Source organism: Furipterus horrens, unplaced genomic scaffold (assembly GCF_987537825.1).
Source record: "Furipterus horrens unplaced genomic scaffold, mFurHor1.1.pri manual_scaffold_2, whole genome shotgun sequence".
NCBI classification, from domain to species: Eukaryota; Metazoa; Chordata; class Mammalia; order Chiroptera; family Furipteridae; genus Furipterus; species Furipterus horrens.
This window is the reverse complement of record NW_028327172.1, coordinates 21,629,278-21,751,173: the sequence shown is the minus strand read 5'-3', so window position 1 is coordinate 21,751,173 and position 121,896 is coordinate 21,629,278. Positions and strand designations below refer to the sequence as shown.

At 38.9% G+C, this 121,896-nt stretch overlaps 1 protein-coding gene across 6 annotated transcripts; it reads left to right on the top strand.

Moving 5' to 3' along the window:
- Positions 1 to 2,995: 2,995 nt before the first annotated feature.
- HIPK3 (homeodomain interacting protein kinase 3) lies at positions 2,996 to 94,095 on the top strand. Of its 6 annotated transcripts, XM_090262860.1 has the most exons (18): positions 2,996 to 3,211; positions 3,822 to 3,987; positions 28,601 to 29,699; positions 66,676 to 66,799; positions 75,326 to 75,445; positions 76,063 to 76,149; positions 76,656 to 76,840; positions 77,859 to 78,018; positions 78,397 to 78,520; positions 82,897 to 83,018; positions 83,291 to 83,418; positions 83,511 to 83,672; positions 83,824 to 83,886; positions 84,190 to 84,483; positions 84,767 to 84,907; positions 86,407 to 86,642; positions 86,858 to 86,985; positions 90,151 to 94,095. In XM_090262860.1, the coding sequence occupies exons 3-18, from the start codon at positions 28,603 to 28,605 to the stop codon at positions 90,625 to 90,627; spliced, it is 3,648 nt and encodes a 1,215-aa protein (XP_090118986.1). In that variant the 5' UTR covers positions 2,996 to 3,211; positions 3,822 to 3,987; positions 28,601 to 28,602; the 3' UTR covers positions 90,628 to 94,095. The 6 variants fall into 6 exon arrangements, with proteins under 6 accessions (XP_090118986.1, XP_090118995.1, XP_090118979.1 ...); XM_090262869.1 differs by lacking the exon at positions 3,822 to 3,987 and having other exon boundaries at positions 83,294 to 83,418; XM_090262853.1 differs by lacking the exon at positions 3,822 to 3,987.
- The last annotated feature ends 27,801 nt before the right edge of the window (positions 94,096 to 121,896 follow it).

The following is a 121,896-nucleotide window of genomic DNA, read 5'->3' as shown; positions in this document are numbered from 1 at the left end:
AACTTGAATTTACTTGGGGAATGGGTATTTCAAACAAGAAAAGAAGAAGCAATTTTGATGTTAAGGATCTCTGGATGCTAGGTGGGAAAAGGAGTCACAAGGAAGGGCACTTTTGGTAGCCAGAGCATAATCTGAAGCAGTTCTAAGGGTGCCATTGAACATAGGAGGGAGGAGACTAGGTATGTAGGGGAAATGTAATATAAGGGGCATCTCAAGTACGTAGTAGGAATAGAGCACTAAGGAAGAAAGGAATGTCGATATAAGAATGTCCAGCCCTGACTAGTTTGGCTCAGTTGGGTGGGCGTTGTCCTGCAAAATGAAATAGGTTTCTTGTTTGATTCCAGGTCAGGGCACATGCCTGGGTTGCTGGTTTGGTCCCCAGATAGGGCATGTACTAGAGACAACTGATCAATGTCTCTCATATCAATGTGTCTCTTCCTCTCTTTCTCCCTCTCTTCCCCTCTCTCTAAAAATAAATAAAATCTTAAAAAGAAAAAACAATGTCAAAACCTGTAGAAAATTTTTATAAGAGTCTATTAGAGTTCATCTGAGCCAGAGAGCACTCCTGGAAGCGAGGTCAACAGACTAAGAAAAATGCTTCCCAGAATGACAGTCTGCAGTTTCTTTCATACATTTGGAATTAAGAAAGATTACATAATTGTGGAAAAAACAAGGCAGGGAAATCTCTGTGACTGGATTACAGGACAGTTAACAAGGTTATATGTTCTCTTGAGGGTGGCATCTCAAAGGTGTGTTAGCTTAGATGCACGAAAACAATGGACAGGGCTTGCTCAGGACAAAGATAATCTTTTTAAAAAATATTTTATTTTTATTTACTTCTAGAGAGGGGGAAGGGAGGGAGAAAGAGAGGGAGAGAAACCCAGGCACGTGCCCTGACCAGGAATCGAACCAGCAACCTTTTGATTTGCAGGCCAGTGGTCAACCCACTGATCCACACCAGCCAGGGCTTCTATATTTCATTTTATAAATATTTATTGAGTTTCTGGGGCTCTGGGAACAGAGCAACCAACAAAACAGACCAATGTCAGGGATAGAAAGGGGAAAAACAGCCTCCCCATTTTCAACTTTTTCATAGATGGAGTAATGCCACAAAACAGGAGAATGGAAGCCTTCAGTTAGAGGTGATGTAGGGAAATGTTTTGCAAAGTCTGAAAATTGGAAGTTTCAGTGGAATACTTTTTCTGTTTAACTTATCTCCTTTTGAGGAATGTTTTCATCCTCCCTGCCCCACTCTCCCACTTCTTTTGGTTCTTTTAACTATTGTTTTTTTTTTTTTTTTTCCTTTTTAATCAAAAGTAGATAATACTAAGTAGAAAGGAATGGCTAACATGCTGCTATCTCTCTGATAGTCATTGTTTTTCTATTTTGGAAGAAGTTTCAACTGGTTATCCTCCCTAACTTGAAGAAAACAACTGCCATTTGAAAATTTTATTTCCAACTGTCTCCTTTTCTTATTTCCAACTGCATACTTTTCTCTTAAAGGCATCTTCTAAAATACTCTTCTCCTAGTTTGAAAAGCAGCGGAGTACAAATGTCTGGTATTAAATATGCAGCAATTTGCCACTCCCTCTGCCCTACCCCAGTTACTGCAATAGAAACTGTTTGGGCATAAATAGGTATGTGGTGGATTCAATCCTCCTAGATTATGACGGGAATAAAGGGCATTTGCATTGCTCAGAGAAAGGTGTTCAGTCCCCAAAAGTTAAACATTAATTCAGAACAAAAGGAAACAGTATTTAAAAAGAAAGAAAGAAAAGAGAACACGACCAAAATACCTCGGGATGAAAGGTACCAGAGTGCAGACTAAGGCTTGGCTGTATAACCTTGGGCAGGTCACGTGAACTTCTTTGAACCCCTGTCCTAACTTAAGAGTTTGGATCAAAGATCTCTATATTTTCTTTCATCTCTAAAATTCTATAGTTCTATGATTACGTTTGAGATGGGCCATTCTGTTGATTGCCCTGTCTCCAGGAGAGAGGTAACTAATCTTTGGTAGTGGAACTGACAACGTGATGGAGAATTATCCACGCAGAGGCGGGTTCACTTCACATTCTCGGGTGTTTGGATCCTAGAGACGCTCATGGAAAATTTCCAAGAGGGCCTTTCCCCGGTTCTTTAACGTGACTTTACAATTCTCTTGACTCTTTGGGATGGGGGCGGGAAGAACCTACGTTAGACTGGGATTGTTCACTTGACTAAGCATTTCCCCTTTCCTTAATCTTGGACCTTACCCCCCTCGCCCCCCGCCCCCACTACACACACATGATTACAGAATCTTGAAAAGCTTGCTAAAATCCTGCTCTCGCATCTCCATCCTTTGGTGGTTAGGATTTTTTTAAAAATACACGTTTTGGGTGGAGTGGGCCTAGGGAAAGCGAGGTTTGGAACAGCAGAGGGGGCGTTGACAGATGCTGCTTTCGCGGGAGGGGCGGTGTGAGGGAGCTCCGGGTTGGATCCGCGCCGGCCGCCAGGCAGGCTCCGAGTTACAAGGGCGCGGCTGCAAGCTTGCGAGCAGGCGAGCGGGCGGGCCCCGGGGAGGGGCTTCACCGAGGCGCGGCGGCCGGAGCCCAGCGGGGCCGCCCGGGCTCGGCGAGCAGCGCGGCCCGGCAGGCGGTGGCGCTGCGGAGGCGGCGGCTGAAGCCGGCGGGCGCGGAGGAGGGGCCCGAGACTGGGGCGGCTGGCGGCAGCTGCCTCGGTGACGACTGCCGCCAGCGCGGAGCCCTAAGGAGACCAAGCGGCGGGCCCCGCCGTCTTCGCCTCTCCCGGCAGTCTTCCTTCCTTCCCTCTCTCGGCAGGGGCGTCAGGAATGGGCCCTATCCGCCGCGGGCCCCGCGCCCCGCGCCTCCCGTAGGCCCTGGCACTCGGAGGCTGGCCGGCCGACCTCGCACCACCCCTCGCCCCAGCCAAGCCCAGCCAAGCCGTCCCCACCCCAAATCCCCGGGAAGAAGATGAGGGAGACGGGCCCGGCGCTCAGCAGCAGCAGTAGCAGCGGTCAGGGGAGGGTATTTCGCCGTTTCCTCTCAGCCGCCAGGACAAGATGGCAGCGGCTGCGGAGAGGGGCTGAGCCCGGGCTGGGTGGTGCCGCCTGCTGAAGCGCCTGGCTCCCTGTCCCCGGCACGGCCCGCACCCACCCCGGACATGCTCAGGGCTGCGGCCGCCCGAAGAGGGGAGAGCGCAGGCCTCTAGGAAGGTAAGCGAGGAGGGCGAGGGGTGGGGGCACTAGCTCATTCAAGGGGCCAACGGCGCCCCTCCTTAGGATCCCCGCCGGGCCCGACACCCCCGGAGCGGAGCGTACTCGTCGCATGTTCTGCACCCCTACTCTTTGCGCCCTCGTGCTGTGTGTTTCCGCCCTGACCCCCTCTAGCTGGCGGGTCCAGGCGTCTCCCTAGAGGCTGGTGTGACCCCAGGCCCGAGGCCGCCGTACGCTGGGGGCCGCGCGTGGTTCTCGCGCGCGGTGGCGCAGCCTCCGGGAAACCGCTCTTGGGCCGAGTTTCCCCTTGCCAAGGTTGCGCAACGGCTTTTCCCAGCAACCGAAGTTTTGTTTAGTCTCACTGGGTGTCTCTTCCCCCTTCGCAGCCGTAGGCCGTCACTACGGATACTCTTGGCTTTCATTAAGGGGAACAAACACAAACACACGCACGCACGCAACTCGAGTACCCCAGCCGATGGTTGCGTCCCTGGCTTTGTGGCCCAGTCACCGGCGTCGCCGAGCGGCGGGTTTGGAGGGTGTCAACTCCTGGGACGTGAGTGCGTGTGATTGTTGGGGAGGAGAAATGTGATCCCTCGCTCTGCGTCCCCAGTCGTGGCCCAGGAAGGCGTGGCGGCCGTGCGGCGGGGTTGTTGCCGGCTTCTCTCGTTACGGTGGCGGCAGCCGGCTTCCCTTCGCGGCGGTGGGAGAATTCGCGAAAGGACCTGGGATGAGAATGTCTGTTTTCCCGTCCAGAGGGAGAAGGCTGTTTTAAAATGGTATGTCGCTCTCAGTGAACCCTGTTTCCCAGTCTTATTTCTGCTTGAGGAATTGCTCTAAAGGGTGTGTTTGTGCTCGCGCGCGCGCGCTCGCGTGTGTGGGTGTATGTGTGTAAATTACCTTGGACGTGTTACAAAGTAGTCATAACACGTTCAGTCCTTGAACCGTGTTTTCACAACCTCTTGCTGCCCTAGTTAGAATTTATTTTTCCACCTGTCAGTTCACTGCTTCTAATTATAAAGAGCTTCTATTAGCAGCAGTGAAGTTTTTCAGATTATCGTCCAGTGTACAGGGAAACGTTATGGTTAATTCTCTTGTCAACTTTGATGTCTCCCTGGTACAGAGCCGGGTAAACCAGTCTGTGCTTGTGCATGTGTGTCTACCTTCTAGTAGTTTGGAGATCTGGCTGAATTCTTCAAAACATTTTTGTTTTGTTTAGGTATTTGATTGTTATCTGTAGCTTTTGAAGTGGATGGAATTCAAACCATTTCAGTTTGTTTCAAAGTTTTAATTGCCGGGCACTTAAAATTTTAAGAGATTCCCCCTTTGATCAAATTCTCGATAAAAACTTTTGAGCGGGATCGGTGAGTTTGGTTTGTTCCCAACTAAAACATTTTCATCCTGCATTCTCGTTTAATTTTTCAGAAGCTGGACAAGCCTCACCATATGTTTGATAAATCTAGATTCTGCTTATGTGTGCAAGCGCAGTGCTAATTTTATACGATGAGCCATGATAAGGTTTTGATAGGCCATGATTAAACAGTATTTAAGTAAAGATATGACTGAGCTTTTTAAAAAATAATTTTAACAGTTTTATTTGTTACCTTATACCTTCATGCCACTTGACAGTAATTGAAATGTAACTAACCAAATAAAACTCTTTACTTTTAAATCAACAGGGCGTTTCTTAGCATATTTATGGGTGCATTCATAAAGTGTAGGGAGCTATTGTTTATGGAATATAATGTTTAACCTTGTTGAGGACTATTTTACTTTTGCAACTTCTTTTTAATTATGCTAAGGTACAGGTGTGTTGAAATAGTTGAAATTTGGACTTTTTTTTGTCATTATGGGAAAATTGAACAACAATTTGTTAATTTTTCTTTATACTCTAGGGAAAGTATTTTCTAAAAAAAATCCTTTGTTTAAAACCATGTTTTAAAAAGGTAAGACGAGCTTGAAATCTAGAAAGAACCAGCCATTAAATGTTTCAAATTTATATTTGGACATTGCTGACTGCAGTAGCTAAACATACATATTAGGCAAGTAGATCATGACATGGTGAGCCGGTCTTAGTTTATTGTCATAATACCTTTTCCATTGAACTACTCATTATCTTGCTTGTAAACCAGTCATTGGCTTCTGGGCATGGAGTTTAGAGTCACATAAAACTGGATGGTTTTTATGAGATAATTCTTCTTGTAAACATGCTTGAAAAGAAGCTTTAGATCATACTGTTTTAATTTTTTGGATGTTCTGTCATGGGATACCATAAAGTAAGGTGCAAATTACAGAGGTAGGTTGGTATAGCTAGTATGGAAGGACATGTAAATATTTGTTTAATGTAAGGTATCGAAAGCCCCCTTGCAATTTAAAATAGCAACAGTGGTCAAATGAACTTCTTTTATTGAGCTTGTGTTTTTAATATTTGATACATGAACACTGAAGATATGTATTTATATACAAAGAAGGGAGTAAGGGGCAAATGTATATTTCAGAATGCTGAACTACTCTTTCCCATACATTGAATGGAATACTTGTTTGCATGTTATTTTCCATTTGAATGTCAGAGTGACTTATGCTGGTAACTTTAAAAAAATATTTTATTTATTCTAAAAAATATTTATTTACTTTTAGAGAGGGGAAGGGAGGGAGAAAGAGAGGGAGAGAAACATCTTTGTGCCAGAGAAACATCAATAAGTTGTCTCTCACACTCCCCTAACCAGGGACCTGGCCCACAACCCAGGCATGTGCCCTGACCTGGAATCGAACAGGTGATCTTTTGGTTTGCAGGATGATGCCCAACCCACTGAACCACACCTGTCAGGGCTTATTTCAGTAACTTTATTTTTCTAGGTAAGGGGAGTTAACTTTCCTAATATGCTGTTCTCAATCCAGCAGTTCACTAAGGGTGATGATATGGTAGGTTAGAATTGCATTATTGGTTATTTCAAAGTCATAAAAAATGTCATTTCCATTGCAACTTTACATTTGCGTTTGGAGATGGCAATATTTAGATTTAAGGGTGTTTGTTCTAAGGAACTTTGAAGTTCTGCATATTTAAAATACCTCTTTAGAGTTATTTTTGCCTCTTAACTGTTAGAGAACACAAATGACTTGCTGTATTATTATATTGTTGCTGCCAAAAGAAATGTTCATGTAAAATTCCTGGGTTTGCAGCTGTCCTAATTTCCTAGTGTGTGAGAGTTGAGACTTCTAATATGATATATTTAACTTGGAAATTACTTCTAGACAAACTACTAGAGTTTTGTTAAAATGGAGTATGTTGTATTGCTTTTTAAAAGTTGCCTCTCTTGCCCACACAACTTTCTGAAAACTTTGCCATGGGTAATCATTTCTTTGTGATACAAATGGTAGCCTAAAGAAGTTATTCTAAATGTCGTTACTGGTTCTGGATCCAGCTGCTTAAAAGTGCATCTTGCCTAATACCTTTAAGCATCTAGAATTGAGTAGGGACATATATTCAGAGAAGAAGTTTTGAATCAGTGGGTTTTTAGGATGGGCAGAGCACTTAATGTGACCAACTTAGGGACGTACAGCCTACTTCACTTATTTGGCCTGGTGTCATTAAGAGTGGTTTGGGGGAAAATACCTTAATATAAGTGTGCTGATTCTGTACCTTAGATTCTTGGACCTTATCTTTAAAACATAATTTTTTAAGTTTATTTTTATTGATTTTAGAGAGAGAGAAAGAGGGAAGGGAGAGACATTGATTTGTTGTTCCACTTGTTTATGCATTCACTGGTTGATTCCTGTATGTGCCCTGACTGGGGATTGGACCCACAACCTTGGAGTATGGGGAGGATGCTCTAACCACCTGAGCAACCTGGCTAGGACTGGACCTTATCTTAATCACTGTTAGGACCAAGCTAGAATAGAGATGGAGAATGTATGTTATATATATTATTTACCCAAGTGTTTGTCAAATTAGATCTTGACCTATTTGGCAGTTGAGGCTGTTCTCCTTAGTTGATACTTGGACCATATGTCACCACACAAAGGCAGCATATTGCCTTGATTAGAGCTTCTACTTTTACTACGAGTATGAAAATTAAAAGAACTGGATGAATATTGAACATACTGTATTTTTAGGAAGCTATTTGTGGTATGGGAAAGATAACTCATTTAACTGACTTTTATATTTAGTAGTTAATGCAAAATCAGTACTTTTGAAAATTGTATTTTTACAACAGAAAGGCTTTTCAGATGTCACAAACCAAGGACAATATTTTCAACTTTAAGTGTATTTTGTTATCCTAACCCCTAAAGTTTCTCTAACTTAGGTTTTTCTTACTGTGGGAAAGTGAGTGAGAGGGAAGGTAGTGGGGCAGGTAAGGTAGAGAGGCAGGTATGGTAGAGGACTCTGGGGCATAGTAGGGGGAAGAGATTGGTTTATTAGATTTGGGAGACTTAAAAATCTGTTTGACTTGAATGTTGAAGCTGTTAGAGACCAAAGTTCACTTGGTTATAGTCAATTAAATATTGTGGTAGCGTGGGGGAAAGATTTAAGAATGTGCTGTGACACCTGCTAAGTGATCAGTCTTGTGAAATAGTATCTGTTTATCATCCTCGACCAGGTTTTTAAGTCTTCCTCCCCTTCCTCTTCATGTCTTTTGTTTTTCAGTATAAAAGTATTTTTTTCTTCCCTTAATATAGAATTGAGGGAATATAAACTTTCTATCCAATTAAAAAAATCTTATAGGGCTGGCTTAAAATCAGAAGTGTGAAGAACATAGAACATATTATTGCTATTAAAATGAGTTTGATATATAGGAATACTTATTTTGGTTTTTGGAAATCCTTAATAATAAAACTAAGATGCACATAATATATGAATTTAGGTTTTTCATACTGAAGTAAAAGCCTCACTTCTCTAATATCAGTCACACAGTCCATTTTTACTTTTAAAGATTAGATCTCCAGCATTTTCTTTGCTGCTTTGTCTTTTTTTTTTTTTTTTTAACAAAAAGATTGTACCTAAAAGAAGTGGAGATTTAGGGAAGAATAATAAAGAGAAATGTATGTAGTACTTTGGTCATTTGAGCTGTACTTTTTCCTTTAGGTGAGGACCTAAATTATGAAAGACGAATTTTAGTGTATCTAACTCTTGGTCACATTGAAAAATAAAGAATTGACAGGGTAGCCAGATAAATTCTTATTTCTTTTGCATAATTGTTAATGCTGAAGCACCTTTTCTAATATGAGAAAATTATTTAGGTTAGATATTGAAATAATCAGATGAACAGGTATGAGTCACTCCTTTTTCACTTTAAAATTTTGTAGCCATTCATTATAAATTATATTTTGCTACCAAGAAAATTGTCTTTCCGATTTGATAAATGTGAAACTTGGCTGTATTTGACTAGCCAATTATTCTAGTTTAGAAGTTTTTTAAAAGTATTTGACTTTCTAAAAACATTTATATTAACTTCAAATTCTTCAACTTTCCCCTACTTAGTTGCATATTACTCATAAATTAAAAAATACTTACAGTTTTGGAAAAATAAAATAAACTTGGAAATATTTGCAGAAAATAACTTGCTTAGAAAATGTTTCCTACCCTGTAAAGGCGTTTACTTAAAGGCCTAAAAATTTCATTTGCATATATTTTGACTGTGTTATCTGTTTAATAATACAACGAGAGTCTTGTAGGTTGGGTAAACTATACGACTTTAGATATATAATGCTACAGTCTTAAATAGTTAATAAGTTAGATAGAGTGATAACATATTGAAAATTGAACCTGACTTTCTAGAGACATTTCTTCTAACATATAATTTAAATTAATACTTCTGAGGGCTTAAATGTGTAATTTATTACAGTTTCTACTGAGATTAAATAGGGTATGGAGACAAAATCAATGAAAATTACAGGTTATGATGCTATGCTTTCCTACAGTCTCAAAACAAAACAAAACAAAACAAAATCATGTTTTGGGCCAGCTTATAATGTCTCACGGGAGAAGGCATAAGTATCTTTGCAGTATATTAGCTGTAGTTTCATATATTTTAGTTATAAAGATAAGAATAGTATTGAGTTAAAAAATACTATATTTTTAATCTGTTTAGCATACTTTAATTATTTTTGTATAGCTGGATCACAGACTGACCACAAATAAATGAAAATTTTTTCAATGGATGGTAAAACAATGATAAAATATTTGTATGAAAACTGTTTTATCTAGTACATATTTGAGTGTCCACTAAGTGCAAAGATCTGTGCTATGAATGAAGAGAATTAAGACATGACCTCTGTTTTGAGCAAGCAGGTGAAGTTAGCTAACTACCATAAAATTTCTTTTATTTTTGTGTGTGTACATGAGTTGGAAAACATGGCCTGAGGAAAATAATTATTTAAATATAGCACAATCCTGTTTCTTAAGACTGTTAATTTCATTTTGTTAAATGAGATATTTAAACTGTCAGGAATAGTTCAGGTTTCTAAAATTTACTTTTAATCTTCACCCGAGGGTATATTGATCGATTTTAGAGAGGAAGAGAGAGAAACATTGATATGTGCCCTGACTAGGGATCGAACCCTCTACCTTTTGGTGTGCTGGGACAAGTCTTCAACCACCTGAGCCACCCAACCAGGGCTAGATTTGTTTCTTAAAGTTGTGTGTTAGTATTTACCACCCTTACCACAAAAGCTTCCCCCACCCCCCACAAAAAATTATTTAAAAATATGAACCATGCCCTGGCTGGTGTGGCTCAGTGGATTGAGTGTTGGCCTGCAAACTGAAAGGTCACCACCAGTTCGGTTCCAGTCAGGGCACATGCCTGAGGTGTGGGCCAGGTTCTCAGCTGGGAATGTGTCACAGGCAACAGATTGTTGTTTCTCTCGCATGTCAATGTTTCCCTCCCTCTCTTCCTCCCTTCCCCTCTCTGAAAATAAATTAAAAAAATAAAGTATAAAAAATATGAACCAAAATTCTGTGAATTTTATTTTGGTGATAAGCCTTTCCATGAAGTCCGATCAGATTAGTAGGGGGAAGTCATATTTCTCATATATAATTAATAAAATCTTTTTGGCACAATTCTTGCATTGCCTAAGTAAATTTTAATAGGTTTGCCTTTTTAAAACTATGTTACTACCATTTTTCTAGATTTTAGATGTCGTGTTTTCCAAACCTCATTCCTATGCCATCCTGTGGAAAGAAAATAAAAGGGGAAAATAGGGTATAGGTAGAATTCAATTTTAAGGTACATTTAACAATATTGAAATTGGCTCTGCCTGGTGTGGCTCAGTGGATTGAGTGCTGGCCTGTGAACCAAAGAGTCACTGGTTCCATTCCCAGTCAGGGCAGGCACATGCCTGGGTTGCAGGCCAGGTCCCCAGCTGGACACCCACAAGAGGCAACCACACATTGATGTTTCTCCATCTCTCTTTCTCCCTCCCTTCCCCTCTCTAAAAATAAATACATAAAATCTTTAATATGTAGAAGAAAGTATTGAAATTGCTATTGTAATTTATTTGAAAGCACTAAACTGAAGGGTTTTGTTTGCATATTTATGTAAATCAAAATATAATTAAACTAGGGGTTCTTAAAGCAGAATCGTGCAACTATTGTATTGCATTGCCCTTATAATTGTATTTGACATATTCTTACTGAAATTTGACAATTTGGTAACAGTTTGATGTACATGAATTCTTTATTGAAATTTATTTAGGGTGTTAAGGACTATAATACAATTGCTTTATCAATAGCTTTTGAGTAGAAAATAGTTGGAATGTTTGTCTTGTAAATTGCTCTAAGCCTAGCATGGCATTTCTGAAAGTATTTCTAGTGATTCTCTGTAATTTGCACAATCTCTTTGAAGTAGCTCATTTCTGAAGGTATAGCTATCTTGCCCTGGCTGCTGTGGCTCAGTTGGTTGGAGCCTCCCTGTCCTATAGACCGAAAAATCGCGGGTTTGATTCCGGTCAGGGCATATTCCTAGCTTATGGGTTCAGTCCTGGTCTGGGTGCATGTGAGGAGCAACCTATCTATGTTTTGCTCACATTGAGGTTTCTTCACCCCTCCCCCACTTCCTGCCTTCACCTCTTTCTAAGATCAATAAGCATATCCTTAGGTGAGGATTAAAAAAAAAAGGTGTAGCCATCTTGAAATTGTTTCCCTTTACTCTGATTGGAAGAAAATGATATACTTCAATTTATAACCTATTAGAAGGTAACTTAATACAGCATCCCCTCACTTATCGCGGGTACTACGTTCTAGACCCCCACGATAGGTGAAAATCCGCGAAGTAGGAACCTTACATTTATTTTAGTATTTATATATATTTTAAGGCTTTATAAGCCCTTCCCACACACTTATAAACCATTCCCAGTCCCTTATTAACCTTTTCCACTCCCTTATTAACCTCTCACACTTTTATAAACACTACTTATGTTCTTCAACATATTCTACACTCTTAAACCTGTGTAACTTTAACAACATATGTATACAGTACCGCAAAATCCCGCGATATAGCGAAAAATCCGCGATAAATAATTAAATATAATATTTTTAAAAATCCCGAGATACAGTGAGGCCACAATAAGTGAACCGTGATATAGAGAGGGACTGCTGTATTACATTTTAGGAAAAGGTTATATTTAAAAATATAAAATAGTATCTGACCAGTTTCTTCAGGTCAGAAACCATGTCTTAATGATTTATATTTCTAAAGTGCTTAATAGAGATTGGGGAATCAAATGTATTATGAAAGTAATCAAATACAAGCATGCTATATTATACCTATATCCTTTAAAGTATAGCATCTTTATTGAGTAGCTTGACAAGTGCCTGACCAGACACTCGTGAATGTGTTATATACACATTTGGCTTCTGAAAACATACTCTACCCCTCACCATTTTTACTTCTAGCAAATTAGTCTGTTTCCCACATAGAGTTAAATAGGCATGAACTTCCTCCAGATTTCCAACCTCTAACTCTGAACGTAAGTTCTACCAGTAGACATTGTGTTTTCACTACTCTCTCAAGGAAAGAAGCATCCCCTTCCCTCCAGAATTACCGCTGTTCAGTGGTGTGGACTTCATCCTGAATTGTGTTTTTCAGCATCTTGAGCCTGTCCAATAACTTCAGTTCCCCCGCCGCCCTATTTTATTGGTCCCTTTTTTTCAGCCTTTTTAAAAAAATGGTCATGTACCTGGGATCTTAGGCAGCTGTCTCTTAATTGTGCCTCTGAAGTCTATTTTCCCTTTTCTGTTTCTTCCAAGCTTCTTAAATGTGTTGTAGCCTCTATTTGAATTTCTGTTCACTTCTTAGTCCTTGGCAGTCTTATTCTGTCCATGCTACTGTACTGAAATTACTCCTAAGCTCTCCAGTAGGTTTATTCATAGCTTATATATTTCTCCAGAAGATTGCATTGGTAGTATGCCCTACTCAGTTGTGAGCTTTCAGTTCATCTTTTGAATTATGATCTCATAATTTTTTTCTCCATATGTGGCTCAAACTGAATTAACTATCTTATTTCCAAATGTTTCTTTTTCTGTATTTCCTTTCTTGTATCCTCACTCATTTCTATTGCTGTTTATGCTTGAAACTTTAAATTTTAAAATATTTATTTTTAAAATCTTCACTTGATACGTTTATTGATTTTAGAGAGAGAGGAAGGGTGAGAGAGAGAGACAGAGAGAAACATAGATTGCTTGCCTCCCATACGCGCCCCAACCAGGGATTGCACCTGCAATCTAGGTATGTTCCCTGGCTGGAATTGAACCTGTGACCTTTAGTGTATGGGTTGATGGTCCAGCCAACTGAGCCACCTGGCTGAGGCTTAATATATTTTTTTATGGTAGGTGGATTTTAAAAAGCAACTTAGTGTGATAATTTTTACTTCTTCAGTTTGCAAGGTTTCTGTGAATAACATTTTAAGTGTTATCATTGTTACAAAATAAATATTTTGGCATTTTATTATGGATAATTATTATGTGATCATTGACTTTGTATCTATATTCTGTATATTCTATCTGGCTTCTTATGCAAATGCCTAAAATATGGCATTAGGTCAGTTTTGGTCAATTTTTACTTATTGAATGAAAATAGATTTCTGAACAATTAACTACTTTGTGGCCATTTTCAGTCAAAGGATTTAGTGTATTTTTTAAAATTTTTATTTGATGAGATCAATAGCTAGCCCTAAATTTGAACTTAAAATTTGTTAGTCATTACTTATGCAACTTTAAACTGAATCAAACCTTCTTAATCACTTTTGAATCAATTTTACAAATGATTTCATTATTTTTAGAGAGAGGGGAAGGGAAGGAGAAGGAGGGAGAAAAACATCAATGTTGTTGACATAATATTTTTCTTTATAAAGCTTGTTGGCATTTTGATGAAATTATTAATCTAGGATTGAACTTCCTCTGTTGATTTGAGTTGTTTCATAGGTATATTAAGTTAGGAGGTATTCTGGTAAGGATCATTTTACCTTTGCCTTCCTTGTCTTTAATATTTTGTACTTATCTTTAAAAGTTAATTACATTGATTTCTAAAATAAATAAAAATTTTGTTGTGGTTGTTGGGACAGATTTCCTATCAAGTAGAAAATAAGCCATTTAGCTTTCTATTAAGGGAGTGTCATAACCCAAATTGATAAAACTGTTATCTTTTAATTTTTTTTCCTGGTTTTATCATGGCATCCTATTTTATTTGAAACATCTGCAAAGCAGTCATGCTCATATATATTTTTCCCTGTATAGTTTTTCTAACAATCCATTGGTAGGTTTTGGTAATCAAAGATATTGTATGATTAATTTAAATAAAATTTTCTTTTGTACTTGAGTTTTATAAACTAGATTTGAATTGTTACGCTTAAAGTATACTTCAAAGAAGAGAGTGCTTGGTTGAACTTTTATTTTTAATCAGCTTTTCAGTCAATATTTCTATTTCTGAGTTTTGATATTGCTTGAAAAAATCTAGAGAATTATATGCTTTAGTAAGACTAGTCCTTAAATCCTATTTTTTAACGTTTTCTAGGCTTTCTAAAATAAATATTTACATCAGCAGGGTGATTTCTAGCAGCTTTGAAATGTACAGCAGGTCATTTTCTGTTCCAAAAGTTGGAATTTTTTTGCTAAGTCAGATGAAGCTTGTTATTTAATATGCTGATTTGGGTTATAGTCAACACATTCCCTAGATGCTTTGCTCACAATACTGCTGGAAAATACCCAAGACTGTAGTGTTTGGAAATAAATGTTTTGTAGGCACCTCAGACAGCAGGTTTATTTTATGAGGTTTTACAATATGTGGTGGTTCATTTCTGTGAAAATGTTTTTATGTGAAATGTTTTAATGTAATTTCCTGGATAGAATACTGATAAAACAACCTGTTAATGACATAGGTATTTAAAATATTGAGATTTAAATGGCCAGTGAAGAGTTAAACTCATTTACTATTCATGCTGAAAACTTTTCTAGTGTATCCCATCTTTTAGCTCTAAGAAGACATGTTATTTTATCCTTTATAAATATGTACTTAAATTACAAAGGAACTTAGAAATAATAAGTTTAACTAGAAGCTACTTTTTATTGTCTACATATTGCTAGTATGTAGTTTCATTTTCTAATTCCTATTGTAAAGCACTGTATAGACCAATACTAGGGTTGTCTCTCTTTTCAAGAATGAGAAGTCCTTTTTATTGTCAGATTTATTGGACCACATAGTAAAATTCTACTTTTAGTCTCTATTGATTGAAGGAATTATATAATGATCAAAAGGTCCAAAAACTACTGTGAATTAAGTAATACTTTTAAATGAAAATATTTTCTTTTCAATGCTTATGGATACTTTTTTATTAATGCTGGCAGATGATCCCAGGGACTCACTGTATGCCTGATCATTTTAGATTTTAGGTAATTTGGGCCATGCCTAAGGTATTCAACAGTTCATTTCCAAATGTGTAAACCTTGAAGAGCAGCCTTGTGCAAGAAGAACATTGCTTTATGCCTGTCACTCATTTTTTTTTTTTCTGTTTACCACTTGACAAAAGTTCAGACCTACAGAAAAGTTGCAAAAACAGTACAAAGAATTCCTATATATCTTTAACCTAGATTCTTTCAATGTTAACATTTTACCCCATTTGAATTTACCTTTTCTCTTTATATCTGTATTACTTTCACCCCCGGAAATATTATAAGTTGCACAGTTGATGTCTTTTCACTCAATTTTTTCCTAAAAGTTTGTATGTCTCTGGTTTTCTGTAATCTGAAAAGTCTTTGTGTTGTTTCCTGACATTGACATTTTGACAAATGCTACCAGGTGGAATTTTTTATTTTATTTTATTTTATTTTATTTATTTATTTATTTATTTATTTATTTGAGTAATGGCCTTCTGTTTGGAATTGTTTTCTTGTGCTTAGAAATTCCACAGTGAAGTGTATTCCCCTTAGTGTAACATACCAGGAGGCACATGATGTCAATATTGATCATTTGGTTAAGGTGGCATCTGCTGGTTTCTTCCTTTTAATTAATATGCATCTTACGAGGATGTACTTTGAAGCTGTGTAAATGTTAAGAACTCTCAAGTCTCAAGGGTCTTGCAAGATAACAAATTAGCTGTGGAAGCTGCTGGAAGATAGGAGATAAGGACTTTTTTGGGGGGGGATGTGTCAGAGATAAAGAACATTTTATTCATAGTGATAGCAGTAGTGAGTATGTCATGTCAGTATTTACCCTGGTTCCCCAACTCCGTTCCCACAGGATGATCTGAGCAGGACCAGGTGACATATGCAAAAGAGTTACCTAATTACTTAGGTAACTTGAATCTTATACTAGGGGCTGTAAGCCTGTCTGACGTTTGCCCAAGAGGGAGTCATATCTTTATTATACTGGGCGTTAAACAACCTGCCCTTTTTGCTCAAGAGGAAAGCACTGTTTTTACTTACCAAGGCTGTTCAGTGTACACATATCCTTGAGAAGATACTCCAGAACAAAGACTTGCGATACATGGAGAAACATGAGAGTCTCACAGTGAATTGTCTCCCAACAATAATATCCTGTTCTTCAAACTTGCACCCCCTACTTTTTGCATCTGTTGATAATTATTGTTTGAATCAGTTATGATTGTTGCCAAATAGTGAATTTTTAATTCTATCATTTTTACATTTATTATTTGCTTTTTCCCCCTCTTTCCTGACATATTCCCCAGGTTCCTCACTTCTGCCCTCTGGAATAACTCCCCAATTAAATTCCCCGAATACAGGCCTTTTTTCAAGATTCTACATTTAAGAGAACTTAGGCTAAGTCACAAGGCACCTCAAACTCAGCATGTCTAAAATTGGGTTCAGTGTTCCCTGTAAATTCTCCTTTTGTTTTTTTATTCATTAGTCTATTTAAATTAAAAAAAAAAATGTATTTAGAGAGAAAAGAAGGGAGAGGGGGAGAGGGTGGGGGGACATTGATGTGAGAAAGAAACATCGATTGGTTGCGTCCCGTACACAACAGGCAGAGGATGAAACCTGCAACCTAGGTATGTGCCCTGGCCAGAAATCAAATCCCCAGCCTTTTGGTGTATGGGACGATTCTCCTACCAACTGAACCACCCAGCCAGAACTGTTTTATTTTTTAAACATTTTCGATATTATTATTTGGTGATCAGTTTTTCTTTTTTTTGTTTTTGTTACTTTTTGTGGTGATCAGTTTTTCAAGCCAGAAACATGGTTTTGTCAATTCCTTCTGTCTACCGGCCTATTGGTAATCAGTTCATTCATTCATTCATTCATTTATTGATTGATTGAGAGGGTGGGGGAGGAGAAAGAGAGGGAGAGAAACATCACTGTGTGGTTGCCTCTCACTCGCGCCCCCAACTGGGGACCTGACGTGCAGCCTAGTCGTGTGCCGTGACTGGGAATCGAACCAGCGACCCTTGGCTCGCAGTCCGATGCTCAATCCACTGAGCCACAGCAGCCAGGGCCTGGTAATCAGTACTTTTGACTTCATTCCCTTGACTGTTACAGTAGTTTTTCAAGTGTTTTCATTATTGTTCTTTCTAGTTTATCCTTCACAAAATTGCCTGAGTAAGCCTGGAAGACAAGGTTCTCTGAGGTCTGTGTCTTTCTTTTAAGGTTGTCTTTCTTCTCAAGGATTATCTTTTTCCCTCGCTGCCCCCTCCACTGGCAAATGATGTACTAGTATTGAGATTGAAAAAATTTCTTAACGGGCCAGATGGCAAATATTTTAGGCTTTGCAAGCCACATGTGGTGTCTGTTGCATACTTTTTTTTTTTTTTTTTTTTTTAAGCACCCTTTAAAAATGTAAAAAACGTTCTTAGCTTTTGGGTCACACAAAAATAGTCTGGGTCAGATTTGGCCAACCGTAATTTGTGGGCCCTTGTTCTAGCCAAATAAGACTAGTATGTCATATATTTCATTAGTCTCTGCCCTTATATATGCTGTTGGCTTGTACTACATGGAATACCCTTTCCTCATAGCAGACTTCTTATCATCATCCTTTCAAATTTAGCTCATAGGTTAACTTCTTACTGAATCCTTTTGTGCTCCTTAAGCATGTTAATCATCCCCTTTTCTTTGCTACCTGAATCCTGACGTTACTGCCCTTATTAATGAGGTAGTTATATATGTACATATGTTTGCCTCTTGTTAGGAGCTCAAGTAAATGTCTTTACTTGATTTAAATAAAAAAGAATTAAAAATGGAAATAGAAACAGAATGAAATAGGGTATGGCTAATATGTTGATAAACTAAAATGGTTGGTTATATTTTTGAAACTTAAAAAATATAATTAAAGAGGTTGTTCCATTATCAGGAAGATTCCCCCCCCCCCTTCAGTTAAAAAAGAATAAATTTTGGCTATGGAAGTTTAGAGTAACAATCAATTTTTGTGTAACTGCCATATAATTGAAGTCTCTTCTTTTCCCTTTTTTCCTGGATAAACCAAACTGGAATAATTATCATTTACCTGAAACTAGGTTATAGACAGTATTGGTACCATGAAGACTTCATTATATCTCCTTTAGTTTCCTTGATTGCCAGACCTTGTGAAACAGATGTAGTCATTTGTACAAAATTAGATTTATAGTAAAACTGATGTTTGCAATTTCTTACAAAAAATAAGTTTGAGCCCTAGCTGGTTTAGTAGCTTAGTGGATTGAGCACCAGCCTGTGGGCCGAAAGGATGCTGGTTCAATTCCCAGTGAGGACACATGCCTGGGTTACGGGCCAGGTCCCCAGTTGGGGGGCATGTGAGAGGCAACTGATTCATGTTTCTCTCACACATCGATGTTTCCCTCCCTCTCTTTCCCCTCCTCTCTAAAATAAATAAAATAAAATAGAATAGAATAAAACTATTTCATTGCATAATATATATAAAAGTTTGAGTCCTGGCTGGTGTGGCTCAATTTGTTGGATTTGTCTGGTACACTGAAAGGTTGCCAGTTCAATTCCCGGTCAGGGCACATACTTAGGTTACGGGTTCGATTCCTGTTCAGGGTGCATATGGGAGGCAGCCAATTGATTGATGTTTCTCTCTCACGTCGATGTTTCTCTCTCTCTCAAAAACAAATAATAAATTTAAAAAGACTTAAAAAATAAGTTTGAAATGTTGTGAAGTGATAGAATAGCTTGAGGCTTTTTATTTAACTGCGAGACTTGGTGAGGAATGCAAAAGTAGTTTAAGAACAGTGTAATTTCTCTTTGGTTCACTAGCTACATGAAGTGTATTGCTCTGTTATTTTCAAAAGGTATTATTTTGCTGTGTTGAAAGTCATTGCAGGGATGTGCAAAAGTTTTTTCATGGAATGATTGATTATTGATTTGCTATGTGCATAGAAAATGCTTTCGTGGAGACCACCTTTCCTAACATGCTTTTACTTCTCTGAAACAATTATTGCTCTTGAATCCTACCTCCCCTAAATCAAGTGCTTTAGTCTTCAAAGTTCATCATTTCTGAGGTGTGTAAGGAAAAAGATTGAAAGCCACAGTAATCAGATTTTAGAATTTTGTGTTACTTAAGAGAGGTGTTAATTTTGAATCTAATTTACTAGAAGGACAGAAACTGGAATTTAGCAAAGAATATTGGGAGTTCGTGTGGTAGGAGATAATCAGATAGTAGAGATTAGTAATATTTTGGGGACAGACTGTGGAGTCCTGTGTTGATCTGGGCAGGTTAGATCTTAGGGTTTAACTTAGATGAGGAGGGGAAAGCGAGGGCTCTGAGAGAGAACTGGATCCAGGGAGAAGCCAGAATAGAATAGGATGGGACCGAGAAGCACGAGTGCATGTGCACACACGCGCAGCGGTGTTTTCTGTTTTATTTATTCATTTATTTATTTTTAGCATGCTCACTGATTTTTACCTAGTGTTTTTCAATCTTTTTGTCTCTGGTGCTGATCATAGCATGCTGACATTAATTATAGTCTATAATTTATATTTGTGTAATTTGACTAAAAACACATCCTTCCTTTAGTGAACTTAGTACTACTCTAACTGCAGAGCACATTACTTTTTTCGCATGGGATGATCCTCCAGCGCTGTTAGCTTTGAAGCCATCCAATTAACGAAGCATTGGTACATTTTACCTGATATAGCAATCTTATCTATATTTTTCATTTCCTGTCCCATACCGTCTTGCTTTATAGAGTGGTAATAAAGTCACTTTTGAAAGTGAACTACACTTGTATCTACATATTTTATTATATCCTGGAAGCATAGTTGATAGGTGTGTTCAGAAAAAGAATCTGAATGCAAGGTTTTTATGTAAACAGAATCAAAAGTTTACTTGGATACAGTGTAGCTGTTTGCTTATTTCCAATTGAGTGAAAATATTCCCTAAGATAACTTTCATTAAGGTTACTTGTTTTGTTTGTTGGTTATAATTTTAGTTTTTTATTTTTTTAATTATAAAGTATTGGCTACAGATTTAATGCTTTGGTCTTTTATCCCTGTTTATCATGAGGTAGTATTTTAGTGCCCTGAGATTTTTTTTAGGTAAAAAATTTTTTTTTTGTCTTTGAAAGGCTTTTGTTTCATTTGTTATTTTCACATATTTTTTTGTAAATCTTTAGACATCTTCAGTAATGGTCACATTTTCATACTTATCTCTTTAAAAATGATGTTTTTAGTAATTTAATAATTTTTATACTTCCTGGTGATGGCCTGAAAGAACTGGGAATTATTTAGTAATTGTTTGGGAATGTACAGCTAATAGATGGATTTTTATAAGAACTTAGTGTTAAGAGCAATATTTAATATTCATCAGTAACTCTTTGGAAAAATAGACAGGTGACTTGTTATAGCTACTGATGATATCAAGCTGTAGCTGTTACTGCAGTCTATTGATGTAGAAAGAATTTAAGAATAAAAAGAAAGAAAATAAATGTTGGTGAGGATGTGGAGGAAATGGAACGCTTGTGCACTATTGGTTGGAGTGTAAATGGTGCAGCTCTGTGGAAGCCAATATGGTGGTTCCTCAAGTTAAAACTAGAAGTACCATAAAATTGATTGATTCCACTTCTTGGCATATACACAGAAGAATTGAAAGCAAGATGTTGAAGAGATATTTGTACACCTATGTTCATAGCAGCATTATTCATGATAATCAAAAGGTGGAAGCAACCCAGAGGTCTTTAGATGGCTGAATGGATAAAGAAAATATGGGTTCTACATACTATGAAATATTGCTTATACTTAGCCTTAAAAAGAAAAGAAATTCTGACACATGCTACAACATGGATGAACTTTGAAGACATTCTAAGTGAAGTAAGCCAGTCGTGAAGGACAAATATATTGTATGATTTCACTTACATGAGGTACCTAGAGTAGTCAGATTTATAGAGATGGAGTATAGAATGGTGGTTGCCAGGGGCCAAGGGGAAGGAAACACATGGACAGTTGTTTAAGGGGTACAGAATTTTAGTTTTAGAAGAGGAAAAATGTTCTGGAGGTGAATGATGGTGATGGTTGCACAACAGTGTGAATGTACTTAATACCACTGAACTCTATGCTTAAAAATGGTTAACTTTTATGTATATTTTACCACAGTTTTTGATTTAACTAACTTTTAAAAAAGATTTTATTTATTTTTAGAGAGAGGGGGAGAGAGAGAGAAAGAAAGGGACAGGAACATTGATGTGTGAGAGAAACATCGATTGGTTGCCTCTTCCATGCACCCTGGTGCAACCCAGGCATGTGCCCTGACTGGGAATCTAACTGGTGACTTTTTGCTTTGCAGGATGACACTCAACCAACTGAGCCATGCTGGTCAGGGCAACTTTTTATTTTTTAATTACATTTGACATACAATATTATATTAGTTTCAGGTCTACAGTCCAGTGATTAGACATTATATAAGTTGTTAAGTGATCATCTGATAAATCGAATACCCATCTGACACCATACATAGTTATTATTACAACATTATTGACTATATTTCTAAGCTGTACTTTACATCGCCATGACTATTCTGTAACTACCAATTTGTATTTCTTTTATTGTTTTCTATTTTTTAAAAACACTTTTTTATTTATTCTAGAGAAAAGGGAGAGGTGGGAGAAATAGAGGGAGAGAAACATTGATGTGAGAGAAACATCAATTGGTTGCCTCTTGCACACGCCCTGACTGGGGATGGAACCTGCAAGCTAGGCATGTGCCCTGACCAGGAAACAAACCTAACACCTTTTGGTTTGTGGGGCAAAGCCCAACTAACTGAGACACACCACCAGACCCCAATTAGTATGTCTTAATCCATTCACCCTTTTTATCTATCCCACACTCCCTTTTCACTGGCAACCACCAAAATGTTCTATCTGTGAGTCTGTCTTTGTTCTGTTTGTTCATTAATTTTGTTTTATAAATTTAGTTGTTCATAGATATGTATTTATGGCCATTTTATTCATATTAAAAAATTTTTTTTTCTTCTTCTTAACATGCTATGTAATACTGGTTTAGTGGTCATGAACTCCTTTAGCTTTTTCTTGTCTGGAAAGCTCTTTATCTGTCCTTTGATTCTAAATGAGAGTTTTGCTGGGTAGAGTAATCTTAGTTGTAGGTCCCTGCTTTTTATCACTTGGAATATTCCTTGCCATTCTGGCCTGCAAAGTTTCTGTTGAGAAATCAGCTGTCAGTCTTATGAAGATCTTTTGTAGGTAACTTTTTCTTGCTTTTTTTAAGGTTCTCTTTGTCTTTAACCCATGGCATTTAAATTATGATGTGTTTTGGAGTGGGCCTCTTTGGATTGATCTCTGCGCCTCTTGTACTTGAATGTCTGTTTCCTTCACCAGGTTAGGGAAGTTTTCTTTCATTATTTTTTTCAACTAGGTTTCCAATTCCTTGCTTTCTCTCTCTTTCCTGCTACTCCCATATGTAAATGTTGGCCCATATGTAAATGTTGGCTCCCATATGTAAATATTGTCCCAGAGGCTCTTTACCCTATCCTTTCTTTTTTGGATTCTTTTATCTTTTTTGCTGTTTTGATTGGGTGTTTTCTGCTTCCTTATCTTCCAAATCTCTAATTTGATCCTCTGCTTCATCTACTCCATTGTTGATTCTCTATATATAGTCTTCATTTCAGTTATGTTCTTCATTTCTGACTGGTTCTTTTTTATGTTTTCTAGTTCCATTTTTATCACTAAATATATCTACTCTTGAGCATCCTTATAACAGCGTTTTGAACTTCGCATCCAGTAGATTGCTTGTCTACATTATGTTTAGTTCTTTTTCTGGAGTTTTGTTCTGTTCTTTAATTTGGGACACGTTACTTTGTCTCCTGATTTTGGCAGCCTCCTGTGTTTGTTTCTCTGTATTAGGTAGAGCTGCTACATCTCCTGGGTTTGGTAGAGTGGCCTAATGTAGAGGGGTTCCGTAGGTTCAGTGGCCCAGATTCCCTGACCACCCAAGCTGGGCACTCCGTTGGCCTCCCTCTCCCACCCAGTGTGGGCTGTGTACACCCTCCTGTTGTATTTGAGCCATTTATTTTCATTTCTATTGAATTTATTGTGGTAACATTGCTTAATAAAATGATAGGTTTCAGGTATATAATTCTATAGTACATCATGTGTATATTATGTGTTCACTACCCCAAGTCAAGTCTCTTTCCATCACCACTTATGCCCCCTATACCCACTTCTGCCTCCACCCAACCCCCTTGTAGTTGAGCCTTGATTGCTGTTGTCACCTCAGTGGGAGGGATTCACCACCAGGCTGATCGATTGCAAGGACTGGCTGGGACCACTGTCAAGAATCAGGTGTGAAGGGGCCCATCCCACAGATGAGGACTTCAGCGGGGCTCTGGTGCCCGCTGAGTTGCCCCTTGAATGTGTTGCTTGTGGAGATGGTTGGGTGGCCCTTCGACATGGTCTGAAGCTGTTTACCCAATGCATTGGCTTTGGTGCATCCCGGGAGGTAAAGAGAAAGGTCAGCCACCATCTGTGTTCTGTCCAGGGCCAGAGGCATAAACTACAAAGTGATCTGCATATGGCTGCTACTTGTACTGGGCTTAGAGATGCCTGGGAGAGGCCAAGCTGTGAACCAAGGCTGACTGCCGCTAGTGTTGGGCTTGGGGCCACTTAGTGAGAGGTATGGGGCATGTGGAGGCCAGATGCTGCTTGTTTGAGAGATTTGGAAATAGCTTGAGTGGGCAAGTTAGGTGGGCATGGGTTTCAGGGAATCACCAGGGCAGAGCTATTGGTATTAGCCAGGTTGATGAATGCTCAGATATGGTGTAACTTTCTGGCTTGTGGGGTCAGGGCTCAGAAAGGGAACAATAGTCTCTGCCAGCACTTCTGTCAGGAAGAAAGCTGCCCTCCAACTCTTGCGCCAAAGCCAGAAATTGATGGTGCTAGTCACAGCCTCTAGTACTAGAGCTTAGAGCAAGTGAGGCAGAGTAAGTCCTTTAAGAGGAATGCCTAGGACTCCAGCAGCCTATTGTCTCACTCAGCCATACTTCTCACTGGTTTTACAGCCAGAAGTTATGGGGATTTCTCTTCTTTGCACTGGAACCCTGGGCTAGGGGGCCTGGTGTGGGGTTGGGACCCCTCACTCCTCAGAGGGTATACTTCTGAAGCTGAGGCATCCCTCCCAATCTATCTGCTACACATGGGTGTGGGACCAACTAGTTCTGTCTCTCTGCCCCTCTTAACAGTCTCCATGTGGCTTCCTCATTATATCCTTAGTTGTAGGACTTCTATTCAGTTATATTTCAGGTGGTTCTGAATGATTGTTGTTATCTAGTTTATTTGTAATTTTGATGTGGTTGTGGGAGGATGTGAGTAACATGTTTACTATGCCGCCATCTTGACTGGAAACCTAAATTTAATCTACCATACTTTTAAAAAACATTTTTAAAATTTTTTATTTATTTTTAGAGAGAGGGGAAGGGAGGGAAAAAGAGTGGAAGAGAAACATCAATGTGCATCGGTCGATTGGTTGCCTCTTGCACATCCTGAACTGGGGACCTGGCTCGCAATCCAGGCATGTGCCCTGACTGGGAATGGAACCAGCAACCTTTCAGTTTACAGGCTGATGCTCAAACCATTGATTCACATCAGCCAGGGCTCCACCATAATTTTTTCAAAAGAAAAATTGAAACTTTAGAATTGGCCCTGATTGGTATGGCTCAGTTTTTGGGGTGGTGTTCTGCAAGGTCACTGGTTCAATTCCCAGTTTGGGCACATGCCTGTTTTGTGGGTTCATTCCTGGTCAGGGCATGTGTGAGAGGCAGTCAATCAGTGTTCCTCTCTTGCCTCAGTGTTTCTCTCCCTCTCGTTCTCCCTCTCTTCCCCTCTCTCTAAAAATAAATAAATAAAACCTTAAAAAAATAAAAATAAAAATTGAGAATTGGCCCTAGTGGGGTAGCCCAGTTGGTTAGAGTGTTGTCCCAATATGCCAAGGTTGCAGGTTTGATCCTCTGTCAGGGCACATATAAGATCCAACCAGTGAATGCATAAATGAGTTGAACAACAAATTCTGCTTCTCTCTCTCTCATTTTCTCTCAAATTAATTAAAAAAGATGTAAAAATGGAGAATTGAACAAATAAAAGAAGAAAGTTGATTACAGGGAATGCAAGGCATTATTGTCTTTAAATCTATTTGTGTTGTCACAGCTAATTTGAAAGAAGAACCTGATTACAAACAGAATGTGTACAAATTTGGCAGAAAAGTATTTAGACTTCCCATGTTGGCTAATGAATGTAAGGTAGTAAAATATCACTATTTTTGCTTCCTCCTTTTTCAGAAGATCTGAAATATGTGTAATGAGAAAAACTTTTATTATGGTTCGTGTTAGTCACACCCATGCTCGTGGGTGTCGACGTTGATTACATTACTGTTTTCGTAATTGTTAAAGGATGTGAAGAATTTGAATAGAGTTCAGATGGGCCTTAAAGTTTTTTAGAGGAATGGAAAAATAGGCCCATTAATCAAAGTTAAAGTACCTTAGATTATTAAGCTTGAGAATTGGAAGCTTAGTGGTTGCCTTAATGGGTCTTCACCATCATTTGAGGGGTCTTTTATAGGCAACCCCAGCTCACAAAGGGGTAGAATTTCAACACTTTAGTTTCTTAGTTGGTAAGAACAAAGGACAAAGTCATGAATAACATAGCTGCAGAGGTATAAGATAGTATATATGGCTATGAAAAATAATAGGAAATAGTATTTTACTGAGTGAATGTTTCAGACTCCATGGACTTAATCAGCTGCTTGGAATACTGTGCTCTGTAAGGTCCGTAAATGTGCACCATTAACCCTGACTGGTGTGGCTCAGTGGATTGGGCATCAGCCCACAAATGGAAAGGTTGCCAGCTTGATTCCAGGTCAGGGCACATGCCTGGATTGCAGGCCATGTCCCCAGTTGAGGGACATGTAAGGGGCAACTGATAGATATCTCTCCTGTGCATTGATGTTTCTCTCCCTCTCCTTCTCTCTCCCTTCCTCTCTCACTAAAAATAAATAAATACAATCTTTAAAAAAATATGCATTATCAGAAACTCTTATCAGGTCATGAGTTTATCTGATGGAGGGTGGGAAAAGGGAACAACTCAATTCCTGGATATGTCAGGGAGTCCCAGTGGTCAACTTAATCAGTAATTTAGAATTGTTTTGGGGGGGGTCTGTTATAACAACTATCTCTAGCACCACCTCGCACGCCCTTCTTTTGTGCTATGTATATTATGAGACATTCCTATCTGTTTATTTTCTGAAGTCTCCTTTGAGATCGGTCCCACAGAGCAATGGTTAGTTATTGGTTGGTGAGGGGTAATTGCTTTTTCTAAGCTTCCTTTAGTTGGCCTTTGTTGGAGCCTTTGGTTTCACTGTTTGCCTTCTAGCTTGGCGTGTTGAGAAAGGAAAGGTAGGAACAGCAAGATTCAGAAATTGTCATAGCTGCTTTAATATCTCTAGGCATTTACCTTGTTCTCAGCTGTTGTCCACGTAACACCTTGATTTAACATGGCAAAGATTGGCCTGGAGTGGTATGCATTCTCTTCCCTAGGACTTCGTGTTGACTATTCAGACTTGAGCGCTCTGAATTGGTAGAACTTGAATTTGCCTAGAGTTTTTGTACAGACTAGATCACCGGTTCTCAGATGTTAGTGTCATTCTAAATGGCTTTGGGAGCTTGTACACATACAGATACCTGGAACTCACCACAGACCTACTGGATCAGAATCTCTCTGCATGGAGTTTTAAATATATATTTGTTTATTTAACTTTTTATTAATGAAAAGTGCCAACATATTCAAAAGTAGGTAGGATAGTATAATATAATGAGCTCCTTTTTATAATCAAGCTACTGTAAAGAAAAAATTTATTGCTAACCTTATTTAATCGATATCCCTATCCATTTTCTCTTCTGTTATTTTGAAGCAAACCCTGGATATATTATTTTATCTCGAAATATGAAATGTATGTATTTTAACAGATTCCCCAGATGATTAAAAAGCTTTTTGAACAGGTAATACATATACATAGGGGGCTGGTTTGGCTCAGTGGATTGAGCGTCGGCCTGCGAGCTAAGTGTCGCTGGTTCGATCTTCCAGTCACGGCACATCAGAGAAGGAAAACTCTGACTCCAAAAAACCTCCACTGCCTTGCGGCATACCTCTTTAGGGGAAAGGCTAAGGGAGTAAACCCCGACAGAAAATCCGGAGCCGGAGTCCCTAAGGCGGTTTGACGTTGTAGTCAACACCGGCAACTCCTGCGGCGCACCTGAAGCCAAGCTGTATTGACTCCGTCTTTCCCTTGGACCCTTCAGCTGCGAAGAGAGGGGGGGTCTGCTGCATGGGCAACAGCAGACCCTCCATATCACCCCGCCCAGGCTCTGTAGCTTCATCTCCACTGGAGAGGACACTCCAGCGTCATCGCAAGATGTCGATTCAACACGGGAGGAGACAGATACCGTGTCACTCCCGAGTCGGACTGCACAGCCATTCTCGGCGGTGCAGATAGACTCTTAAGAAGCTACACCATCGTCTCTCGAGACGGACGGCTGCCGACGACGAATACATATACATAATGACAATTAAAGTGGTAAAAAGTATGTACAGTGAATAGCAAATCTTTCTCATTGCCCCCAACATTCCTGTTGCTCTCTTCTAAGGCAAAAAAACTATACTTTTTAATGTATGTATAGATATTCAACGTATATTTAAATGTATACACCTGGTAAGTCATCTTTTTAAATTAAACATACATGACAATAAATATCTAAAGTACACATTTTTCTGAATCTTGCTTTTTTTCACATAATACTACCTTCAGAATCAGGCCATAATAGGGTAAAGAGATTGAATTCATTCTTTCTGAAGATTATATTTGGTTTATTGATCAAAGTGTATCTAACCCAGTGCCTTTTAATTATTTTTTATTATTTTATTAAATCCTTTTTTATTCTGTTTCCAATATTGTGTTGCTTTACACAGTGCTGCACGAATATTCTGGTACTAACTGTAAATGAGTTGCCTGATTCTAGGTGAGAGAACTTAACCATTTGCAATTTTGTTAGGTATTGCCAAGTTACTTTCTTACCATCTATGTATGGTATTCAGGGTTCTCCATGCTCACCAGTTCCTTTTTGAAAATGCTTTTCAAGTCTCTCCTATTTGTGTTTATGCTTTTGTTTAATCCCTGAATATTTTTATAATAGCTGTTTTAGAAATTCTTACCTGTGAGTTACATCATTTGTCTTTCTGGATCTATTGCTATGGGTGTGCGTAACAGAAGTGACTCATAATAGCTGAAGCACAACTAACTAAAGTAGAGCTATTGAAAATGCTTATCTACTACAAGGGAAAAAAATCTTGATGGAATTTAATGGTTTTTATAAATTAGGGATTTGATCCTGTACAGTTTTCTTCATGAAATGTAAAATTAAATTTATTTGTAGTGAATATGTCCTTTTTCTCTTTCTCTTGCAGGTATGGCCTCACAAGTCTTGGTCTACCCACCATTTGTTTATCAAACTCAGTCAAGTGCCTTTTGTAGTGTGAAGAAACTCAAAGTAGAGCCAAGCAGTTGTGTATTCCAGGAAAGAAACTATCCACGGACCTATGTGAATGGTAGGAGCATTGGAAATTCTCATCCTCTCACGAAGGATAGTGCTTTTCAGACAAAGATAGCATTTAACAGACCTCGAGGACACAGCTTTTCGTTGCAGACAAGTGCTGTCGTTTTAAAAAACGCTGTGGGTGCTACAAAGGTAATAGCAGCTCAGGAGCAGCAAGCTCAAGTAGAGGCACCTCAGATCCGGGCGTGGAGACACAGGTTGCATTTCCTAGGAGGTCCTCAGCGATGTGGATTGAAGCGCAAGAGTGAGGAGTTGGATAATCATAGCAGCGCAATGCAGATTGTTGATGAATTGTCCATACTTCCTGCAATGTTGCAAACCAACATGGGAAATCCAGTGACAGTTGTGACGACTACCACAGGAACAAAACAGAATTGTACCACTGGAGAAGGTGACTATCAGTTAGTACAGCATGAAGTTTTATGCTCCATGAAAAATACTTACGAAGTTCTTGATTTTCTTGGTCGAGGCACTTTTGGCCAGGTAGTCAAATGCTGGAAAAGAGGGACAAATGAAATTGTAGCAATCAAAATTTTGAAGAATCATCCTTCTTATGCACGTCAAGGTCAAATAGAAGTGAGCATATTAGCAAGACTCAGTACTGAAAATGCTGATGAGTACAACTTCGTACGCGCTTATGAATGCTTTCAGCACCGTAACCATACTTGTTTAGTCTTTGAGATGCTGGAACAAAACTTGTATGACTTTCTGAAACAAAATAAATTCAGTCCCCTGCCACTAAAAGTAATTCGACCCATTCTTCAACAAGTGGCCACTGCACTGAAAAAATTGAAAAGTCTTGGTTTAATTCATGCTGACCTCAAGCCAGAGAATATTATGTTGGTGGATCCTGTTCGGCAGCCTTACAGGGTTAAAGTAATAGACTTTGGGTCGGCCAGTCATGTATCCAAGACTGTTTGTTCAACATATTTACAATCTCGGTACTACAGGTAGGTGACAGTAACTTTTGATTATTAAATAAATGTTGAATTTATGCTAACTGAAATAATTTTGTGTGTGTGTGATGAAAAAAGACTGCTTAGATAAAGAAATCAAGACAAGATCAGTTTAGGTTTGAGGTTTTAAAAAGATTTTTAAAATTTAGTCATAAACTCTGCCCAAGCAGGATAATAATTTTTACTGCAAAGGTCGGTGGTAAAGACATTTTGTTATTTTTTTTTTAAAGATTTTACTTATTTTATTTTTAGAGAGAGGGGAAGGGAGGGAGAAAGAAAAGGTGAGAAACATCAATGTGTGTTTGCCTCTCGTGTGCCCCTAACTGGGGACCTGGCCTGCAACCCAGGCATGTGCCCTGATTGGGAATCAAACCAACGACCCTTTGGTTCAAAGGCTGGTGCTCAATCCACTGAGCCACAGCAGCCAGGGCTTCGTTATTTTTTTTAATAGAAGACCTGAAGGAATGACGATCACATAGAAATTTTAATATATTGGAAAAGGTTTTATAGTATAGTACATTTTGTATATCTCTTTGAGCATTTCAGCACTTGAGAGAACCAGTTTACTGCCTGGACCAAGTGGCTCAGTTGGTTGGAGCATTGTCCCATACTCCAATAGGTTGCAGATTCAGCCCCTGGTTGAGGTGTGTATGTGAAGCAGCTGATCAATGTTTCTGTCTCACGTTGATGTTTCTTTTCTCTCTCTAAAATCAATAATAAAAAAAGAATTAGTTTATTAAAAACAATCACCCTGACTGGTGTGGTTCAGTGCATTGAGCACCAGCCTGCAAACCAGTGTCACAGGCTTGATTCCTAGTCAGGGCACATGCCTAGGTTGTGGGACCAGTCCCCAGTTGGGGACAAACAAGAGACAACCACACATAGATGTTTCTTTCCCTTTCTCCCTCCCCTCCCCTCTCTCTAAGAATAAATAAATAAAATCTTTAAAAATAAAATAAAAACAATCAGATATAACATTTAGAAAAATTATATATAAGAATTCAAAAAATTATATTAATGAAATATTTTTAAGATTCAAACACATTTCTGTGGCTGCCATGAATGTTCAGGCCACTTTTTCATAAGAAGCTTTATTATGTTCTTTCTACCTATATGCTATTTTGGTGTTAGTGCTATGGAGGGAATTTAAAGAAGAAAATAATTTCCATGTTGATAAAGTGCTACAATGTCACAGTTAATAAAATACCTCAATTACAACAGATATTCTTCTGGGCTAGCCAGTAATTACCAAGATTCAATATATCTTCTTGTGTATGTAAATGATTTGAATTTGTAGTTTTATAATTTTGAGAAATTTTTTTCACATCAGCCTGAATGAATTTATTATGGTCTTGGTATACTTTAGAGCCCCATGAGTCCCAGCACAATGGGAACCTATAGGTTCTGTCAATATTGACCATGAATAAGTTAGTAGCTAGATAAGAACATGCAGTTTATTGTTAGAAATTGTTAGAACATGAAGATTATTAATTTAGGCCCAGCAAGGGGTATTTATTTTTGGGTGTTAGATCTGCCTTTGCACTATCCTCGAACACTATTTAGCTTCTTGCAAATATGCACTGTAGTACCTAGAACAAGATAAAAGAGAAATTAGTTAGCTACTGCAAAAATCAGCTCCAGGAGTTTGTCCAAGACGGCAGTGTAGGTGGACGCTGTGCTGGCTCCTTCACAAGAATACATCAAATGTACACCTATGTTTAGAGCAAATCCTCCTGAGAGACAGTTGTGAGCTAACTGAACAGCCTCTGCACAATAAGCAAGATTGAGTGACTGCATGGATAGGGTTGGGGAACCACAAGAGCCCTCTGGGAGCCGGGGGCGCAAACCCAGCAGAGGAAGTGGAGTGCACCGTTATTTACGGTTCCCCTGAACCTGGATAGTAAGTGGGCACTCCGTCCAGGTTCTCTGGCAGACCTCTGTGACACTAAAAAGCACATCGCCAGCCAGTCATACTGGAGGTAAACCCAGCAGAAAGAGGAGAGCGCCATAGTGTGTACACAAGGGGCCCCTTCTGGAGATTGATCAGCAGGCACAGCAGGGTGCATGCACAAGTAGGGCTGCCCAGCCCAAAGAAAGTGGGGAGTTAGAGAAAGTTTGTGGTAGCCATCCTCTGGGCTGCCCTGTCCTGAGTGAATGGTGTGCTGCTGTGCGCACACTGCAGGAGCTCCTGCCCCTGCCACAGAGAGTGTGCTCATGTAAGGCTGCGACCCCTGGAGGAAGGATGGGGCTGGGCAGGCATGCAGACCAGCCCTGCCCAGACCCTTCCCTGCAGACAATTAAAGCATCAGGGCCCACAGGCAGGACAGGTCTGTACACAGTGAGAGGGGTGCTGCTGTGTGTGCACATGTGCAGGAGCATCACTCCCTGCCTGTCCAGCCCAGAGAGAGTTCAGACCTACCAAGGTACGCCTGTGCACACAAGTGAGGATGCCCCACCTGGAGAAAGGGAGGGGCTAGGAAGGCAGGCAGAGCTGCCCCACCCAGACCTTATTCTTACTGCAGGCAGAGCAACAGGGCACTCAGGCAGGGCTGCCATGGGCAGTGAGAGGAGGAGTCTGGCCGAGCTCACTGTTGCACCACAGACAGAGGGGCAGAAATACCAAAGTGCTGTTGTGTGTGCTCGTGCAAGCCCGTCTCAGTCAGAGAAAGGGCGGTGCTGGTAGGGCATTGAGATGCAGGCATGCAGAGTGACCCTGCCTAGGCCTTGCCTAGGCCCTGCCCTGACTAGATACTTTAAGCAACCAGGCAACCTGCCCTGGGCTGCCTGTGGAGTGAGTGGGGTGTGGCCAAGCATGCAAGGAGCCGAACTGCCTGGCAAGGGAGCTGAACTAGCAAAAGGCTGAAGTGTGTGCACAAAGGTGTGCTTGCGCCAACAGGAGAGGGGAGAACCTGGTGGGACCCTGATGTGGAAGCTTGCAGAGCAACCCTGCCCAGACCCTGCTGGGATCCTAGATGGTTAATTTGATAAAGTACCCCAAGTGTGCATGAAGCAGCCCTGCTTTCATCAGACATCCCCACCCAGATGAGAAGGGCAAGGAAGCAAGCGCTCACCAGGCTACCCCCACCCAAACCCCCCTCTCCAGGCCAGGTGACAGACCAGACACCGCACATACCTGCTCCCACTACAAGCAGCCCACTGAAACTATTCCATACTTGGGCAACTCGGAAACCTCTTTTAAGACTGAAAGAGATAGCTATTGTATCCAACTCATAGGAACAAGTAAAATGGGGAGACTGAAGACTGTGCCTCAAATGAAGGAATAAGGAAAAACTCCAGAGAAAACCCTTAATTGAGCAAAGATAAATAATTGCTTGATACAAAATTCAAAGGAACAGTCATAAGGCTGCCCAACAAACATGAGAATACAGTTGAGGAGCTCAGAGAACACTTGAACAAAGAGGTAGAAAATGTAAAAAAGGAACCAATTAAAGATGAAAAATACAATGGCTGAAATTAAAAATACATTCAAAGGAATTGATAGCAGATTAGTTAACACAGAAGAATGGATTAGCAATCTGGATGATAGAATAGTGGAAATCACCCAATCAGAACAGCAAAATCAAAAAAGTATTTCAAATAATGAGGATAGTATAGGAGTTCTCTAGGATAAGGTGGAGCATCCTAACATTTGTATCATAGGGATTCCAGAAAGAGAGAAAGGGGAAGAAAGAGTATTTGAAGAAATAATAACTGAAAATTTTCCTAATCTAGGGAAGGAAACATACATTCGGGTCCAGGAAACACAGAGAGTTCCAAAAAAGATGAACCCCAAGAGACCCACACCCAGATATATTCAATGAAAATGACAAAAGTTAAGGATAGAGTCAATCTTAACGACAGCAAGAATGAAAAAGCAAGTCACACACAAGGGAAGCCCTATAAAGCTATCAGCTGATTTCTCAGAAGCAGCTTTACAGGCCAGAAGGGAATGGTGGGAAATATTTGAAGTGCTCAAAGGAAGAAATCTACAAATACTTTATCCAGCAAAGTTATTTAGAATTGAAAGAGATAGTTTCCCAGACTAGCAAAAACTAAAGGAATTCACTACCACTAAACTAGACTTACAGGAAATGTTAGAGGGTCTTTGTGCACAAAAGAAAAGATCATAGTCAGAAATAAGGAAATACAGTAAAGGAAAAAAAAAAAAAATCCCACTGGTAAAAGCAAATGTACAAGAGTCACAGTGCATCAATCACTTAAAAAGTTAACAGGAAGGTTAAAACAACAGTGGCAAAATTAACGATGCAATAAATAATCAGGAGATACAAAAAAAGACATAAAACATGAAAAATAGTGGAGTGGGGTATAAAAATGTGCTTTAAGAATGCGATTGAAGTTATAGCTGGGTCAGTGTAGTTAGTCTTAATATCTCATATAATTAGATTTATATGATTCTTTGTTCCCCTGATAAACTTTTTTTTAAAATTTAGTGGAATATAAGATTAGCTTTTAGTTAATTTTTTTTCTGGACACATTATTTTTAAATCTTATTTAACAGCATGTGAAGAATAGTTTTTATTTTCTTCCCTTTATGGATTCTGTCTTAAGAGCTTTTAATAGTCAGCTAGCGTATTATGTAAGCCCCCAGGCTCCAACTGCTTGGGCTCTATATTTAGTTCATTTGTTAGTAAATGACTTCATTTTATTTGAGTCCTGCATTATTTTGCATATCAGATTTAGTCCATGTGATACCTAGATTCCTTTTCTTTGTTTGAAATCTTCTGGGTCAGAGTAAAAAAGAAAAGGCTTTTAATTTTTATACTTGACATTATCTGTTTATAAAGTGTTTCAAGAAGAGTAAAGAAAATCCTTTAAAAAGCAATCTCAAGTCCTAAATATTTTATGGTAATGGTTTCTGCTAGCCTTAGGCCTTTGCAGAAATATTAGCCTCTGTTGGCAATGGAAAAAAAAAAGCTATGAATAATTGCTAAGTATAATTAGTAGTTTCTAATTTGTTTTTATATAAAATTTTTAAGTAAATAATCTGCCTGAATTTTGGAAGCTATACAATTGCTGTGCTAAATTACAGTTTCTGTATTTAGAATTAGAAAAAAAATGAGGTGTTTATTTGTAAACAAAGTCTAGTGCTAAGAGTTTGGTTGATGTTGCCTGATGTTGGTTGATAAAAACAATTTAAATTGCACTTTACTTCAGTTAGATCCAATAGTTAGAAGAGTTAGTAAATATTAAGGAAATTTGCTGAAAATGTAGTATAGTCCTTAGATATTGTTTTAATATGTAGTGTAATTTTGCATGAAAATAGCGGGTGACTAGTATTTTTTTCAATGTGTTTTGCAGTTTGTATTTAAAAATATTGCTAATCTGGCTTAGTTTATGAGTGAGGTTACTTATAAATCTGATTGGGCAATAAATTAAAGTGTCTTATCCTTGATTTTTTTATTCTTTGTTTTAAAAATATGTTGTATTTAAAAAATAAAAGTGGGAATTGGAAACTTACCAAATTAAATATTTTTGAGCTAATCACAGTAGGAACACACATACCCCAGGTTCCAAGGTAAATGATTTGAGTTTAAACACAGGTTCACGTGTTATTTTATTTCTTTGAACTGTACAACACAGAAATGTAGTAGGGATATCTTAAAATAGACGGGGGACAGCGGCCAGAAATTGTTGACGACTATAGATGGTGAGGCTGTCTAGCTCCTGTGGTGATATAAACCAGAAGTACATGCTAAGGGCATTGATTTGCTCAAGGTCAGCATGTTCTAAATTCAGCTGCTTGAGTATGGTTTCTGTTAAGAACACATAGGGCTCTTGAATGCATAAACGTTTTTAGCAGCAGAAGGTGCTGTATTTATGAGGTGTGGAGGCAACATTCAGGTCATGAGTATCTTTTTCTCTTCTTTTTTTAAAAAATATCAGTTTTAGCCTGTGGTTCTGAGTCATTTCAGAACATAGAGACAAGAAAGTGGGCTGTAAAGTAAGCCTGTACAGCAGTTGTATTCTTTGTTATTGCACTAAGTAATTTAGCATTAATTGTTGTTGAAGTAAAAAATGCTTTCTATTTTGCATGTAAAAGCTGACAGAAGGGCATGTAGTGGAAAGAATTAATTTAGACTTTCAGTTTTTGTCTAGGGCATTCCTACCCCCTCATGCCATATTAGAGCCTTCATTTCCAAAGAAGATGTTCCTGTAATAAAATGAAGGTACAGTCCTGGCTGGTGTGGCTCAGTGGATTGAGCACTGGCCTGTGAACTAAAGTGTTCAATTCCCATTCAGGGCACAAACCTGGGTTGCAGGCCTGTTCCTGGTTGAGGGCGCGAGAGGCAACCACACAGTGATGTTTCTCTCCCTATTGTTCTCCCTCCATTCCCCGTCTCTCTTAAGAATAAATAAATAAAAATCTAAAAAATAAAGGTACATAGAGTGGCCCCCAAATAATAACTAATGTTTTATACAGGTACTTTATAATAATAGAAGACCATGTATATATACTGCATCACTTTTTTTCAAGTGATTTTACATATATTTCCTTTGTTTCTCATGTTTCATCAGTATGAGTTAGGTATGGTCATTGGTAGAATTCCTATTCAATAAGTAGAAAACAGGCTTACACAAGACAGACAGATCCAAATTCACACGCACAATTTTTGTTGCAACCTTTTTGGGTGCTGGCACTATTGGTAGGTGCTAGGGATACAGAGGGGATTGCAATATGGTTTCATAATTTAATGGAGGAGAACAATAGTTTGTCTCGAAATGTTAGGGATGGGGTGTGTGTGAAGTACTATGGGAACTCAAAGGAGGACATTTAGCCTAATTTGAGAGTTCAGAGAAGGCTCCTGGGGAGAGATGACCCCTAAATGAGCCTTGCGAGTGGGGGAGTTAGGGTTGACTAGTTTTAAAGGGTGTTCTCTCTCACTCACCCACCCTTACCTAATAATAGTTCAGTATTGGGCTGAAATTTCTGGCAGTTTCTTCTCTATATCATAGTTTTTGTTTAGGAATCTTTATTAGACGGATATAAGATTATCAACTGGGTTTAGCTTTAGCAGATGTTTTAATAAAAGGTTGTAAAAGTCTTTTTTAAAAAAAAAGATTTTATTTATTTACTTTTAGAGAGGGGAAGGGCAGTGGGAAGGAAGGGAGAGAAATAGCAATGTGTGAGAGATACATGGATCTGTTGCCTCTGGAACGCCCCTAACCCGGGATCTGGCCTGCAACCCAGGCATGTTCCGTGTTCGGGAATCAAACTTAGTGACCTTTCAATTCACAGGCTGGCATTCAATCCACCGAGCCACACCAGCTAGGGCTGAAAGTCTTTAATGAAGTGGTTTTTAATGCCATACATTCTGGTCACAGACATAGATTACTACTTATATCAAGCCTTCAAATAAAAATTTTGGCAGAGCTCTTTGTTTTTTTTTTAAACAGCTTTATTGAGATATAATTCACATACCATGAATTTCTCATTTAAAGCATACAAGTGGCTTTTAGTATATTCACAGTTGTACTTCATCACCACAATCAATCTAAGAACATTTTCCTTACGCTCAAAAGAACCCCACTCCCCTATTCCTGCGCCCTTTAGAACCTTTCCCCAATCTCCTCATTCCTTCAGGCCTAGGCAACCTAATATTCTGGACATTTCATAGACACGTAATTATACAATATGTGGTCCCTTTTGATGGGCTTTTTTACCTAGCATGTTTTCAGGATTCATCCATGTTCTAGCATATATCAGTACTTCATTTCTTTTTGTTGCCAAATAACATTCCCTTACATAGATGTACCATTTTTTATGTACCCACTTATCAGTTGATGGAGACCTTAAAATTGTGTCAGTGAAAAGATACATGTATAGAAGACCACATTGTAGTCCATGACTAAGGCTTACAGGTGAGCGTGGCCAAGTGGATTTAGCGCCTGCCTGCGATACATGACTAAGGCTTTTATTCAAAATATTTAGTGCATATAAGGGTAAAGTATTGTGCTGGGTGCTGGTTATACATTGAGGAGCAGTAATATAAACCCTGCCATTGTGGTACTAACAGTCTAATGGGTAGACAACTGAAAAAGTAAAGTACTCTGATTCAAAGAACAGGGAGAGGGAACATCAGAATGGACTGACTTTTTAAAAACTTTTTACTTTAGAATAATTTTAGACGTACCAAAAAAGTTGCAAAAATAGTGTGCATTCCTGTATACCCTTCACTTAGATTCTCCAGATGTTTCAAATTTAAATATTTTACCTACCAGTTTTATCACCTAGTCTTTCTCTATATGTACACACACAGGCATACAATATTTGAGAGTAAGCTTCAGATGTGAAATCCCTTTACCGCTAGTACTTCAGTGTGTCTTTCCTGAGCAATAGCATCATCAGTTAACATCAATTTAATGTTATTGATTTTTTTTTTAAAGATTTTATTTGTTTATTTTTAGAGAGAGGGGAAAAGAGAGAGAAAGGGAGAGAAACATCATCAATTGGCTACCTCTTGCATGCCTCCTACTGGGGACCTGGCCCACAACGCTGGCCGGCATGTGCTCTGATGGGGAATTGAACCAGTGACCTTCCTATTTCCAGGCAGGCTGGCCCTCAGTCCACTGAGCCACACCAGCCAGGGAAAATGTTATTGATTTGATAACTGTTTGAACTGTTCAAAATACTATTTAAGTTGGTGAAATTAAAATCAATTTAATACTAGTAGTTTATTTATAGACTTTATTCATATTTTTCCATTTGTCTCACTAATGACCTTTTTCTGGCCCTGAATTCAATCCAACATCACACATTGCATTATTTACCATGTATATCTCTTAGTGCAGGCACACATTGAATTATTTGCCATGGGTATCTCTTAATTCCTTACTTCTTTCTTCACCTTTAATGATACTGACACTTTTGAAGAGTACTGCCCAGTTACTTAGTAGAATATTCCTGAATTTGGGTTTGTTTGGTATTTTAAGGTTATATGTTATTGGAATAGCTTCACAGAAGTGATGTTGTGTTCTCACATATTGGGAAGTGTATGGGGTTAATTTGTCCCATTACTGGTAATGTTAACTTTGACCACTTGGTCGAGGTAGTGACTGCCAGATTTTTCCACTGTAAGGTTTTTTTTTCTTTGTAATTAATAAGTATATTGTGGAGAGATATTTTGAAACTATTCATATATACTGTTTTCACATTATTTTCAGTGATCAGTTTTAGCATTTATTCATGAACATAGCCTTAAACAATTTTAAGTGTGGGGTTGGGAAATGATGATTTTCTAATTTCATTATTCCTTTATAAGGAAGAACTTTCCTTTCCTTTATTTTATTTTATTTTTTTGTTCATTTGGTAGTTTCTGTATGAACTTATGGATTCATATTCAATGAGTTATAATCTGTTCTTTGTCATTGTTTATTTTGCTGCGAACTTGTCCCAAACTGTCCAGCAGGAGCCTCTTTAAGCTTACCTGTGTACCTTTGCCTTGGCCCCATCCTTTCCTGAGTTCTTGCTTTCTGGCACCATGTGATGTTCCAGGCTTAGTTTGTGCTTTTCCTGCCTCATCCCTGGAATCGGCCATTTCTCTTTGGAGCTGTGACTCCTTTTATCAGAGAATGCTATTTAGAAAACAAGATCTCGATGCTAGTGCTAGATGTGCTCATTAGTAGTAGGGTGTTATTGCTTTTAGGCCCTTTGAGTGGCAAAGTTAGAAAATGTGAGTAATTCTGTTTATATAGTAAATCATGAATTCATACTGACCTGTTCAGTTCTGACACCTCAGCATTCATTCTATCCTTTTTCCTTTATTTATAATCCCTTCTTGGACACTGAGAAATTTGCCTCTCAGTACCCACAATATGTTACTTATTTGCTCAGTTCTAGAATACATTTGAAGTAGTTTTGGAATTGCTAACCCATACCATGGCTAATTTGCCAACCAGGGTACCACATTTATTTAGAGTTCTTTTAGTCTTTTAGCCCTAGACTTGGAGTATGTGGTCAAAATACTGTGTATCAGAGTTACTTAAGTTAGTCCTTCCCCCAGTCTCCTCTCCTCCACCTTCAGTGTGATTATGTTATTTATTGGAAGTATAATTAAGTTCATTTATTTATATTTCATTTTGGGTCCCCCATGTACTTTTTGTTTGTTTATTTGATCATGTGAAATATTAACATGGGTCTAAAAATCAGATCTATACCAAAAGGCTATCTTAGAAGTCAGGGGTTGCATCCCCTCCCCACCCCCCCCCATTCATTCCATGCAATTTCTACCATAACCATTATCATTAGTTTCTGGTTAACTATTTGTGTGTATGTATGTGTGTGTGTTTGGTGAGGAGTACGAAGGAGCAGATGTCTACTTTTTCAATTCCCCTTTTCCAGGAAAGATAACATATTATAGACACCCATTACACTTGGCTATTTTCCCTTTAGAGTGTTTCCTGGAAATAGCTTTATGCAAATTCGTAGAGATTTTTCTCATTCCCTTTTATTGCTGAATTGTACTTCATTGTGAGGATTACTATTGTTTATTCAGCCACTTCCCTAATTATTGACATAGTGTTTACCAGTGTTTACAAACAGTTGCAAAGAATAACTTTATGCAACTTGGAGCCACCAGGCACTGGAAGGGGCCAAAAAAGATCCTCCCATAGAACCTTGAGAAGGAGCATGGCCTTGACACACCCTAACTTCAGACTTCTGGCCTCCACAACTGTGAGAATATGTTTCTGTTGTTTAAGCCAAACACACACACATACACACACACACACACACACACACACACACAGAATAACTTTATACATATGTATTTTTATATTTTTGGAATTGTATTTTTAAGGTAAATTTCCAGAAGTGGAATTATTTAGTGAAAAGGTACATGAATATATAATTTTGTTAAATATTGCCAAATTCCTTTCCGTAAAGACTTTTCCAATTTCCATTGCTACCTATAATATATGATAGTGCCTATTCCTCTATAGCCTTACCAACAGGATCTGTTGTCATTCTTTAAACATTTTGCCAAATGGTATACCTGTGTAGTTTTAATTAGCATGTCTCTCGTTATGAATGAAGTTAAATGTCTTATGTTAAAGGTGATTTAAAAATTGTGTGTGGGGTGTATGTGTGTGAATTACCTGTTTATGTCCTTTGCTCATTTTTCTATCAAGAGTTTGGTCCTTTTGCCCTGGCCGGTGTGGCTCAATTGGTTGGATCATTGTCCTGGAACTGAAAGGTTGTGGGTTCAATCCCCAGTCTGGGTGCATATGATCCCTGGTCCAAGTGCATATGGGAGGCAACCAGTCAATGCTTCTCTCCCACATTGGTGTTTCTCTCCCTCCTTTTCTCTCTAAAAGAAATGGAAAAAAAAACCAAAAAAACAATGTCCTTGGGTGAGAATTAAAAAAAAAAAGTTTGGTCCTTTGTTTCTCAGTTTTTAAGATTTCTTTATATATAAAGAATGTTAGCCAAAAATATAGATTTTTTTTTTTCATTTTGTCAGTCATCTTTTTACAGGTTTTTTTTTATAGCCTCTGAATTTTAAGTCATAGTTAGAATCCTTTCCCCATACTGAGTCGAAAGAGGCATTCACCCTGTTTTCTTCTAGCACTTACTGAATTACATTTTTAACATTTGGATCTCTAGTCCATTTTGAGTTCATTCTTGTAATTGGTATGAGGTGTGGGTGTAATGTTCTTTTTCTAAATAGCTCATCAGTTGTAGGGACCTTTGGCTTTGGTGCACAGGAAATAGCTATAAGGGCATGATGTATTAAACTAAGACCTGAAGGGAGCCCATCATCCAGAGTGGGTGGGATGAGAGCCCTAGGCAAAGGGAAGAGCATGCGTGAAGGCTCTGAGATTGAAAAGAGCCTGGTCAAGTAATGGATCTGAAAGCCTGCCAATGCAGCTTAGGCATCGTGGGGAGTGAGTAAGGTAGAGGTGTGATGTGAGGTGGGAAGGTAGCCACAGTGTCGTTTGTTTCTGGCACTCTGGCTGCCATTTGGAGGAGAAGAGAACAAGAATGAAAGGAGGAGCAGGAAAACCGTTAGGAAGGAGGCACTACGGTAATCCACAGAGAAGTGTTGGCTGTGGAACGGAACGGGTGGATTTGAGATATATTTTGGTATTAATGTTGTTATTTAGCTTTTTACTAGAATTAAGTTATTTTTCCTGAAAATATAGATGCTTTGTTATGGTTGATGTTATTTGTTGAGTTAAATTATGTATGAATTTAGACAAACACCTGACTTCAACAGCCCAAATTTTCTTATTTGCCAAGTAGATATATCATTACGATTCAGAGTATATATCTATATATATTTTTATATATACAGAGTAGGGCAAAAGTAGCTTTAAGTTGTTTGTATGGAAAATAATACAACAATAAATAATAGTACAATAATAAACTTGTGTACCTACAACTGTAAACCTATTTTTGCCCCAGTGTGTATGTGTATTTAACATTGTTAAAGCTGTGCATTAAAAACAAACAAGGGGAACAAAGGAACCTGGAAAACCCTCTACTAGATGTATTTAGAATGACTAAATCAGAAGAAGTTAAGTATATATAGTCTTTAAAGATATTTTTAAAGCTAAATCATGACATTTTGTTTACAAATTAAATCATTTTAGGCTGATTTGTTTCATATTCCCCCAAATCAGATGTTAGTGTTTTTCCCATAAAAATGACTTTTAAAAATCATGTATTAAGATACTTAAATACAAACAGGATCACAGAAGATACTGTTTTGTAATTTGCTTTTGATTAACTGTATATCTGTAGACTTTTTTTTAAATGTTTTCTAATGTATCCTCCTATTCATACATGGATTACTTTTAATAGATTGTGTTTATTTGTTTATTCTCCCCTTGAACTCTTCAGTAATCACAGGAGACTTCCCTTCTGAAACTGGGTCCCATGGGTACCTTAGTTGTGTGGGAAAGAAATAAATACCATTTTTTTAGTAAACAGGTATATTATGGAATCAGGTACTTTTCTAGGGCCATCAGTTGGGTCTTCTCTAGTTTTTTCTTTATATGTCTATATTGGCGGAACATTTTGAGAATTACCTGAAGTAATCCCTCTTTTTTTCAGGCATTCTTCATTGTTAAAAAATTTTTTCCATTGGTGATGAGAAATCTAACATATCCTTACCCGCATTCACATAATATAGTCATTCTGCTAATCATAGGAAACTTGGTTAACAAGTGGATTAAGTGCATGTATTTTATCTGAGGAACATAAATATATTTATGTTTAAAATTCTGAAGTATTAGAATTGAGTGTAGTAGTATTTTGCTTAAAGCACTGTCCTTTGGCTCTGTGCCAGGGGACTATATTTTAGACATGGTCTCTTAAGTACCTAAGGAACTAAACTCCTTATAAAGAGGAAGAGGAGAGGAAATACAACTACTTTGCCATGTACTAAATTCTGTCCATTTGAAAACAGCTTTGGAATTACTCTAGGTATTAGATCTTCTAAAGGTTATCAAAGAGCCTTTTAGTTCTAAAATTCCACAGTTTGTACATGCTTCTAATTTCCTTCCCTCCCAATTTCTTTCTCGTTTTGCTCCGTCCTTACTGAGAAGAAATGAAAAATAATGTCTGCAATATAATAATTTTCCATATTTTAAAGAGTTCATACTTTATTCTCCCTATTAACTCCTCTACGATAATGACAAACCAGTATTTATGAGTCAGTAAATAATTTCAGCAACATGAATAGCATGATGGAATTTGGGTAGAACCAGCAGATTAGGAGTCCTGAGTTTTAATCCTAATTCTATTACTGGTTGACTTCGTATACACGAGTGGGCAAAAGTAGGTTTACAATATGAGTATCAGAAACAGAGAATTTACTTGTATTTTTGTATTATTATTTATTATTCTTCCCTTTTTTAAAAATTGAATTTATTGGGTTGGCATTGGTTAATAAAATTATACAGGTTTCAGGTGTACTATTATTTATTCTTTTATTATATATTTTTCCATACAACTATAAACCTGTTCTTGCCTACCCCTGTATATGACTTGTGAGGAGGTAACTTAACTTTGTATGTTTGTAGACTAATGGGTTAAAGCTGGCAATATATGATCCTCCTGCCTTTTAGGTGTGATACTGGGTTTTAAGATAATAATCTAGAAATGCTAAGTAATACTAGTCAGGCATAGGGCAAAAACATTTGTAAAAGATTGGTCAAAAAGTGAGTTAATTCTGTAGATTGTAGATGTGAAATATGTAATATATGTAATGCCATATAAGCTGGGCTGGTTTGTAATTTTATACCAGGTTTGAATGCCTATATTCTGAAATTGCTTATAACTGTTAAATAGTTATTCATAGGTTAAAAGGAAGACTTTTGTTGGGTTTTTTTTTTTGCATTGAGTAAAAAACCTGAAATTTTAGAGATTATTAGTGTTTCCCTTTTGTGCTATATAGCTTTGTCTTAAAGGTACATATGGCCTCATGAATGAACGGAATGAAATAGAATGATATCATGGATTAGATGTCAGCCCTGACCTCACACACTTCAGAATGTATGTGCCTATTTGTTGCTGAGTCTTTAGCATTTTCCCGTGAATGGAATTCAGCACCCTTGATGTTATTAACAGAGTGCCTGCTGCCGTGGAAGAGTGCCAGTTCAGTGCCAGTGAATAATTTAGGCATCAGTAGGGGTGGTGAGATTGTATTACTTAGGAGAGAGAATCTAATATGTGCTAAACTTTGACATTAAAGGAACAAATGTTTCTTATGTGAGAAAACACGGGATTATAAAAATTTTGAATATATCCAAAAACCAGTGTACTAAATGAAAAATGATTTGATTTAATGTTTTTAAAATTGTAATTGTAATGAATGCTCACCGTAAGGAAAATTCAGTGCAAGAGAAGGCTATGAAGCAAAACAGGAATAATTTCTCCTTTATTTTATGGCTGTGTTTTTATAATTTATAACTTTATATTAACAGCCCTCCATGATGTACATTTTTTTTTCTTAAAAAGATATTTTATTGATTATGCTACTTTTTCCCCCTTTGCCCCTTTCCACCTAGTACTGTCCTTCCCTCCAGCAGTCCTTCTTTAGTTCATGTCCATGGGTGATACATATAAGTCTTTTGGCTTCTCCATTTTCTGTACTATTCTTAACATCCCCCTGTCTATTTGTTTCTACCAAATATGCTTCTTAGTCCCTGCACCATTTCCCCATTCTCCCCTTTCCCCCTCCCAGCTGATAACCCTCCAAATAATCTCCATATCTATGATTCTGTTCCTGTTTTGGTTGTTTGCTCAGTTTTTTTTTTTTTTTCTTTTTAGATTCAGTTGTTGATAGTTGTGAATTTGTTGTCCTTTTAATGTTCATAGTTTTGATCTTCTTTTTCTTACATGAAAAAGTAACTTTTATGTAAAAATGGCTTGCTGATGATGAACTCCTTTAGCTTTACCTTGTTTGGGAAACATTTTATCTGCCCTTCCATCCTAAATGATAGCTTTGCTGGATAGAGTAATCTAGGTTTTAGGCCCTTGCTATTCATCCCTTTGAATACTTTTGCCAGTCCCTTGTGCAGTTTCTTTTGAGATATCTGCTGACAGTCTTATGAGAAATCATTTGTAGGTAACTCTCTGCTTTTCTCTTGCTGCTTTTAAGATTCTTTATCTTTAACCTTTGGCATTTTAGTTATGATGTGCCTTAGAGTGGACCTCTTTGGGTCTAGCTTGTTTAGGACTCCGTGCTTCCTGGACTTGTATGTCTATTTTCTTCACCAAATTAGGGAAGTTTTCTTTCGATATTTTTTCAAATAAATTTTTAATTTCTTGCTCTTCCTCTTCTCCTTCTGGTATCCCTGTGATTCAGATGTTAGTACCTTTGGAGATGTCCCAGAGGCTCCTAAGCCTCTCCTCTTTTTTTTTTTTTTTAAATTCTTATTTCTTCTTGCTGTTCTGGTTGAATGCTTATTTCTTCCTTATGTTCCAAATCATTAATTTGAATCGCACCTTCCTTCCCTGCACTGTTGGTTCCTTGTAGATTTTGCTTTATTTCACTTAGTGTAACCTTCATTTCTTTTTTTATGTTATTGGTGTACTCAGTGAGTTTTCTGAGCATGCTGATAACCCATGTTTTGAACTCTGCATCTGATAGGTTGGCTATCTCCGTTTCATTTAGTTTTTTCTCTGGGGTATTGTTCTGTTCTTTCATTTGGACCATATTTCTTTGTCTCCTCAATTTGGCAGCCTCCCTGTGTTTGTTTCTGTATATTAGGTGGAGCTGCTTTTACTCCCTGTCTTAGTAGCGTGGCCTATATAGAAAAGGCACCTGTAAGTTGTGTGAGATGGAGCCTTAGATAATCGCTAGGGTAGGGCAACCTGCTTCACTGCTTTGTGGCTCTGTGTGAGGGGGATGACTTGAGGAGGGAACTGTGCTATTGCCTGGCTTCTGGGAGTTTGCCTGGTACTCGCTCCATTTCCAGTCACTTCACCCACTCTCTGAGGTATGTGACTGGTGCCCTTCCAGCTGTTGCCCTTGTGCCAAATCCCAGAGTGGGTGGGGTTTGCATACATTTTAAGACTCTGGGCCCTTTAAGCAGAGTTTCCTGAAAATCCAGCAGTTTCTTCTGCCACCCGAACCCCCACTGGTTTTTACAGCCAGGAGTTAAGGGGATTTATCTTCCCAGCACTGGCTCTCTGGGCTGTGCAATCTAGTCTGGGGCTGGTATCACTAGCTCCCAAAGTATCCCTCCTGATTTTTACCTACCACATGTGAGTGTGGAACCACCCCTTCTGCTGCTGCTACTGCCTCTCCGCGCCACACTGTGTCTCCTCACCTCTCCGCCCACCTTTGCATCTCCACACCTCTTACCCATCTGGATTAATATGGCTTAAATCCTTGATTGTTGGACTTCCATACAATTTGATTTTCTGACATTTCTGAGTGTTATCGGTTTGTTTGTTTTTAAATATTTTATTTATTTTTAGAGAGCAGGGAACAGAGGGAGAGACACATCAATGTGCAGTTGCCTCTTGCACCCCCCTAACTGTGGACCTGGCCCACAACCTAGCCATGTGCCCTGACTGGGAATCAAACCAGCGACCCTTTGGTTCGCAGGCTGGTGCTCAATTCACTGAGCCATCTGGCTGGGTGTTATTTATTTTGAGGTTTAGTTGTAATTCTGTCTGTGGTTGTGCAAAGAGGTGAAGCATGTCTACCTATGCCTCCATCTTGACTGGAAGTAATGGTATGAGGACTTCTAAGAAAAGAGCAGCCAGACCTCTGGATGGTGTGAATCCCATGAAAGGACCAGGGAGCTGTGGAAAACATATATTGGAAACTGTCCGAGACAATTAAGTCTTCTTATAAGAAAATCACTCTTCTGAATCAAATCTTGGTCCAGGACTCCTGTTGTGAAATCTATCCTACATGATCAAGAACCCACACACTACAGGCTGGCCTGAGGCAGACCTGCTCCTGCCCAGGCCCAGTCCCGTAGCATTCCTGTTCAGATCCCTAGGTGTGAGTGGTTCTGCCACTCCACTGCAGGAGCTAGTCCTCTGGAGGCCGGCGGTGTCTGTAGCTTTCAGGGGCTCCAAGCCCCTTTATCTCCCAGTACAGCTCAGCTCCTACCCCCAATGCAAACCCTTCCCATGATTATCTCCCTCCCTTTTCCCAGGAACCCAGTATTCTTCATTTGTTTTCTGATAATGCCACAGAGAACCTTCTGTGTCATGGACACATTTAGTTACATTTTTACAACATGTCCAGGAGAGTTGTTGGGTCAAAGGATATGTACATTTTGCTGATGGGTGCTGCCAAGTTTCCCTTTTAAAATGTACTGTTCCAATTTATAATTTCACCAGTAGTGTTTTAAAATGCCCTTCTCCTCACATTGTTGCCATCACAAGGATATTTCTGATCTTCCAAATTGTTGGCTTTTATTAGGCAAAAAACAAATCCAAGTTTTAAGTTTTTCATCACTTTACACTACATTAAAAAAATTTTAAATTGAATTATTGGGGTCACTTTGGTAAATAAAATTATATAGGCTTCAAGTGTACAATTCAGTAATACATCATCGGTATATTATATTGTGTGTTCACCACCCAAAATCTATTCTTCTTCCATCACTATTTATTCCCTCTTTACCCTCTTCTATCTTCCCCTACCTCCCTGTGCTACATTTTTTAAAAAGTTATGTGTGTCTTCTCTGTCATAGGTTATTTCCAGTACACACCTGGGACTATACATAGTTATTACAATATTATTGACTACATTCCCTGTGCTGTACTTTACTTCCTCATATAAATAATTCTTAATTTTTACATGTATGAAATATGGATGTATTTGATTTGGGTAACAGCAAAGTAATCATGAAATTATCTTTTGAATATAAAAAGATATAGCTTCTTTGTAAGTGATAAAATGTGATTGTAGGGATGGACAATGGATGACTTATAAAAGTCACCTGAAAACTGGATATCATTTTCAAACAAAATACTTCCAGAAGTATTTAGAAGGAATAAATTCATTGAGAGAATTTATATTTGAGGTAATATGGTGGTGGAGCTATGTAACATGATGGAAGTATGTGTCTGAATGTTATAAAAATTTTGTTTGCTCTGATTTGTTCTTCATTAAAATATAGCTCCTTCAGAGAGAATGTCATTGAATTAGTGACAGGTTTCTAAACACTTATATTTTGGATATGATAATATTTTTTTTTAGGATTTATACGGGCATTAATTAAAGGTATTTTGAAAGAAGGATAGAATTTAAGTATAAAAACAAATGAAACAATATACTTATGTCTGTTGGTGCTGAATAATGCCAAATAACCAATTATGTTTCTGTATTTATTTACAGATTCAAAATTCTAGTTCTGCCACTTACTGTGTCACCTAGAGCAAGTTGCTTAACATTTCAGTTTACTCACCTGTAAAATAATGGTTGTAGTAGCTACCTCAAAGGTCCTGGTGGAGGTTAATCTCCATAATGCATGTGAAGCACTTAATATATAGTCTTGGGACATTGTATACATTCTGTAAGTAGAACTATATAAAAAATGAGTAGGGATCTGGATGATGTGGTTGGAGTGTCATCCTGTAACTGAAATGTGGCAAATTTGATTCCCGGTCAGGGCACATACCTAGGTTATGGGTTCATCCCCTGACTGGGCAAAGGTGCCTGCGACCCCCAGTCCAGACACATATGATCCTGCTCCCTGCGTGGATCCCTGGTGTAGGTGTGTACAAAGGGAACCGATCGATGCTTCTCTTACATCAGTCTCTCTCTCTCTTCCCCTCTCTCTCTCTAAAAAGGCAAATGAAAATGTCTTTGTGTGAGGATTAAAGAAAAATGAGTGGGATGGATTATGGGAAAATTATACAGTGGCCAAAGGATAGGACTGAGTCTCCCGCAGTAGTTCCTTGGTGGACTGTTTGGGTAGTAGATGTGCTGCTGTTATGCTTCAGACTGCTTACAAAAAAGTAGTTGGATTTGTGTTAATAATGGTAATGTAGTCATTTTTGGGGGTAAACTATAAGTGTTAGGTAGTCTAAGTGTACAGATTTTAAATTACAGCTTGATAAAGTAGAGTATGAATTAACTTATAACCACTACCCAAGTCAAGTTTATTAACTAATTAATTGTGTGTTCTAATTTGTGGTATTCTTTTGCCTACTAATTTTTTCTTTGCTGTCTTATTGTTCATTTATGGTTTTTAAAATGTATATTTCAATATGAAACCTTTTGGAGCAATATTTTCCATTTTGTGGCCAGCTTTTGTACTCTCTTAAAAGCTGACTTAGGTGACTACATGGGCTACTTTGATACATGATCTTATTTTAATGTTTAATATTTTATTTTTTAAATAATTCCTTTATGATAAACCCTGTTTGTATCCTCTTAATAATTCTCCACCTGTGTTTAAATTCCACCCCCTCAGTATTTTTCTGTGAAACTACCTGGATTTTACAATTAACATTTTGTTACAATTGCTTTATCATAGATAATCTCTCTCTCCATTTATCATTTCATCTTTATTTTAAGAGGCCAAAGTAAGCTTTAGGTGTCAGTACATTGTACCATGAAACACTTAAGCATGTTTTTCATAAGATAGCTCCGTATTTATGCTTCTTTTTGGGGGAATTAAATTTTATATACAGTGAAATGCCAATTCAGTGAGATTTAGAAAATTTTTTAAAAAATTTTATTTATTTATCTCTAGAGAGAGGGGACGGGAGGGAGAAAGAGAGAGAGAGAAACATTGATGTGAGAAAGAAACATTGATCAGTTGCCTCTTGTATGACAGGACTGGACCCACAACTCAGGCTCGTACCTTGACCAGGAATCAAACCAGCGACCCTTTGCTTTGCAGGACAGCACGCAACCAAGCCACACTACTCAGGGCGCAAGTTCAGTGGGTTTTGACAAATGCCATACACCTCTATAACCCAAAGTTATAACATTACCATCACCCTATAAAGTTCCATGTCCTTTCCCATTCAGTGCTAGTCTGTCCCTTTGACCCCTTCCATACGGAACTATTGATCTGAGTTTTTCACCACAAATTTAATTTTTTCTATTCTAGAACTTCACATAAATGGAATGATAAAGAATGTACTCTTCTGTGTAGGGTTTAGTTCTCTCAACATAATATATTTGTGACTTACTGATAATTTGTATCAGTAGATCATTTTTTTATTGTTGGGTAATTTTTCTAGTACAGGAAGATTTCTAAGCTCACCTTATACTTTCCCTGCCTCAACCATAAAATCAGCCATTTCTTCAAAGATGCTTAGTGGGGGCATGGTATCTAGAAATCAAGAATTTGTTGTTTTAAAAAGTAGATTCCAGTTTTGTGGTACAATTTTTTATCGTTCTATCTACTTTTTTGAACATTGGGCATTTCTATTCAAGGAACTCTGGATAACAATATCTCCCTCCAGTAATAGTTCTTTTTTTATTCTGGAAGCCAGGTGGAGTAGGAAGATCATGTTATTCCAAGTGAGGCTGGTCTATTTCAGTCTGCCCTTGTTCCTAGGGTGGAGGCCTTTGTGGCTTCAGTTGCAAAGCCTGGATGGAGTATCTGCCAAGGCCCCTCTTGCTTGGCAGGTTCTGAATTCCAGTTTTTGTTTGCCCAGCCCAGTGGGACCGCAGCCATTGCTTTCTGTTCAGCCTTGATGCCTCACTGTCAATTGGTGACTCCCTCTAGGAAATGGAAGGCTCACTTTAGTAAGTTTCTCTTTCCTCTGGGATTTTCTCCCCTCAAATTCTGGCTGTCTTTTTTGCTCTCTGATGACATCATACAGCTTTTTTTTTTTTTTTAAATTTTTAAATAGACTTTATTTCTTAGAGCTTTTTAAGGTTCACAGCAAAATGGAGCAGAAACCACTGAGTTCCCATATCCCCTCTCCTTCCACACACGTACAACCTACCCCAGTATTGACATCCTCACCACAGTGATACATTTGTTATAATTGATGAACCTACATTGACTTCATCGTTATCACCTATAGGCCATGCACACAATTATTTCTTTGTATGTTTTATCCAGCTTTTATAGTTGTTCTCACTGGGGCTATTAATCTGATACCAACTCCTAAATTACCTTCCTTTTTCTTCTTTTAGGCAGATTATAATTCAATAGATTTGAAAGCTTCTCAATGATTCCTGGCAATTCTTTAGAAAGGTTCTTTGTTGGTATTAATGGCTTTGCTGGGAAATTATTCAGGGTTAAGTATATGGGCCAAAAGGTATGTGTGGGTGCTTCCTATGGTCATATTCCCTTAAATTCCATTGGTCTGGGTCCAGAAGTTGCTTAATATAGTTGCCCATTTGGTAGGTTATCAAGTATCTGAGAAATTCATTTTAAATGTATGTTAAAATGGGATGTATTTTTAAGAGCGTTGTGTCTAATGGAATATTTTGTGTTCATTGAGTTCATCTTTAAGGAGTGCTAGTTGTAAAATACTCTGCCATGGGCTGTATGAAGTATAAAACCAACTGAGAGGCAGCTCTTGATCGTAAGGAACTTAATGTTCTTCTTAATGGAGAAGATAAAATGTGTTCATAAATATTAACAGGACTGTTTGTAGAAGGCACATTTTATTGCTTTTAAGGTTTACAGGCTAAACCGAAGTTTTTGTTTTGACACCACCATTTAATGGCCCTGCAACTTTGGGGAAGTCACTCAAGTACTTAATTTCATTTTCTTTTTTGGGGAAAGGGAGATTAATTATTGCTACAATAATCTGGATCCACAAGTATATCCCTCATTTTCAACTGAATGAATTAAGGTGGCAGTGACATTTATAACTTGCCTAAGGCCTAGAGTTTTGTAAGTAACTGCGAGAACTGAGATTTGAATTCAGTTCTCTGTTACTCCAAAGGTTGTCGTTATTTGGTGATACCAGCACATAACAATTTATTCTGAGCAGTGTTAATAGATAGGCCTTGAAAACGTTGATAGTAGTAATATGTTTCCTAATATACACTTTTAAAAATTAAGTGTAAGATAGCATCACTCCTGTGGTATTCCTGCTGAAAATAGATAACTTGAACTTTCTTGTGAGGAAATGTTGAACAGAAATTGAGGGACATTCCATAAAATAACTGGTCTGTATTTTTAAAATACGCTAGTGTCCTGAAAACCACAAAAATGTTGAAGAGCTATTCCAGATAAAGGAAACTAAAGAAAGAGCCATGGGTCTGGAATTTATGTATTTTTAAAAGTTTTTGTTATAAAGGATGGCAAAATTGGGACAATTGGAAAAATCTGAATAATAGTTTTGTATTAATATTTACTTTCTGATTTTGACAAGTACACTGTAGCTATGTAAGAGACTCTGTTTTTAGGTAGCACACGCTAGATGAAGTATGTAGGTAAAAGGATACTGTTTCTGCAACTTAACTCTCAGGTGATTCAGAGGCATTACATTTGTGCATGTATATCAAAGAAAGATTAATACAAATGTGGTAACATATTAACATTTGGCGAATCTGGTTGAGGGTATATAACAATTCTCTGTACTGTCCTGGCTGGTGTGGCTCTGTTGGTTGGACTATCGTCCCATAGCCGAAGGGTTGCAGGTTCAACCCCAGTCCCGGCGCTTACAGGAAGCATCCAACCGATGTCTCTCTCGCCCTTCTCACCCTTCCTCTCTTTCTAAAAAGCAATGAAAACATGTCCTCTGGTGAGGATAAAAATAAAATAAAAATTCTTTGTACTAATTTTGCAGTTTTTCTGTAAGTCTAAAGGTATGTCAGTATAAAAGTTTTAAGGGAAAATAAACATGAGGAAAATAGTAATGCATTTGCCTAGCTGTTAAGAGATTACTTGCCATTACCTGGTGGTATGCTCCAGTGTAACGCCGGCTTATGTTAGAGGTCACCTGATGAAGCAGTGCTTAATCTTCTACCTGCTTGTTAATGTGTAGGTATGTGGTCATGTGATTAGATAATACATTTGCAATAGTTCATAAAGTTAAAATGATTCATCTTCATAGTGTCAAGGAGCTTGGACTCTCATTCAGACTTTTAAGCCCCTCCACTCACTAACTGAGGGACCTTGAAAAGTTACATCTCTGCTTTCAGTTTCCTCTTCTCTAAAATGAGATAATACAGTATCTAACACAGAAGATTTTGTTATAATTTAATGAAATAATGAATGGGATATGATTTCAAGTAAGAGCTTAATAAACATTTTTAAAATTTTAATAATTATAATAGGGTTACAAAATTGAATCATTTTTACAATAAAATAATTTTGTCTGATTTTAAGCACACCTTATAGATTATGAGCTTCTGTTGGCATCTAAAGATAATACATTATAATTTTAAATATGTTTCAGTCAAATAAGTTTAAGAAATTCTGGACTGTTTTATACTTTCCTCATAATCACCTGTAGAGTAAAGATAACAAAATTTATCTTTGTTACCTCATAGAATAAAACATTTGAAAGAGCGATAAAGTAAAAATGCAATATAAAAGATACTAATAATGTAATTCATGCATATGATCTGTGATTTTTCTATATCTAATAGTGTCTAAACCAACATATAAAGAACAGGCACATTTAGCCTCAGTTATGGACATGTTTTTTCTTTATTTTTCCACAGATACTTCTCATTGTCTCCTGCCAATTCAGCTCTTGGTTTCTCTCTCTTAATACATGTTAATAACGATTTTCTTACAGTTTTCTCATTCATATCATGAAACTTCTGAGTGATCTCATAACTGTTTTTGGTATATAAAACATGAAATGAATAGTGCTGTCTATAATTGAAATACAGTTTTACTCCTAACTTTACAAAATATTAGCTCTTGATTAATCAGATATGCAGGTTATTGATGTATCCATCTTTTGGGGCATAGGACTCTGTGCTATACACTTGGATATTGGTAATTCATATTAAATATTTGCTGTCTCCTATCCGCCACCTCTCAGATTTAAGATTCAATAAGTTTTGAAAATGTTGTTACTGCTCTTCTTTGTACTTGGCGCTTTGATCTGGATCATTGTCCTACATACTCAAAAGATTAAGTGGCCTTGCAATAAGGATATTTTTAATTGGGATATTTTTAGCCTCTGACTCAAGCTACATTTGAATGAGTCTCTTCTAAGAGCCTGTACTTTGATTATATTTCAACATGTCGTTGAGTAGTTGCAGTTAAACAACCATAAAAATACTGTGGATATCCAGTGTTTTGTAGTGATGTTATTGTCTAAAGCAACACATTTCTTATCACATTAAAAACATTCATAACTTTAGATTTGTTTATTTATTTTTAGAGCAAGGGCAAGGGAGGGAGAAGTAGAAGGAGAGAAACATGGATGTGTGAGAGAAACATCAGTTGGTTGCCTCTCATACACCCCCAACCTGGGACATGACTTGCAACCCAGGCATCTGCCCTGACTGGGAATTGAACCAGTGAACTTTGGTTCTGAGGCTGGCACTCAATCCACTGAACCACACCAGCTAGGGCAAAAACATTCATAACTTAAAAAAAATTTTTTTCTAGAAATATTTTTAGAAATGGTTGGTAGTCTTTTTTGAAATCTATGGAACCAATTTGCCTTTCTAAGAGTGTTGAGGTTTTGTTTGTTGTTTTTAAAAAGCACCTTTCTGCATGGTATTGAAAAGAATGATCATATACTTGTTAGTATATTTTATTTATTTATTTTTTAAATTATATTTTACTGATTGTTATTACAGTTGTCCCGATATTTCTACTTTTGCCCCCCTCCACCCAGTGCCCCCCACTCCCTCAGACAATCCCCCCACCATCGTTCATATCCATGGGTCAAGTATATAAGTTCTTTGGCTACTCCATTTTCTATACCGTACTTTACATCCCCGTGACTATTCTGTAACTACCAGTTTGTACTTCTTAATCTCCTCACCTCTTCATCCATTTCCCCACACCCCCACCCTCCATCTAGTAACCATCAAAATGCTCTCCGTATCCATGATTCTCTGTTCTAGTTTGCTTTTTAGATTCAGTTGTTGATAGATACGTATTTTGTCATTTTATTGTTCATAGTTTTGATCTTTTTCTTAAGTAAGTCCCTTTAACATTTCATATAATATTGGTTTGGTGATGATGAACTCCTTTAGTTGTTTTCTTGTCTGGGAAGCTCTTTATCTGTCCTTCAATTCTAAATGATAGCTTTGCTGAGTAGAGAAATATTGGCGTAAGGTCCCTGCTATTCATGACTTTGAATATTTCTTGCCAGTACCTTCTAGATTGCAAAATGTCTTTTGAGAAATCAGCTGACAGTCTTATGGGAACTCCCCTGTAGGTATTCTCTTCTCTTGCTGCTTTTAAGATTCTCTCTTTATCTTTAATCTTTGGCATTTTAATTAAGATGTGTCTTAGAGTGGGCCTCTTTGCATCCATCTTGTTTGGGACTCTCTGTACTTCCTGGACTTACATGTCTATTTCCTTTGCCAAATTGGAGACGTTTTCTTTCATTATTTTTTCAAATAGATTTCCAATTTCTTGCTCTTTCTCTTCTTCTTCTGGCACCCCTATGTTGTAAATGTTGGAATGCTTGAAGTTGTCTCAGAGGCTGCTTACACTATCCTTGTTTTTGTTTTTGTTTTGGGTTCTTTTTTCTTCTTCTTGTCCTGATTGGTGGTTTTTTTTTTTTTTTTTTTTGCTTCCTTATGCTCCAAATCATTGATTTGATTATCAGCTTATGGAAAAGCAGTTTGTTTGGATCTGTAAGTTGGGTGGGGTAGAGTCTCTGAGTTCACCAAGGCAGGTCAAACAGTGTTAGCCAGGTTGATGGAGTCTCAGATATGGCACCAGCCTGCTGGCCCCATGGCTCTGATAGGGGAGGGCTCAGAAAAGGGACAGTGGCCTCTGCTCACCCTGATGCCAGACACTTCAGCCTCTCCCAGTATGTCACTGGTGCCCTTCAAGCTGCCACCCTGGTGCTGGAGCTCAGAGGGAGTGAGTCTGAGCAGGTGATTCTGTGTGTGGGTCTTTAAGAAGAACTGCCTGGGGCTCCAGCAGTTTCTTCCAGTTACCCAATCCCCACTGGTTTTTGCAACCAGTAGTTGTGGAGACTTACTTTCCTGGCACTGGAATCCTGCTCCGTGGGCCTGGTGTGGGGCTGGGACTCCTTGTTCCCGAGATATCCCTCCTGAATTTTTATCCACCACACGTGGGTGTGGTATCTTCCCATTCCACACCTGCACCCCTCCTACCAGTCTGGATAGATTTGGTTTCTTTAACTCTAGTTGTCAGCCTTCCATTCAATTCAATTTCATAATTGCCAGACTTCCAATCCACTCGATTTCTGACGGTTCTGAGTGATGGTTGTTCTACATTTAGCTGTAATTTTGATGTGGTTATGTGAAGAGGCGAGCCATGTCTGCCTATGCCGCCATCTTAACCAGAAGTCTCGTTAGCATATTTTAAGTCATCCTTCTGTTAAAGTTGTCAAAATGTCCTTTAATAATACACATTTGAGTGCATTATCATTTGGAAGGATTCTTGGAAGTCCTTCAGTATACGTTCCCCTGTTCTGCTTAGAAGAGTCTCTTGTATGTTATCATCTACACAGGGTGATAACGCCTCTAAGGGGGGCGGCTGCATCATCCCTTTCCTCCTGAGGCAGTGCATTCCCATGTCAAAAACTTTTACTAGAGCTCTGACCAGTATGGCTCATTGGTTGGGTGTAGTCCCACAAAATGAGAAGTCACTGGTTCGATTCCCGGTCAGGACACATGTCCCAGTTGTGAGTTCAGGTGATCACAGTGTGTAGGAGAGGCAACCGATAGATGCCTCTCTCCGTCTCTTTCTCCCTCCCTTCCCACCTCTCTAAAAGTAAAATCTTAAAAAAAATTCTCACTAGAAAAATGTTCCTTATAATGAAAGGAAACAGAGTATTCACCTAACCCTGGTCACTTAGTCCAATCTGATGACAATAATGTTAGAAGAAAACATGAAGTTTTAAAAAATGTAGATGACTGACAATTTTTAAACATTATTCTTTTATTAGATAGTTGAGATATTTGTTTTAGAAACAAATGTAGAAATGCATACTTTTCCCTCTTTGTTGATTACTCAGAGATAATTGCTGATAAAAGCTGGGTGTGTATTTTCTCTAAGATTTGCTGTGCTTGTACAAACATGTTTACTGGTACCTGCATTGTATAATCACTTTAAGTCTTTGCTGTCTTTTGCTAACTGTAGGGTTATGATTTGTTAGAATTTATTGAGTGCATGTTGTTGAATTGATATTTATGAGTAATCAGACCCATGGACTAGTAGATGGTCACATCCACTGTTAAGCTTATTTCCTAATTGCCCCGTAAAAGGATCTTACACAGTCATCTTTAGGAACACAGTAACTGCCAAAATAAGAGCCTTATTTAAACTAAGAGGTATCCAGCAGATGTCTGTATATTTAATGTGAAAGATTATTTGTGGTTAAGATGAGTAAATGCTTAAAGATCAGGAAAATGACATAGTAAAATGTCATCTAGAGTTCTTTTAATCTAAGTATATTTATATTTCATATTTCCTGGTTAGTCTGAAAACCAAAGGTGATGTGTTTAAAGAGAAAAAGAACACAATGATAAGTACTATATAGCATTGGAGTGGGAGAACTTTCAGTAAAAGTCTGATAGTTTTAGTAATGCTAGGAATTTAGGGTGTAGTACATAAAAGTATAGATTCTGAAGCTATAAAACCTGGCTTGGAATGCCAGTTGCACCTGATATTTGCTCTGTGGCCCTTAGGCAAATGACTTATCCTTGTGTCTGTTCTTTATCTAGTAAATGGATTGTTAGAATATCAAATGGGTTAATATTTATAAATGTTTTTTTTTAATAGAAAATTTGCACTTTAATTGGTATTTCTCTAACAACATTTCTGCAGTGGATCAGCATGGCTTACATTTCAAAGAACAGGAGATGAATTTTAGGGGAAAAACTGGCAAAACCACTCTCCAAAAGGGAATTGCAGTAATCCAGATAAGAGATGGTGGCTTGGACTAGGGTGGAAGCAGTAAAGGGGGAACAAAGTGATCAAATTCTGGATCTATTTTAAAGATAGAGTTAATTGGATTTGTTGATAGATGTGGGAAGTGAGAGAAAAAAAAAAAAAAGAGTCAAATTTGAATTTTTCAAATCATGGGCCTGAGAGACTAGAAGTTGTCATTTCCTGAGATGGGGAAGGCTGGGGAAGGAGTAGGCTGGGGGAAATTGGGAATTAGTTCCTTTTGAACATGATCAATTTAAGGAATCTAATAGATAATTAAGAAGAGCGTTGATTAGGCAGCTGGGTACATAAGTCTGGAGTTAAGGAAAGCGGTCTGGGTTGAAGATACACATTTGAGCGTCTTATAAACAGAGGTGCTGTGTATTACAACTGTGACCGGATAAGATCACCTAAGAAAAGTGAATATGCATAGAGATGATAGCTATTCACAGACTGAGCCTGGGGGCACTCCAGAATTGAAAGGTTATGGAAATGAGATGGAACTGCAGAGGAACTGGGGAGGAGGGTGCAGTGAAGTAAAGAGGACTACAGAGCTGTGTCCTGGAAGGCAGATACAGACAGTGTTTAAGCAGGAGAGCACAGTCAGCTGCATCAGTGCTGCAAGACAGGTTGAGGATGTGGCAACGCAGTGGCTGACGCTGACCTCGATGAGAGCTATTTTGGTGGAATGATGGGGTGATGAAAGGCTGACCTGAGTGAGTTCAAGTTAGAGGCAGAATTGGAGGCATCTTTTCCAAACAGTGCTTTCAGGAAGGACTGGTGTAAAGGGAACAGGGAAAGGGGTTATGGCTGAAGGAAAGTATATACACACATAAGAGGTTTTTTCCGTGATGGCAGATGTGGGAGTGTCCTGTTTATGGAGAGCGTGGGAAATTGGTGGTATACTTTGTTAAGTGAACATGGATGCCTCAGATAGAAACACTCAGATGGGAGGCAGCTAGTGCATGTGGTAGTGAAAATGTAGAAATTTCTTTCAAATTCCATCTCTTTATTTTTTCCTCAGTAAAGTAGGAGGCAGAGAAAACAGTCAGGAATGAGGATGGGGGAAGAAGCCGTGACCTGAGAAGAGAGGTGTGGATTAAGGAGAGTGGGAGCCTGAATGCCTTAGGGGAATGTGTATACACAGTACTGTTCTACATTGTACACACACTCTCTTACTTAGTCCTTTAGATAATCTTCCGGGTGTGTAAGGTTGTAAAACCCCATTTTAAAAGTGAAGCTACTAAGGTTAGGTAAATACTTGCTGTTAAAGGGAGAGCTACATATCTACTCCTTGAGTGTTTCAAATCTAGCTCTATTTAACTGGTTTTCCTTTTTTGAAATCAGTGCTTCCTTACCAGACTCCAAAACTTGCATAAATTTGCAACGTTTTAGTACTAGTTAGCATAAAGTCCTTATGAAATTCACCCAAAGGGAATTGCACCTGTGATCCATGCTCTTTTATTAATATGTTGGGTTGCTAGTATATGGGCCAGGGTTTTTATTATTTTCTTTTAGTGCCCTAGAGGTTTGATAAAGGAGTATACCATCATAAGATCAATTCAGTCATAAAGCCTGCTTCATTGAACAAGGTAGAAAAATCAGTATTTTCTTCAACCCTAGTACCATCTTCCTTTTTGAATATACCGTGTATTCCATCAAAGGCATTTTATTTCTGTACTGGCTGGTTCTGTCCGAGGCAATGTGTACTTGTTTTTGGTATATAGACTCTGCTCTGACTTTCTTCAACACTGGAGTATATTCTGGCTCAGTAGGTGGGTGAGCTGACATGGCCTCTCCTGTTTAACTTCTCAGTTTTCATAATAACCCAGGAGAGGAAATAGCCTAAATGCCCATCACCTGGTGAATGGATAAGTAAATGTGGTATATGCATACAACGGAATACTGTTCAGCAATAAAACTAAATGAAGGACTGATACATATTACAACATGGTTGAACTTTGAAAACATGCCAGGAGAAAGAAGCAAGTCACAAAGATCACAAATTGTATGATTTCCTTGTATAAAGTATCCAGAAGAGGCAAATTTAAGGAGGCAGAAGGTAGATTTGTGGTGACCTAGGGATAGGGGAGTTTGTGACAAATGAGGAGTGACTGCTAATGAATAGAGAGGGGGTTTTTTGGATAATGAAAGTGTTCTAGAATTGACTGTGGTGATGGTTGCACAGTTCAGTGAACATACTAAAAACCATTGAATTTTACCTTTTAAACTGGTGAATTATATGGTATGTGGATTATATCTTAATAAAACTGTTACTAAAAAAATGCTTTCTGCTTCTTTCTCAACCTCAGAGAAGACTGTCCTTATTTTAGTATTTTTATTTTTATTGAGTTTGCCATTTTCGAGTTTCTGTTTCATTTCTCTGGTATCTTATTGCCAAAGGTAACAGTATGTAGATTATATTTGTATAGGAGTATCATCAAGAGAAGCCTAGACTGCACCTTACAGTCTTATTGAGAGAATCATCAGCTTTCTCATTTCAGAAATTATTTGAGCAAAGTCCTAGACCTGACCGGACCTGTGTTGTTCTGTCACAAGTTGCGAGAAGCTGAAGAATAACTGATGTTGGCCTAACTGATATATTCTCCAGATGTAGAGAAACTAAGTTAGTAGCCAAATTATAATCACCATTTTCTTGATGGCCATAAAATCATCACATGTGTTCATAGTTTAATGACATTTGTGGCACCTATCTCTATTATAAGAACATAATTGTTCCTAAATCTAGACATACTGTGTTCCTGAACTGATATACCCTTTTTTCTAACAAAGCTGGGTTTCTTTTGTCAGTAGGTGAATTTTCAACTTAAAAAAGTAAGTAAAAATGAAACGAAATAAAATGTTCCATTAATAGTCATCTTTTCTGACTGACAGTACTTCCTGTGGTCTTATTTGAAGCATCTACTGCCAACATTCTCTTCTGGTGTCTAGCAAAAGTCCTGTAAGCCATGGGGAGTTCAGTTATCCGCTTTAAAAAAATTCCTTTTTTCAGCTTACCTGCTTTGTATCTTATATCAGTGTTTCAAGGTTCTGGAGAAGAAGAAAAGATTTGGTCTTAATGAATAATGATAAATTTGACTAAGAACATATGGCAAAAAGAAAAAAAGAAAGAAACATAGCATTTAAGGTGACGATTACTTTTGTTAGCGTATGACCTAAATTTTTTGATTGTGTTTGTGGTTTTGACACTTGCCTTCTAATTGTGATAGAGTGGTAAACAACAGGTTTTTTTTACTCTCTGTTCAGTAAACATGTCTAATGTGTGCCTTGCCTGTTCTGCAAAAGTACAAATGATGTCTCTTCCCTGCTGTGTCCTTGGTACTGGCACATTGTCAGTGCTCAGAAGGATTTAAGGTAGATTAAAAACGAAGTAGAAGAACTTCCTTCAGGAGCAAAGAAGATTTATTTTAAGAGTGGTCCACATATCAGAATTCCTGCTATGATCATCTTTATACAAAAGTATATTTAGCCCAGGGGAAGAATTTGAAAGCCAATTAAGATGTAACTGAAAAAAGTAAGCTTTATTTCTTACTGACAGATGGATATATTATTCTTTCATGCAGAGTCTTCATTTTTAGTTTATTTTATTGTAAGACTGGTAGAACTCTGACATCTCTGAGTTTCATCTAGATCAGCGATTTTCAACCTTTTTCGCTGGTTCGATCTTCCAGTCAGGGTACATCAGAGAAGGAAAACTCTGACTCCAAAAAACCTCCGCTGCCTTGCGGCATACCTCTTCAGGGGAAAGGCTAAGGGAGTAAACCCCGACAGAAAATCCGGAGCCGGAGTCCCTAAGGCGGTTCGACGTTGTAGTCAACACCGGCAACTCCTGCGGCGCACCTGAAGCCAAGCTGTATTGACTCCGTCTTTCCCTTGGACCCTTCAGCTGCGAAGAGAGGAGGGGTCTGCTGCATGGGCAACAGCAGACCCTCCATATCACCCTGCCCAGGCTCTGTAGCTTCAGCGTCATCGCAAGATGTCGATTCAACACGGGAGGAGACAGATACCGTGTCACTCCCGAGTCGTACTGCACAGCCATTCTCGGCGGTGCAGATAGACTCTTAAGAAGCTACACCATCGTCTCTCGAGACGGACGGCTGCCGACGGTCCACATATCAGAATTCCTGCTATGATCATCTTTATACAAAAGTATATTTAGCCCAGGGGAAGAATTTGAAAGCCAATTAAGATGTAACTGAAAAAAGTAAGCTTTATTTCTTACTGACAGATGGATATATTATTCTTTCATGCAGAGTCTTCATTTTTAGAGTTTATTTTATTGTAAGACTGGTAGAACTCTGACATCTCTGAGTTTCATCTAGATCAGCGATTTTCAACCTTTTTCGTCTCACGGCACACATAAACTTAACTAAAATTCTGCGGCACACCAAAATACTATATTTTTTGTCTATCCAACAAAAAATAGGTATAATTTTGATTTATTCACACTGGATGGCTATTTTTGTTTCACTGTTGTCAATTTTTTATTTGATAGTCTAAGGGAAAAGAGGTCAGTGCCCTTGACCAAATAGTCAGGTCTTGCATGTTTTAAAAATTCTTGCGACACACCTATTGAAAATTGTAGATATAGATTATAAGTACTTCAGGGTATTGCTTTCCAACCTTTTACATGTAATAATACACAGAAAATGATAATATTTTATGGCATACTAGGGTAAACTGGAGAGAATTTGTACACATTTGGATGGGAGTTGATGAAGAAATTTATTGCACTTTCTTTATGATATATTTGTATTATAAAATAAGATATGAAAGATGTTGGGAAGATAGTTGTGGCAGCCATGGAATTGTGCCGTTCAGATTCCCCTTCAAGAAAACTCTTCAAGGAGCACAGCTTCCAGCGGTTGTGCCTTCAGATGTGTGTCTGTGCTCGGGCAGAGGCCACGTTTCCTTTGGGCTGCTTCCAGCCAGTAACCAACATAGTGCAGCTGGGCTGAGCTTGCTCAATGGGGAAACTTCCCATTGGCCAGCCAAGGCTTTCTTCAGCACTACAGTTGGAGGTTCTTTCTACCCAACACTTCTTTCACAGGTATCAGAACTGCTCAGGGCCTGAGCACTCTCTTCACCTACTCCTGCTTCCTCCCCTGTGTCCTTCACAGGCATCTTCCCCAAGAAATTTCTTGCACATCTCATCTACTTTTCTTGCACATCTGATCCAAACAGACAATAAAAGATAATAAATTTGCATGAAACTGCCAGTTAAAATTTTTCCATATTTTAAAATGAGGAATTTGAATTTGTTTCCATGAATAGAACATTTTTTTAAGATTATCTATTTTTTAGAGAGGAAGGGAGGGAGAAAGAGAGGGAGAGAAACACTGATGTGAGAGAGAAACACCGAAAGCCTGCCTTTCATACTTGCTCCAACTGGGGACTGAACCCACACCCAGGCATGTGTCCTGACTGGGAATCGAACTGGTGACCTTTTGCTTTGCAGGATGATGCCCAACCAACTGAGCCACACTGGTCAAGGCATGAATATAACTTCTGTATCTTAGGTTTTATGTTTGAAGTGGCTTTATGCAATTCCTGGTCAAGATTTTGAAACGATATCTCCACATTAATGTCGCCATCAATTAGAAACTTGGCTCATTTATTAAATGGTAGCAAATGGCAGAAATAGTTCATTGCTCTTTGTTCAGTTGACAGAAACTTCTTACTGTTAACCAAATTTCAGATAATTTCATTCTCTTTAAATTGTATATTTCTAGGTACTATTGCCAAATGTGATGTTGAAGTTTTCTAAATAGCCAATTTCAAATCCCATGAGTTTTAATATTAAATATTTCAAAATAATCATAAATCTTTTACACACACAGTGATAGCCCCATTAGTCTTAACTCTTTAGCATTCAAATTAGTGCATGTTTAAATATCACTAGTGAATCCCTTTTTACTCTATACTTTTGAAACTGCCCTTTTGCTTTGAACTTTTTAAGTTTAGGTTAATATATTTTTTATAAACTCTTGTGCCCATTTCTCTTCCTTTCTGTCTAGACTTCTATTCTTTAAAACCTAGTTCAAACTCAGACTTCACTCTGACTCTTTCCTTTGTGTGACCCAACCTGTATTGGAATGACTTATTTGAGAGATATTTACTGAATGCATATTCCTTGCTAGGTTCTGCATATACAGTAGTGAACACAATTAAGATCTCTGTTTTCTTTTGTACTATATTGTGAAAATATAAGATCAATAACTTAGTGTAACTTATTTTTTTCCTCTTTCTACAACACTGTTTAGCATTTGATTATATCTGAATATAATTCATGTGTATGCATCTGTATAAACACTTAGGTATTTTGTCAAAAGAATGAAAACCCTTTATACCTGTGTTTTAAAGATCTTTTATTATGCCTCAGAGTGTCTCCCCACAGCACTTTACTTGTCTTTAACAAACGCTTGTGGATTAAGGATCTGCAGAATCTTTGTTATAGCAGGGATGTCCAGGAGTAGAAGAATCACTGGGCGGATCCCAAATCTGTAGTAGAAAACAACTTGTTTATTATCCCTGAACTTACTCTGATCAGAAGTGCTGCAGGAAGGAAACGGAATAGTCTTCCCATTGGACTAACTACTTGAGGTTAGAGCTTTGGTTCTCATCCTTGGCATGTATTGGATTCACCCCTGGAGCTTTCAGAAATACTGATGTCTAAGTCCCATCCTGAGTTTCTGTTTTAATTGTTACAGAGTGTGACTAGGACCAAGTGATTGTAATGCGCAGCTAAGATTGAGAACCACTGCTTTAGGAGATAATGACTGTCACCAGTCTCAGTTAAATTAGCAGCTTTATTTCGTGTAACTATATAACATGTATCCTGAGAAAGCCTGGGAACAGTGCCATTCTAATAGAAATAAGGACCTGTAACTCAATGAGAGAATTCCAACTGGTCAAGTCTGGGAAAATTAGAGAATCAAAATAAATAATTATAATAATGGATTATAATCCTTTGAATAAAATAGGCATCTGTTACTCTATAGTCACATAGGCAAATAAATGAGTAAATTGAAAGTTTGATAAGGGAAGGATTATTCATATAGTCTCAAATTGAAAACCCACAAAGATACTGACTTGCAAAGGGGAAGGGAAAGACAAAATAGTAGAGATATCTAGTAAACACCATGCTAATCAAGTAATCAAAGGGAACATTATCAGTAATGAAACAAATCAAAATTGTATGCTACCTGATATCATATAATGAGAAAACATCAGTTCTGTAATATTCCTCTTAAAGCTTTATAACCCAGATATAGTTATGAGGAAATGTCAGACAAATACACATTAGAGGGGTCATTGTACAATGAACTAGTCTGTAATACCTTAGCCAAGGTCATAGAAATCAAGATGAGACTTGAGAAACTATTTCATATTAAAAAAGACTATAAGAGATAACTAAATGCAATGCGTAATTGTGAATTGGATCCTTTTGCAAAAGAAGACATCATTAATATACCGTAATTGGCCAAACTTTGAGCCCGAGGCTTAGATATAGTGATGTATCTGTTCATTTTCTGATTTTGATGTTTGTTTTGTGCTTTTTTAGGAGAATATTCTTGTTTGTAGGAAATACAAAGTACACAGTTATTTGGCAAATTATTTGCAAGTGGCTCATGAAAAATTTTTTCATTATACTCTTCTTATGTATTCTCTGTAAGTTTGAGATTGTTTTAAAAATAGAAAATATATACTCATGCACACGCGAATCTGGTATGACTATGATGGTGTGACTTGCTTTGGAATTACACAGCTGTATGTGGAGCCTCTCTTGGAATCTTGATATTCACTTGGGAAAGCTATGTGAAATAGCATCATAACTTATCTGGGAGTAATATCTTTAATGGAATTCATTTTCCAGATTATTAAAACTCTTTAAGTGCTGAAATGCTTTTTAACTATTTTTGATATATCATCGTTTTTTTTTTTTTTTTTTTTGCCTGTTAAAGCAGAATACGTTGAACTTAGTCTTGTCTCTTGGATGACTAATGGCCCTAATGATGTGAATATTATTGTGTTCTGAAATATTATCTAGGTCTAGATCTACAGCTAGCCTTTGGGGTTTTATTTCATTTTGTTCTTATCTTTCAAAGTCTGGTTTTCAGTCCTGCTGATGTCATTGTGCATGTATTTAGTAGTTTGTCAGCTTTTTTTTTAGTATGTTACTTCTAATCTGCTATATTCTCAAGAACAAGTCTGCTTTTTTCCTTTTTTAATGTTATGTTAATAGAAATATGAGGATTAATTGCAGAGATTTTATCGCAGTGATGTTGAACATATAGCACCTTTTAAAACTTAATTCAGGAGTATGGCTAGGTTTCAAAGAGTTCTAAAAAGTGAAGAGTTACTATAATTAAAAGGTGATTTTTGGTCATTTTACTAACCTTTCTTAGCATGTCATATGAAATCAGATACTTTTAAAGGAATGCCACTCTGATTCTGATTTTTTTTCTTTTTTAAATTTCAGAGCTCCAGAGATTATATTGGGGTTGCCATTTTGTGAAGCCATAGACATGTGGTCACTGGGATGTGTGATTGCAGAATTATTCCTTGGATGGCCGCTCTACCCAGGAGCCTTGGAGTATGACCAGGTAACAAAACTGTCATGATAACCTAGTAGAATTGGTAGGTTGTAAAGAGAAAGAGTAGACTAATTAATAGGAATGTATTTCTTTAGGTACACAATGCATCTAAAAAATCTTTTAAAAATAATATGGAAAAACCTGAGATCTTGTGGATTTTAAATTTAAGATCTCAAAATGGTACTTGATTTTTAAAAACTCATTTATAACACTAAGTAAATTTCATAAATAAAGTTACAAACCACAGGCCCCCAAACCAGTTTTGTAAAACTCTTGGGAGAATTCTTTGCATCATTTTTAGACTACAGACATGTAAACGGCTGGACTGTGTCCATTTAAATAACAGTGCTGTGCTTGGGTGACAAACTTTGATGATGGATAAAATGTCAGCCTCTTCCAAGGAATAAAAGGTATCATATAACTACTGTTCATAAACCAACAACCATTTTTAGTCTTGAGCACCTCAGTCACCTGAACCCTCTCTAGTATATTTAGCTGTTTTTGAATGGTGCTGAAAGTCTAGTTTAACATTATTTAAATGATTCTCAGTAGAACCTTAGCAAATTACCTCTTTAGACACTTTTCATGATAATGTTCAGGTGTGTTTGTTAGCTTCTCTAAGCTACTAGACAGTGCAGTTTGCTATTTTCTTGATTTTAAATATAAAGATTCTCTTTTGGAGTAATTGCTACCTTACTATTATTTGAAAGAGTTTTTGTAACATCTCCCTTATAGAGAGATACATACTCAACTCATTTTAGTGGAAAATGTTAGTCAGAATTAACAAAGTTGTTATATTTTATTTTTGTGTAATTGGCTTATAGTGGGTAAATATAATTTTTATTTAAAATATATACTATTTAACTTTTAGCCATAAAACAGAAAATAGAACATTTTAAAGCATATATGACATAATTGTAGCAATAAAATGTGTGTTATTTCTGATTTTCAGGGCATAGCATTCTATATTAAAAGGGATATAAGAGGTAGCTAATATGGTGACATAAATGTTGCTGAGATGATGCTAAGTCATTTATTATTAATTATTAACTTAGATATAATTATAACATTAACATTAATCTCTTCTTCTAATGACTTTCTACCCGTAAAATTTTTTAGACCAGGTTTACTATAATCTCTGCCTACCCTCCTTCATTCAGTGTGTGTCTTAAAAGAGAGTTTCTGTAAAATTCGCATGCATACTGGTTATCTTCAGCTTTTTACCCAACCACTAGCTTTAATGCAGGTGCTAAACTGTAGTTTTAAGAGTTGGCAACTTAGTTGGAAAGTCCCATGATTCTTGCTGCTCAAGTACTGAGGTGTCAGTCAAATGCTAGAAATATGCCTTTGACTTTGGGTACTACAGTTTATGACATGTATACTTCTCTGGAACAGGACACCACCTGGTGGCAGTTTCAGGTTGATTTGTTATTATACTCTGGATTTGCACTTTACAATACTAGTCTTGGACAACTGCTGTTAGTACTGAAAACAACCCTACCGATTTTCTAGTTACTGCCCCTTCCAAATTTATAAAGGAGAGAACCGAGGGCCAGGAAAGTGAAATGGCTTGTCAAAAGTTACAATGGTAATTTAAGACAAAGACCTCCCCAAAATTTAGTTTTTCTAAATTCTATAAAGGAATTTAAACTGTTAATCTGAGCCAGATCAACAGTATTATCAAAATGTATATTACTTTAATTCCAAAGGGGTACAGTAATTGAAAAAAGTTGTGAACATATAGCATAGATAGTTGCACAGTTATCAAATCAATATTTTAAAAGTTGTTTTCTAAAATATATGAATGCAAACAAATAGAAGTGATGGTGTGAATATCCTTATTTTGGTTCCAATTTTAGACTTTATACTCATTTTCAAATATGGTATTTGCTACATAAGCTTTGATAAATGTCTATCTTCCTTTAAAAAAAAAAAAGGTTTTATTTATTTTCAGAGAGAGGGGAAAGGAGGGAGAGAAACATTGATGTGAGAGAGAAACATCAATCAATCAATTGGTTCCCTCTCATACTCCCCTAAGTGGGGACCTGGTCTGCAACCCAGGCACATGCCCTTCATTATGGGGTTTTTGTTCTAGCCCTTTAATCAACTTTTACCATCTCTTAAAGCCTTTCCATGGCAATTTTCTCTTTGAATTTTGGATTCTACAACTAGGCACAGACCATGTTGAGAATTTGGCACATTATATTTTTTCATACATGCACTTTGTTTTCATTTGTATACAAATATATTTAGTGTGTGTGTTTAGAGAAAGCTACCCTGTGAATTGGTGCTATGATTGGATTCCTTCCTATTTTGATTGTAGATATTTTGTTTTATTAATGGTCTCTATACTGGATTTAACTTACATTTACCAGGGAAACATAGAAAATGTGATAGGAAATTAAATACTATTTCTATGGGTAGATGGACAGACAATATTTGCTTGATAAGTTTTGATTGTTCCTGCAAAGTGTTTGTTGGAATTTAGATAGAATCTTCCCTAGAACAGCTAAAAGTCTGAATTTATATTCAAATTATTATGCTTGGTAATTTCAAATCATATCTTACTGAGTTTACTATCTCAGCTCCAGGGTGGTAGTGGGAATCTTTAAAGGATTCTGTTTTGTCAGGTATTTGAGTTGCAACAAGACTTACTCAGGGTGGTTCAAGTTCATTTATTTCTGGGTGAACCATCAAAATAATCCAAGAGAGGAGCTATGCTATGACTAGATTTTATGAAATCTGGAGTTGTAGGTACTTTTGAATTCAAGGCAACACTAGATAGATTAATAGGCATTGACAGAACTTCACTCTGGTGCTAGATCATAAGTGTGACATCTCTACTTTTTAGGTGCTTTTATTCTGATTCACAATTTCTGCTCTTTTAAAAAATATTATTTAAAATTTTTCTCAATTACAGTTGACATACACTATTATGTTAGTTTAAGGTGTACACTCCAGTGTTGAGAAATCAGCTGACAGTCTCATGGGAGCTCCCTTGTAGGTAACTAACTGCTTTTCACTTGCTTTTAAGATTCTCTCTTTGTCTTTAACCTTTTGTGTTTTAATTATGATGTGTCTTGGTGTGGGCCTCTTTGGGTTCATCTTGTCTGGGACACTCTGAGCTTCTTGGACTTGTATGTTTATTATCTTCACCAAGTTAGGGTAGTTTTCTGTCATTTTTTTCAAATAGGTTTTCAATTTCTTGTTCTCTCCTCTCCTGGCTCCTTCATGGTGTAAATGTTGGTAATGCTTGAAGTTGTCCCAGAGGCTCCTTACACTATCCTCATTTTATTGGCTTCTTTTTTCTTTTTGCTGTTCCAATTGGGTGTTTTTTTTTCCTTCTTCATATTTCAAAATACTGATTTAATTCTCAGCTTCATCTACTCTACTGTTGATTCTCTTATTTGGAATTGTTTCTTTGTCTCCTCATTTTGGCAGCCTTCCTATGTTTGTTTCTATGTATTAGGTAGAGCTGCTACATCCCCTAGGCTTGGTAGGGTGATCTGTAGGTTCTAATGGCACAGCCTCCCTGATCACCCAAGCTGGGCACTAGGGTTGTGCACCCCATCCATTTGGGCTGTGTAAATCTTCCTCTTGTACTTGAACCTTAATTGCTGTTTGAGAGATGTTAGAAAAATTTGAGGCATCAGCCGAAACAAGTCATTTGTATGGAAAAGCCACTGGAAACAGCTTGGGTAGGCCTGTAAGTTGGGTGGGGTGGGGCCTCAGGGAATCACCAAGGTGGGGCAAACAGTGTGAGCCAGGTTGATGGAGACTCAGATATGGTGCCAGCCTGCCAGCTCTGTGATGGGAAAGGCTCATCAAAGGAACAATGGCCTTTGTCAGCACTTCTGTCTATGAGAAAGCGGCCCTTTCAACTCTAGCCCAAAGCCAGACAGTTCAATTTCTCCCTCTTTGTCCCTGGTGCCTTTTGAGCTACTGCCCCAGCACTCGAGCTTAGAGCAGATGAGTCAGAGAATGTCTGTGTGTGAGCCCTTTAAGAGGAATGCTCGAGGCTCCAGAAGCCCTCCGTTTCACTCAGCCAGTCTTTACAGCCAGAAATTATGAGGACTTCTTTTCCTGACAGCCCTGGTCTGGGGGGTTTGTTGTGGGGCTGGGACCCTTCACTCCTCAGGAGGGACCTCTGTAGCTGAGGTCCGCCACACATGGTTGTGGGGCCAGTCCATTCCATGTCTCTGCCAGTCTCGATGTGGCTTCTCCTTTAATCCCCCAGTTGTAGGACTTCCATTGAGCCAGATTTCAGGTGGTTTTGAATGATGGTTGTTCTGTAGTTTAGTTATAATTTTGATGTGGTATTTGGATGAAGCAAGTACCACATTTACCTATGCTGCCAACTTGACCAGAGGTCTCTCTGCTTATTCTTTTAAAAATTTTATTGATTTTAGAAAGAGAGAAAAGGGAGGGAGGGAGGTGGGGAGGGTGGAAGAGAGAAAGAAACAGACAGACAGATACTGATTTGTTGTTCCGCTTATTTATGCATTCAACTTGCTTCCTTAATGTGCCTTGACCAGAGATTGAACTTGGCCTGTTGTGATGACACTCTAACCAAGGGAGCTACTTGGCCAGGGCTCTACTCACTCTTAACTTTGGTTAGGTTAGCATGGTTGTCAGACTCCACCCTTCAGCTCATCCCAAAAAAGTAATTTATATTTCCTAGTTCAGTCCTGATACTGTAAATCTGATTTGCTTAGATCATTTCTATTTGAGTTCACAAGGCCAATTTATGAATTAATTACTTCTGAGTCAGATTCTTACCCTTCACCCACTGGGGAGCAGGGGAGGAAAAGCTGGGTCCCTTCATATATTAGAGGTTATAATTTCTCTTCAAAAGAGAAATAATTTCTCTTCAAAAGATTGGGCAGGCATTATGACAGAAAACAAACTTAGAAGTTCACTTGATGCTTTTTGTCTTGTTTTGTTTTCAGTGCCAAACCAATCTCTTAGATATTCTATTCTCTGCTCTTCGAGCACTTTGTTTTCTTTTTTATAATGGCACTTCCTAGCTTAATTGCAGAGTATGTACTTCAATGTTTATTTTTCTACTGAATTATATGCTTTTGAAGATGAGCACCATATTTTATTCATCTGCATGTCTTTAGTATCTCACACATAATAAATGTATGTTTGTTGCAGTTGAATTGTCGAACACCTTTCCTACCATGTAAGAGACTCTGATGTGACATCTAGGCACTGAACTCAGTACTTTTCTATTTTCTCTTTCCATGAAGCAAGGAACTCAGCCACCTGGGGAATGTGGGGTGAGGGGAAAGTACCATACTTTAATGAAATGAAACTAATTTGTAAGGTGGAGATTTTAGTAATTTCATGTAAAATTGAGGATACAAACATAGAAACTGTTGTCAGGAGGCTCAGAGTCTAGTAGGGAAAACAGACATATTAAAAAATAATTGTAGTGTTATGGAGGCATTAAAGTTGATGTATTCCAGGTGTGATGGTAGCGCAGAAAAAAAGTGATCACCTCTGTTTGGGGTGGTTAGGCATAGCTTTACAGAGGATGGAGTCTTGAACTGAGGCTCGAAGAAGGAATAGTAGTCACATGGGATTGGTGAAGTGGGGGAACATGCCCCGGGGAGCATGAGGAAGGAGTTGGAGAGCAATCTAGGACAGAGAGACGAGCCGATGCAAAGTTAGTGTGGTACAGGAGCATGCATATGGCAGGAAAGAGGTAAAGCTGGGGACCTGTATGCCATGATTAGAAGTTTGGAATCACTCTGTAGGGAGTAAAGTAATTTTATGCCGGGTGAGTGACAGTCAGATTTGCAGTTTAGCAAAATGGCTGTTAGTCACGTGAATAGTAAATTAGGGGTGAGGGGATGGGGTCATTAGGAAGGCAGGTGCACTGATTAGGAGACTTAAGAAATTGTGTAACTTAGAATTGAGGAAGACCCGAAAAAGGGATGGAGAGGAGGGGCCATTGTGAAAAGTACTAATAAGGTAAAATTGTTAGGGTTTTGTATGTTGTGGGGCGGATGATGAGGGAGAGGTACTTGTTTGTCATAAATTTCAGGTTTCTGATTTGTGTGTTTGGGTTGCTGTTCATCAAAGGGGGAAAAACAGGAAGATTAACAGGCTTAAGGGAAAATCCATTTAGAATATGTTCTCTTTGAGGTACCAAAGGCCAGCTAGTTGGTGAGTTTCAATAAACAGTTGAATCTACAGCTCCAGAGCAAGAGATAAATATTTATGTACAGAATTAAGAGAGAAAACTATGGGCATTGGAACTTGTAGAAGGAAAGACAGCATATAAAACTCTGGAACACAATGTCATATAAAGAACAAATAGAGGAAAGCAGTTAAAGACTGTCAAGAATAAGGAAGAGAACGAGAAAAAAAGTGATGTTGTGGAAATGGAAGAAACAGAATTTTTAAGTAAAAAGGTAATAGCTAATAGTATCAGTAATAAGTATTAATATGTAACTATTAAATGTGTAGATTATTAATAGGCCATTACTTATCTTAGTACCTTATCATAGTAAAATTTAGATTATAGTGTGTTGACCTGAGAAGTAAAATAGAGGTTACTATTTTAAGACTCTGAAGTGAATGTGAGAAGAGTTTTAAATAGTTAAGGGCAGTTTTGGGGGGGTATAGAAGATAATAAACATTTTTGTAAACTGAGGGGGGAAAGATCTGAGAGAGAGGAAGAAATAAAAGATGGAGAAGATGGATTAATTGATAGAGCAGAGTCCTTGAAGTTTGAAAAAAATAAGAACGCTGTGTTCTCAAACACAATTTACAGGAGTTAAGCCTGTTTTTCCCTGTGCTGTCCAGTCATTAAGTTGGGGAACAGATATTTGAGTGCCTACCATGTATCATACATTATTACAGGTGTATATATAAGTAAATTGCCCTGGCTGGTTTAGCTCAGTGGATTGAGCGTCGGCCTGCGAGCTAAGTGTCGCTGGTTCGATCTTCCAGTCAGGGTACATCAGAGAAGGAAAACTCTGACTCCAAAAAACCTCCGCTGCCTTGCGGCATACCTCTTCAGGGGAAAGGCTAAGGGAGTAAACCCCGACAGAAAATCCGGAGCCGGAGTCCCTAAGGCGGTTTGACGTTGTAGTCAACACCGGCAACTCCTGCGGCGCACCTGAACCCAAGCTGTATCGACTCCGTCTTTCCCTTGGACCCTTCAGCTGCGAAGAGAGGGGGGGTCTGCTGCATGGGCAACAGCAGACTCTCCATATCACCCTGCCCAGGCTCTGTAGCTTCAGCTTCACTGGAGAGGACACTCCAGCGTCATCGCAAGATGTCGATTCAACACGGGAGGAGACAGATACCATGTCACTCCCGAGTCGGACTGCACAGCCATTCTCGGCGGTGCAGATAGACTCTGAAGAAGCTACACCATCGTCTCTGGAGACGGACGGTTGCCGACGACGATATAAGTAAATAAAACAAAGTACTTCCCTTCATGAAACTTACATTTATTCTAATGAAGAGCAGGGTAAGAAAATATAGAAAGTAATCACACAGAATGTCCGTTGGTAAAAAACATGTTGAAGAAAAAACCAAGAGAGTAAGGAAGCTATGGAGTACCAGGAGCGGAGAGCTTATTATTTATTGGTGGGTCATGGAAGGCCTCAGGCATAAGGTGACATTTGAACTGAGAGCTGAAGGAAGTGAAAGATGAGCCATACAAAGTGTTCGCAACAGAGGGAGGTCCAGTTCAGAGACCCTGCAGCTGGAACTTGTCAGTATTCTGAGAGGGCTCATCCACACCCCTGACTCATCCTTTCCAACCCAGCGAGGCCAGTGACACAGGTGTGTTCCTTCCAGTGCTCCCGTAGTCATCATTCACCACGTCTTGATCAATCTAAGTCTCTCTTGAATCCACTCCTTCCTCTCTATCCCGACTCGGTCTTTCAGTTCAGGGCCTCCTCATCTCTCTCCTCTGGCCTCATCCTCTCACCATTCTTAGTCACTGTGTTAAAGATGTAACTTGTCAATTACCTGCCTCGATATCTCCAGTGGTTTCTTACTTCCTGGAGTGAAATCCAAACTTCTTAATCTACTGATAAATCCTTTTGCCTTCTGGTTCAGTTTCATCTCTTGCCAATGAACCCTCTATGTCTCCAGTCTTTGAATGTGTGGGCATTTTCTCCTGATTTTACATATTTACGCATATTATAACCTTAACATAACTCAATCGAGTAGGTTTTCCCCACTTCTCCGGGGCTAACAAATTCTTATTTGTTCTTTAAGACCCAACTTGAGCATCACCTCTTCTGGAACTTTATGTGACTATGATTATTTTAGGTATTCCTTCTCTGTGTTTCTATAAAGTATGCATTTTTTTATGGTACTTATAATATTTCATTATAATTATTGACTTGTGTGTTCCCCACTAGACTGTGAATTTCTTGAGAGCACAGACTATATCATTTAATTCTTGACCTGATATCTGGCATAGTGTCTGATATATAATAGGTGTTTAGTTAATATATATTTCATGAAAGAATAAACCCTTCTGTTTTGTAAATTATTTTTCAGATTCGATACATATCTCAGACTCAAGGTTTACCAGGAGAACAGTTGTTAAATGTGGGTACAAAATCCACAAGATTTTTTTGCAGAGAAACAGATATTTCTCATTCTGGTTGGAGATTAAAGGTAATTAAAAATATATATATTGAGAAAAACATTTATCTCTGATGCCTCATTTGCATAGATATCCTCCACGCTTTTATTTTATTGCATTTTTTCTTTTGAATTTTCACTTTTAACACCCCCCCCCCCCCTTAATGTGGAAGGCCCTTTTTGAATGAGTTAGTTTATTCTCTAACCTGGCAATGTAATTATTAAGTCATCTTAAATAGTTTATAAAATTTTATGTGTATAATTATTTTTGTGTTGTGTGTTTCATCTTTTCTTCCTAGTTTTACATTTTTAAGCTTTATAGAACAGGGACTGAATCTCACCACTTAGTACTAACCCAAGTACCTAATTTACTCCTATGTCTTTGGGGGATCTATAAATCCTCAACAATTAACTTTATAATTATTTTGTTTAAGGAGTTTGTTATACATACTTATTTTTTTCTTACCTGAACCAAGCTCTTCTCATTTTACTGCACTTTAAAGAAATACATTTATGATAGTAATTCTTTTGAAACTACTACTTGCCTTAAAATATTTAATATTTTAGACTGTGCCAGAATTAAAGAAATAAAGAATTTACAAATGATGTGTAATAATGGACTATTTTCCCTCTTTGATATATTCAATAAGACACTAGAAGAACATGAGACAGAGACAGGAATGAAGTCTAAAGAAGCCAGAAAGTACATATTCAACAGTCTGGATGATATAGTGCATGTAAGTACCGCAGTCACATTTGTGAATCTTACATGCTGAAGGTGGTAGACTTGATTGCCAAAAATGCAAAAATGTGTTAATCATTTTCTAAATGACTATAAAGTACTTGCTGCTTTTAATCATTTCAGACAAAATTGATTCTAAGGTTTTAACATTTTGGGAACAAAGTTGCATTTGTCTTTATAAAAGTATTTAATTTATACTATCTTGTTCTTTAGTAAAAAACATTTTCTTTAAAAGAATATCCTAGCAAACAAATTTATTTATATCTCATTAGAAATGGGTATTTGTTTAGTAAAAAGTTTTTCTTTTTTCCTGCTTTGAACACTGTTTGATACTTGAAAACATTTTGAGAATTTGTTAAGCTCAGTTGTTCTTTCTTGTTTCCAAATAATTGTAGTTCTTTGTTCTTTCCTATGTTGTGGTGTATTTTGTTTTTAACTGTGAAACATTAGCATATACTATAGCTTATTTTTATTTGATGACTTGAAATTTTGGTTTTGCAGGTGAACACAGTGATGGATTTGGAAGGAAGTGATCTTTTGGCTGAGAAAGCTGATAGAAGAGAATTTGTTAGTCTGTTGAAGAAAATGTTGCTGATTGATGCAGATTTAAGAATTACCCCAGCTGAAACTTTGAACCATCCTTTTGTTAATATGAAACATCTTCTAGATTTCCCTCATAGCAACCAGTATGTTACCTTAAAATTTGTTAAGATAATTCTGGAGAAATAATAATATATTGTCTTTTAAAAAATCAGTTTGTTAGAAAAATGATTTAATTTCTTCATTAAATATAAGTAATTGAGTCAAAAGAGGTCATGCTAACTTGGCCAAGGTCACATTGGCTAGTAAGTGGCAGAGTAGAACTAGAACACAAATCTCAGGCTGAAAAGTTCTTACCATAATAACCAGGCATATATATACTAGAAGGAAATGTACTGCAAACTCTCTTTTCAATTTCCCTTCACACCATTTGCTTCCCTCCCCTTCATCCTTTCTCCTCTGTGTTGTGGAAAGAAAGGAGGGTTTTTTTTTTTATTTTGTTTTGTCTTTTTCCAGTGGGTTAGTAGAGAAAAATGTATTCTCAGATTGAGAAGGCCTTATCAGAATTACCGTAGGCCAATCTTGCAAGTTCTTTGAATCTCAGACTTCTTTTTTATAGGCTGAAGGGAGTAAAATAAATCACTTAAAATGGCTTCTTTTAATATTTTTAAAAGACTGAATGAAGAAGTTATAGGGATAAACCAATACCTGCTATTGTGGATTGCCATTAAAAATTGGTATTTTTATAAAGTTGAACTACTGTCTCCACTCCCCCCACTAGTTAAAAATGTCTAATGGTTTCCATATATAAGCTCTTGAAAAATAACATAACTTCATAGTTGGTACAATTAATTTAGGGATGTAGAACTCTAGAAATTTAAGAAAAATTATTTAGGGGGGCGGGTCATAAATTTAATAGTATGTCAACCAAAAAATACTGTTGCTTCGATGTCTTAAAAAATATTGCATACACTTTTGCTGGCTTTAAAATCCCATCTTGTAGGATTTCCTGGTAGGAACAGTATTGGAAATAAACAGATTAAATACAAGTCATAGAATCTTTTCCTTTTGGAAATAATTTTTAAATTAATGTATATTGATTTTAAACAACTCTAAACGTTTGAAATATTACAATTACCTTTCCCTTTACTCTTTTTTTTGCAGTGTAAAGTCCTGTTTTCATATCATGGATATTTGTAAGTCCCACCCAAATTCATGTGACACAAATAATCACAATAAAACTTCACTTTTAAGGCCGGTTTCTTCAAACAGTACTGCTAATCTGACAGCAAATTTTACAAAAATTGGCACATTAAGAAGTCAGGTAAGAACTTCATAATTTTTACTTTTTTTAATTGCTCATTTTGCTTTTGAAGTATACAGAAGTCTCATGTCAGAAGTTAGAAGTTATAGCGCTGGTTAGGTCCTCTGTGGCTATTCTCTTAAGTCTCTTATATTTCAGGGTAACAACTGGAACATTCCTACCCAAATTTATTTTTTCCTTTCAACTCTCATTCTTTCAATATCCTCGACCATCCCTTCGGTGCCACAGCTCTATGTAGAGTTCAGTAGAATCAGTCTCTGACCCATTTTTAACATAGAAGTATGGTTTTAAGAAATGTGTTTTAATTTTGTTTGTAAAGCATGTGTGTAGCAGTTAGAAGACTGCTCTGTATAATGCCGTGTGCATTGGTCATTTCAGGCCTTAACCACGTCTGCTCATTCGGTTGTGCACCATGGAATTCCTCTGCAGGCCGGGACTGCTCATTTTGGTTGTGGTGATGCTTTTCAGCAGACACTGATTATCTGTCCCCCAGCTATTCAAGGTATTCTTTCATTTAAATTACACTTTGAATTTAGGCATGCGCTATTTTTAAACAAATTTAGTTGTCATTAAACATTCTGTATAGTTTTGCCTACATTTAGTGCTACATTTGAATTTAATTTAAGCTGGTCAGTAAACTTTAGACCAGTCATGTTCATTTCTTGACTGGAGCTCCATTGTAATCATCATCAACAAAACGGGTCATTTGGCAGTTGGGTTGTCCTGCACTGAGCGTCACTGCTCCAGATGTTCGGGTAAGCACGTATTATCTGTCATCTCTAGACATCGAAGTGACTGAGACTTCACTTGTTTAAATTTTGGTCAGAGGAGTTCTGTTCCAAATGTTACAGTCTCGTTCTTTACCCATACCTTAGGCTTTTTTTTCTCTTTTTCCTAAGATTGGTTTTTACTAAATTAGATTATGTCCCATACTTAGTTAAAAACAGTAAATTAAATCCTCAAGTGGAATGGGTGGTGGAATACCTTTGAAGAGGCCATAAATTCTCTGATGGGAATTTCCTAGTGGTTCTTACAGGGTGATAGCCGCAGACTTTGCAATCGACATACCAGAATAAAACCCTACTTCCTAGGTCCTGCCATAGCATTTTGTTCTTGCTAAGATTTAACATCTAGTTATATATTAAAGCAAAAGGTTCATTACAAATGGGGCCCTAACTGACTCTTTGATACGTGGTGGTAATACTGTATGTGTGGTGTAAGTAAAAGAAGTTGGTGCTAAGTCCGGACACCTGGGATATAGATCTGTTTCTCCTATTTGCTGTGTTATCCTAGACATATCTATTCACCTGTTTCAACCTTAGTCAAAGGAAACAAACTGAACTGCTGTTAGTCTTTTCTAGCCCTTAATATTTTTGGATTCTAAAGATTATTTAAATTTTGTATGTGATTTAAGGATTTGAGCAATTAAAAATATTAAAAATGTATATGTTTAACAAAGCACCAAGAATGTTTGTTGCCTTGATTGCCTGGTAATAAGAGACGTGTCAACTCTTTAGCCACTTCCGTTTAACCAGTGTACCTTTTCTTTCATCCTTATTATATATCGGGTTTTCACATAAGGTTTCATTGAGAGAAAGGTTTTTATCACTAAAAATATGAAAAATGACAACTTAGATGACTGGTTTTCAAGATGAAATTGTGGCCTAGTGGTGGTCTGTCAGCACTCTTAAAGATGCTGCTCTGTTTGTTTTTTTCCCTCAATTGTTTATTATAAAACAATTTAAACATATAGAAAGGTTCAAAGAATAATATAATGCCTTCTACCCTAGATTAATATTTTGCCATATTTATCTATCTAGACATTTACCATTTGATAGCAAGTGGTAGACATTTTACTTTTAAATGCTTGAGCTTCTGAAAGACTGATGCTTTTTATGTCAATTATCATTTAAGTAGTGTCTTGACAAATGCATTTTCGTTTAGATAAATTCTTAATTTGTACTGACAAATAGATTCTTAGGCTCTAATAATCTCTCCCATGTAACAAAGTCAGTTTGAGGATCACCCACCTACAGTGTGGTATATTTCATCAAGTTTTGGGATAGCAGTTTTTTTCAGAGCCTACCTTCTGTTTGTAGCAAAAACTCAAGGGGCTTGTGGGACACATTTCTAAATATGGTTAAGCATCATTCTTAAAGCATACAATGAGGTTAGACAAAATCTTTTATTTTTATGTGGCTTATAATTGATAAAAGGTTAGTAACCTTTCTGTACATTTGTTAGCAACTATATGAATGATTCATAATAAGGATAACAGAAAAAAAGATATTGTCAGGCTCATTAAATGTCATTAAATGACAAGAACAATACTTTTGAAGACAAAGCATAATATTTGTTAGCTTGTGTAATCGGTGCAGTTGCAGGAAGAGTACAGTCAGGCTGTATAAATAGTTGTTCTGTTTCTTATTTCAGTATAGTGTCTGCTTGGAAATGATAGCTTCCCCTCTAATTTGTTTTTAGCATCTCTGTAGACAATTCCAGTGTTGATCTTCTTACCCCTTTCACTCACAATATGCCAATCCATTTCAAAGAAACATTTTTAAATGGTTATAGGGCCATTGTTGAATAGCAGTTATGGCACCATTATAGTTTGTATTTTAAAATAAATTTTATGTCTGTTTCCCTTCTCTTTAAATTTCTTACTTTGGGGCTGTAGTATTTAGGTTCATCATACATTTCATATATTTTAAATATTATAGATTTAATATGTAAGTATAGATAGGTAGATGTTGTTTTCATATATTGTAACTTTTTCAAGTGTAGAGACTTAGTAAAGTATTTATTTAATAAATCTGTAGGTTGTATATATTAAATAAGCAGTTAACATTATTTGTCAAACTGAAAAGCTAGTTACGTATTCATTGCTTCAGAGTGAAAAATCACTATTTTAAAATCAAAGCATTCTAGCAAAATTTTACTGTTGTACTAGACCAATCTTTAAGCTTTTTGTGCCCCACTCTCCATATATTAAAGCAGATATAATCAGACAAAAAGTTTTAGCTAACATAATAACTATAATAGAAAATTGGGATCTTAATCATTCATACTTTTGAATTTGATTAAAAAAACACTTAAACCTCTTTCCCTGGCCAGTGTGGCTCAGTTGGTTGGAGCGTCGTCCTGGAACCAAAGGGTTACAGGTTCAATTCCCAGTCCAGGCACATACCTAGGTTGTGGGTTTGAGCCCCAGTCCAGGGGCTCAATTGATGCTTCTCTCAGGCATAGATGTTTCTCTCCCTTTTCTTTCTCTAGAAGCAATGAAAAAATGTCCTTGGTTGATGATAAAAAAATTAGACCTCTTGAGGAGAGAAGATAATAGGAGCATTCTTTTCATCTTGAAATATTAATTATGAGGAAAGTTTAAGGGCAGTGTGATTTTTGTTGAGATTTGAGAATTTTCTGTCTTTTTAATCCTTGTTAAAATGAATTCTGCTTTTTTCCTCTGATGAGATTGTCTGTTGTTGCAGGATATCTACACTGCCTGGGTGTGGTTATAGTCCTTTTCTTGGAGGGTTTGCTGATCAAGACATGCTTTTTGGAAGGGGCAGGAAAGTCAGTTTAAAGAAATAATCTGTAGAGCCCTTGCTGGTGTGACTCAATGGATTGAGTACCGGCCCTCGAACCAAAAGGTTGCTGATTCAGTTCCCAGTCAGGGCACATGCCTGGGTTGTGGGCCAGGTCCCCGTTTGAAGGCGTGTGAGAGGCAGCCACACATTGATGTTTCTTTCCCTCTCTTTTTCCTCTCTTCCCCTCTCTCTACAAATAAATAAATAAAATCTTTTTAAAAATTGTAAAGTTATTTTTCAATAGGAAAAGAAAAAATCGTATTTTTCTCTTATGGCTGATTGGAGATAGCTAAGATCACTTATATTTAAAAATTTATTATATTAAATAATCTGCCAACCTATATTGAAAGTAACTGCTGCAACAGACTGGAATTATAAAGTAGTGAATTTATTTTAATAACTGAGCTTTCTGATCTTGGAGGATGTCTGTAAAATCTTATTAGTCAAAGCTCTAAGTTGGGTTGATACTACTTTACTGTCTCAAAGCTTAATACCATAAAACTTTATATTTACAAAGCCCCTTTGCAATGCAGACATAGAAATATTAACATTAGCAGGATTAACATGGCGATAATCCTGCTTCCAGTTTTCCTAGCCAGTAAACAAAATGGAACATGTTTGACCTGAAGTTCTAGCAACCCTCTGCTAGAAATATTATTAGATTAAACCTCTTTGACCAAAGCATAGTTGTATCATATTGGCAGAAAAGGTTATTTTTTGCTTTTCCTTTGGAGATCTAAATGAGCGTGCCATCCCAGATATTCTTGAATCATGTAAACCATCATGAAGTGCAAAGTTCTGATACAGTCTCCCTTTGGTGCGAAGAGTGTAAAGATCCTATTAAAATTGTGAAGAAGAGAATGCTAAGGATAGCTAAAAATTTGTAAAGGAAGATGAATTTGCTAGAGGATCAGGATGTTGGATCAGATTCACCTTTCCCTTGTCCTTTATCATAGTGGCAGAAGTATTTGAAAAGAAAAATAAAGCTATAATAGCAAACTTTGAAAGGAATGGGGAAGTTCAAGAAAAAGAAATGATTCAACTTTGTAGTATGCATTTTAAAATAGTAGAAAGAGTAGCTTTATAACAGTTTTTGGAATAAGGTATCACAAAGTAAATAAAATGTACCTCACTTTCCTAATAGATTGCTTTGTTAGTGTTATAAACATTTTACGTAGGGGATGGTTTTATAATCCTAATCAGAATTTAGCAATTGTTTAAAAGTTTTAGAAGAAAAAATTCTTTTTCTGAGTTAACTTATGTTTGAGAACTATTATTTTCTATTTCACAGGTATTCCTGCAACGCATGGTAAACCCACTAGTTATTCAATAAGAGTAGATAATACAGTTCCACTTGTAACTCAGGCCCCAGCTGTGCAGCCTCTACAGATCCGACCAGGAGTTCTTTCTCAGGTTGGTAATAATTCATTATTTTTGCATATGTACTTTCCTACTTATACTCCAGTAGAGGTACTGTTCCATTTGTAAAATATCAACCTGTGATGTTGGGAAACAGTGAAAATGACCTAAATGGGAATTCACACCTTTGTCGATTATTGACTTTAACTTTGAAATTATTAGATGATTGTTAATATATTTTTGATTTTTAAGATCTAGTAATGAAGAATCACTTGTAACTTACTAGTTTTCTTTTCTTTCTTTCTTTTTTTTTTTTTTTGTTGCAGCAGACATGGTCTGGTAGAACACAGCAGGTGCTGGTACCTGCCTGGCAACAGGTAACACCCTTGGCTCCTGCTGCTGCTGCATTAACTTCTGAGGGTGTGGCTGGTTCACAAAGACTTGGAGACTGGGGGTAAGTTAAAAACAGAAGTACTTCTTTGTGACTAGTTTGCAAAATAGCTCTTGGTAAAGAAGGGATTCAATTTTTCTAAACTTTCTCCCTAGGAAAATGATTTCACACAGCAATCACTATAGCTCAGTGATGCCGCAGCCTCTTCTAACCAATCAGATAACTTTATCGGCTCCTCAGCCAATTAGTGTGGGCATTGCACATGTTGTCTGGCCTCAGCCTGCTGCTACCAAGAAAAATAAGTTATGCCAGAACAGGTTGGTATTGATATTTTAACTTTACATTTTGAAAATTAATCTTGAAGATAAATTTTGCATGTACACTAAAGGGTCACTCTGTTGTATTCAAAATGACCTCTTTGATAGCTTTGTTACAAACACTAAGCCAGCTCCCTTCTCAATTTCTCAGAGGTATTTTGGTAAAACTAATGGAATGGGAGCCAGGAAGAGAGGAAATAAATGCTTTCAGTTGGTAAGACTGTCTTTATTGCCCTTTTGTTTATTACCTACCTATAATTTTAGACAATTTTAGCCACACAGATATCACATTTACCAAAAAATACTGACCATTTAAATGTAATAATGCAATCTACATTGGTATTTCTAGAGATAATATTTTCTATTTCACAAAATTTATGATCTGTATGTTAGTATGTTATATACATGAAATTGAACCAAGTGACAGTTCGCACTGTTCATTTTAACAAGACTTCTTAGAAAAATGTCATATTCTTATTTTGATCATAAATATGACACATTATTTCTTTGATTGCAGGAGTAATGCATTGCAGAATACCAATATCCCACATTCAGCATTTATTTCTCCAAAGATAGTCAATGGGAAAGATGTCGAGGAAGTAAGTTGTATAGAAACACAGGACAATCATAATTCAGGAGAGGCAAGAAATTGTTGTGAAACATCTGTCAGGCAGGACTCTGACTCATCAGTTTCAGACAAACAGCGGCAAACCATCATCATCGCTGACTCCCCAAGCCCTGCAGTGAGTGTGATCACTATTAGCAGTGACACTGATGAGGAAGAGGCGACACAGAGACATTCTCTCAGAGAGTAAGTGATGAAAGCAGTTTCCTTAAATGATCATGATGGTGCCCCCTGGTGTGGTGAAAAACAGCTTTCTGTAGCCTAGTCCTTGTCAGTGTCCTTTGGAGTAAACTTCCTAAATGATATTTAGCATGGTCATTATAGCATTTTCCCTGTATTTATAAGCTTTAGAGTTTTGTCCATGTAGGTTGCTCTTAATTGATTTATATTCTTAATTAAATACATTAATTTTTGGCTACTTGGGAAGTATCTTCTAATGTTTTTGTTTTTCTCCTCCCTCTCTCACTAGATGTAAAGGTAGCCTGGATTGTGAAGCTTGCCAGAGCACTTTGAATATCGACCGGATGTGTTCACTGAGTAGTCCTGATAGTACTCTGAGCACCAGCTCCTCGGGGCAGTCCAGCCCATCCCCCTGCAAGAGACCTAACAGGTAAAGGAATTTCAGTAGTAGTATAGAATAAACTAAAAAGCTATGAGTTCTTTTGTAGTTGTTTAAATTGATAAATACCTGTCAGTTTACCACAGTGGCTTCTCTCTTGAACATAATTTTTGAACTAGATAATTTTTATAACTCAGGTTTTAAGTAGTAATTTTATTTATTGTTATAGAACAGATCTAAATGAAAAACAGAGGTTCTAATGATTTTTTTAAAGAATCGATTTGTTTTTGAAAGGGTAAAAAAAACCCACATTCTCAACTTCAGCTGCACAGACTACTATTATAACTTAAATTTTGAATAAGAACTTATACTTGAGCAAAATAATAAAAAAAAAAAAGAACGTTTTGCATAATAAGTGATGATGACCCACTCTTAGTAGAAAAATCACTGTGATTCTTTTCTCTTATTGGTGATTGATTAGCACGGTTTCCTCCATATTTTCTTCTCTACCCTTCCTTTTGTCCAGGACCAAGGATTGCCACTAATGCAGTCGGCTTCCCCTAACCAACATGATGATGTACTAGCACGTTAAGTGATGGGCCACAAAAATTTCAGTGAAATACATTTGATTTTAGCCTTTACATTTTTTTTTTTTAAGTGGAAACAAAATTTGAATAAATTTTAGGTCTTAGTTTTATACATTTGTCTTCTCTTTATCCTTAGAAAGTATGGTATTGAATGCCTATAACCAAAGCTTGGGGGAAGATATAAAGAAATTTTAACACATCTTCTTATAAATTGCTTATAATGGATTTGGAAGTTGATACTACATATATACATAAATATTCACATACATATGAAAATATGTACATATATCCATGTATAAATGTATGTATAAGTCATGTAAATAAAAATATGTAAGTTAAACATATATATTAAAAGAGATGCTTCAAATTGTTAAGTATGAAATGAGTAATTAAGACTGACAATAAATGCTATTGAAATCCCAGGGAGATATATAGGAGAGAGATTGTCAGGGCCCGAGAGGGTCAGGAAGAGAAGAGAAATAATGGGATTCTGGCTAGGCCTTCAGAGGGCCTGTCATATAACTGGCTAAAAAGGACCCAAATTATGTACCACTGAAGGGATATATCTTAACATTAGAACTTAACTTGAAATGTCTATAATGTTTGTACATGTCATTTAAATTAAGCAGAAGAGTCTTTTGTAGTATTTTGATGAAATTTTCTCAAATTTAACAAGTGGGATATATGAACTGTTACTAAGGATCAAATGAGAAAGGAAAGGAGACAGAATTCAGTGCTAAAAGGATGTTCCTAAACAGGACAGAATTAGGGTTAACAGTCTGAAGAGAGAATTAACGTGAGAGTCTAGAAAATTTATGAAAAAATGTTATTGAACAAGGAAAAGGTAATTAGATATGAAATAACTGAATAAGATTGTCACCAATTTGCTGGACTATTGATATTATTTAACCTTGGATTTAATGGAAAAAACGCATTATTCATAAAAATACTTTCTTGGTGTAGTATGTCGGACGAAGAGCAGGAAAGTGGCTGTGATACTGTGGATGGCTCTCCAACATCAGACTCCTCGGGACATGATAGTCCATTTGCAGAGAGCAGTTTTGTAGAGGACGCTCATCAAAACACAGAACTGGTATCATCTGCCAATACAGAAACCAAACCAGCTGTCTGTACTGTTATGGTGCCACCAATAAGACTAGAAAATGGATTAATTGCCGATGAGCATATGGCAAACACAGGTAAACTGAGTTCTCCCTATTTCCTTGATATAGTCCCTTAAAAGGTTTTAATTTAGGAACACAGAATAGCATTGCCAAGAGGCATTTCTAAATTTCCAATTTGATTTCTTAATTTTAAGATTCTCAGATCATGTTATGGTGTAAAATATCTAAAGACCTTTGTAATTTTTATATGAGAAAAAACATTAACTCTTTAATATTTTGTTTATTGCCAGATTCTATATGCCAGCCATTAATAAAAGTACGATCTGTTCCTGGAAGATTAAACCAGCCTTCCGCAGTGGGTAATCGTCAGCAAAAATTGACATCAGCATTCCAGCAGCAGCATTTGAATTTTAGTCAGGTATGTGTGTGAATTCTGAAACTGTGTGCAGTCTTAATAAATTTTATCCTTTTCATTATCCCAAATGACTAAAGAGTAACAAGCCTGATAATAGGATAATTAAGCAGAATATCTATGGAACTTGATATTTTTTTCAGAAAAATTAAGCTCTTAGATTCTCTTACCTATATTTTAGTTTGTCTTCTTAGACCCTTTAAATCAGAATGCACATTAATAGATTGATGGCTACCTTTTTTTAGTTTAAATAATTTTTTAGTTTTTAATTATAGTTGACATATGATATTAATATTAGTTTTAGATATACACCCCAATGATTAGATATTATACAATATAACTTACCAAGTGATCATTCCGATAAATCTTGTACCCATTTGACACCATGCATAGTTATTAGAATATTATTGACTATATTCTCTATGCTCTACTTTACACCCCCATGACTATTCTGTAACAATCAATTCGTACATTTTAATCCCCTCACCTTTTCACCCATCCCCTCATCCTCCCTCCCATTCGCAACCATCAAAATGGTCTCTCTATGAGTCTGTTTCTGTTCTTCTTCATTTATTATTTTTTTAGATACATTTGTTGATAGATACTTACTTATTGCCATTGTGTTGTTCATATTTTTTATCCTTCTTCCTCTGCCTCCTCTTTTGCTTCCTCATCTTCTTCTTCCTCCTCCTCTTCCTCTTCTTCTCCTCTTCCTCTCCTATGCTGCTGCTTCTTTCTCTTTTAACATTTTGTATAATATAATACTGGTTTGGTGGCGATGAACTCCATTAGCTTTTTTCATGTCTAGGAAGCTCTTTATCTGTCTTGATTCTAAGTGAAAGCTTTGCTGGGTAATCTTGGTTGTAAGTCCTTGCTTTTCATCACTTTGAATATTCCTTGTCACTTTCCTCTGGCCTGCAGAGTTTCTGTTGAGAAATCAGCTGACAGTCTCATGGGAGCTCCCTTGTAGGTAACTAACTGCTTTTCTCTTGCTACTTTCAAGATTCTCTCTTTGTCTTTAACCTTTTGCATTTTAATTATGATGTGTCTTGATATGGTCCTCTTTGGGTTCATCTTGTTTGGGGTTTGAGATTCCTGGACTTGTATGTCTTATTTCCTTCACCAGGTTAGAAGAATTTTCCTTCATTATTTTTTTTCAAATAGGTTTTCAGGTTATTGCGTTCTCTCTCCATGATGTGAACATTGGTACGCTTGAAGTTGTCCCAGAGGCTCCTTACACTGTCCTCATATTTTTTGGATCCTTTTTTTTTTTTTTTTTTTTTTTTTTTTTTTTGCTCTGATTGGATATTTTTTGTTTCCTTATATTCCAAATCTCTGATTTGCTTCTCAGCTTCATCTACTCTACTGTTGATTCCCTGTAAATTATTATTCATTTCAATTAGTGTACCCTTCATTTATGACTTTTTTTTTTTTTTTTATGGTTTCCATGTCCTTTTTAGACAGACGATAAATGCTGTAGAAATCCCAAGGAAAGATATTGTCAAGGGCCCGAGAGGGTCAGGAAGAGAAGAGAAATAATGGGACTCTGGCTAGGCCTTCAGAGGACCTTTCAGATAACTGAAGTTCTAAGTTCATTTACTCTTCCCCTAAGTTCATTGAGCAACTCGGATAACCAATGTTTTGAACTCTGCATCTAGTGGATTGGTTGTTTCCATTTTGTTTAGTTCTTTTTCTGGAGTTTTGTTCTGTTCTTTCATTTGGGACGTATTTCTTTGTCTCGTTATTTTGGCAGCCTCCCTTGTATTTTTCTATGTATTAGGTAGAGCTGCTACATCTCCTGGGGTTGGTAGCATGGCCTAATGTAGTAGGTGTCCTGTAGGGTCTAGTGGCACAGCCTCCCTGATCACCCAAGCTGGGCATTCTAGGTGTTCCCCCAACCCCCCTTGTGGGATGTGTACACCCTTTTGTTGTAGTTGAGCCTTAATTGCTGTTGGCATGTCAATGGGAAGAATTTACCCCAGGCCAATCAGCTGCAAGGACTAGTCACAACCATCACCAACTGAGGGGGATCAGCTGTGCAGGGGCCAGCTCCACAGAGCAGGACTCACTTCAGTGGGGCTCTGGTACCTGCTGAGTCCGCCCCTTGAGTGTGTCGCTTGGGGAGGTGGTCAGATAATGCTTCAACATGGTCTGAAGCTGTCCATCGGGTGTACTAGCTCTGGGGCCTCTTGGGATGTGCAGGCCAAGGTCAGCTGCTGCTGCCTGTGTTCTGCTCAGGGCCTCCTGGCTTGAGCTACAAAGCAATCTGCAGATGGCTGCTACTTGAGCTGGGTTTGGGGGTGCTCAGGAGAGGCCAAGCTGTAGACCTTGGCCGGTTGCTGTTAGTGCCAGGCCTGGGGCCTCTTAGTGAGAGCTATGGGGCATGCTGAGGCCAGCGGCTGCTGCCTGGTTGAGAGCTCTTAGGGAAGTCTGAAGCATGAGCCAAGACAGGTCATTCATATGGAAAAGCCACTGAAAACAGCTTGGGTGGGTCTGCAAGTTTGATGGGCTGGTGTCTCAGGGAATCACCAGGGTGAGGAAATAGTGTAAGCCAGATTGATGGAGACGCAGATATGGTACCCAGGTGGTTACATTTCCATGTGTTAGTCTTGATGATAGTGAGAGAGGCCATACTGAGTACTTTCCACCTATTCAGCACTGTGCTTAGCAGTTGAGTTTCCATTTGGGGAAAGAAAAGATCACAGTTATTGGAGTAAAACCTTTGTCCTAAACCTGGTTTGCCAAATACTATGTATATTACCCTGGCCAGGTCTCTAGCAAATCTAGATAGACCACAGTTAATGGGAGTAATAGCTGTATTGTGCATTGTTTTGGAATTAAATAATGTCTTGTATGTAAAGTGTTAGCCCTGCATCTGAGAAGTGCCTCACAGGTGGTAGCTATTAGCAGTAATGAGGGAACAGTGATACTAATACTAGCAGTGGTAGAGGCAATGTTTACATCATAATAATATGTTGTAATAAATATGAAAATGTTATTACTAGTATATAAAGTCATAATTTTTCTCTTTATTTATACTTAGTACAAACTAAGATCTGAGAGATTCTTTATGGGTTACCGGTCACAGAGTTTATTGTAGTTTCTCTTTCTTCCTTTCTTTTTAACTTATAAATACGTATTTAGTGTTTTTTGTTTGTTTGTGTTGGATAGGTTCCGCACTTTGGATCTGGGCCTCAAGAGTGGAATGGAAACTACGGACATCGAAGACAGCATGCTTATATTTCTACTAGTGTTACCAGTAATCCATTCACTCTTTCTCACGGAAGTCCCAACCACACAGCTGTGCATGCACACCTGGCTGGAAGCACGCACCTCGGAGGACAGCCCACTCTCCTTCCTTACCCATCGTCAGCTGCCCTCAGTCGTGCTGCACCCGTGGCCCACCTCTTAGCCTCTCCATGTACCTCAAGACCTATGTTACAGCATCCAGCTTATAATATCTCCCATCCAGGTAGCATAGTTCACCAGGTCCCAGTGGGCATAAATCCCCGTCTGTTACCATCCCCAAACATTCATCAGACTCAGTACAAACCAATCTTCCCACCACATTCTTACATTGCAGCATCACCTGCATATACTGGATTTCCATTGAGTCCAACAAAACTCAGCCAGTATCCATATATGTGAAAACTCAAAAGAAGCGTATTGAGGAAGCTCAATGAGAGAAACATTTGATTAAAAATAAAAACATGGTCTTTAATAAATATTAGCCATGGCACAAGAAAATTATTTTTGAATCATGTAGACTTGGGTGCAATTTAAACAACTTTGAGCTTTAAAAAAAACTCACTTTTAATGTGTTTTGCACATTTGGTATAACTTGTCTTTGGTCATGTTATCTTCTTATGTAGTAACTCTAGGCAGGTGACTTATGGGAGCAGAAGTCCAGTTTTGCTCCTGCTATTTTTTATAAAATTGCCTTCTAACTAGTGCAAGACACGTCCACATTTGGGAAGCCATTCTGTGTATAGACTTAGAGCAACAGATGCACATATGTCAGAATTTCAGCATACAAGTGAATTGTATTATCTGTGTCTTAGTGTATAAATGTTGGGTCACTTACCTAAGAAATTGAGCTATTGTTATTTACATTTGCATGTGTCTTTGCATGGGCAAAATATTGCCTAGACTTTGCTCTTAAATGTTCTAATACTCTCAGCTGCATTGTAAACCGTTCCCACACATAGTGCCTTAAATATTTGAGGTTGTTAATGTTATTACCTATATATAAATGTTGAGGACTGCAGCACTTAAAAATCAGACCTACTCTTTAGTTTTCTTCTGATAGAGTAATGTTCACTTTTGGTTTTGTGTGGTATGATTTCAGGTTGTAGCTGTTTTTTCCTTACCAAGAGGGCAGCATGTTTGCTGTAGCTGAATTGAATTCTGCTGTCTGATTTTTCAGAATGATCTAGCTTCAAGAAAAGCAAGCAGTTAGTAGTGCTTAAGAAAAATTGATTCAGTATCTAATGGATAGTTGATATCTGTCACAACACAGCATTTTATATACTGTTAAGTAAAACTGCAATACAATCTAAGTTTATTTTGGGAGTGTTTGCTGTATAATTGGATTTAATAAAATATTTAGAGGTGCAGTAGGCATGACTTTGAATAGATAATGAAAGAAAATGCAAATTGCTCATTGATTCATGATGTGGTTTCACCTTAGCTTGGGCAAACCATGCAGTATTTAATAAGTAGTAGCAGAATATTTACTATTGAAGCTTGAAAAGATGTGAGTTCTTTGTGTGCAATTTTTCATTTATGCATGTGAGAGGATTTTTTTAAAGTATTTTTACATTGTAGTACTTGTTTTGCTTGTTGGTGGTGTTTGCTTATTTAATACATTCCGTCAGGGACAGAAATTACATGCTTTTCTTCCTAGGAAGTGTGTCTTGGTTTTTTTCTTTCTTATTCTTTCTTTCTTTCTTTCTTTCTTTTTTTGGTGATAGTGGTGATGTTTAAATGAAGTTGCTTTTACAGCACCAAAGACTTAATCATCCATTTCCTATATAAAAGGTAGCTACTTTTTGCATAGACCTCAAGTATATTGTAGTGTAGAGGTGGAATTTAAGGAAAGGTATTAAACAGGCTGTGTTTTAGCTTATGGGCAAGTAATAAATTGTATCATTTATCTTGAATGTATCATAGATAAGCTGCTATATAACGATTGCCACTTCAGATAGCTGTGAAATTAGGTGATTAACTAGTTGTTATTTAGCCTTCTAATTTCTGTATAAGTCTAATTACATGAAATAGAAGTTGGGGTTTTGATTTTTTTACTTTGCTTTTCTGTTTGGAGTGTCATTGTAACTACTGTATTGTAAATGATGGAAAATAATTGCATATGTTATTTTGGGGTGTGTTAATTGCATCAGTATTTTATCTCTATTAATGTTTGTGCTCATCACTGCATATAAAAAAACTTGGATGTATCAATGTAACTTAATTTTTTATTTTCATACTGGCATTGTAGACACTTGAGAAAGCTGTATCTTGCAGGCTTGACTTAACTTTTTTTTCCTTAAAATCTGGAATATAATCTTACAGCATTTACTGGAATAAACAGTACAAAGCATTTGAGTGTAAAACTCTCCAAATGTTTTGGACTTATAGCATTTCTTCGATAAATGAATTGCATACCACTAGTACAGCTCTAGTACAGCGTTGACAATAAGCTAATAATGGACAGACTTTTCTTTACTCAATTAACACAAGCAGTGTTTTATTTAATAATCATCAATGAAATAAATGTGCCTGAAATTGATTTTAAAAATTACAGTATTAGGCCATAAAATAAAAACCAGCAGTACATTTTTAGTCACACTGAAAATGAAGGACTTAATTTTCCCCACAAGTTTCAGTGTTTTTAGTAATCAATTCTATGCATTTTATATAAATAGAAATATATATTACACATAAAAAAGAAGTAGCCTAAGATTAATTTAAAAGATTATTCACAGATGGCAAATGTATGGAGTCACTCTTTAAGTAAATGTTGTCGTCCTCGGTCTTCTAGTTTTATTCCTGTGGTCCAGCAGGTACTGATATCCGCTCACTCCTTGGAAAGGAATCAGTGCTGTCAGCAGATGTTTCAGAAACAAGTGCAAAGGAATTGATTGATGTTTTTACCACAGAAGGTACAAAACTGTGCAGTTTGCTTTTTTTCCAGGACCATGTTCACAACCCTGAAATGTCCTGTTTTCTGTACTTCAGTTCCAAGGCTGAAATGGTCTTGTTAAATGGACAGTAAACGGTAACCTTCAATGTTTTCATAACATAATAGTCATGTTCCATAAAGGCATCCCCCAGTTAAGTACATCGCTCTTAGCTGATTTTAATCATGGGTTTTTTAAATGTGTTTAAAAATAAAAAATATTAAAATCCTGTTAAAGCCTAAAGCGTATTGACAAAAAAAAAAAAAAAAAATCTGGATTTATACCTTCTTTAAAGCCATTTTTACCAGTTTTCTTTGGTTTTAATGCTTTCTTAAATAAAACACTGCATGAATTTCAAGTTGCATATTTGCATACTATTTTGATTTACAAATTATTTTTTATCAAATATCCTGATATTTAGTTTTCTTTTTCTTCAGGGTATTTAACTATGTTACTGTAGTAGCAAAACCTTTTCATTTTTAAAAATCTCTGCTAGTAATTTTAAACTTGGTTTTTGCTAAGTAAAAGTTAAATCATACACTGCAAGGTGTAGGAGGATTTGCTTTAACAAACCCAATGACAGATTTGATTACTAAGTTTGAATTGTTAACTGTTTGATAATTTTAGACTTGTGGCTTTCTTTCTTTGGTTAGTTTGTTTTTGCTTTTACTTCTATGCTACACTAGTTTGCCATGTAGCAATTGCACTGTGCAATATTACAATAAGGACTGGGAAAATTTTTATGGATGTAATGTCTATTACAGTTTGCGATAGTATTTCTCTCTAGTTCTCAGTGATTTAAATGTGACCAAGCCTTCTGTACTTTGTCACAAAAAGCGGGTTTTCCAGGTGACTATTTTGGTGAGTGTCAAAATAAGAATTTATGGTGTATTAACTGTCGATTCACTTTGAATTAAAATATATATATTGCAGCAAACAGCTTGTTGACTTTTCTCTCCGCGCCAGTACTGCTTATAGGCTAGGGAAGGAAAATGTTAGTAGCATTTGGTACCTATCTTAGGCCATCTCATTTAATTCTCAAACTATTTGTGTGAGATTGATGTTACTATTTTCATTCCTGAAATGAGGCAATAGGCTCAAAATATCTAGGTAAGTGGACCAAAGTAACGCTGCTAATGAATGGTGAATCTGGAATATGAACCAGGCTCTTTAACTGTAACTAATCTACTTTCCACCAGTTCTTTTTATTTTTCAATTACAATTTACTTTCAATATTATTTTGTATTGGTTTCAGGTGTACAGCTTAGTGATTAGACAGTCATATACTTTGCACAGCATTCCCCTTGAAAGTTCCAGTACCCACCTGGCACCTTATGTAATTATTGTAATATTATTGACCATATTCTCTATGCTGTAACTTTACATCCCGTGACTGTTCTTTAACTATCAGTTTATACTTAATCCCTTCACCTCTTTCTCCCAGTCTCTTACCCCCTTACCCCCCACCCTGGCTCCACAATTCCTTTTAAACTGAAATCTGACTACTGCAACCACTGGGTAAACCATGGCCCATTTCATGTGAAAATTATTTTCTTAAATATTTTTGAGGTAAATATTTCTGTTCAGTAGGCATGGAGGGAAAATAGGGAATTCACATGCATTTTTAAGATATAAAACATGAGACTTCAGAAGAATGTGGTTGTGGTAGGCCAGTTTAGGTTATGTCCTCAAACGCCGCCTCATACTTCAAGGGTCTAACTTCAGAAGAACATCAGTAGGAAAGTTCTGGGGGGGCACTCCACCAGAACACACCAGGGAGAATATAGAGCCTCAATCTCAGCAACCTTTTAGCTGAAGCACAACACAGGCACTGTGGTGTCTGGCTTCTTTTGTTCACCATTTTAGTTGTAGGGTACACCTGTGTGTAGCTGTGGCTCATTTTTCCTCATTGCTGTATGGTATTCCTTTGTGTGCATGTACACTAATATATTGGTTGATGGACCTTTGAGTTCCCACTTTCCTTCTATTATGAATAGTTCTATGGACATTTTTGTTCGTATCTATTGGGGAACACATATGTATTTCCTTTGGGTATACATGTGGGTATGTAATTGGTGGGTAATAAGGTATGTTTTACATTATTAAGTAGTTGCTACAGTATTCCAAAGGGGTTAAATTTGCACTCACCAGCGGTGTGTGAGAGTTCTAGTTATGCTACATTCTTGTACATTATATTTTTTGTTTCTTTCATTTTAGTTATTGCGGGTGTAAGTTGTTCAAAGTTGTGTGAACATTTTCATTTAGCCCAAGACACTGATCCTACATGTAAATGAAATCCAGATTTTGCAATCCTCTTGAAAGTAAATTGGCTTCTGGAGAATACTAAGAACTGTTCCTCTATTTAAATGGATTTAGGGATATATTTTTTCCCTAAAGAAATGAGAAAAACCTTTGAGCAACACATAACTTTGAGCTAGTGCCTAGAACAGTGCCTGGAACATAGTAGTACATTGAGTCATTCAATGATATTTATAAAGCATCTCCCACGCTCCATGCACTCTATGCTGGGCTTGTGTCAGTGGACAAAACAGAAGTTTCTTTTCATTTTATGGATCTTTCCTTTTTTGTAGGAGGGATAACTTAAATAATAGGGTAAGTGGAATGAAGGGAATAGAGGAGAATAATTAAGGGGCCGGAGAGGGCATGTCAGAGAATGCTTCAGTGAGAATGTGACATTTGAACTGTGAGGATGAGGACTAGTCAGCCACACAGTGGAAAAGTATCTCTGGCAGAGGGATCAGCAAGTGCAAAGGGCCTAAGTCAGGAAGGACCTTTTAAATAATATGAGCAAAACAGGAAAGTGACCTGTGAAGCCAGAGAACTGTGAGTGGGGAGCAGGAGCTAGAAGATATAACTAGAGGGGTGGGCATGCAGGCCTTTTGCCAAAGAAGGGAGTCAAGATTTAATTCCAAATATCGTGGAGGCCATCAGAGTGTTTTCAGCAGGCAAACAGTCTGACCTGGCTTTCATGGAAGATGATTGCAGGGCCAGAGTGGAAGCTGGAGGATGAGATGGGTTGCTGGCCAGTTCTGGGTCCAGATGTTTATATTATGAATGTTTTCTTCCAGTTTGTGACTTCTTTTATTTTCTTTACAGGTGTAAAGAAAAGTTTTGAATTTTGATGAAGTTCAATTTATCAGTATTTTCTTTTATGATTTGTACTTTGTGTCTTAAGAAATTTTTGCTTATCCCAAAGTTACAAAGACGTCTTCTTCTCTGCTAAGAGGTTTATGGTTTTAGCTTTGTTAGGTCTCTGGCCATTACATGTTAATGTTTTTATCAACTTTTATTTTAATGGCATTCTTTTATCTTATTGAGAACCAATACTTTTTCCTAATTAGAAGTATGGTTATATTAAGTAGAAAAATAAGATGTTAATGTTTTATATTTGTCCAATAAAAATAATACACGATTACAGTATACTTGGGAGATGTAGGAAAAGCTTCTTTCTTTTTTTTCTTCCTTTTCTGTGGGGCAAGATGACAAGAGGATTGGGCTTCCCTGGCCTGCTAGCCACCTTATAGCAGAAAAGGATTTTAAGGAACTCATAAAAATGTAAGTTCAGATCATTAAAATAATGTAAACTATTTTGGATACTGATGTTTTCTTCAGTTTATAATGTGAGCATTGTGTATGTTTTACAAGCTTCAGAAACATTTCAAATGCCAAAATGTAAAATGTAGGGGTGATAAACTTTATCCTAGTCATTGTTTTTTCTACAGTGACTATGGAAAATCCAAATAAGTCACATTTTTTTCTTATCACGTTGAATTATTATACTTCAAACCAACTTTTTATTTTAAAAACTACAGGAAAAATAGTACAATGAACACATATATAATCTTCACCAAGATTCACCAGTTAACATTTGCCACATTATAGTTATTGTGTAATTATTTTTATTGTGTAAATTTTTTTAATTGTGTAATTTTTTAATTGATCCATTTGTGGATAATCATGGCACTTGGCCCCTAAATACTTTACGCATTCATCTATAAGAATAATGACATTCTTCAACTATCCACAAAACTTTACAATTCTTAGCAAAATTAACAATTCTATTACATCTAATTTCCAGTCCATATTCAGATTTTCCCAGTTGTTTCAAGAATGCCTTTTATAGCTGTTTCCCCACCTCTCCAGGAGCCAATCAAGATTCACCTATTACATTTGGTTCGTGTCTGACTACTTTTAATTTAGAACATTCTTTTTTTTTTTTTTAATGACATTTTTAGAGTTCACGCTAAAATATCCTACATTCTGGATTTGTCCAGTTGTTTCTTCATGTTAACCTAACTAGATCCTCTCTCTGTATTTGGTAAACTCCCTCTGTATTCCTCTCTATGTAGATTGTGTAGAGTAAATTGGGTCTCATAACTTGATTAGAGTCACCGTTCATTCACAAGACTTACAGGCGTAATTGTGTCCTTGTTGCTTCACGTCAAGAGGCCTGCGATATCAGGTGGTCTGTTACCAGTGATGACTCTAGGGATGAAGAGGTTGTTAGCAAATCTCTGTTCTCATCTGTTGGGTGGTACTGGGGCAGAATCAGTAACATTTCACTCAGTGGCTTTAGTATCTATTGACTGTTGCCTGAATCAGTTGTTACCTTGAGGGCTGTAAAATGGTGATTTTCAAGTCTGTCGTTCTATCTACATGTATTATTTAACACCATTCTATAAAAAAAAAGAATAAAGGCTTTCTGGATGTCTCCCTGTGCTCACTTGTGTGTTATCTCTCTCACACACACACATCATCATCATCATCATCATTATGCATTCACGGATTTTGCTTTATTCAGTAAGTTAAAATTACTAATTATCTTCATGACTTCATGACTCCTGAATCCTTTTGATTTCACTGCATCACTCTGAATGTTTCCTTGTTTTCTGGCTCAGTAGATGCCTTAGGCTCACCTTGTATTTTTCCTTTTTTGGATCTGAATAGGCTATTTCTCCAAAGAGCCCAGGTTTCAAAGGATCTAGTTGAGCAATGTTTGTGTCCAGTACAAAAGTAATTCCTTTCTCTAGTGCTGTCCAATTATGGTGTCACGGATGTCGCTGACCAAGGTTAGTCTCTATCCTGAGTTCAGGTTTACTCCCGTATCCCCAGTAATTCAGGCTCATATCTGACTCCTACTTTCTGCAGAGATGTCACTTGCCAAGCAACTACTGCCCACCTCTAACCATCTAGTGACTTTACTGGTCTTGGTTCCCTCTTCCCCTTGCACACTGATTGCAGGTGAACAGGGAGAAGGGTAAGTGACTATTTGAGAACTCCTGCATGGAAGAGTTCATCTAGTGAATGCTATTTTTATGTCTGTTTCCCCATAGTTTGGCACTGTACTTAATGAATGTGGACATTATTTAGTAAATCTTAGAAACATATTCATGATCATGATTAACTTGAATTGGGTGATAAGGTAAGAGCAGGACTGTGCTGCTGCATCACCATAGGTCCCATATTCTTCCTTTTTCTTTTTTAAATCTTCACCCGTAGACACTTCATTGCTTTTAGAGGGAGAAGGGAGAGAGAGAAACATCAACGAGAGAAGCAAGCATCTATTGGTTGCCTCTCGTATGCTCCGGGACTGGTGATGGTTTGCACCAACCACAGATTGAACCCACAACCCAGGCATGTGCCCTGACCAGGAATGGAACCCGCAACTTTTGGTTATGGGACAGTGATCTAACCAACCAAGCGACACCTGCCGGGGACCATATTCTCTTCTTCATCACTTTCATCATATTTCTTGCTATTACCCGTTGCTTTTCCCACTACCTAAAATCTTGTATACTCCATATCTTTGGTACTTACTTTGTGCCTGACTGTAGTAGGCACTAAACCGTTTGTTAAATGAATGAATGAAATTAACAAAATCTGTTGGATGAAATTTAGGAGGTCCAAAATTTAGTATCTGCTTTGCCAATTCGGTGGTATGATTTTGAGCAAGTTTGGGCTTCGGTTTACTCCTTGGTAAATTGACAGAGCTTGGGGTTGCACACTCAAAAGCAGCAAGAGCTGAGCAGGCTGTATGAGTAGGTGAAGCAGACTGAGTAGGGACCTTGGCAAAGTGGAGTGTCAAGTCCTGTCCAAAGGGAGCAGGAGATGCATGTACAATAGCAGACCCAATGCGAACCAACTTGTTTTTTCAGAAAATACAGAAATATGGATGTCAATGAAATATTAACAATTAATTAAAAGTTAAATTTAAAAAATATAAACACAGTGTAGGCCAAACACAAGTCATCTGCATGCCACAGTTATTTTGGGGGTAGCCAGTTTGCTGGAATAGTTCTTTTCCTTTCAGTTTTGATAATTCTGTTCATTATAGTATTGCTATATTGCAGTATGGCCAGTAGGGGGAGAAAGAGTTCTTTAATGATTTTTCTTTCAAGTCTGGTCCCCGGGAGAATGTCAAAGAAAAAGTAGCAATAGAGGCAGTGTAGGTGACGTCCCATGAACGTTGATAATATAATGTGAAAAGTTTCTAGCTTTTGTAAATAGGTTTTGAAAAAGTGAGAAAGAATTTCAAGCCTTAGTGAGTCCCTAAAGTACCACTTAGATTTACTTACTGGTTTATCATAGAATCAAAGGAAGGCATCCATTCATCCATCCATTCCTCTGGTGCCATGTAGACTTACCATGTAATCAAAAAATGTGGATCATTTCCTCTCCAGCAAAGGGAACTTTGCTGTCTGCATGAACTGAATAACATGTGAGCAGTGATCAATCACCAACGGTCTTCTTTGAAAAAAAGTGATTTGATTGGTGACTGATCAAGCAGTGCATTTATTCTTAGCTCTTCTGTTTCTTACTTAGCTTTATTTCATTAATAGCCAAGAGAATATATTAATTAGCTTTTGCTAGGTTACATTGCAGTCACAAATGACTCCCCAAATCTCAGTAGCTAAAACAACTCTTGCTCTTGTTATATGTTGGTCCCAGGCTGATTGGTGGCAGCTCTGCTCTTGACCAAAGGCCATGTATAGTCCATGAGTTTCTTTCATTTTTATATCTGGACTGAAGGAGTAATAAATATTGGATATGTTCTCCTAATGAAAGAGGGAAAAGATGCAGAGATCTTGCAATGGTTCCTAAAGCTTATGAATGGAACTGGCACTCTGTCACTACTATCATATTCCATTAGCCAAAAAACAACAGCAAGAAAAACAACCAAGAAACATCACATGGTCAAATCTAATATCAATGGGGAAAAAAAAAACCAATCAGGACAGGAAGACATTGCAAGCCAGGCAGTGATGGATGGGGAAATAATAATCTCCTTACAGGGAAATGAAGAATAGAAAGAAATGTTTTTGTTTTTTAAAAAATTCACTTATTGAGATAAAATATAAGTCTGTGTTCAATAACTTAATGTCTTATTGATACAGGGAGATCTGGCCTAAACGCTGGGCAGAGGGGAGGGGCCCCAAGGCTGCATACCAGATAAGGGTAAACAAGCTAGTGTGGCAGCATGGTGTTGCTCCAGTAACCAATCTAGCCTGGTGGGAGAACAGATATTCCCATCCCCAGGCAGAGACGTGGCAGAAGGAAGTCATTGTGTAAAGTCTACGCAAGTCTGGAGTGCGATGGTCAAAGGGAAAAGCCATCCTATCCCCTTTTGGTTTCTGATTGAAGGGGAAACCAGAGGTCACAGTGGCGCGTATACCTAAAGGTTAACATGGCTGCACAGGGAGGTGCAGACTTGCCAGTCTAGCCTGGGAAAAGGGTGGGATTGGCTGGGGAAGCTGAACTCTCCTGGAATGCATGGAAGCTTGCACTGGGTGATTTAAATGGAGGGAGGGCAGAGAAAGCCCCTTCTCTTCCTCTGGAATCCACACACAGACATTCAGTCTGAAGCACTCACAAAACCCAGTGGGCCTTGGAAACAGTGTGGCCAAGTGATGGGTGCTGGGCCCCGTGGATGGAGTCCCTGCGTGGCCAGAGCCCCTGCATGGCCCGCTGCAGTGGTTGGCAGCGGCCCGAGGCCCCTGACAGGAAGCTGCAGTGTGGTGATTGTGGTGCAGGCCCCACGTGCGGGCTCCAGGGAAGGAGCCTAAAACCAGACAGCCATCTGCTTAGCAGTCTCTGGGTACAGATAAGAATGGAGTATGAGTTTCAATCCTTTTGGGAACAAACAGGTTTTTTTTTCTCTATGTTTTGTGGAAGAGGGAGCTGGGGAGTGTCCCGTCCCTCCAAATAGTACAACATTTTAATAAAGACCTCCCTTCCCCACCAACCTTTGTCTGATGCCTGTATTCCAAGGTGGAGAGCTGAAGCCCACCTTTGTTCAGTAACATTGTTACTCCATGTGTGGTCTATCGATCAGGATCAGCATCACTTAGTAGATTTTTAGAAAGGCAGAAACTTGGGTGACCTCAGACTTACTTAATCAGAATATTTGTTTGTTTGTTTGTTTATTTATTTATTTAATTCTCACCTGAGGGTATATTTATTGATTTCAGAGAGAGAGGATGGGGCGGGGTGGTGGGGTGGGGAGAGAGATGGGGGGAGAGAGAAGCATTGATGTGAGAGAGACATCGATTGGTTGCCTCCCATATACACCCAACCTGCAACTTAGGTATGTGCCCTGACTAGGGATCGAAGCTGCAACCTTTTTGTGTGTGGGATGATGCTCCAACCAACTTAGCCAGACCCAGAATCTTAATTTTAACAAGATCTACAAATCCGTGTACACATTAAAATTTGTGAAACTTGGCTAACGGATGCCCTTACTGGCTTTTTTTCCCCCCCCCCAAACATCTTTTTTCCTATATTCCCAGGTCTTGGTTCATGGCCTCCCCATTCACCACATTCCAAAAGCTGAATGTCCTCCTCAATTTCTCCCCCTCCCCCTCCTATCATGAGTTACCCCTGTCAGATCTACTACAATATTGTTCCTGTCTCTTCCTTGCCATCCCTATTCTGCTGTCTTGCTTCAGGCCTAGGATCTTGTCAAAACCGATGTTTTGATCTGACTTCCTGTTATCAGTCCACCCACTCTCCCAATTCCAACCAACCTTCTTATTACCATATGGTCTTATTAAAACTCAGTTCTGATCAAGATAGCAACAATGGAAGCTAATGAACAAAACAAACGAATGAACAAAATAGAGCCAGAGGCATGGAAACAAGGAACAGACTGACAGAGACCAGAGGGAAGGAGGAGGGGGATAAGGGTGGAAAGAAGGGAAAGGGTCTAGTCAAGGAACAGATATGAATGACCCATAGACATGGACAACAGGGTGGGGATTGTCTGTGAGGACAGGAGGTGGGGGATAAGGGTGGAAAGAAGGGAAAGGGTCTAGTCAAGGAACAGATATGAATGACCCATAGACATGGACAACAGGGTGGGGATTGTCTGTGAGGACAGGAGGTGGGATGGGCAGAAGAGAGCAAAGGGGCAAAAACTGGGACAACTATAATAGAACAACAATAAAATATTTATTTTAAAAAGATAGCAGCAGTGGAGATGACAAGGAGATGCTTGGGGCAAGGGAGACAGTGTAAGTAAACATGCATCTAAGTGAACGTAAAGTTCTGCCTATGAAACTGGTCAAGGTGAGTCTTTGATCAGTTTCTCCAAAGCTCTTCATGTGGGAATCAATCCTGGAGTCACCATTTGATGCTGGCCAGCTTTAAATTATTGACTGTTGCCTTCAGGTTAATGTCCAGATCTCCTAGGAGGATGTTACAGTCTCTGATATGTTCCTTGTCTGCCTCTCCAATAGAATCCCTCTTTGCTTTCGTCCTCATTCTAAACCACCATATCAGCTATTTGGTCTTGTTTGAAGGTACCTGTTGATTTATAATTTCATACCTTGACACCGCTCAAATGCTCTCTTGCTCCCATTTTGTCAGTCTGTCATGTCCCAGCTCAAGTATCACCTCTGTCAGCCTTTCCTGACCCAGGAAGAGATTTAATATCTCTTCCTTAATGTCATTTTAATCCATGGCATAATCATTTTATAATTTTATATTTTCATATCTGTGTCTGGAGACCCTTGGGAGCCATGGATTTTATCTTACTGATCTTCATAGCCCCAGAAAGCACAGTGTTGGGCACATGCTCAATAAAGGTTTATTGATGAATGTAGGAGTAAAGATTAAAATGATGGCTTATATCAGACATTGTGAAGAAATGATAGCTAAGACTAGGTTAATATATAAACCATGTCTACTATCAGGCACATACAGGTACTTAAGAATGGAAGATATTATTGTGCATATTGCCTCTAATGGAGTGATGATTTAATCTGGACTGAAGATGCATTTAATTGGACTTTCTAATAAAACAAGAGTGTTTTGGCAAATAAAAAGTGGAACTGGTTGGTTGGGAGAGACAGCATTCATTGCTAGTGGGCTAATGTCCTCGACAGAATGTGATGTTTTTTACACTTCTTGTAGATCTTTCAAAAATAATAGAACTTTTTCGTGAAATTTTAAATGTAAATATCCTTTCCTTTATGTGCTTAGGAAGCAGAAGACTATATAACATCAAAAGCTTATTGAGCACTTTGTGCCAGGTTTATTTATTTTTTTGACAGCTTTATTGAGATATGTTTTACACAGCATAAAGTTCACTGATTTTAAGTATACAATTCAATGAATTTTAGTATACTTACGGAGTTTTATAGCCATCACCACAGTCTAATTTTAGAACATTTCTATCACCCCCAAAACAAACCTTGTACCACTTACAGTCAGTCTCTCCCCATTTTTCCTTCCCCAGCCTAATTCTACTTTCTGTCTGAGTTTGCCTTTCCTGGACATTTATGTAGATGGAATCATATAATATTTGACCTTTTGTGACTGGCTTCTTTCATTTAGCATACTATTTTCAAGGTTCATCTGTGTGGTAGCACGTTTCAGAACTTTGTTCCTTTTTAAAGTTTCTATTTTAATTAATTATTTTCCTTCATTTTCTAGAACTTTGTTTCTTTTTATTGATGAATAGTGTGCTGTTGTAGTACATTTTATTTATCCATTCACCAGTTGATGGACATTTAGGTTTCCGCTTTTTGGCTATTGTGAATGATGCTGCTGTAAACTTTTCTATGCAAGTATTTGGACATAAGTTTTTCTTTATCACTGGTCAGTATCTCTGGTTTTTTGAAAGAGGGCACTGAGAGTTTCAAAAAATTTCCCAAGGTCATTAGGTGATTGAATTAGGACTGAAACCCAGGTTGAAAGTCACTGAGCTTTTCAAAGGCCAATCCTCGTTCCCATTCTCCAGGGCCTGAGACAAGCACTTTATACAGCTAAGCTAGAACTTGAAGGCAGAGAAATGCCGTGAAAATGAGCTAGTACGTAGTGCTAAAGCCTGCCTAAGTCTGGACTGCATCCCTGTTCTGCTATTGCATAAGCTGCAGAAGCGATAGAAATATTCACAGGCCCTTGATGGTTAAAGAATTGCCTTCTTCCACTAGAGGACTTGGAGAATAAGTTGCCATCAACAGACCAGTTTGAATCAACAATGAATCAATGAATTGTTGCTTCTGCAGGGGCCACCGCAAGGACTGGGATCAGCCTCAGTGCCCTGGGCATTGATGGCTGGTCCTGGTGGGTGCTGGCACGCCTGGTTGAGCTGGGCCTTGGAGTGAGTTTGGGAAACGTTTTTTTAGGAAAACAGGTTGAGAGATGAGGGAGAGGGGAAACCAAGGTGACCTGCAATTCTGCAACAGCCATTTAGTTGGGCTCCTCTCTCTATTCTCATCCCTCTTCTAGTCCATTCCCTGAGGCAGCCAGAATGATCTTCCCAAAACACACATTTGATCATGCCACTCACTTTAAAACTGCCCCACAGTTCCCGACTGCCCCCCAGCATTGTTAATTCAGCTGCATCTCCTTGTCCTCCTGGGTGGTTCCTGGTGGCAGATACCCACAATACTAGGTGGAGCACTCCCCTCCGAGTCTGACCATGAGATGCGACATGCAGGAAGGGCCGGGGCAGGCTGCATCACATATAACCCTGGGAAGCGTTTTCTCATGGGCGCAAGAAAAACCATGTTTAGAGTTTCATTTTAAATTTCTGCTTTGGGGAGGGGGATCTAAGATGTCTAAAATAAATATATATATGAGGGCACTTTAGGGGCTACCATGGTTTATAAAGATGCGTTTTAGTGCCTCAACACGTCATATGTCCCTGGCTTGCTGCTCCAGCTCCTCTCAGCCATGTGTGCCCACCGCGCTGTCTACTGCGGCCCTGGCAGCACTTGCCTGGTGTGGCACAGATGTGCGTTTACTGGTCTCCTTCACCTGACCCTTAAGTCCTGAGCTCGGTGAGGGTAGGAGCGGAGCCTGGCACATTGTAGGAACCCCAGGACCTAGCACAGTCTCGGGCACAGAAAGAAGGACTTCCGTGTGGACCTGGGCTTTGTACCACCAAGGAGTGTTAGTAACAGAGATTAGGACTCTTCTGCTTATTGCAAACAAGAATGAAAGAGAGGTTTAGGTATCTGCACCGCAACCCCCGCCCTCCCCACCCCAACAATGGTAGTGTCAGAAATTTCAGGTGAGGGCCTGAAACTACTGCCCAGAGATTGACTTCTTCCATCACCTAACAAAATGCTTTAAACAAAAGACACTGACTTTTTAAAGCTATCGAGCAATGAAACCACACACAGGGAAGACTTGATGCTCTAGTTTTAATAAACTAATATTAACAAAAGGGTTTATGCTTTAAGACAGTTGTAATTGTATAATATTCTACATAAGATTGATTGAGCACTTACTATGTGTTAAGTATAATTCTAAAGGCTTGACATGTATCTACTCAATCCTTAAAGTAGCCCAGTGAGGTAGGTGCTCTTATCATGTCGTGTTATAGATGAGAGATAGAGCGAGTCTGTGATTTGCCAAAAGTTCCATAGCTAACAAATGGTAGGGCCTGAATTTAAATTAAGTAGTCAAGTTTGAGACTCTATTCGGACTCATCAATCAAGGACTGGGATCTCATCAAACTTCCTGCTCCTGCAGAGACGCTTTCCGGAGTTATTCCTACTGGCTGAGGATAAGGCACAAACTCAGCCTCTTCCCATCTGCCTCCAACTTAGGTCTCCTGCCTTGAAGCAGAATCTTCCCAAGTCCTCTCTGTGCCGCTTCCCCCAGATACCTCACCTTTACTTGCAAAGTGCTGCAAGTGTCCATGCCATTCTACCTTGCCATTTGCTGCGCCTAGCAAAGTCCAACTTTAGACGCTGCCTTCTTTCACTGCCTCTCCTCCTCCAGGCAGAAATAGCCACCCCTCACCCACATGCCCACAGTGATGGGCATTCTGCAAAAGCCTCTACTCTTCTCGCAACTTGTGGAACTCAGTGTCTGCCCCCTCACTAGACCGCGGGCTTCTTGAGGAAAAAGATTGTGTCTGACCTTGAGGCCAGTCTCATCAAAGAGAAAAATTAAACAGTGTAACAACCCAAATCACTGAAAAGTAACTTATATCTTGTCCAGGCCTGACAAATAATGTTGAAGGGAAGATCCCATTTACCACACAAGAGAAACCGTTCAAAGACACCCATTTGTTCTTTCTCCATTCCGAAAATCTCTCTCTGCTCTCTCTAAATGGTCACGGAGAACACAGCCGTGGTGCAGTTGCACCTCTCTTCTTTTGCTGCCCTTTCCCCTCCTGGATCTTTCCATGTCTTAGGCCAGGAACATTCTGTCTTTGCCTTATGGCTCCAGCCAGCCCCTCCAGCTTCCTGTCCCATCAACACCACATGGTCTATGTGCACCAAAGGACCGGGTACGGGGTGGGGTGGGGGAAGGCTGTAACACTTAAGCGTTTATATTTTCTCTCATCACACCCACCCTTGTGTCCTCAGCTCTTACTAACCAAGCCTGGCACATGATCGGTGCTCCTGAGAGACTTTCCTTCTCTCTCTGCTTCCCTTTGGGAAAAAGCCCAAATATGTCCAAAGCCTTCCTCAAGTGGGCCCTGACATTAGCTCTCCTCTTTACCTTCCATTTCTCCCTAGTAGAGTGCTAGGCTTCAAACAAGCAGCCACGGCACCACGTATGCATTTCCCCAACTCCCTCCCCACCTTTATTCAGCTCTCTTCTCTCTGGGGGCTCCCTGCTTCTCAGCACCTGTGCTGCTCCAAACCTCGCTGTTTCAGGCTCACTTTCCCTGGACAGCCCGCCCCCCTCACCCTCACTGCCCTGTCCCGGGGGTCACCACTCGCCACTCGCCACTCGCTGCCAGGACCTGTAGTGTGATGTTGTCTGATCCACAGCCACAGACTGGCTTTCTCATTAGAGTCTCAAACGGACTTTTTGAGTCGTTTTATTGCCTCGTCTAGACTCTTAAGTTTCTTAGAAACAGCAAAACTAATTCAATTGAACAGCAAGCTTAAAAAATAATATCTCCAACCAGTCATTATCATATTTCAGTAAGTCTTAGATACCTTCTAAGACACATCTGACTTCTGAAAAGTTAACATGGGAAAGCTATGTCTTAGGTGAACTATGGTGTTACTTCTTTCCTACACTGCTGGGGCTTGAGTGCACCAGGCATGCTCTGCCTTTGTGTTTTGCCGTTGCTGTCTTCTTTATCTGGAAGGTTCTTCCTGCCAGTCCTATTCCCTTACCTCCTTGAGATCTTTGCTCAAATATTACCTTCTCCGTGGGGCCTTCCTTGAACCCTGCTTAACATTGAAACACTGCATCCTCAATTTTCATTTTTTATAAGGTTTTATTTATTTTTAGAGAGAGGGGAAGGGAGAAAGTGAGGGAGAGAAACATTGATGTGTGAGAGAAACATAGATTGGTTCCCTCTTGGACCTGGATGGGCATGGAACTGGCGACCTTTCAGTTCACAGGTGGGCGGGTACTCAATCCACTGAACCACACCAGCCAGGGTTTTCTCCATCGCATTTATCACTGCTGACATATTATCTATTATTTGTTTCATGCCAGTGCTATTTCCACTAGACTCTCAGCACTAGGAGGGCAGAAGTTTTGCTTACAACTGTTGTCCACAGTGTCTAGAACAGAGCCTGACGCAGAACAGGCAGCCCATAACACTGTTGAATGAATAGAGTCTGAACTTCGTCAGGTCAGGGACGTGTGTTTTTGCTCACTGCTTGTATCCCTAGTGCTCAGTACAGTAGCTGGCAAACAGTGGGCACTCAATAGTTATTGACTGAAGGATGTATGAAGCTCTGATGCACTAGGTGACTTGCTTATGGCCATCTAGCCTGGCAAGAGAAGAGCAACTGGGGGGGGGGGTGCGCTTTTCTCCCACTGGATAGTGACCACTTAATTCTCCTATTTGAGGAAAGAGACTTTTTTGAGAGGCTTTCTCCTGGCCTCTCTAATGTGCAGTGCACTGCTTTGCACGTAGTGTGGTTGCAATAAATATCTATATGATGTGTTTTAATCCAGCATATTATTGCAACTAGGACACCGCTGCTTCAGTTCCTCAGCGGTAACCCGGACACGCAGGTGCTCGCTGGTCCCTCAGAGAAGTAGGGAACAAAATAGCACAAAGCGCACCCTCCCACCTGCAAAGGGCTTTCCAAAATTCAGGCTGAAGAGCTTTTTGGCTTCTTAAGCACGTTGACCATGATCATTTACTTCCCTTTGTGGGACGGGACGGCCTCTCCTGCCCATCTCCCATCCTCTAGATGGGGGACTGGCAGGGAAATGACCGGGAGGGAAGCCCACCCCCCAATCCCTATCCAGACCTCTGCGGCGCAGGGACGGCCGCGAGGGGTCCCCTTCCCCGGCCCTCGGCCAGCGGGGCGCGCGAGAGGCGGGGGGCGCGCAGTGGCTTCGCGCGGGGACGCGCCCGCGCGCGCCTGCCTCGCCTCCTTCGCCGGGTCCGGTGGCTACGTGCTTTCTTTGTCAATGAGACGCAGCTTTGAGCTGCAGCAGCACTCTCAGCCCGGGAACCGGAGCCGGAACCCGAGCCCGCGCGAGCCAGCGAGCGAGGACAGCGTGGCGGAGAGACCGGAGCGGGCGGTGGCAGGGAGGGTCCCGAGTGAGCTCTGCGGCCGCAGTCCTCGCTCCTGGCAGCCTCGCCCCCTCAATCAGTGGGAGCTGCCCGGGGGAGGGGACCCCGGGCGGCGCCCGTCCCACCCTCGCTGCACGGGGCGCGCCGGCGCGGGGCTACAGCACCGTGGGAAACCCGGTCCGCTTCCACCGCGGCTCCATGCGGCACCGGCCCCTGCGCGGGTGAAGCCGCGGCTCCCGGAGCCCACCCCGGCGCGGCAGCACGAGAGAGTAAGTCTCGCCGCCTGGCGCTCCCACCCTCCAACGCCCGGGCCATGGCCGGAGATGCCCGGTGAGGAACGGGGTGCCGAAGGCTGGGCTCCCCGGCGCGGTGCGGAGCGAGGCAGCGGCCTGGATGTGTGAAGCGTCTCCATGGATCGGCAGGAGGCGAAGCCCCAGGGCCCCAGGGAAACTGGACTGGCGGCGCGGAGGCGCAGGAGCCGGCCCGGGACGCGCGGGCTCGGTCGGGTCGGCGGGGGAGCGGCGTGCAGCCGGGGCGTGAGAGGCTCAGCACCGGCGCGGGCCCCCCGCGCCGCCGGGTCCCAGGAAGCGCCGCCGCCGCCGCCGCCGCCGCTGCTGCTGCTGGGACTCCTGCTGCTGGCGGCCCTTCCTGAGCACTGCCTGGCCAACCTGGGTAAGCACTTGGCGGCTGCTTTGCGCTCGGGGAGGTTTCTGTAGCAGCGCGGCCGCCCTTCAGGGCCGGCACCTGGCGGGGCGGCGGTGGAGGGAGAGGTCTTCGCAGCACCGGTGCTGGGATGTTCTCCGCCCTTTGCTGCTGCAACAGCAGGCGAACTGTCGGAATCGTGTCTCCCGGGAAGGCACCGCTGGGCGGGGAAGTATAAGGAGGTGCTTTCGCATCTCCTTTCTGGACAAGTTGCAGGTCCTTTCTGGTGGTCACGCAGGCACGCTTCATTTAGAGAAAGATATGGTGTGGTTGGGACACTTTATCAGGGATGTGGTTTTTAAGTAAGACTCATTTCAGGGTGGGGATGTCCACTATATTTTGGGTTCCCTGTTGGGTGTCCACTTTGTTTTAACTACATGAAATGGCCAGATTTTAGGCAATTCCCATGTGGACTTACCAAATAGCGTTTTCCCCTCGGTGTTGACAGGAGACGCCTTTTCTTTTGGGAAGAGGTACCTAAAATAATTGCTTGCATGTTACAAAGGAATGCAGGCACTGATCAGTATATGTAATCCACTGTTCACAGGAGGTTAGTTAATAATCGCGCTTAGCTCTCAGACACCTAGAAAGCCTCAGGAAGTAGATTTCTGCAATTCCTTGGGCGATCTGAGAAATCTGTTGTAACTATTTGGGGAGGATATTCTGCAAATGTGCTTTAAATTTACACTGTGCAGTCAGCAATTGCCTTTGAAATAAGAATGATTACTATGGCACTTATAAAGGGCAGCCTTTTGTTTGTGATGAAATTCCGGGCTCTTGGTACATTCTGTTTATCAAGGAATATAGTTCTCACTTCAGCTAATGCGATCCTATAGTTCTGTGTTTTTTATCAAGGACTAAGGATAACTACTTTTTTCCCAGTGTGCCCCTTCCCCCAAATTAGATTAAATTACGAAGGAGCTCACACTTTTAGATAAGAGGGTTTCAGGTTTAAAACATTTCTTATTTTCAACAGCTTAATTCAAAGCCTAGCTTCCTTTGATTTATTTAAAGGGTCACTGACATAAGGTGTCTGTGTGTGCAAGTGACTAACTGTTCAGAAATTTCCTGTTGTGATTGTAGTGCTTTCAAAGTTTGCTAATCTTTGGCTGTGTGTCTGAGATCTGAGAAAAGCCTCTGAAGAATTTTAACCCTCAATTTTTATGCTTCTAGCAGTTTTCCATGGATGAGTTTGGCATTATGGTTAAAAGGTAAGTCCTGAGTCAGACTTATGTAAATAGCTTAATATTCATTGGTTCAGAAACACACTTTGAGTTTTTACTTAAAATGAATCAGATCCATGATAGGTTTGTAAACTGTTTATGAGACATGAACTTTTTGGATGTTCATCTGAGTGCAGATACTGAAAATGGTTCAGTCATCTGTAATATGTGAAATTTGGATGTTTGTGTTTTTCCTGTTCAGCCTGATGTTAGATGATTTCCTCTGGTTTTGAATTTCTGATCTCCCGTCTGGCCCCTGTACATTGACCTTCTGAACCTCTGTGACTTGACTTGGTTCTTCTTTCAGACTGTTGGACTTTGGGGACTTCTGATCTATATCTTTCAGTTTTTGCCAGGGTGTCATTTTTCTTTTTTTTCTTTTCGTAAGATGATCAGGGGGATCACGAAGAAAGATGATTAAAGTGATGGTAAAAATCATTAAAGCTGATGTTGTTCTCCAAAGTCCATCCTTCCCCTTCGCATTGGAGTGACTTGTTGCTTCCTCTGAGCTTCCTGGGTGCCCTTTGTGCTGTCACTCTGCTGAACAGTTCCCACTGGTCCAGCTCACCTGTGGATCCAGGGTCTACTGCTGGGCTCCATGGTTCCCAGTGTGCTCGCCCCGACTCCGTTTCACGACCTGTTTCTCTCTCAGTGGAAGAGTTGAACCCTGGGCTCCCTGTCTTGCCTCCTTCCTGCTTTTATTTGTTCTCTGACTTCCACTTGAGACAGCTTCACGGCAATGCGAGCGAGTCCTGGACCTAATACAGGACACCCTAAGGAGTTTGGGTGAAGAAGCGGTGTCAGGAGGGAGGCAGGAGACAAATGGATGACACTTTTCTGGGACCTTTGGCTTGCAACACACAACCTAGTTTTGACATTTTCCTGAGGGGTCACTGCAGGGTTGGTGCAGCCATTCATGGCGGAATGTGTTCTGTGCTGAATCGCGTGAGAAGCCAAACCCGGATGCTGAGTCCTGCTGCGGGTGCTGGCTTGTTACAGTCCTGCCACGTGCATCGTTGCTCTTCTTTGTTTTCTGAGCAAGGCTAAGTGATACATTAGTCGCTGTTGAAAAAATGGGTAAAAATAGATTTGTTCCTGGAAAATGCAGTAGCCGTCGTTCAGAACCTTCATGTCCTGGGGCCCCTGCAGTATGTTCCCAGCCCACCTCCATCCACTACACCCCAAGTTCTTTGGCTTTAATATTCCCGAGGAATCGGGTCTCCTTCTCTTCCCTTTTCTTTGAAGGAAAGGCTGCTGCCTTGAGTGTCCACCCTCAGACTCCCTCTGCTAACTTCCATCTCTACAGAACCCTTGCTGGTAAGCAGTAACTTCAGTTTTGGGTGTGGGAGGTTGGCGTGGGAATATTCTCTACAGCAGTGAGCTCCGACCCCCTCTTTTCCTCTGCCTTCTGGGGCTCCAGGCACACCGTTGAAGTTCAAATTTGACTTCTTCATCTTCCTAACTGATCATCCGTTCAGCTCAGGTGAGTAAACATGTACTGTCTGCCCATAGATGCAGGTACAGTGCTCATTCCGTTATGTGACCTTGCCTTTTTGGACCTCAGTCCTCTGATCTGTCAAATGGGGATAATAATAGCTCCAGTCTAATTGGGTCATTTTGAGGATTAAATGAGTTGATGCATCTAAAGTGTTTAAAACAGTGCTTGGTACATAGTGAATGCTCAATGAATACTAATGTTCTTCTAAAGTGGCAGAAATTAACCAAACAGTTACCGGCCCATGTGCTGTATTGAGGCAGGGGACACAGAGGTGAGCAAGGATAGGATGACAGTTTGTAGAAGCCCCTCGTGAAAAGGGTGATATGTGCCCTTGAACTCAGATATGTGTGATCAGAGCTAATAAAGTGAGAGAACAGTTAATTCTGGAAGAGCCGGGGCTTTGTAGGATGAGTAGGTGTTGGCGGGATTGATGGTAACATTTCGGTCAGAGGAAAAGCAGAGGGTTCCTTGTGGCCAGAACACAGGTTGCTAAAGGGAGGAGAACCCTGGACACTTTCATTGTCGTGGGGCTTTCCCAAGTCCTCCTCTCAGGGTGCTCCACCGTCTTGGCTCACCCCTGAAGGGTCCTCCCCTTCTCCCACTAACTTGTAAGTACCTGATTTATTTTTGTTTTCCTCTTGCCTATTACCATGCCCAGCAGAGAGTAGGTATTTATTACGTTTTCAGCTTTATTTCACTACTGTTTCCTCTGTTTGGCTGATTCTGTTCGATGTTAGAATAATTATCTTATTTGAATATTCCACAGTAAGTTGTGAATGACTGCTTTATTTGAGGAATTAACTGCATTTTGAAAGGATTTGCTGATACCAGGGAATCTCCAACATGGCACAATGTATAGGGGACATAGTTTTGATTAAGGTGTGTTGCTTCTCTCCAACTTAGTACACACCATCAGCTGGGAGTCCCATTTGAAACGGGTGCACAGTGTCTTTGTTCATTCATTCTTTCAGTGTATCTTGAGTGCCTCAGCTTTCTGAGGTTACAATAATGAATGAAAACAAGCTCCCATTCTCATGGGACTTAGGAACTGGCCCAGTGCTTTCCAAACTTTACTGTGCATGTAAATCACTCAAAGGTCCTGTTAACATGCAGATGCTGTTTCAGTGGGTCTGGAATAAGACCTGAGGTTCTTCATTTCTAACAAGCACTGGGTGGTGTTGCCCACAGTTCACTGACCCCACTTTGAGCAGCAAGTGACCATAAATAAATAAATGTAGGTTGGATGGAGGTAAGAAAAAAAGTCCTACTGTAATGGGTTCAAGAGAGAAAGGAAGGAGAGACAGAAGAAAAAAATATCTTAAAGTTTTTTTCTACAAAGAGAAGCAGAATAATAGGGAGGTGAGTCAAGAGAGGGGTAAGATGGGCTTATAACTACATTATGTTTGTCCTTTCTCACTTTTTAACATTAAAGATATACATCAAGAGTGCTTGATTTTTTGTTTTTTTTTCCAGGTATAGATAATCTAGTAAAATATCTTCACATTTTTACTCTCAATATTAATTATTAGTGCTTCAAAATATTTGCAAGATGTCCCAAACCTTGCCTCCCTTTTCTTTCCCATCCCATGCATGAAGTAAGGATTTTGGGAACAAAAATACTGTATTTTAATACTGACATTAAACAGACCTCAGATAGCCCCTTCCTGCCCCACATCCTTCCTTAAAACTGAACATCACTGTGGAACCTTAGAGAAACTGAAATTCTGACAACAGCCAGAGAATTTCTCAGAAGCTGACTTATCTCAAGTCTTAAATTACTAGAATATGATCTGAGAATATTCAAAATGAGTGTGCAAGCTTCCTTTTTTTCACTTTCATTAACCTTCAACCCCTTATTGTGGTTTTCCTCCTTTTTCTTTTTCTTTTTTTTTTTTAAACAGACAACAACTCTACTCTTCTCCAAACAAAAATGAATAGTTGGAATGACCCTAAAACATTTTCGTTGCCTGACAACATATTACAGGGCATTTCTAAACACACAGAGGGACACATTATTCTGTGTCATAGGATGACTGCCTTGGATGATGACTCTCTGTGGGGACTCCAGGGCCAAAGGTGCAGTTTGCAATCTGGGAATTGTAAATGTCAGTTATTGTAGCTGGTGGGAAGGTGGCAAGGAGTCATACTTATTTGGCAATATTTATCAAGGGCCTGGCAAATGCCGGGCCAAACTTTTCATTAGATCCTGGAGGTTTCATGGAGAACAAGCCAGGCACAGCCCCTTTCCTCAAGTAGCCTGTAGCCCAGGACAATAAACCCTTACTCAGTGGGTAGAGAAGCAGGTTGGTAACGAAGCTGTGTGAATTGGGTCAAGTGAGGGGATGTGGCAAGACAGAAGGTACCTGCCTTGTCCAAAGACGCTGTCGCCACTCAGCTGCAGCCTGCAAGGGAATGGGGCTCAGAGTGCCAACATTCTTACTTCTTAAGAAAGGCGGGACCTTTATTTAAACTCTTGTTTGCAAATGTCGCCAACTTATTCAGATTTTTGAAATATGCTCTGCAAAGAGAACACACCCATGAGCCACCAGTATTTTCTTTTTGAAAGTACAGTTTATTAAGGTATAATTTATATATAGTAAAATTCACTTTTTTTCCTCACTTGAGGATGTTTTTTCATTGCTTTTAGAGAGGAAAGGGGGTGGGGGGAGAGCAAAAGAGCATTGATGTGAAATAGGAACACTGATTGGTTGCCTTCTCATACATGGTCTGACTGGGGACTGAATTGGCAACCTGGGTATGTGCCCTGACTGGGAATCAAACCCGTGACCCTTCGGTCTACAAGATGTTGCTCCAACCAACTGAGCCACACTAGCCATGGAATATTCACCCTTTTTATGTATACTGCTTGATGACTTTTGATGGAAGAGTATAGTTGTGGATCCACCACCACAATCCAGATATAGAATATTTCTATCACCTCCTGCCCCTTCTTCTAGCTCAAAGTTTTTAAACCTGGGCACTGTTGGTATTGGGGCTGGATAATTCTTTGTTGTTGGGGGCTGTTCTGTGCATTGTAGGATGTGTAGCAGCATTCCTGGTCTCTGACCAGTAGACACGAGTAGCTCCACCCCTCCTCATTTCTAATAACCAGTATGTCTCTAGCCCGAAGACCCTTCGGTCTTTAGCCTTTTGCATTTTAATTATGATATGTCTTGGTATGGGCCTCTTTGGGTTAATCTTGTTTTGTACTCTCTGTGCTTCCTGGATGTAAGAATGGAGTTGCTCAGAAGACCATAAAGATGCAGTGAGCAGGAAAATAGAAGTTGATTGAGAGAATCAGCAAGCAGGGGAGGGAGCCCTGCCACAGGTGGTCAGGACTCTGACCTTCTAGGGAAGAAGGGGGTTGCTTTATAGGGGGAAGAAAAAGGGGGCTTTGAGCTTTGTCAGCTGTTTGGGTATGTGGCAGCTGGGGGTGCAACAGGCTGATCAAAGCAGAACATGGTTTAGTTTATTTTCAGCCTGAAACACCCCATTATCTCTCAGGCAGCTGCAGGTGGGGGAGGGGCATGGGAACTGGGGATGTCACTGGACTTGTATGTCTATTTTCTTCACTAGGTTAGGGAAGCTTTCTGTTTGTGGCGAGGGGTTCAGAGAGGGGACAGTACTGCTGCCTGGCTTCTGGCAATTTGCCTGGCACTCGCCCCATTTCCTGTCACTTTACCCACGTCCCATATGCAATTGATGCCCTTCCAGTTGCTGCCCTGGAGTCTGCGTATGTTCTAAGACCATGTGAACCCTTTAAGTGGTGAAAATCTGGCAATTTCTTCTGCCTCCCCAACCCCCACTGGTTTTTACAGTCAGAGGTAATGGGAGTTTATCTTCCTGGTGCTGGAACTCTGGATTGTGTGGTCTGACCTAGGGCTGGGATCTCTTAACTTCTAGATTTTCCTGCTCAACTTTTAGCCACCACACATGAATGAGGACTGTCGGTTCTGACCCCACTGCTGCCGCCGCTTGTCTGAGCCACACCGCCTCTCCACCCAGTCTCTGCGACTCTGCCCTTCCAACCCGTCTCAGTGAATGTGGCTTCTTTAAATCTTTGGTTGTCAGACTTCCATACAGCTTGATTTTCTGATGGTTCTGGTTGTTACATATTTTTGAGATCTGGTTGTAATTCTTTCTATGGTTACATGAGGAGGCGAAGCATGTCTACTTATGCTTCCATCTTCACTGGAAGTCTTGGCTTTGACATTTATGCAATACTAGTAACTAGGAACGTCTCACATATTTCTAACTTAACTCTTTTGATGTAAAATATTGAATTAAATGTCAGAATGAATGCAGGACTCCCAGACTTACCCCCTGCCTCTGTCCCTGCTAAGGAATGCTGCCTCTCTGTCACTTGCCTTTGTACTTGCCAAACGTCAGGAGTGAACCAAGAAAGGCTGTAGAAAACCATGAAGAGAAGAAAATGTGCTGTAATAGAACAGCTTGTAAGTCCTTGTTGAAAAGAGCTGAGCAAAAATATCTTTAAACCTACAGACTTCATTATCAAATAATGAATCTTTGTTTTGAACAGAATAGGAGGATCTGGATTCTGAGCATTATTTTGAATATAATTGAACTGGGTGGAAGTATTTAAAAAATCAGCACTATACAGCTATCTTTGGCAGTTTCTTGTTATCATCTTATTAATATTGAAGGTGAACACACAAGTCAACTTGGTGAATCCTACAGAACTGAAACCCTTTTTTCAGTGGGGTGGAGAATTTATTGCCTTTAGTCCAGCAATAAAATGACATTTTAAATAAGTGTTTTTCCATTGTTATGGCTAATGTAATATGGTTACATTTCCCTATAGGGATACTAGTACCCAGAGTTTGGTATAGCACTTCACTGTTGTTGAAGTTTTCACTCTCTTTTCTTATTTGAATCTCAGTTCACTCCTAGGAGAGGGTTGAGGAAGTAATTTGCTAAAGATCATACATTGGTCTGGGGATTTTCACATTATTCTATGATTCAGGAGACAGATTACCTAGCTACTCAAATAAAGCTAGTTCAACTTTGGGGCCCGAGGCCATCGAGGAATTGCATGTGACATATTCAATATAGAAATGAAATATAAGTGGGCCACGTGGACATTCTAACTAATTGACAGAAATCGTAGCCTACACTTTTGAGCATTTAGTAGTTGTGTCAGCTCATTCCATTTTCACAACCCTATGAAGTAGGTTCTGTGATGATCCCTATGTTTCAGATGAGGGAACTGAGGCACAGAGTAATTTAACAATAACTCATTCAGTGTCACGCATTTAAGTGTCAGAGGTGGGATTTGACCCCGGGCAGTCTGACTTCACAACTCTCATCCTGCTTCAACAGCGAGGCTGCGGTGGCTGGCTTTGTGTCTCATGGACCTGGTGGCCTCTTGCCTCTCTCTTTTCCTGCAGGTTGGGTTCATCCATCTGCCTCTTTCTGCAGACTGGCTTTCTGTGCTTGCCTGTAGCTTCTTGGTTCCCTTATAACTGGACCTTACATGGGGCTTTTGTTTGCTGGGGTGCGCACTGCAGCCAGCATCGGCAAGACTTTTCAGTCGACATGCTCACCGTCCACTTCTATCTTGGTCCCAGTTCAGTCTTTCCCAGGAGGGCAGATCAGGCTGGACCCTGGCTGGTTTGGCTCAGTGGATTGAGCGTCGGCCTGCGAGCTAAGTGTCGCTGGTTCGATCTTCCAGTCAGGGCACATCAGAGAAGGAAAACTCTGATTCCAAAAAACCTCCGCTGCCTTGCGGCATACCTCTTCGGGGGAAAGGCTAAGGGAGTAAACCCCGACAGAAAATCCGGAGCCGGAGTCCCTAAGGCGGTTTGACATTGTAGTCAACACCGGCAACTCCTGCGGCACACCTGAAGCCAAGCTGTATTGACTCCGTCTTTCCCTTGGACCCTTCAGCTGCGAAGAGAGGAGGGGTCTGCTGCATGGGCAACAGCAGACCCTCCATATCACCCTGCCCAGGCTCTGTAGCTTCAGCTTCACTGGAGAGGACACTCCAGCGTCATCGCAAGATGTCGATTCAACACGGGAGGAGTCAGATACCGTGTCACTCCCGAGTCGGACTGCACAGCCATTCTGGGCGGTGCAGATAGACTCTTAAGAAGCTACACCATCGTCTCTCGAGGCTCTGTAGCTTCAGCTTCACTGGAGAGGACACTCCAGCGTCATCGCAAGATGTCGATTCAACACGGGAGGAGACAGATACCGTGTCACTCCCGAGTCGGACTGCATAACCATTCTCGGCGGTGCAGATAGACTCTTAAGAAGCTACACCATCGTCTCTCGAGACGGACGGCTGCTGCCGCCGCCGACGACGAGATCAGGCTGCCATCGTCTGGCCAGTGGAGTGAGAAGACTTTCTCCCTCATCTAATCAGTAGATGCCAGAGAAGTGTCACGTGGCACAAAAATGACCTTCTGGGCTGACCCTCCCTTCAGCCATGGCGGTTTTAAATGAGGGGGTTTGGATAGGGCAAGCTCCCCCAGACCTGTCTCCACCCTCAGAGCAGTACAGAACAGGTTCATGTGCTAGTAAGCTGGCTTTATGAAAAACAGCGACAACAAGCAGCCTGATTTATAGTGTTGGCCAGTTTCCATGCTATAAATACTACCACCATGACTGATGTCAAGCTTCAAGTGTGACAGTAGAGTTGGGAAGACATGCGCACAGTTGTCCATCCATCTATGGACTTGATGCAAGGCAGCTGGTGCAGTAAGTGCAGGATGTCTTCAAGGAGTTTGAAGTTTAGGCTTAATAGGCCCACCAGCTAGGTGCATTACTAATTAGTTAAAGGGGGATAAGATTTCTAGGAAGAGAGGGTGGAAGTTAGGCACATGCAGGTTATAATAGCTTAAGGTATGTTTTCCCAAGTATAGGCACATAGAGATGCTTTCTAAAATATTGAAATTTCCTTTACCTCCGTGGTCTCACTTGTGACATATAATTAACCCTTTTACCAATTTTAAGATGTCAGACCACATTTTCTGAAAGGACATTGGTTTTGTTGTCTGGCACTGAAAGGAGTAATTTCTTTTTTCTTTTTCTTTTTTTTTGCTTCCAGATGTCACTACCTACTCCTCATTTGGTCTTGTCATTTCTTCCAACTTACAGACCTAGAGATGCAACATCCACATGATGGCCTCTTAGACCTCTTTCAGTTGAATATACACTATTCGTCTTGATTGGAGGCTTTTATTTATTATCACAAGGTCACCCTCAGTTCATATAATTATGCTAAAAGTCAAGACGATCTCTCAACTACCACTTCTGCCAGCATGTCAGATGCCTTCACAGATCTCGAGGCCCAGCTGGCTGGTTCCTTTCTCTTGCACATCTGGAAAGGGGACTGGGAGTCTTGGCTTTGGCGTATTACTTACAGTTCTGCTGCTGTTTCCTTATTTATGCCTGATGGGAATTTTTCTCCAACTCTGGCCAACTCTCAGGTTGCTGTTGCCACTGGTTGATGGAGCGAGGGAGTGTTGACACTGTAGAGCTCTCCTTAGACATGGAGTTCCAAGAGTCCTACTGATGGAAGGTCAGTCTCTTTCCCCATAAAAATAGCACAATTAACTTATTCTTTTAATTTCTCTGGGGATGTAGCAAGAGAAAAATTTTACAAGATTCTTCTTTTATGTTTCATTGGAGATTTGTCCTAGTTTGTAGGTATGTTGACTTCTGAATAAGAGGACTAACATTTATGGAACGGCTACTATTGTGTTAGTCACTGGATTAAGAGTTTTATATAATCCTCATGGTGACACCATAAGGTAGTTCTTGTCGATTTTGCTTGGAGAAAGCTGAGATTGATAGAGCATTTATGAAACTGACTTGCCTAAGGGCACATAGCTTGTAAATGGTGAAATAGGATTTGAAGCCACATCTGATTACAATGTAAATATATTTTCAGCTATACTGCATAGAACTTTCCCCATTTACTAAATTTTCAAACATACAGAAGAGTTGATAGTACCGTACAGTGAACAGTCATATACCTACCACCTAGATGGTACAATAAACATTTTGCTGTATTTTATTATCTATCTGCCTATTCCCCTCTCCATCTATCAGTACATCTTATTTTTTATTCAAAATAAGTTCCAGATATTAGTATACTTCCCCCCTAAACACTTCAGCATTCATGCCATTGATTAGAGTTTGATATTTGTTTGTGGTTCTTCTTTGAAGGTAATTTTTACTTACAGGGAAATGCAGAAATCCTAAGTATACATTTCCAGGTTTTGACAAATGCATATACTCTTGTAACCTAAATCTCTTGTCATGATATAGAATATGACCCTCACCCCAGGAAGTGAGTTTCCTCCTGACCCTTTCCAGACATTCCCTTCCCTATTCACCCGTCACACCCCTCACTCCCCAGGCATCATAGTTTGATTTTTTCCACAACGGTTTTGTATTTATACCATGCAGTCTTGAATAATTATGCCTGTTGTTTTAAAATAGACTCTTCCTTATAATATTAACTCAGACAGTATTTATTGAGCACCTGGTGTGTGGCAGGCATTGTGCTGGGTGCAAGGAAACAGACATTGACTCCTGTGGGAGAGAAAGAGACATTATTAGCTTCTTGAAGGAGCAGAGGTGAGGGCTGAATTTTGTTGGCTTATTATCATGAAGCCGAAGAAGAACTTCTAGAAAATAATTCAAACATCTTTCCCTTTTCAGGATTATATGTTCATTAAACCCAAGGGTTGCAGAAGAGGCAGTTTTTTTTTCATCCTCTGTTAGTTCTTTTTATATAGGTGAGATAAAATTCTCACAAGTCACCAAGCTTACCTGGTGGTTGAGACTTCAGGCGGTGAGCTGGCCATCTGGTGAAATGGACATCACCTCCTACAAATAGGCATCTCCCATGGTGGAATGCCATCCAGAGGGTCATCATGCTGAATCCCCCTGGCCCTGTCCACTGCCCACTGGCCATCTGTTCTCCCGACCCCAGGGTTTATTTTGGCTTTGCATGCTGACAGACGAGATCTCTTCTGAGGCAACTGTGCCCACCTTGGTCTTATTATTATTTTAAAGAAATCTCTACTTAAACCTTGGAAATGGTTCCAGATCATACTCACTGAATGTTGTGAATTCAGAATGACAAAGATGAAGTGGGAAGAAAAATGCTGCCTGTTTTGGTCCCAGGCTGTGGCATTCCTGCTCCTCTTTGTCGTGGCTCATCTGCCTGTGGGCTCAACTTTTTGGCTCATAGGATCATAAAGCCAGCCATTGCTGGAAAGAGCCAACCTCACTCATGCTGATAGGAGACTGACTTCTGATTTCTCACTGGTTGGTTGCTTATCTCAAGCCATCATGAAGCAG

Bases quoted from the DNA above. Each gene is read 5' to 3' on its own strand.
- HIPK3 (XM_090262853.1), top strand. From the start codon at position 28,603: ATGGCCTCACAAGTCTTGGTCTACCCACCATTTGTTTATCAAACTCAG. The intron at 29,700-66,675 runs GTAGGTGACAGT...TTTAAATTTCAG, and splicing joins TTACAATCTCGGTACTACAG to AGCTCCAGAGATTATATTGG. The intron at 84,484-84,766 runs GTAAGTGATGAA...CTCTCTCACTAG, and splicing joins CAGAGACATTCTCTCAGAGA to ATGTAAAGGTAGCCTGGATT.